Source organism: Gopherus evgoodei, chromosome 4 (genome assembly GCF_007399415.2).
Source record: "Gopherus evgoodei ecotype Sinaloan lineage chromosome 4, rGopEvg1_v1.p, whole genome shotgun sequence".
Lineage (NCBI taxonomy): Eukaryota > Metazoa > Chordata > Testudines > Testudinidae > Gopherus > Gopherus evgoodei.
Genome location: NC_044325.1, coordinates 85,597,939 through 85,742,117, shown reverse-complemented (window position 1 = coordinate 85,742,117; position 144,179 = coordinate 85,597,939). Strand labels below are relative to the sequence as shown.

The 144,179-nt window shown below is 44.5% G+C and overlaps 1 protein-coding gene across 2 annotated transcripts; it reads left to right on the top strand.

The window, feature by feature from the left end:
* Window positions 1–75,702: 75,702 nt before the first annotated feature.
* Window positions 75,703–139,989, top strand: CAPRIN1 (cell cycle associated protein 1). Of its 2 annotated transcripts, none has more exons than XM_030560075.1 (19): window positions 75,703–75,849; window positions 76,168–76,373; window positions 92,340–92,402; window positions 97,081–97,167; window positions 101,361–101,599; window positions 101,736–101,818; window positions 104,805–104,942; window positions 105,622–105,674; window positions 105,759–105,845; window positions 109,501–109,656; window positions 110,059–110,167; window positions 113,633–113,694; window positions 115,381–115,491; window positions 120,212–120,361; window positions 126,061–126,211; window positions 126,855–126,902; window positions 127,633–127,733; window positions 135,741–135,804; window positions 137,428–139,989. In XM_030560075.1, exons 2-19 carry the CDS (start codon window positions 76,170–76,172, stop codon window positions 137,490–137,492), a joined length of 1,971 nt encoding a protein of 656 aa, XP_030415935.1. In that variant the 5' UTR covers window positions 75,703–75,849; window positions 76,168–76,169; the 3' UTR covers window positions 137,493–139,989. The 2 variants fall into 2 exon arrangements, with proteins under 2 accessions (XP_030415935.1, XP_030415934.1); XM_030560074.1 differs by having other exon boundaries at window positions 126,855–127,049.
* Window positions 139,990–144,179: the final 4,190 nt, after the last annotated feature.

The following is a 144,179-nucleotide window of genomic DNA, read 5'->3' as shown; positions in this document are numbered from 1 at the left end:
GTTTGCAATTCTAAGGAAGGGTAGAAGGGAGTACAGCAAAATAGAGACAATGGATTTCAGGAAGGCGGATTTTGGTAAACTCAGAGAGCTGATAGGTAAGGTCCCATGGGAATCAAGACTGGGGGGAAAAACAACTGAAGAGAGTTGGCAGTTTTTCAAAGGGACGCTATTAAGGGCCCAAAAGCAAGCTATTCCGATCGTTAGGAAAGATAGAAAATGTGGCAAAAGACCACCTTGGCTTAACCACGAGATCTTGCGTGACCTACAAAATAAAAAGGCGTCATATAAAAAATGGAAACTAGGTCAGATTACAAAGGACGAATATAGGCAAATAATACAGGAATGCAGAGGCAAGATTAGAAAGGTAAAGGCTCAAAATGAGCTCAAACTAGCTATGGGAATAAAGGGAAACAAGAAGACTTTTTATCAATACATTAGAAGCAAGAGGAAGACCAAGGACAGGTTAGGCCCACTGCTCAGTGAGGAGGGGGAAACAGTAACGGGAGACTTGGAAATGGCAGAGATGCTTAATGACTTCTTTGTTTCGGTCTTCACTGAGAAGTCTGAAGGAATGTCTAATATAGTGAATGCTTACGGGAAGAGGGTAGGTTTAGAAGAGAAAATAAAAAAAGAGCAAGTAAAAAATCACTTAGAAAAGTTGGATGCCTGCAAGTCACCAGGGCCTGATGAAATGCATCCTAGAATACTCAAGGAGTTAATAGAGGAGGTATCTGAGCCTCTAGCTATTATCTTTGGGAAATCATGGGAGACGGGGGAGATTCCAGAAGACTGGAAGGGGGCAAATATAGTGCCCATCTATAAAAAGGGAAATAAAAACAACCCAGGAAACTACAGACCAGTTAGTTTAACTTCTGTGCCAGGGAAGATAATGGAGCAAGTAATTAAAGAAATCATCTGCAAATACTTGGAAGGTGGTAAGGTGATAGGGAATAGCCAGCATGGATTTGTAAAGAACAAATCGTGTCAAACTAATCTGATAGCATTCTTTGATAGGATAACGAGCCTTGTGGATAAGGGAAAAGCGGTGGATGTGATATACCTAGACTTTAGTAAGGCATTTGATACAGTCTCGCATGATATTCTAATAGATAAACTAAGAAAGTACAATTTAGATGGGGCTACTATAAGGTGGGTGCATAACTGGCTGGATAACCCTACTCAGAGAGTAGTTATTAATGGCTCCCAATCCTGCTGGAAAGGTATAACAAGTGGGGTTCCGCAGGGGTCTGTTTTGGGACCGGCTCTGTTCAATATCTTCATCAACGATTTAGATGTTGGCATAGAAAGTACGCTTATTAAGTTTGCAGACGATACCAAACTGGGAGGGATTGCAACTGCTTTGGAGGACAGGGTCAAAATTCAAAATGATCTGGACAAATTGGAGAAATGGTCTGAGGTAAACAGGATGAAGTTCAATAAAGATAAATGCAAAGTGCTCCACTTAGGAAGGAACAATCAGTTTCACCCATACAGAATGGGAAGAGACTGTCTAGGAAGGAGTATGGCAGAAAGAGATTTAGGGGTCATAGTGGACCACAAGTTTAATATGAGTCAACAGTGTGATACTGTTGCAAAAAAAGCAAACGTGATTCTGGGATGCATTAACAGGTGTGTTGTAAACAAGACATGAGAAGTCATTCTTCTGCTTTACTCTGCGCTGGTTAGGCCTCAACTGGAGTATTGTGTCCAGTTCTGGGCACCGCATTTCAAGAAAGATGTGGAGAAATTGGAGAGGGTCCAGAGAAGAGCAACAAGAATGATTAAAGGTCTTGAGAACATGACCTATGAAGGAAGGCTGAAGGAATTGGGTTTGTTTAGTTTGGAAAAGAGAAGACTGAGAGGGGACATGATAGCAGTTTTCAGGTATCTAAAAGGGTGTCATCAGGAGGAGGGAGAAAACTTGTTCACCTTAGCCTCCACTGATAGAACAAGAAGCAATGGGCTTACACTGCAGCAAGGGAGATTTAAGTTGGACATTAGGAAAAAGTTCCTAACTGTCAGGGTAGTTAAACACTGGAATAGATTGCCTAGGGAAGTTGTGGAATCTCCATCTCTGGAGATATTTAAGAGTAGGTTAGATAAATGTCTATTAGGGATGGTCTAGACAGTATTTGGTCCTGCCATGAGGGCAGGGGACTGGACTCGATGACCTCTCGAGGTCCCTTCCAGTCCTAGAGTCTATGAGTCTATCTTCCACTCCTTGTAGGCTTTCTGCTTTTTCTTAATCATCTTTCTGAGATACTTGTTCATCCAGCTTGGTCTGCAGTTCCTGCCTATGATTTTTTTCCCCTTTCTTGGGATGAAGGCTTCTGATAGTTTCTGCAACTTTGACTTTAAGTAATTCCAGGCTTCCTCCACCTTTAGATCCCCAAGTTCTTCAGTCCAATCCACTTCCCTAACTAATTTCCTTAATTCTTAAAAGTTAGCCCTTTTGAAATCAAGAACCCTAGTCACAGATCTATTTTTGATTATCCTTCCATTTAGTTTAAACTGAATTAGCTCATAATCGCTCGAACCAAGGTTGTCCCCTACAACCATTTCTTCTATGAGGTCCTCACTACTCACCAAAACCAAATCTAAAATGGCATGCCCTCTTGTTGGTTCAGCAACTACTTGGTGAAGGAATCCATCAGCTATCGCATCTAGGAAAATCTGAGCCCTATTATTATTACTAGCACTTGTCTATACCTGGGAAGTTAAAGTCTCCCATGATCACACAATTTCCATTAGTATTTACTTCATTAAAAAGATTAAAAAGGTCTCTATCCATATTCAGATCAGATCCCAGCAGTCTATAGCACACCTCAAGCACTATCTCAGGGGAGGCTCAAGAAATGTGTTCAAGGAAATAAATGCTGGACTGAAAGCTATTGATTTGATCACATCAGTAGTATTGGATGTGAGGTCTCCTATTAACTGTCACTGTGGCATTAATGCACTTGGAAATTCAGACTGTTTATCTGTCTCCATCAAAGAATAAAAGGAAATTAGGACACAGGCTCATTGTTTATTCAAAATTATATTTTTATTTATCTTTTGGTTCTTAAAAGCCTCTTGGCTTACATCTTCTCCGAGCAGAGGCATCAATTTAAAGACATCACTGATGAAACAAACAACTCAGGGAGAATGAGACATGAAAGTGACTCAACCTCTCACAGTGCTCGTGGAGGTAAAAGCCTGAATAAATAGGCTTTGCAGTGAGCCTTGGAAGGCAATGATCTCTAGCTTTGTTAGACCACCCAGGAAGCTGTGTTATCTGCCATAGGGAATGCTGTGATTTTGACTCCTCAGAGTTCAGATCTAGGGACCCTTAGCAAGAGCATCTGAAATTATCTCAACTGTTGGGATAGAGCATAAGGAGAAACGTGCCACTGGTGCATGGATACTGCAGCGTAAGTGCCTTTGGGTATGTTTACACTACGAAATTAGGTTGATTTTATAGAAGTTGATTTTTAGAAACTGATTTATACAGTCGATTGCATAGGTCCACACTAAGCGCATTAAGTCAGTGGAGTGCATCCTCACTACCGTGGCTAGCATCAACTTACAGAGCGGTGCAGGTAGCTATTCCACAGTTCCCACAGTTTCTGCTGCCCATTGGAATTCTGGGTTAAGCCCCTAATGCCTGATGGGGCAAAAACATTGTCGCGGGTGGTTTGGGTACATGTCATCAGGCCCTCCACCTTTCCTCCCTCCCTCCATGAAAGCAATGGCAGACAGTCATTTCGCACCTTTTTTCCTGGGTTACCTGTACAGACGCCATACCACAGCAAGCATGGAGCCCACTCAGCTCACTGTCATCGTACATCTCCTGGGTGCAGCTGGCAGACGTGGTACTGCATTGCTACACAGCAGCAGCTCCTTGCCTTCAAGGCAGATGGTGCAGTAGGACTGATAGCCGTCATACATCTCCTGGGTGCTCCTGACAGACCTCAGTGAGGTCAATCAGAGGCACCTGGACAGATATGGCTATCTTCCTCCTAGAGCACCGAATGGGAGCCAGAGACTCCAGGTCATTCTCTTCTTTAAGTTTAGTCTCATGGAGATTCAGCCCTGGAATATCATGTGAGCTGGAGGCTTCTGCCTCAGGCTGCTCTCCCAGCCAGCAGCACCACGTGGTCGCACCTACCCAGCATACCCCTTGCTCCCATGGCTCATGAAGCCTGGACAGTAGTAAGGAGAAGTTCAAGTATAGGCTGAGCACGTGCAGAATGGTGGCAAAATGTGCCTTTGGATGTTTAGAAGCTTGCTGGCACTATTTGCTTACTAGGTCAGACCTCAGCACAACCAACATTCCCATTGTTATTGCTGCTTGCTGTGTGCTCCATAATATCGGTGAGAGTAAGGGGGAGACGTTTATGGTGGGGTGGGAGGTTGAGGCAAATCGCCTGGCATCCGATTTTGAGCAGCCAGACACCAGGGCAATTGGAAGAGCACAGCAAGGCACGCTGCACGTCAGATAGGCTTTGAAAACCAGTTTCATGACTGGCCAGGCTTCAGTGTGACAGTTGTGTGTGTTTCTCCTTGATGCAAACCTGCCCCCTTTGTTGATTTTAATTCCCTGTAAGCCAACCACCCTCCCCGCTTTGAAATAAAGTAACTATTGATTTGAAACCATGCATTCTTTCTTTATTAATAAAAAAAAAAGAGATAACAGACAAGGTAGCCCAGGTGGGGTGGGGAGGAGAGAAGGACAAGGCCACATTGCTTATTGTAGCCACACTAAAAATCAAACTGTTTGAATGACAGCCTTCTGTTGCTTGGGCCATCCTCGGGAGTGGAGTGGCTCGGTGCCCAGAGCCTCCCCCTTCCCTCCTCCCCTCCTACCCCTGCGCGTTTTTGGGCGTCTGGGTGAGGAGGCTATGGAACATAGGGAGGAGGGTAGGCAGTTATACAGTGGATGCAGCGGGGGACTGTGTTCGTGTTGGCTTTCCTGCAGCTCCAACAGATGCTTCATCATGTCTGTTTGCTCCCCCATTAGCCTCAGCATCGTGTCCTCCTTCCGTTCATCATGCTCACTTAATTCTTTCCTGGCCTCTGCCACTGAATGCCTCCATGCATTAAGCTGTGCCCTATCAGTGCGGGAGGACTGCATAAGCTCGGAAAACATGTCATCGCGAGAGCATTTTTTTCACCTTCTAATCTGCGATAACCTCAGGGATGGAGATAATAGGGGGAGCGTAGAAACATTCTATGCTCTACGATTCTGGGGGGATTGCATGGTCACCTGTGCTGCTGAGTGCTGCTGAGTTCGCCACGCTGACCAAACAGGAAATGAAATTCAAAAGTTCGATTTGTGTCCACAAGCATTATCAGCAGTGGCAATCTTGGAAATCTTCTGAGTGATATTTTGTAGCCCAAAGATGGTAGGTTAGTCCAAGTAAGCTCTGGAGAAGTATTCAAATCTTGGGATGCTTAATCAAACTGAACCAGGACACAAATAGTTTGAGATTCTCTCATCATCGCGAATCATGCTGGGTACAATTTTCAAAAGCTCCCAAGTGATTCTGGAGCTTGAGTACCATTTTCATAAGTGATCATTTGCACTCCAGGGTTTTTGAAAACTTTACTGGCTATCTTTTTCAAATAGTTCCTTTTATGCCAGCAGAAACATATGTCTTTGCCAGGGGTTCTATTCTGTCTGGAACCATGAGTCTTGAATGCTGGGCCACAGGACTTTTTTCAGAACCAGTAAGTTCCAGCCTGCCACACAGTGCCCTACTGTCATCAGAATAGGAGTTGACCCCTGAGAGTGGACCCCAGTCCTGGGAATTGACTGGCCGAATGCTGGGGGTCCTCAGTGGTTCACAGCTCCTATTTAAACCCAGCATAGGAACAGGAAGTTGTCCATGCAAGTGGGTTCATCCTGCTTAGGACTGCTTCCATGGCAATACCTGCTCCTCTTGCCTGCTGATCTCCTGGTAACCTGACTCTGCCTGTCTCCTGACACCTGACTCCTCGTTTGCCTTCTGGCCCAGCTTGGACTCTGATTTCTTGGTGTCTGACCTAGCCTGACTTCCATTAGGTCAGACTGCCCATGACCCGGTCGTGACATATTCAGACTCCCAGCTACTTCAGTTAAATTCCTGAGGATCTCCCGTTGGTCAACTATGTTTTATCCTCATGTAAAGTTTTGCCTCTCTTTGGACAGCAGTGGTGTTAATGTTCTTGCTTCAGCTAGGCTATTGGAGTTAGGACCCTCCTTTGAAACTGACATGAGTGCCATGCCAAGATCAGTAGGTATTCAAGTGATGAGTGTCCATCACTCTCCATCTATATCACCTCAGGGATGCAAGTCCACCAGAGTGAGTAGCTGGAGATTCAATGTTACTTCTAACTCTCAGTCTCTTTGAAAACCACACAGAGCCAGGGTTTCAGTGCTGGCTTCCTTTTTCACAGGCATAGACATTACCATTTAGACAAAAGTACCTGATTTGTCCTCATAGGCAGGAACTTAGCTCTCTAAATGGTCAACTTCAAGTCTGCAACTATGAATCCCATAACGCACCAACAAGGAAAAGGAGGTTAAGTCAAAGCCCCTTCAAGAAGATGGCCTTATAACTCACATTTGTCTTCTGGTCAGAGCTGGATTTTCCCCCCACTGCTCTGCAGCATGGTATATGCATCCCTGACACTGATTCCCAGACATGGCTGCATTTCACTGGTCATCATGATCCTCACTTCTAATCAAGGAGCATTTGGTGTTCCTCAAGATGGCAGCGGTGGCAGCGTGGCTTGAAGCTATCTTTGTCCTTTCCTGAACCTGGAAAGAGCTGTGTCCTAGGCATACACTAGAGGAGATAAGCCTGAGCACAGCTTTAATTTATACCATCTGCCAGCAGTGCCAAGGGGGCATTATCAGCCATGTATGGGAGCCCTGACCGTACCTCCTTATCCTGGGCACAGCCCCTGCCCCAGTGACTATCTGCATATACACATATGTACAGATACATGAATCTCTTATATAAAACTCTCAAACCAGCTACCCACAGAGGGACGGCCAGATTAATGCAGGGGCTTTAGTGCTGCAGCCCATGGCATCAGGCTAAGAAGGCAACCGCAAAAATAAATCCATAATTATATACAATTCAGTGGTCCCAACTTGTTGATCGCGATCGACTGGTCGATCCTGGAGCCTCTGCCAGTCAATCGTGATCTCTGAGCCACTAAAAGTCCAGCAGCACAACAGGGCTCAGGCAGGCTGCCTAAATGCCGTGACCCCATGCCGCTCCTAGAAGTGGCCAGCTGCTGGCACGTCTCTGCAGCCCCTGGCGGGGGGGAGGGAGAAGGCAGGAGACTCCACACACTATTCCTGCCCTCAACACCATCCCTGCAGCTTCCAGCCAATGGAAGCTGCAGGGGCAGCGTTTGTGGGCACAGGCAGTGCATGGAGACACGCTGTTCCCCTTCCCCCCAGGGGCGTGCAGAGATGTGCCAGCAGCCGGCCACTTCTGGGAGCAGCATGGGTCTATGGCAGGCAGGCAGGCAGCCTACCCTGAGCCCGGCGCACCGCCACCCGGGAGCCGTCTGTGGAAAACACCTCTCAGCCAGAGCCTGCACCTTGCATTCCTCTCCTGCACCCCAACCCCCTGCCCTAGGTCAGAATCTCCTCCTGCACCAAACTCCCTCCCAGAGCCCACACCTCTCACCCTCTCCTGAATCCCAACACTGTGCTTCAGCCTGGAGCCCCCTCCTGCACCCAAACTCTCTTCCAGAAAGAAACTAATATAACAGCTCTTCTAAGGTAAGAAGTAGACTATCTTGAATTAACTTAACTATATTCTACATGTTTTAAGACTGAAATGTAACCACAGAACAATTTTATGTTAATTAAAAGGCAAGCATAGTATAGCGTTAAAAGCCTCTATGCCATAATTTTGATCATTTTGTTTTAAATTAGGAAAAAGACTTGTATACAGGGGCCCCACAAAATCTATTAGCCCTGCACAGAGGGCAGGCTATAGGAGCTGATGCCTGTGACTATGCCACCTGAGGCTCCCCCTGCAGTAGGGTGATTCCCTTCTGTGGCTGTAGGGCAGCTTTGCAGTGATGGGGTGGCCAGGGGAGAGTCAGGCTTGTAGTTTCTAAAATACCCTTCATGGTGTTGTACAGTTGTACTGGCCTTGTACAGTCACACTGGTGGTTTTATGTGCTTTCTGATTAAGGAAATAACGTAAATACTTGGAAAAGCCCCAGTGAGAAGCAGAGGGGAATTTGGACTCCTCAAATACTTTTGTTGCATACAAGAGTCCCTAAACTCTTTTTTTCCTGCCTACTGTACTGTCCGCACAAAGGGACCAGCAGCCAATTGGATTATAGCACTGTTGATTACTCACAATTCCCTTCCTGTGAGGACAGGCCCTGATGTGTTGTTTTTTGATAACACTGGCTCCTTTAGAGCAATAATGCTGGTACAGCTTCCTGTCTAATCATAAAACAATTACTGCACCTCAAAAGGGAAAACATTTTGTAGAATCCTGTTTTAGCTCGGAAGTGATAATAGAAGTATTTTCTTGCTAATCAATGGTTTGGCTTTCAGTTTCATTAAAACATCCTCTCTGGCTCAGGTTTGGAGACTGAGCAGAGATGGCCCTAGCTGCAACATCTCAATCTGGAGCTGAATTTCACCAGTTTTTTTCAGGGGGAGAGAAGCTGAGGTTTTGGTTTGGGCCCATCTCCAGTAATCTCCTTTCACTTCTAGGTCCCTAGTCTGAATTAGCCCCAAATTGGTAGTGACCAGAAGTTGCCACCATGTAATGAGTGTTCAGTGGTCTGTGTGAAACAAGCTAATGGTCTTCCTCCAATGGACGGTTTCCATGTTCCTCACTGATGGCAAGTGTCCATGTCACACCATTACAGCTGGTATTAACTCATCCCTTGCTCATAACAAAACCGAAGACTTAATGGTCTGAGGAATGAACCACTCTGTCACCTATGGAAGTGGTCTGACCAGGCCAGGGCTAAGGTACAGTGGGGAGCTACACTGCTTTGCCTAGGCTGTATGTGTCTTGTGCATGAGGTAGAACCCTCACTCTCCAGCACTGGCACCTGTCATCAGCACTAGAGAAAATATTAAACAAGAACATCAAGGCTGACTGCTCCTGATCTGCACAAAAGCTTCCTGAACTCTCTAGGCTGTGAAGACTAATGTTCTAATGGATTGAGTGGCAGACATGGAGCAGTATAGAGGCTAACAAAAATTCTGCATTCATGAATTAATGCATCAGTGGCAGGATAACTCTGGAACTCAAAGACTGGAGAAAAACCCTGGGCCTGATTCTCCTCTCACTTACCCCAGTTGGTGTTATTCCATTGATTGCAGTGGAGTTACTCCAGATATATACCCAGTTAGTAGAGCAGAAACAAGCCCAATAGGTGTATGAAACATGGGACTAACAATAGTATTTGATGGAGCAAAGTCCTACTAACTAGTCCAGGATTTCTGTTTTAAGAAAGCAGATTCTTTGACTCTCACTTTTTTAACCAAAAAGTGTTCAATGTAGCATTTAAACATCTTTCTAGGAAAGAGGATTTCTTTTCTAACAGAGTGATAGATACAAAATTAAAAAGTAGTGTGATGTAGTAATTGGAAAAGGCACTGGGACTCAAGACACCTGGGGTGAAAACCGTGCTCCATTGAGGTGGAAAAGCTTCCATTGACTTCAGTGGGGTTAGGATTTCACTTCTGGATTCTGTTCCCAGCTCTGTCACTGACTCACAGTGTAACTTCAGGCAAATCCCTTAAGCTATAACAAACATATGACTTAAATGCCTCATGGGGATATTGTGTGACTTAATGGAGTGTTAAAAGTGCTTTGAGATCCTTCAGTGAAGGGATAACTACAAAGTAGTATTAGTTTTATGTGACAGGGGAGCACCCAGACTTGTGACATATTTCCACTGATCACTGCTTTATTGCATTTTCTAGGAGCTGTAAACTCAAGCACCTCCATCTCGGGCCCAGCCAGGGTGTGTGCCTTGGAACTCCCTGCTGGGGGACTCTATGGATGCAAAGGGTGTGTGTCTGTGGTGAGAGAAGCACTATCTTACTGAAGTAGAGCAGAGAAAGGAAATGACTCAATCATCAAAAGGCCCTCCTTCCACAGGGAACTGTCCCTAATCAGTATTATCCCCTTACAATAATACTATTTCAGAGGCACTGTGAACCAGAGCACCACGTAGCCATGTAAACTGCTTCCTGTATTTGCCAAACAAAACAGCATTCAGCAATTAATAGAATTTAGCTATTAGCTCTGCTATGATAAAACAACACAAACATTACAGCTAGTCATATGGTCATTCTTGGTAGCATGCATCTCCTATGGAGAATCTTTTTCATTTTAGTGAGTAGTTTACCTGCTGTGCCATAACACTTTTGCCAGGAAATAACAAACCTGGCTGCTTACATTTTGCTTGGCTTAAAATGTCACAGCTGTGAAAATTGTCCTCATTACCCTTGCAAGAGTTATTACAAAGTTTTCCTCATGGGATCCTGATTAGTCATTGCTGTAGTATTAAGTGGGGATACTTTGTATTACTTGCCAGGGATCCTGTAAAATCTCTACCTTTTTGATGCTTGATAATAGAAAGAGGCAGCTACAAAAGTTGGCAATGAAAGCTACAGAATAAAGCGATGGGCCCTCCAGAGCTCTGGGACCGGGAATATTACAGAGGCTCCGCTCTTTATAATTAACTATGATTAGACACAGACACAGATGTACAGCATCTCAACAACAAATGAAACATTTGTTCATCTTTTATGCAGTAGGAGGGAAGCACATAAGATTGGCAAGAAAATGCACCTTGTAGCATTCTTTCATTTCCCTCATTCTTTTTTTGATCATCCTCAATCAGTCACCCCTCCTGCTGATACAGTCACCTGGAGGTGGTGGTGGGAGTTGGATATTTGCACATACAAGTAAAAGGCAGTCAAGATGCCCAATTACTCTCTTAGCATACTAATACCTCCCTGTATCCAACAATGTGGATCTTCACTTATGGCAATAAGAATTTTATCATATAGCTAGTTACATTTAATGTGACCATTTTCAGATGACAATTTGTCAAAGCCTCCATATGCAGGTTTGATTACAGAATAAAGACTTTAGAAAGGTGTCATGAATTTATGGTGGTTTCAAAATGAGGGTATAAAGTCAAACTTTGGGTCTGATTCTGGAGCTTTCTGCATTGGTGCAGGAACAATTTTTATAGTGGAGGTGCTGAAGGCAGAAACCATGTAATTTTGTTATTACTGCTTCAAGCCAGGAGTATGGCAGCACTCCTAGATCCAGCACCTGTGGTTTTCTGCTAAGCCTTGAAACATCTCAGAGTTCCAGTCAGGCAGAGAGTAAAACTACTTCCCTGGGACTGAAGTATTTGGACATAAAATGGACCTTTTTTAATCACAGAAACTCATCCAAGATATCTCAATTAACTCATCATGGTATCAACAGGAATGATGAAAAACGGAAAGTTGCTACAGCTCATGGCTGCACCATAAACAGTATCTCCTCATTGCAGGGGGAGCAAAAATAATGGGCCAAATTAATATCTGGTGTAATTCCATTGACATCAGTATAGTTACACCAAGAAGGAGTTTGTCCATGTGTATTTTGTTATATATGTGATAGATGAGTGATATTGATGAGATAATGACAAATGTAATGCCTTGTTTCAGCACAGAGACTGCAGTTTGAAATTGTATGAAAACACCACTGCCATATGAGTCCCGAGGGGATTCATGGAGCAATAAGGAAGCTGTAAACTTGATGGAATCCTGGTCAGGAATAGCATGAAGGATCTTGTAAAGCAGCACCTTCCCTTAAGTACATTGTATACAACTGTCAACAAAGGTCAGATCTGAATCCAAATGTCAAGGTTCAGGAAAGTAGTTCCAGTTCAATATGCATGAAACATGGGCAGTAATGAATGGTGACAAAAATTAATAAAATAAAATTCCTATAAGAAATTTTTTTATTATTATTATTTCAGTAAACTACCGTAGTGACAGCTCTGGACCTTTATAATATTAATTGTCACACAAATACCTTTTAACATTCCTCAAAACAAATATAATCAACCATCAGCGCTAAAGTCTTGGAAGAGAAAATTAGGGCTGTGGTTTCAGTGTTTGATATGAACCTGAAACTCTCAGAGCTTCTCCTGATTCCTGAAGAGGGCACGGAGATTCTTCTTTCATATTCATTGGGGTAAATCAGGAATGACACCAGTGAAGCCAACAGAATTACACTGGTATAAGTGGGAGGAGAACCAGGCCCTGATTTGGCAGGGCCTGGGTCTGACTGGCTGGAGACAAAGTTGAGCGGAGGGTCATTGAAACAGAAATGAAACCGCTGAGCTTTCAGGTTTGTTTTTTTACAGGAATCATGTAAAAAAAAACACCACATAAAACCCCAGAGCTGTTGCAGCCTCTAGCCACATTCTATTTATGAGGCCTAAATCTATAAAAAGAACTAAATGTGAACATAAACCCAGTTAGCTAGTCCCCTGTAGCACTCCCTACTTTAGATTCTGCCCAGTAACGCCTCCAACTAGCTCAGATTCTTTTCAAGATTCTAAGTCTAACTAGGCTCAGCTGCCTCTAATTTTTTCCCAACTGAAGTGCCTCCTGAAGAGTCTCAAACCCCCACAACCACTATCTGGCTCAATAACACTCCTTTCAGCCACCACTGGCTTAGTCTAGGAAGCGCAGAAAAACTCATCCTTGTCTAGGACGGTGGTTCTCAAACAGAGGTACACATACCCCTGGGGGTACGAGGAGGTCTTCCAGGGGCTACATCAGCTCATCTAGATATTTGATTAGTTTTACAACAGGCCACATAAAGAACATTAGAAAAGTCAGTACAAACTAAAATTTCATACAAGGACTTGTTTATACTGCTCTATGTACTATACACTGAAATGTAAGCACAATATTTATATTCCAATCAACGTATTTTATAAGGATATGGTAAAAGTGAGAAAGTAAGCAACATTTCAGTAGTGTGCTGTGACACTTTTGTATTTTTATGTCTGATTTTGTAAGCAAGTAGTTTTTAAGTGAGGTGAAACTTGGGGTACGCAAAGACAAATCAGACTCCATAAAGAGGTACAGTAGTCTGGAAAGGTTGAGAGCCACTGGTCTAGGACAACAAAGAAGTGCAGCCTGTGAAATCTCCTTTCTCCTCATGTCTTCAAAGGGTGAATGTCTGGCCTGTCCCCCCATCCTGTACTTTTGGGGGAGTGGTAGTCAGCAAGTTCATCACATGCAGAATATTTAGCTTCTTCAGGGCCTGATACATCAGCAGTAGCTGGACCAGGGAATGCTCCTCATTTTCTACTGTTGCCATGTATTCTGATATCTCCACGCTAATGGGGACTAACAAAACAAACCACTAAACACTTTAACTTCTCTCATCCAGTTCCCTTTGAGAGGAAACAATAATTAGTGATAGCAATAGTAAACACAGTGGGTTATTACTAATAAGCGGACACATTTCAACAGAACAGAGTTAAAATATTGTGCAGCTCAGCTGTCCATGTCACTGACTTTCCTCCTTTCACAGTTGCACCATCCTCTTGGCTAGAAGTAAAATTCTCACTTCTCCAAACTTCCCCACTCCTCCTTGGTTAGTTTCACCAGAATAAATTGGTTCAGAATAAATAGTTTCCCTTCCAATTTGCTAGCCTTTCCTCCCACTAACATATCCTTGTTCAAAGCAAGTCATAAGCAATAAAGATCCAAATGAGCTTAATATCTGTAATAACTCAAGGCAGATTGCAAGTGGATCCCTTGTTTGTTATGGCAACTGAGCAGGAAAATCCTCTTCCAAGATAACAGCACTAAATTCAGGAAGAGCAGAGGCCTGGTAAATAAAAAAATAGACACTATAAGAAACAAAAATGGTTAGCTGTGTTTGATAAGGGTTAGGAAACAGGTCCAGGATGGGTCAGAGTAAACTGATACAGGGTCAAGAGCTAAGGGAATACTGATTAGGAGGACAGATGACAGCAGACTCCAAAATTAAAATCTTTCCTGCTTGAATTGGAAAGGAATAAAAAAGACCAGATCCTGCAGCCTTTGTGGCCCTGCCACTGGCCTGCTGGGCGACCTTGGGAAAGTCACTTCACTGCTCCATGCCTCAGTTTCCCCATCCATAAAATAATTATACTGGCCTCCTTTGTAAAGTGCTTTGAGCTCTACTGACAATAAGTACTATATAAGAGCTAGGTATTACTGTTATTATTACTTGTTAAGCCAGACTCCATTGGCTTCACTGGAATTTTAGTTAAATAAGGACCACAGGCTCAGACCCAAAGAAGACAGAAAAAATTCATTAGGCTACCCCACCCTGCAATAACAAACCCTAATCTACCTAAATAACACTTTGTAACAGCTCTTCCTGACCAGATACTAGCTCTGTGCCCAGAGCCAGAGCTAGGCATAAGCAGGCTAAGCAATTGCTTAGGGCTCTGAGCAGCTCAAGGGGCCCCCTATTCGCTTTTTATTATAAGAACTTGCCTGTTTTAGTATTGGAGGGGGGGTAAATATTCCTGTTTATGGGCTAACATTGGCACTCTCTGTGCCTACCTATTAAACATCCTTCATATTGTACAACAACCTGAATGGGCAGAGAAAGCTCATGCTCATCAATGATGCAACTAGAAATAAAATAAAAGGGGGGTTAATGGAGACCAATACACATAGGTGTATGGTAAATTATACCCCCTTCTCCTGGTCAGGTAAGATAGCAAGAAGTATAGTAAACTGAAGTAGGACAGTCTGTATCCAAATAGCACAGCCAGTGAAAAGTTAGTTTAAGAAAGCTCTTTTGAGGCAACAAAGGTGTCTCTGTTAAGCACAAAGCAAGACATACATACTGAGATATTGATGACATAATCTGGATTAGTCTTCATGCCTTACTGGCTGTCTCAAATTTACTACTATTTATTATTCTATTACAATAGTATCTAGCAGCCCCAGCTGAGATCAGGGTCCTATTGTGCTAGGCGCTGTATGAACACATAGCAAGACAGTCTCTGTCCTGAAGAATTTACAGTCCAGGGTCTGATCCTACAAACTCATAAACATGAATAATCCAACAGAACGCAAATTTAAAGTTAAGCATGTGCTTAAGTCATTGCAAGATCAGCTCCTAAACAGTGATGATGGCTCAGGAAGGTATTATTAGCCCCATTTTACAGAGGGAGCACAGAGAACCAAAGTTGGTGGCAGAGCCAAAAATTGGACACAGATCTCCTCAGTTGTAGTCTAGTATTTAAACCATAAGCTCATCTTTTCTCACACATTTATTGCTTTCCCATCATAGCAGCATAGATTATTGTTAGAGAGAGAAGACAGAAGCAATATTATACCTGCTACCAACTGGTACACACTGACTGGTTAACACTATCACTCCACTAGCGCTAGCTCCTTTCCAGATAATCCACACCATTTTGAAAACTCCCTCTTTTGGACTCTAATTCTTTTCCTTAGATTCCCAAATTTATCATTATTGAATTTAAACTCTTGCTGATGAATTCAACACCGTGATCTACAGAACAGCAACATCTGATTGATTGTTAAGTTTCTCCCTAGCCTGTTTGAACCCTAACGCTGTTACTTATATGAAGGAAAATCAAAGTGCTTGGGGTGTGATGCAATATCCTAAAAACAACATAAAATACATATTTATTTAAAATAACCAATAATATAAAAGACCACCCAGTAAAAATTCAGACAAAACTAACCAGTGGGGAAGGAGGAAAGGTAATAAATATGAGGCCTTGCTGTTAGAGTAAAAACACCATTGGAACAGAAAAGGTTAAAGGTGTTGTTATAAATGGTGAGAAATGGACTGAGCTATATAGATATAATTGGGAGTCTAGTGGTAATCATAGCTAACCTGCTGCTGAAGGCACAACAGTGGGGTTTTTACAAGGTCATGGATACCTGTCAGGATAGACTCCTTTAGTTATGGGAAGCCAAGAAGAAATGAACTCTGAGCGTGCAAGTCCCAGGAGGATGCTCCTAGGAGAGTAAAGCCTTCTGAAGGGCATAAGTGGGAGGACTACAAGCCACAACATTTATAGGCACATCCCTGAATGATGAGGGAAACTGCTGGAAGATAAACAGCTCTAAACTTTCAGCCATCACCTTCAGCCCCCAACTAAAACCTCTCCAGCACATCATCAAGGATCTACAACCTATCCTGAAGGACGATCCCTCATTCTCACAGATCTTGGGAGACAGGCCAGTCCTCGCTTACAGACAGCCTCCCAACCTGAAGCAAATACTCACCAGCAACCACACACCCCACAACAAAAACACTAACCCAGGAACCTATCCTTGTAACAAAGCCCGTTGCCAACTCTGTCCACACATCTATTCAAGGGACACCATCATAGGACCTAATCACATCAGCCACACCATTAGAGGCACTGTCATAACCAGATAGTTAAGGGTTAATGCCTCTTTTACCTGTAAAGGGTTAAGAAGCTCAGTAAACCTGGCTGAGACCTGACCAGAGGACCAATAAGGGGACGAGATACTTTCAAATCTTGGTGAGGGGAAGTCTTTTGTTTGTGCTCTTTGTTTCTGGGGGTTGTTTGCTCTTGGGACTAAGAGGGACCAGACATCAGTCCAGGCTCTCCAAATCTTTCTGAACCAGTCTCTCATGTTTCAAACTTGTAAGTAACAACCAGGCAAGGCGTGTTAGTCTTATTTTTGTTTTCTCAACTTGTAAATGTTCCTTTTTGCTGAGAGGATTTTATCTCTGTTTGCTGTAACTTTGAAACCTAAGGCTAGAGGGAGTTCCTCTGGGCTATATGAATCTGATTACCCTGCAAAGTATTTTCCATCCTGATTTTACAGAGATGATTTTTACATTTCTTTTATTTAATTAAAAGCCTTTTTTTTCTTAATACCTGATTGATTTTTCCTTGTTTTTAGATCCAAGGGGATTGGATCTGGACTCACCAGGTATTGGTGGGGGGAAAGGAAGGGGGATGGTTAATTTTCCCTTGTTTTAAGATCCAAGGGGTTTGGATCTGTGTTCACCAGGGAACTGGTGAAGTCCCTCAAGGCTACCCAGGGAAGGGAAAGTTTTGGAGGGACAGGGAGTGATCCAGACACTGAAAATTCTGGATGGTGGCAGTGATACCAAATCTAAGCTAGTAATTAAGCTTAGAAGTGTCCATGCAGGTCTCCACATCTGTACCCTAAAGTTCAGAATGGGGAAGGAACCTTGATAGGCACATTCACCTGCACATCTACCAATGTGATATATGCCATCATGTGCCAGCAATGCCCCTTTGCCATGTACATTGGTCAAACTGGACAGTCTCTATGCAAAAGAATAAATGGACACAAATCAGACATCAAGAATTATGACATTCAAAAACCAGTCGGAGAACACTTCAACTGCCCTGGTCACTCAATTACAGACCTGAAAGTGGCAATTCTTCAACAACAAAACTTCAAAAACAGACTCCAATAAGAAACTGCAGAACTGGAATTAATTTGCAAACTGGACACCATTAAATTAGGCTTGAATCAAGACTGGGAGTGGATAGGTCATTACACAAAGCAAAAACTATTTCCGCATGCTAATTTTTCCCCTACTGTTACTCACACCTTCTTGTCAACTGTTTGAATGGGCCATCCTGACTATCACTACAAAAGTTTTTTTCTCCTGCTGATAATAGCCCACCTTAATTGCCTAGTCTCATTAGAGTTGGTATGGCAACATCCATTTTTTCATGTTCTCTGTGTATATATATCTTCCTGCTGTATTTTCCACTGCATGCATCTGATGAAGTAGGGTTTAGCCCACGAAAGCTTATGCCCAAATAAATTTGTTAGTCTCTACAGTGCCACAAGTACTCCTCGTTTGTTTTACTGATACAGACTGACACTGCTACCACTCTGAAACCAGCTCTACACAGGATTTTAGTGGCAGCAACCACTAGAAACACACAACACTGCAGGCCTGATCCCGCACTCAAATTAAACCACTGATGAAGTTTTGCATGAGCATGGAGCATAGTTTGGAGCCCTGTCTGTGCATTGCTGATATAGTCCTTTGAATGAATATTTGATTCTGGGCTGAAGTGTAGCCGTGATACAAGTGTTTAACAGTGGACCTGGCAATGTGAAGCATACAACATGCCAGTGAAGTTAGGAAGAAGCTGTGTGAAAGGTGACTTTATTGCAAAGGGATGTGTTGCTGTGTGTTTTCTCTGCAGCATGCTGATAATGAGCAGGCAACAATCCCTCCTCCCCCTTATGTCCTGCCATCCAGAGTAGAGGATAAGAAAAAAAACAAAGGAAGAAGGGGAAAGTTTATGTGGTCAGAGTGGGTGGGGTAAGACCACCACCCATCATGTCTTATCGTCCCTCACACAGACATAAACTCCATTCTAGAAGGGCGTGGCAAAATGGTATTCAGAGTGATAGCAACGGAATCAACTGAGAAACAACTCACCAAAGGGAATTACAAAGGAATATATACTTGACCATTGGTCTTTTTTGCCTGAATCATTTAGAATGGTCTTTTTGCAGCCCACAGTCCGCACTGTGAACATGGGCAGTCCCTTGAAACACCCAAGTTAGGCAAATCCCCTCTGAGGAACACTTTTGCCTGACAGCTGCAGGAAATGCCCCCTCCCATCCCCTGTGCACTGTGGAGAATGACTCAGTAAGTATCAGCCCATGGTTAAAAAGGAAGTGTACAGAACGTACTAAGCACTGAAAAACTCATGTGGGTGAGTGGGTGGGTGAGAAGCAAATCGGGTGTGAAAGGGCACCTAACCATGTTCCACAAGCCTAGGTTTGGTTTGAGGTTTTTTTAGTCTTAAAGATGTTTCTTATTTACAGAGAGTGGTAAGTATGCAATGCCCTTTACAAAACCAGAAAGAGACACTGAGAGAAATTGACTTCAAAGGAGTTGTGCCAGTGATTCCTTTGAGTCAAGCTCCCTGTCGCAAGAGCTAGCCATCTGAAGACCTGATCCTGCAAATTGCTGAACACTCTCAACACCCACAGATTTCAACAGGAGCCGAGGGGGTGCACGTGCTTGGGGCAGCATGCCATGGGGGGTGCTCTGCCGGTCGCTGGGAGAGTGGCAGGCGTCTCTGGTGGACTTCCCGCAGGCGTGCTGGAGGTCCACTGGAGCCACCTGCTGCCCTCCTGGCAACCGGCAGAGCGCCCCCCATGGCATGCCGCCCTGCTGGGGCGGCGAAATGTCTAGAGCCGCCTCTGGGCGTGGCAGTTTGCAGAAGACACTTGGTACTCAGTAGGTTTGGGCTCAAGCTCAGCCATAAACTGGACAATGGTTCAGGTCCAGGAAGGTGTGGAGACAAAGAAGTGGGTATTACAAGGTTCGTGGCACAGTAAAAGTGCCAGTGTGCTGAGAATAGAGGTAGCATGACAGAAACATGGAACCAAGAGTGGGAGCAGTCAAAGAAAGCTGTTGGGTGCAGAGGAGCATAAGAAAAGAGATGCAGTACAGACTGAAATAATGGAAAAAATTAGTTGGTGTAGAGTGAAAGGAAACCACATCAGTTACTGTAGTGGAAATATTCAAGGGCATCCATTTGAATAATGAACCATGTTTATACTAACAATAAATGGCAGGAATTTACAATCCAAATCATGAATAAATGTAGTACGCAGTTTGTCGCTCCTCAACAGAGATGTACATAAAATAGGTAGAGAAAAAACACCATAAAGAGGAACTCCTATTTACCTTTTCATAACACTAGAACAAGGAAACATTCAGTGACATTGAAAGGCAACACACTTAAAAGTACAAAGAAATGACTTTACACAAGGCACAATTAATCTGTAGAATTCACTGCCATGGGATATGATGGAGCCTTGGCACTTACATTCTAATCATGATCAGACATTTATACAGATAATGAAAACAATACACAGATAAGTCAATCAGATATGAAAAAAATTGTTTTTAAAAGGAATATAAATCCTGATGCTTCAGGTTATAAGTCAATCACTAACTTCTGTGAGTTAGAAAGAAATTTTCTTTGGGGGAAGATTATTCCATAATTGTTCACTAGGGAGTTTTCCTGCAGCTTACTTTGAAGCATCTGGTTCTGGCTGCTGATGGAGACAATACTGACTTAGATGGACCATGGATCTGATCTGGTCTGACTGGCAATTCCTATTTTGTCTTCGATATGGATCTCTGTTCCACACTCTTTCTGTGCAGGCTGTTACTTATTGAATTCAGTAGGAGTTCTGAAAACAGATTAGCTGTGGAACATATATTGGATATCACAGTGAGGTTAAGAGACAGCTCTGTGGATTGATGAGGAAAATGTTGTCCACATTTTGAAATCCTTAATTATAATGGAGTTTGTCAGGTCTGTTTCTATTCAAAGAATGATACATTCGGCACCTGAACTTTATATGAATGTTACCATTTTAAAAAGCCAAGTATTCTATTCACCACAGCAAATATCACATTTGCAAAAAGGTTTCAGAGTGGTAGCTGTGTTAGTCTTTAGCAGCAAAAAGAATGAGGAGTCCTTGTGGCACCTTAGAGACTAACACATTTATTTGAGCATAAGCTTTCGTGGGCTAAAACCCACTTCATCAGATGCCTGCAGTAGAAAATATAGTAGGAAGATATAAATATTTACACAGAGAACATGAAAAAATGGGTGTTGCCATACCAACTGTAACAAGAATAATTAATTAAGGTGAGCTATTAGGTGAGCTATTTTCAGCAGGAGAAAAAAAAAACTTTTTTAGTGACAATCAGAATGGCCCATTTCCAATAGTTCACAAGAAGGTGTGAGTAACAGTAGGGGAATTAGCATGGGGAAACAGTTTTTACTTTGTATAATGACCCATCCACTCCCAGTCTGTATTTTCCACTGCATGCATCCGATGAAGTGGGTTTTAGCCCACAAAAGCTTATGCTCAAATAAATTTGTTAGTCTCTAAGGTGCCACACGTACTTGCAGAAAGGTTAGTTTCAAGAAAAATAAAGAGTATGAAGCTTGATTTTTCCAGAAGGATTCCATAAAAATATATCCTTTTATTCCCAGTCACATTCATGGTATACCCCTCCCATTTTATCCTCATCTCTCTTTCTCTAAAACTCCCTCTCCTGGAACTCCAACAGATTGCCCCCATGGCTTCAGGTATTCAAAAGGTTATAATGAAAATTATTGATGTTTCATTACCAAAAAATACTGTGTAGAACCTGCAGATATGCAAGGTGGCCTGCAACCACACCAGCTTGCACTGCTGCCTTGTCAGATCTCATAAACTAAGAAAGATTAGTATTTGATGGGAGACATATACAGCAAATCATGGTGGTGGGCCTCTTCTCATTGATTGCATGCCAGATGTGTCTGGATAAGAAACAAAACTGATACCCTGACCACTCATAGACTCAGACTCATAGACTCTAGGACTGGAAGGGACCTCGAGAGGTCATCGAGTCCAGTCCCCTGCCCTCATGGCAGGACCAAATACTGTCTAGACCATCCCTGATAGACATTTATCTAACCTACTCTTAAATATCTCCAGCGATGGAGATTCCACAACTTCCCTAGGCAATCTATTCCAGTGTTTAACTACCCTGACAGTTAGGAACTTTTTCCTAATGTCCAACCTAAATCTCCCTTGCTGCAGTTTAAGCCCATTGTTTCTTGTTCTATCATTAGAGGCTAACGTGAACAAGTTTTCTCCCTCCTCCTGATGACACCCTTTTAGATACCTGAAAACTGCTATCAGGTCCCCTCTCAGTCTTCTCTTTTCCAAACTAAACAAACCCAATTCCTTCAGCCTTCCTTCATAGGTCATGTTCTCAAGACCTTTAATCATTCTTGTTGCTCTTCTCTGGACCCTCTCCAATTTCTCCACATCTTTCTTGAAATGCGGTGCCCAGAACTGGACACAATACTCCAGTTGAGGCCTAACCAGCGCAGAGTAAAGCGGAAGAATGACTTCTCGTGTCTTGTTTACAACACACCTGTTTATGCATCCCAGAATCACGTTTGCTTTTTTTGCAACAGTATCACACTGTTGACTCATATTAAGCTTGTGGTCCACTATGACCCCTAGATCTCTTTCTGCCATACTTCTTCCTAGACAGTCTCTTCCCATTCTGTATGTGTGAAACTGATTGTTCCTTCCTAAGTGGAGCACTTTGCATTTATCTTTATTGAACTTCATCCTGTTTACCTCAGACCATTTCTCCAACTTGTCCAGATCATTTTGAATTTTGACCCTGTCCTCCAAAGCAGTTGCAATCCCTCCTAGTTTGGTATCGTCCGCAAACTTAATAAGCGTACTTTCTATGCCAACATCTAAATCGTTGATGAAGATATTGAACAGAACCGGCCCCAAAACAGACCCCTGTGGAACCCCACTTGTTATACCTTTCCAGCAGGATTGGGAGCCATTAACAACTACTCTCTGAGTACGGTTATCCAGCCAGTTATGCACCCACCTTATAGTAGCCCCATCTAAGTTGTACTTTCCTAGCTTATCTATAAGAATATCATGCGAGACCGTATCAAATGCCTTACTAAAGTCTAGGTATATCACATCCACCGCTACTCCCTTATCCACAAGGCTCGTTATCCTATCAAAGAACGCTATCAGATTGGTTTGACACGATTTGTTCTTTACAAATCCATGCTGGCTATTCCCTATTACCTTACCACCTTCCAAGTGTTTGCAGATGATGCCTTTGATTACCTGCTCCATTATCTTCCCTGGCACAGAAGTTAAACTAACAGGTCTGTAATTCCCTGGGTTGTTTTTATTTCCCTTTTTATAGATGGGCACTATATTTGCCCCCTTCCAGTCTTCTGGAATCTCCCCCGTCTCCCATGATTTCCCAAAGATAATAGCTAGAGGCTCAGATACCTCTTCTATTAACTCCTTGAGTATTCTAGCATGCATTTCATCAGGCCCTGGTGACTTGCAGGCATCTAACTTTTCTAAGTGATTTTTTACTTGCTCTTTCGTTATTTTCTCTTCTAAACCTACCCTCTTCTCGTAAGCATTCACTATACTAGACATTCCTTCAGACTTCTCAGTGAAGACCGAAACAAAGAAGTCATTAAGCATCTCTGCCATTTCCAAGTCTCCCGTTACTGTTCCCCCCTCCTCATTGAGCAGTGGGCCTACCCTGTCCTTAGTCTTCCTCTTGCTTCTAATGTATTGATAAAAAGTCTTCTTGTTTCCCTTTATTCCCATAGCTAGTTTGAGCTCATTTTGTGCCTTTGCTTGTCTAATCTTGCCTCTGCATTCCTGGATTATTTGCCTATATTCATCCTTCGTGATCTGACCTAGTTTCCATTTTTTATATGATGCCTTTTTATTTTGTAGGTCCCGCAAGATCTCAAGGGTAAGCCAAGGTGGTCTTTTGCCACATTTTCTATCTTTCCTAACCATCGGAATAACTTGCTTTTGGGCCCTTAATAGCGTCCCTTTGAAAAACTGCCAACTTTCCTCAGTTGTTTTTCCCCTCAGTCTTAATTCCCATGGGACCTTGCCTATCAGCTCTCTGAGCTTACCAAAATCCGCCTTCCTGAAATCCATGGTCTCTATTCTGCTGTACTCCCTTCTACCTTTCCTTAGAATTGCAAATTCTATGAGTTCATGATCACTTTCACCCAAGCTTCCTTCTACTTTCAAATTCTCAACAAGTTCCTCCCTATTAGTTAAGATCAAGTCTAGAACAGCTTCCCCCCTAGTAGCTTTTTCAACTTTCTGAAATAAAAAGTTGTCTGCAATGCAGTCCAGGAACTTATTGGATAGTCTGTGCCCCGCGGTGTTATTTTCCCAACATATATCTGGGTAGTTGAAGTCCCCCATCACCACTAAATCTTGGGCTTTGGATGATTTTGTTAATTGTTTGAAAAAAGCCTCATCCACCTCTTCCGCCTGATTAGGTGGCCTGTAGTAGACTCCCAGCACGACATCACCTGTGTTTTTTACCCCTTTTAGCCTAACCCAGAGACTCTCCACCCTTCTGTCTCCTATGTCCATCTCCACCTCAGACCAAGTGTGTACATTTTTAATATATAAGGCAACACCTCCTCCCTTTTTCCCCTGTCTATCCTTCCTGAGCAAACTATACCCATCCACACCAACATTCCAGTCGTGTGTATTATCCCACCAAGTTTCAGTAATGCCAATAATGTCATAGTTGTATTTATTTATTAGCACTTCCAGTTCTTCCTGCTTATTACCCATACTTCTTGCATTTGTATAAAGGCATCTAAGATACTGGTTTGATCTCGCCTCCCAGCTTTGCCCTGACCCTCCTTCCTCTCTGCCATTATAGCCCGTGCTCCCTCCTGTTTCCAACCCATCTCCCAGGTCTTGTTCCCCACTTACCTGTGGGCTTTGCTCACCTGTCCCCGTCGAACCTAGTTTAAAGCCCTCCTTACTAGGTTAGCCAGTCTGTGCGCAAATAAGGCCTTTCCCCGCTTCGAAAGGTGAACGCCATCTGTTCCTAGCAGTCCTTCCTCAAATAGCATCCCGTGGTCGAGGAAGCCAAAGCCCTCCTGGCGACACCATCTTCGCAGCCAGGCATTCACCTCCACGATGCATCTGTTTCTGCCCGGACCCCTACCTTCAACAGGAAGAATCGAAGAGAATACCACCTGCGCTCCAAACTCCTTAACCCGTACTCCCAGAGCCCTGTAGTCACTCTTGATCTGCTCAGCATCACACCTCGCAGTATCATTTGTGCCTACATGGATGAGTAGCATGGGATAGTAGTCAGAAGGCCGGATAATCCTCGACAAAGCCTCTGTAACATCTCGGATACGGGCCCCTGGCAGACAGCATACCTCCCGGGATGAACGGTCAGGGCGACAGATTGGTGTCTCCGTCCCCCTCAGCAGAGAGTCTCCAACCACCACTACCCTACGTTTCTTAGCAGTGGTGGCAGCAGTCCTCCCAGCCTTAGGGGTACGAGGCTTCACCCCCTTAACTACTGGGGGTGATTTCTTCTCTCCTGTATCAAGAAGAGCATAACGGTTATCTTTTACCACAACAGGAGGGTTCGCAGCAGCGGTGGAGCACTGCCTGCTGCTAGAAGTAACCAGCTGGCTGTGTCCGCCCTGAGCCTCCTCCTCCACTGGAGTGTGAAGCATCTCCTCCACTGGAGTGTCAGTAGTCCTGTCAACAGGGACAGCACCATCAGCTGTCTCCACATGGATACTGTCCAGGAATTGCTCATGGGCATGGATGTTCCTCAGCCTGGCCACCTCCTCCTGTAGCTCTCCCACCTGCTGCCTGAGAGATTCCACCAGCAGGCACCTTTCACATTGGATGCCACCCCCAGCCTGGATATCAGTAAGTGGAAATTGCAAATTACAGTCTTTGCAAGCCCACACCAGAATCTGGGTAAAAGCATCCATGCTTTGGTGCTCTGTCTGGCTACAGGCGCAGGTGGAGGAGACAGAAGTAGTGCTAGCACAGGTGTTGCGGGTCCTCCTCACCATTGTAAGCCTCCCTCTGTCAAACTCTCTCAAAGTCCTCTCTGCTGTAAACAGAAAGGTTTTCAATGTGATCAGGTTATGGGTTCAGGGGACCAGTGGGTCACAGATGAGACCGACAAGGGACACCCCCTCCCTTCCTACTCCCCTTCCAAACTCCCTTGCAAAACTCCCTGTTAGCAGCTCCTGTTCGCTAAGCTCCCTGGTCGCTTGTGCGCAGCTTTATAAAGCCCTGGCCTGAGTGAATGCCCCGCCCACTGGTTAAGGTTCAGCCAATTACCAGAGGCTTCTAGCTTTCAAACCTTCCTAGTAGCTCCACCTCCAACTGCCAGCTACAGCACACGGTCCTTCAAACAAACAAACCAAACAGACTGACAAACACAAGCTCAGCACACAGCAAGTAACCCCCAAACACACACACAAACCCAAACACTGCAGACAGTCACTTACCCCACAGATGCTGTAGGTGCTTCTCCTTCACCTGGAGAACTCCCTTGCAAAACTCCCTGTTAGCAGCTCCTGTTCGCTAAGCTCCCTGGTCGCTTGTGCGCAGCTTTATAAAGCCCTGGCCTGAGTGAATGCCCCGCCCACTGGTTAAGGTTCAGCCAATTACCAGAGGCTTCTAGCTTTCAAACCTTCCTAGTAGCTCCACCTCCAACTGCCAGCTACAGCACACGGTCCTTCAAACAAACAAACCAAACAGACTGACAAACACAAGCTCAGCACACAGCAAGTAACCCCCAAACACACACACAAACCCAAACACTGCAGACAGTCACTTACCCCACAGATGCTGTAGGTGCTTCTCCTTCACCTGGAGAACTCCCTTGCAAAACTCCCTGTTAGCAGCTCCTGTTCGCTAAGCTCCCTGGTCGCTTGTGCGCAGCTTTATAAAGCCCTGGCCTGAGTGAATGCCCCGCCCACTGGTTAAGGTTCAGCCAATTACCAGAGGCTTCTAGCTTTCAAACCTTCCTAGTAGCTCCACCTCCAACTGCCAGCTACAGCACACGGTCCTTCAAACAAACAAACCAAACAGACTGACAAACACAAGCTCAGCACACAGCAAGTAACCCCCAAACACACACACAAACCCAAACACTGCAGACAGTCACTTACCCCACAGATGCTGTAGGTGCTTCTCCTTCACCTGGAGAACTCCCTTGCAAAACTCCCTGTTAGCAGCTCCTGTTCGCTAAGCTCCCTGGTCGCTTGTGCGCAGCTTTATAAAGCCCTGGCCTGAGTGAATGCCCCGCCCACTGGTTAAGGTTCAGCCAATTACCAGAGGCTTCTAGCTTTCAAACCTTCCTAGTAGCTCCACCTCCAACTGCCAGCTACAGCACACGGTCCTTCAAACAAACAAACCAAACAGACTGACAAACACAAGCTCAGCACACAGCAAGTAACCCCCAAACACACACACAAACCCAAACACTGCAGACAGTCACTTACCCCACAGATGCTGTAGGTGCTTCTCCTTCACCTGGAGAACTCCCTTGCAAAACTCCCTGTTAGCAGCTCCTGTTCGCTAAGCTCCCTGGTCGCTTGTGCGCAGCTTTATAAAGCCCTGGCCTGAGTGAATGCCCCGCCCACTGGTTAAGGTTCAGCCAATTACCAGAGGCTTCTAGCTTTCAAACCTTCCTAGTAGCTCCACCTCCAACTGCCAGCTACAGCACACGGTCCTTCAAACAAACAAACCAAACAGACTGACAAACACAAGCTCAGCACACAGCAAGTAACCCCCAAACACACACACAAACCCAAACACTGCAGACAGTCACTTACCCCACAGATGCTGTAGGTGCTTCTCCTTCACCTGGAGAACTCCCTTGCAAAACTCCCTGTTAGCAGCTCCTGTTCGCTAAGCTCCCTGGTCGCTTGTGCGCAGCTTTATAAAGCCCTGGCCTGAGTGAATGCCCCGCCCACTGGTTAAGGTTCAGCCAATTACCAGAGGCTTCTAGCTTTCAAACCTTCCTAGTAGCTCCACCTCCAACTGCCAGCTACAGCACACGGTCCTTCAAACAAACAAACCAAACAGACTGACAAACACAAGCTCAGCACACAGCAAGTAACCCCCAAACACACACACAAACCCAAACACTGCAGACAGTCACTTACCCCACAGATGCTGTAGGTGCTTCTCCTTCACCTGGAGAACTCCCTTGCAAAACTCCCTGTTAGCAGCTCCTGTTCGCTAAGCTCCCTGGTCGCTTGTGCGCAGCTTTATAAAGCCCTGGCCTGAGTGAATGCCCCGCCCACTGGTTAAGGTTCAGCCAATTACCAGAGGCTTCTAGCTTTCAAACCTTCCTAGTAGCTCCACCTCCAACTGCCAGCTACAGCACACGGTCCTTCAAACAAACAAACCAAACAGACTGACAAACACAAGCTCAGCACACAGCAAGTAACCCCCAAACACACACACAAACCCAAACACTGCAGACAGTCACTTACCCCACAGATGCTGTAGGTGCTTCTCCTTCACCTGGAGAACTCCCTTGCAAAACTCCCTGTTAGCAGCTCCTGTTCGCTAAGCTCCCTGGTCGCTTGTGCGCAGCTTTATAAAGCCCTGGCCTGAGTGAATGCCCCGCCCACTGGTTAAGGTTCAGCCAATTACCAGAGGCTTCTAGCTTTCAAACCTTCCTAGTAGCTCCACCTCCAACTGCCAGCTACAGCACACGGTCCTTCAAACAAACAAACCAAACAGACTGACAAACACAAGCTCAGCACACAGCAAGTAACCCCCAAACACACACACAAACCCAAACACTGCAGACAGTCACTTACCCCACAGATGCTGTAGGTGCTTCTCCTTCACCTGGAGAACTCCCTTGCAAAACTCCCTGTTAGCAGCTCCTGTTCGCTAAGCTCCCTGGTCGCTTGTGCGCAGCTTTATAAAGCCCTGGCCTGAGTGAATGCCCCGCCCACTGGTTAAGGTTCAGCCAATTACCAGAGGCTTCTAGCTTTCAAACCTTCCTAGTAGCTCCACCTCCAACTGCCAGCTACAGCACACGGTCCTTCAAACAAACAAACCAAACAGACTGACAAACACAAGCTCAGCACACAGCAAGTAACCCCCAAACACACACACAAACCCAAACACTGCAGACAGTCACTTACCCCACAGATGCTGTAGGTGCTTCTCCTTCACCTGGAGAACTCCCTTGCAAAACTCCCTGTTAGCAGCTCCTGTTCGCTAAGCTCCCTGGTCGCTTGTGCGCAGCTTTATAAAGCCCTGGCCTGAGTGAATGCCCCGCCCACTGGTTAAGGTTCAGCCAATTACCAGAGGCTTCTAGCTTTCAAACCTTCCTAGTAGCTCCACCTCCAACTGCCAGCTACAGCACACGGTCCTTCAAACAAACAAACCAAACAGACTGACAAACACAAGCTCAGCACACAGCAAGTAACCCCCAAACACACACACAAACCCAAACACTGCAGACAGTCACTTACCCCACAGATGCTGTAGGTGCTTCTCCTTCACCTGGAGAACTCCCTTGCAAAACTCCCTGTTAGCAGCTCCTGTTCGCTAAGCTCCCTGGTCGCTTGTGCGCAGCTTTATAAAGCCCTGGCCTGAGTGAATGCCCCGCCCACTGGTTAAGGTTCAGCCAATTACCAGAGGCTTCTAGCTTTCAAACCTTCCTAGTAGCTCCACCTCCAACTGCCAGCTACAGCACACGGTCCTTCAAACAAACAAACCAAACAGACTGACAAACACAAGCTCAGCACACAGCAAGTAACCCCCAAACACACACACAAACCCAAACACTGCAGACAGTCACTTACCCCACAGATGCTGTAGGTGCTTCTCCTTCACCTGGAGAACTCCCTTGCAAAACTCCCTGTTAGCAGCTCCTGTTCGCTAAGCTCCCTGGTCGCTTGTGCGCAGCTTTATAAAGCCCTGGCCTGAGTGAATGCCCCGCCCACTGGTTAAGGTTCAGCCAATTACCAGAGGCTTCTAGCTTTCAAACCTTCCTAGTAGCTCCACCTCCAACTGCCAGCTACAGCACACGGTCCTTCAAACAAACAAACCAAACAGACTGACAAACACAAGCTCAGCACACAGCAAGTAACCCCCAAACACACACACAAACCCAAACACTGCAGACAGTCACTTACCCCACAGATGCTGTAGGTGCTTCTCCTTCACCTGGAGAACTCCCTTGCAAAACTCCCTGTTAGCAGCTCCTGTTCGCTAAGCTCCCTGGTCGCTTGTGCGCAGCTTTATAAAGCCCTGGCCTGAGTGAATGCCCCGCCCACTGGTTAAGGTTCAGCCAATTACCAGAGGCTTCTAGCTTTCAAACCTTCCTAGTAGCTCCACCTCCAACTGCCAGCTACAGCACACGGTCCTTCAAACAAACAAACCAAACAGACTGACAAACACAAGCTCAGCACACAGCAAGTAACCCCCAAACACACACACAAACCCAAACACTGCAGACAGTCACTTACCCCACAGATGCTGTAGGTGCTTCTCCTTCACCTGGAGAACTCCCTTGCAAAACTCCCTGTTAGCAGCTCCTGTTCGCTAAGCTCCCTGGTCGCTTGTGCGCAGCTTTATAAAGCCCTGGCCTGAGTGAATGCCCCGCCCACTGGTTAAGGTTCAGCCAATTACCAGAGGCTTCTAGCTTTCAAACCTTCCTAGTAGCTCCACCTCCAACTGCCAGCTACAGCACACGGTCCTTCAAACAAACAAACCAAACAGACTGACAAACACAAGCTCAGCACACAGCAAGTAACCCCCAAACACACACACAAACCCAAACACTGCAGACAGTCACTTACCCCACAGATGCTGTAGGTGCTTCTCCTTCACCTGGAGAACTCCCTTGCAAAACTCCCTGTTAGCAGCTCCTGTTCGCTAAGCTCCCTGGTCGCTTGTGCGCAGCTTTATAAAGCCCTGGCCTGAGTGAATGCCCCGCCCACTGGTTAAGGTTCAGCCAATTACCAGAGGCTTCTAGCTTTCAAACCTTCCTAGTAGCTCCACCTCCAACTGCCAGCTACAGCACACGGTCCTTCAAACAAACAAACCAAACAGACTGACAAACACAAGCTCAGCACACAGCAAGTAACCCCCAAACACACACACAAACCCAAACACTGCAGACAGTCACTTACCCCACAGATGCTGTAGGTGCTTCTCCTTCACCTGGAGAACTCCCTTGCAAAACTCCCTGTTAGCAGCTCCTGTTCGCTAAGCTCCCTGGTCGCTTGTGCGCAGCTTTATAAAGCCCTGGCCTGAGTGAATGCCCCGCCCACTGGTTAAGGTTCAGCCAATTACCAGAGGCTTCTAGCTTTCAAACCTTCCTAGTAGCTCCACCTCCAACTGCCAGCTACAGCACACGGTCCTTCAAACAAACAAACCAAACAGACTGACAAACACAAGCTCAGCACACAGCAAGTAACCCCCAAACACACACACAAACCCAAACACTGCAGACAGTCACTTACCCCACAGATGCTGTAGGTGCTTCTCCTTCACCTGGAGAACTCCCTTGCAAAACTCCCTGTTAGCAGCTCCTGTTCGCTAAGCTCCCTGGTCGCTTGTGCGCAGCTTTATAAAGCCCTGGCCTGAGTGAATGCCCCGCCCACTGGTTAAGGTTCAGCCAATTACCAGAGGCTTCTAGCTTTCAAACCTTCCTAGTAGCTCCACCTCCAACTGCCAGCTACAGCACACGGTCCTTCAAACAAACAAACCAAACAGACTGACAAACACAAGCTCAGCACACAGCAAGTAACCCCCAAACACACACACAAACCCAAACACTGCAGACAGTCACTTACCCCACAGATGCTGTAGGTGCTTCTCCTTCACCTGGAGAACTCCCTTGCAAAACTCCCTGTTAGCAGCTCCTGTTCGCTAAGCTCCCTGGTCGCTTGTGCGCAGCTTTATAAAGCCCTGGCCTGAGTGAATGCCCCGCCCACTGGTTAAGGTTCAGCCAATTACCAGAGGCTTCTAGCTTTCAAACCTTCCTAGTAGCTCCACCTCCAACTGCCAGCTACAGCACACGGTCCTTCAAACAAACAAACCAAACAGACTGACAAACACAAGCTCAGCACACAGCAAGTAACCCCCAAACACACACACAAACCCAAACACTGCAGACAGTCACTTACCCCACAGATGCTGTAGGTGCTTCTCCTTCACCTGGAGAACTCCCTTGCAAAACTCCCTGTTAGCAGCTCCTGTTCGCTAAGCTCCCTGGTCGCTTGTGCGCAGCTTTATAAAGCCCTGGCCTGAGTGAATGCCCCGCCCACTGGTTAAGGTTCAGCCAATTACCAGAGGCTTCTAGCTTTCAAACCTTCCTAGTAGCTCCACCTCCAACTGCCAGCTACAGCACACGGTCCTTCAAACAAACAAACCAAACAGACTGACAAACACAAGCTCAGCACACAGCAAGTAACCCCCAAACACACACACAAACCCAAACACTGCAGACAGTCACTTACCCCACAGATGCTGTAGGTGCTTCTCCTTCACCTGGAGAACTCCCTTGCAAAACTCCCTGTTAGCAGCTCCTGTTCGCTAAGCTCCCTGGTCGCTTGTGCGCAGCTTTATAAAGCCCTGGCCTGAGTGAATGCCCCGCCCACTGGTTAAGGTTCAGCCAATTACCAGAGGCTTCTAGCTTTCAAACCTTCCTAGTAGCTCCACCTCCAACTGCCAGCTACAGCACACGGTCCTTCAAACAAACAAACCAAACAGACTGACAAACACAAGCTCAGCACACAGCAAGTAACCCCCAAACACACACACAAACCCAAACACTGCAGACAGTCACTTACCCCACAGATGCTGTAGGTGCTTCTCCTTCACCTGGAGAACTCCCTTGCAAAACTCCCTGTTAGCAGCTCCTGTTCGCTAAGCTCCCTGGTCGCTTGTGCGCAGCTTTATAAAGCCCTGGCCTGAGTGAATGCCCCGCCCACTGGTTAAGGTTCAGCCAATTACCAGAGGCTTCTAGCTTTCAAACCTTCCTAGTAGCTCCACCTCCAACTGCCAGCTACAGCACACGGTCCTTCAAACAAACAAACCAAACAGACTGACAAACACAAGCTCAGCACACAGCAAGTAACCCCCAAACACACACACAAACCCAAACACTGCAGACAGTCACTTACCCCACAGATGCTGTAGGTGCTTCTCCTTCACCTGGAGAACTCCCTTGCAAAACTCCCTGTTAGCAGCTCCTGTTCGCTAAGCTCCCTGGTCGCTTGTGCGCAGCTTTATAAAGCCCTGGCCTGAGTGAATGCCCCGCCCACTGGTTAAGGTTCAGCCAATTACCAGAGGCTTCTAGCTTTCAAACCTTCCTAGTAGCTCCACCTCCAACTGCCAGCTACAGCACACGGTCCTTCAAACAAACAAACCAAACAGACTGACAAACACAAGCTCAGCACACAGCAAGTAACCCCCAAACACACACACAAACCCAAACACTGCAGACAGTCACTTACCCCACAGATGCTGTAGGTGCTTCTCCTTCACCTGGAGAACTCCCTTGCAAAACTCCCTGTTAGCAGCTCCTGTTCGCTAAGCTCCCTGGTCGCTTGTGCGCAGCTTTATAAAGCCCTGGCCTGAGTGAATGCCCCGCCCACTGGTTAAGGTTCAGCCAATTACCAGAGGCTTCTAGCTTTCAAACCTTCCTAGTAGCTCCACCTCCAACTGCCAGCTACAGCACACGGTCCTTCAAACAAACAAACCAAACAGACTGACAAACACAAGCTCAGCACACAGCAAGTAACCCCCAAACACACACACAAACCCAAACACTGCAGACAGTCACTTACCCCACAGATGCTGTAGGTGCTTCTCCTTCACCTGGAGAACTCCCTTGCAAAACTCCCTGTTAGCAGCTCCTGTTCGCTAAGCTCCCTGGTCGCTTGTGCGCAGCTTTATAAAGCCCTGGCCTGAGTGAATGCCCCGCCCACTGGTTAAGGTTCAGCCAATTACCAGAGGCTTCTAGCTTTCAAACCTTCCTAGTAGCTCCACCTCCAACTGCCAGCTACAGCACACGGTCCTTCAAACAAACAAACCAAACAGACTGACAAACACAAGCTCAGCACACAGCAAGTAACCCCCAAACACACACACAAACCCAAACACTGCAGACAGTCACTTACCCCACAGATGCTGTAGGTGCTTCTCCTTCACCTGGAGAACTCCCTTGCAAAACTCCCTGTTAGCAGCTCCTGTTCGCTAAGCTCCCTGGTCGCTTGTGCGCAGCTTTATAAAGCCCTGGCCTGAGTGAATGCCCCGCCCACTGGTTAAGGTTCAGCCAATTACCAGAGGCTTCTAGCTTTCAAACCTTCCTAGTAGCTCCACCTCCAACTGCCAGCTACAGCACACGGTCCTTCAAACAAACAAACCAAACAGACTGACAAACACAAGCTCAGCACACAGCAAGTAACCCCCAAACACACACACAAACCCAAACACTGCAGACAGTCACTTACCCCACAGATGCTGTAGGTGCTTCTCCTTCACCTGGAGAACTCCCTTGCAAAACTCCCTGTTAGCAGCTCCTGTTCACCACCTGTGGGTTTAAAGATTCTATGGCACTTTTTGCAAGAGTAGACATGTTAAAGCCTCTGCCCTTGCCAAATTCCAATTTGATTAATTACATTCTGCCTCCTTGTATTCCCTTTGTTTTAGCTGGATAAGGTATTCTTCACTTCCTGTCCTATCATGCAGTGTACTGTGGACCCAACACTGCTGTGGATGAAATGATCCCTGTGAATTTTGAAGTCTGAATACCAGTGTGAGTTTCTAAAGACTTTGGGATCCTTCAGGATGAAAGACACTCTGTAAGAAGTAAGATGATTAAGATATAATATAAATAACAACAAGCAGTAGTAGCCTTGCTTTAAATCTTCCTATTCTGGGTAATACATTTGATGAAGGTACCGATAAAAGCCCACTACCCATGTATGCCTTCTAGTACATAGAAGATAGGAGAATATCAGTGCAAAAATGGAGGGGAGACAACTGAAAAAAGAGACACTGGATTTTGCAGCACAGATTATCCACATGATGCATGGCTCAGGAGATAAGACTAAAGCAAAAATCATATATTTGTGACTCATAGCAACAAAAGTTTCAATCAGCTCTTGCTCCCTCAGTCTGAGCTTGCTTTCACTTCAATGAAACAGGACCAAACTTTAATATGGGCCTGGTTCTGTGAGGATCACCTCCTCACTATCCACTGAAGTCAGTGGGCACTGAAGCACTTGTTACCGTGCTGACTTGGAATGTATATTTGCAAATGACAACAAAATTTAAGAGGACAGAACTCTGAACTGAGTACATTGTCTTTGCTGTCACTCTTCTGCCAAGAGACCTTGTGAGAATTGTTTTCACATTGTCATAGGTAGAGCCCTGCACGGATACAAAATTTTTATCCTCATCCGATCTGCGAACTGTAAACATGATATAAAGTGGATGTATGCAGATTTGCAGGGCTCTAGATATAAAATTTGGATCCTCATCCATCCACAATCTGCAAACATGGTACACGGATATTGCAGATTCAGATATCTGCAGACATAAAGCATCGGATATCTGCAGATCTGCAGGGCTCTAATCATAGGACACTACATACTCAATCCAAAATGTTGCTAAGATGTTTTCCTTTTTGCAGATAATACTTATTTGACATGATTTTCAGAGGTGCTGAGCATCCACAATTCATGCTGAAGACTACAGGAGGGACAAGAGTTCATGACATCTGGTAATCAGACCAATGATACATAATTTTTAAGGACTTGTCCAAAGCCCATTAAAGTCAATGGAAAGACTCCCACTGACTTCTGAGCCTTGAATCAGGTCTCACATGCATTCATTTATATGCATTAGCAAGCAGACCATATTAATCAAGAGGTTCCCATGTGAAGGAGGCTGGAGTAGGGGAAGGAGTTAACATGTTCCATGCTCATTTTCCATTCAGACAGAAGGTATTTGCATATCTGGTATCAGATACTGATAACCTTATTCATGGAGAATGAGAAATCAATGGAACCACTCGTGCAGTAAAGTGCTATTTAATGTGAGTGAGGAGAGTGAATCTGGCCTTTAGGATTTTGTTAGGCTGTTCCCCCAACACAGTTCCCTATATACATAAAATGTATTGGCAACCCAATCTCATCAGAATAATCTATCTAAGAGAGAAGTTATTGAGCTTGAGCCTCAAATCCTTGATTATGAGATGCAGACAAGCAGCTGCAGTCTAGTGGAATGCACATGGGGCTGAGAGTCAAAAGACCCAGGTAAAATCCTGGCTCTGTTGAAGTCATTGGGAGCTTTGCCAGGTATTTCAGTAGGGCCAGAATTCCACCACAGGGTCTAGTTCTGACTCTGCTACTGAGGTGATATTTGACCTTGGGAACATCAGTTACCCTCTCTGTAAAATAGGGAGGATAATAATGCTCACCCACCTTTGCAAGTGCTATGTAAAGGCAAAGTAAAATTGTATTAAATCAATGGGTTATGGGCCTGCTTGCGTAATCAAGAGTTTGTAGGATCAAGCCTCATTCTCTTTTACCAAAATGACCAATTGATTAGGTTTCACACAGACTAATTTGAATGTGAAGAAGCCTCCTTACAAGCCAGGACAGGAGATGGGTCAACAGCAGAGCCTCTTCTCCTCATGTCCACCTACAAAAGTGGGAAAGTGAAGTAGTGTCCTTCCACTGGTTATTTCCACTCTTCTCGGCCATGCTTTGTTTCTTCTCAGGCACACTCTTTTAGCTCTGAGTATATCTCATCCTCTTATACCAGGTAACCAAAGCTGCATGCATTTTACTACATCAGAAATTCAAAATGATATAGTATTACACATTTTAAAGGATTGTTCTAAAGGTTTCTTGTTAACAAAGCAGTGATGCCACCTGGAGGCCACCATACAAATTCATATAAAAGCGTATGAGACAGCTAGTGAACGTGCAGGCAATATTTCTCCCAAAGTTCTTTACTTGTTTTATTAATGAGCTCTATCAGCTTCTTAGATGAAGCTGGCTTCTGAAACTGTACTTTAAAGGGGAAGGACAATGTGAAGCACACAGCAGTAATGGCATGAAACAACTTACTTACATTTTCTTATTCTGGTCATTCCTTTACACCAGGTCTTGCTGCAATCTTGGGTCACCTTCACCCAAAACTCTGAGCTAATATGACAAAAAATAACCAAGGAAGTAAATGTGTTAAGCTACTGGTGCTGAGTCTGCAAGACTGTCTTACTCTTTTATGCACAGAATACCAGGTATAAGATTAGAGTGATCATAAATGTTTTCGTAGTAGCAGAACAACAGCAGCATCTTTCAAGGAATGTATTTAAATGGTTCCTTTCTCAACAGTCACACTATTAGTCATCATATTTGCATCTATTAATGCCTTTGTTTTAAAAATATGTTTGCTTGTTGAAAACAATCAGAAAATAATTTTAAAAATAGGTGAAGACAGTGTTACTACTTAATGACATTGTCCTTACTCCCCTATGTCCTTTTGTAATTAATTCAGCAGGAATGATCCCATTACTTTCCATTGCACTGAAATTTAGGGCCCTGTCATCCGTTTTCAGCTGGTCTGTTTAGCAGGATACTTGGCGGAGTTGCAGGCGTACCTTTATTGAGATCAACAGGTACCTTTCTAGAGAGATGCTTGGGACAGAAATTTAATTATATTCTAGCTCTCCTCCCAAATGAGATTTCAATTGATGGGTTCAACAACTTTCCTTGTATGGATGCAGCATTATTTTTATAAATAATCTAATACCATATTTGAAAAATGATGATATATATCAGCACACATTGCTATTCCAACCTTCTTGCAAAGGAACCATGGCTTCATTTATTCAAATCTGATTCACAAAGCGTTCCTCTGCCATCCCTTCTCTTGTGCCTACCTGTGGTGATTCTTGATCATTTATGGAGGCAAAAAATGCCAACCAAATATAGGTCTAGAGTGACAGAATAAAGAATACAGAAAATGACATATTTGTAGATTTAGGGATATAGACAATGAGACCTGCTATGGAAAATGACACAATCCCAGGATAGAAATACATACTTCATAGACAGGGATCATACAGGCTAACATTTGTGGGGTTATACTGTCAGTGTCTTTTAAAAAGTTGTTTCAGTGCTGTGATGAAAGGGAATAGTGATAATCATAATAATACCTAACTCTTACGTAACACTTTTCATCAGCAGATCTCAAGGTGCTTTACAAAAGTGGTGAGTATCAAAGTTGACTAGAATGACAGGACTCAGTAGGTTCAATGTTGCCCAAAGGTGTCAATGAAAGGACTGAGTTCCCTATCTGCTCTCAGTACAGTACATACACAGGGTTAGTGTTCAAAATCCAACCCATATCCAGGATTTTCCTTTATTCTTAACTTAAGAACAACAAACATAAGTTTTAGTTTGATTTAGCTGTTTCTAGGACTTCTCCCTGCAAAGTATTTTGTCTCAACCTGTACCCATTCTTTTGACTTCAAGACTCTTCATATTTTGTCCTCTTGAGTAGGAGCTAATGAGGCCACTGGTATGGCTGCAATAAGTATCAGAAGAATAGCCATGTCCCTCTTCTGGTTCATAGAACCTGACATCCTGCTCCAGTGTCCATTATGGTAAGTTAAATCAGAAAATACTGAAGTTCTGCGAAAATCAATGTGGTGTATTTTCCTGTCCTTGGATCCACTTAGGAAAGATGCAGGAGACGGTGCCTTCTCAGAAGGCATCATTTCCAGCAATTTTTCCTCAGATATTAGCTGGATCTAAACATTCTTAACCTTCCGATGACTTGGCAAACATGGAAAAGGGAATGCATTCACTAACTGACTGCATCCTGAAATAACCTCTGTCCTCAGATACCAAGGTACACAGCTTACAGGAGGTCATTATTATATGCAGAAGGTAATTAAACAATCTTTACACAAGTTAAATGGGTAGAGAAAATCTTAATTCTGAAACATTTTATCATAAATTACACAACATATATGAGGGGAGATGGGATGGGACGGGTCATTTATTGTGCAACTGTGACTTTCCTAGTAAATAATGGAGGGAAAGATTCAGGGCCAAATTCAGTGCTGGTGTAAATGCATATGATTCCAGGGAAGTCTATTGATTCAATGGAGTGGCACTCACTTATATCAGCAGTCAATTTGGCCTGGCTTTCTGTGTTTCAAGCCATCCCCAGTCCTATTTCCCAGAGTCTGAAGATGCCTTGTAGTACAGAGCCTATGAAATTTCCTCCCTGCCATTTCATGGCAAAGTTGGTGCCACAGTGGAAATGAAACTTTGGGAACACTTCAACTCTTTAAACTCCCCGTCTTCCCAATGCAATGATGATGACTATTATTAGATATCCTTTTCAAGCCTAAAGTTGAGACATTCACAGTCTCAATTAGAAAGACCATTTACAACTAAAATGTTTCAGAATGAATACTTGCCATCCACATTGTGTGAAAGTAAAGTGTTTGTTGACTTTCAGTACCAGGACAGTTGTTCTGTGCACCTCTCTTGGATCAGCCTACAGCTATAAGACCTTTGACTCCAGCTGTTGTGTCTTTTGTACTCCAGAATTTATTTTCCTCATCTTATGATGGGAAGATTCTGAACATGTCCCACATGCTGTTGCCTAGCACATAATGACTCAAACAGCATATGCCAGAGCAGTTTCTCTTATGGCCTCAATTGTTTGAAAATGTGCTTAAATCTGCGTGGACATGTTCACCTCTTTGCCCCAATCACTTATTAAATATACTAGCTTCCCTGCACTCTGCATGGAAGGACACTGCCTTTTTACTAATGCTAAACATAAGTGTTAATTAGGCAATAGGAATTACACATTTCCTTTATATGAACCGAAATGGAGATGTCTCTGTGCTCCTATTAGACATTCACACACAAGTAATGTATCTTGTTGGCCAAATCTAACCTACAATCTGACACACAGTTGTTTATTTCTGATGTCCTTTTGTTGAATATACTGAAGGCCATGCATCAATTTTACTATGTTTGCATGTCTGAGGAAGAAAACACACTCTACTGGTCTTGAATGGAGTCCTGAAATAGCTTTAACACCCAACCTGGGCTTTGGTTTCCTGAACGGTTTTGCAGAACAGTTCTTCAGTGCCCTCTAGTGGATGAGGAATAAAATATTTTCAGTGTCATAATTTCAAGCCATTCCTGTTAAATAAATCACCCATAAGCAATGACTCATGCTTCTGGGTCGAAAGGTTATTTTATTTTTTGTATTAATTATTTGTTGGCCACCAATAGATTGGTTGGCATTGTACAAAACATAGAGGTAGAATTTGATATCTTTATCTTGCATCTAAGAACATACAGTAAAACACACCTTCCATTTATTTAGGCCAGGCCTGCACAACTCCTAAAGTGGCGAGAGCCATATTACCCCAAAGAAAACAAATGAGGGCCGACCCCTGCCTCCGGCCCCACCAACCCCCCCCCCCCGTGCCACCAAGCCCCCCGAAACACAACACCCCCCCCAGCGCCGCCCAGCCCCCCTGAAATACTTTCCCCCCCCAGCACGGCCCACCCCACAGAAACAAACCCTCCTTCCCCAGCACTGCCTCACTGTAACAGCAGTATTGAACCTTGGTAATATGTTATAGTGGGCCCCTAAGGTAGTATAATTAAGGTAAAAGAAAAATATCTTTTTACTAGAAGTAGAATAAGATCTCTCCCCCTCCTCGCTTTGTAATCAATTGCCCTGTTGAAAGAATGAGATGTGAATGAGGAAAGTGTGGAAGGCAGCACCTCCAGACAGTTGCAAACCTTGGAGAGGGAATGGGAGCCAGACCAGATCAGCAGAACAGGTCAGCCACTGACTCCTCGCTCACCTATTCAGCCCCTGGATTGCCTACTCAGCCCCCACCTCTGCCTGCCAGCCAACTTTTGCCTCCTCAGCACCCCCTTCCCCGCCGCCAGCTCACCTGCCCTCCCACCACTGCCCCCCCGCTCGCCTCCTCAGCCCCCACCCCTCCCCGACTTGCCTCCTCACTCCCCACCACTGCCAACCAGCCTCTTCAGCCTTCCTCCCTCACCTGCCGCTTGCCTACTCACTCCCCAGGGGTTGCACACTGAGACCACCTACTCACCCCCCCGCAGGCCGCACAAAGAGCCCACGTGAGCCGCATGTTGTGCAGGCCTGATTTAGGCCAACAAACTAATTGCAGTTTTAATCTTAGATTTATGTTTGCAAGTATCAGTGGTCACTGATCACTCATATCAAAGAATTTGTACATACATTTATTATTGGGAGGAAGTTGTTCTTGCACAAGCTGTAGGTATTTTATGTTTCCATTCTGTTGTTAATGTGAACAAATGGAGAAAATCTTTAAGAAAATTGACTAAAATAGCCATTTGAGATCCTTATAGCAGCCCTGCATGTATAGAAAATGCTAATTTCCACTTCAGGGCAGAAAGCAGAGTTCAAAAAGAACTAGGTGACTCATTTATTAGAATATGGCAGCTCCAAGACCAAAGGACAGATTAAAGCAGAAAACATGCAATAGACAGTAATGACAAAATGCCCTTATTGTTTTTTGAATTACTAATACACTGCACATGAATATTTGCTTGAGACTTTATTCACAAACCTACTTAAACATTCATTGCAAACCTGTTTTATCTATTAAAATAAAAAGCCACACACTTTTCTTGAATGTTTTATTTCTCTTTCTTACTCATGGTTTAGTGAGAACTGTGTCTTCCTGCACTGAACATGTTGGGGAGATGATTATACTACCATAATAAATAATAATCATAACACTGAACACCAATCTGTTTTTAAAGTAATCTGGAGCAACCTGAAAAGTTTCCTCTTTGGCACCACAATATGAAAATATCACACAAGATCCTTTCCAAGGTATCATATTCCTAATATTTTTTCCATGTACACACTTTGCAAATTTATTTTAATGATGCAATGAGTGTTTCATTGAAGTTGAAACTGTTAATTTGATGCTAATTTTTTTCTCTTAAATATTGGGACTGGAAGAAATGCTGTGTCAGAGTGTACCACCTTTGTCCCTGTGAAATCTGTGCCTGCCTAGCCCTTAGCACAATATAGAGCAGCTCCAGCATTGCTCTAAATTATATTGGCCTTACATGGCTGCCTAGGAGCTACTGCACATTGTAGAATAGCTGGAGTGCAACAGCCATCCCCCATATCCTCCAAACCATCCCCAAGCATGCCCTTATCACAAGGCCTGTCCAGGAGGGCACTGTTCTGCCAGATGCCTTCCAGTAATGGAAACCCCTGCATACCAGGTGTATTTCCCTGGAAGCCATTTTGTACCTGTTAGAGAGGATCCATAAGGGGGGATATAGTCTGATTCTCAGTGCTGTACCTTTCTAAATAACTCTGGCATTCAGCACAATTGCAAGGGAAGACTGAAAACTAAGAGTGAATGGTTTCATAATGGTTTGTATAGTTTTGGGGGCAGGAACTGTCTGCTATTCTGTGTTTGTACGGTGCCTACCACAATGGGGTCCCACTCTTGGTTGACCCTTAGGCAATACCATAATAAACATGATTTGTAATAATAACATTATAAGCTGGGTGACACCTTGTTATGCACTGAGTTAAAATCTAATTGAGCTAGGTAGGTGTGAACTCACCCTTCAATTAACATAACTATAAGCATAAGCCCTACCTAAGACAAAAAGATGTGTGGGAACCCACACAAGAGCTTTTTTTTGTATTGTTTTCAGTGGAGAGAAGGGATGGAGAAGAGACAAGAAAGACCAAGGGCTTGTCTACACTGGCACTTAACAGCGTTGCAACTTTCTCGCGCCAGGGTGTGAAAAAATACCCGCCTGAGTGCAGCATGTTTCAGCGCTGTAAAGTGCCAGTGTAGACACTGCGCCACCGCTGGGAGCTATGCCCCACATGAAGGTGGGTTTTTTAGAGCGCTGGGAGAGCTCTACACAAGCCACGACTACACAAGCCACGGCAGCGCTTTAACAGTGCCAGTGTAGACTAGTCCTCAGAGAGTCACAGTCTAAAGAAGCAGCTGAAAGCATAGTGCCTGACCTGAAGAAACCAAGGGAGAGTTTTGGGTGAGGGATGAAGGCTGAAGAGAGTGCTCTTGGTGCTATGAGCAAACAAAGTTGTTTCCTGCTATTTGATTCTTCTGCATTCAGAGACACAGGATTTTGTACATGTTTTGTAAATAATCAAAACTGCATTAAAGAAATACCAGTCACCAATTTCTACTCCCAACTGGAACACCGATGGCGTTCCAAACTTTGACTAGCACACAAGTCAGAATGGGCAACAATAATAAAGGGATTGCTTATAACTCACACCAAGCCAGTGTAAGTCTTTCTCCCCCTAGAATCATGGAAAATTAGTGTTGGAAGAGACCTCAGGAGGTCATCTAGTCCAGTGGTTTTCAAACTTTTTTTCTGGGGAGCCAGCTGAAGAAAATAGTTGATGCCTGCAACCCAGTGGAGCTGGGGCAGAGGGGTTTGGGGTGTAGGAGGGGCTCAGGGCTGGGGCAGAGGGTTGGGTGTGGGGCTGAGGGCTGTGGAGTGGGGCTGGGAATGAGGGTTCAAGGTGTGGGAGGGGGCTCTGGGCTGGGGCAGGGGGTTGGGGTGCAGGCTCTGGAATGGGGCCAGGGATGAGGAGTTTGGGGTGCAGAAAGGGGTTCTGGGTTTGGGGGGCTCAGGGCTGGGGCAGGAGCTTGGGGTGTGGGAGGGGATCAGGGCTCTGGGCTGTGGCTGGGGCTAGGGGGTTTGGGGTGCAAGATGGGCTCCAGGTTTGGGATGGGACTCAGAGCTGGGGCAGGGCATCGGGTTCGGGGGGGGCAGGGCTCTGGGCTGAGGCTGGGGGCACCGCACAGAGCCCCATGGCCCTCCGCCTAGAAGCCAGACAGCTGCTGGCCACTTCCAAGACATAACGTGGTGTTGGAAAAGGTAGGCACTAACCTGACTTAGCTAGGCAGCACCGCTGACAGGACTTCTAACATCCCGGTCAGTGGCGCTGACCACAGCAAGACAACCCAGCGCCTTACATTCTGTGACCCAGTACTTGGTCATGTCCCAGGGACTGAAAAACACTGATCTAGTCCGACCCCCTGCTCAAAGCAGGACCAACCTCAGCTAAATCATCCCAGCCAGGGCTTTGTCAAGCTGGGCTTTAAAAACCAATAAGGATGGAGATTCCACCATGTCCCTAGGTAACCCATTTCAGTGCTTCACCACCCTCCTGATGAAATAGTTTTTCCCAATATCCAACCTAGATCTCCCCTACTGCAACTTGAGACCATTGCTCCTTGTTCTTCTTCGAGTGCTTGCTCATATCCATTCCAAGTAGGTGTGCGTGCGCCGCGTGCATGTTCGTCGGAAGATTTTCTACCCTAGCAACACCCAGTGGGTCGGCTGGGTGCCCCATGGCGTGGCACCGCTATGGCACTGAATATATACCCCTGCCGACCCGTCCGCTCCTCAGTTCCTTCTTACTGCTCGTGTTGGTCATTGGAACAGTGGAGCGCGGCTTAGCTGACCTCCACTTCCCTTGCTATTCACTCGTTCTAGTAATGTTGTGTATATAGTTTTATAGTTTATAGTTGTAGTTAACACTTTTAATAACCTTTGTAAAACCTAGTTAGTTATATAGTTCAGAGGGTTGGGGATTAGCCCCTTCCCCTCTCCCGGTGCCCAGGCCCATGCCTGGTTCACCGGGCTTCAAACCGTGCTCAGCCTGCCGGCGGCCAATGCCAATGGGAGACCCCCACGACTCCTGCCTAAAGTGCCTGGGGGAATCCCATCTGACAGATAAATGCCGGATTTGCAAGTCTTTCAAGCCACGGACAAAAAAGGAGCGGGACTTTTGTCTAAAGCAGCTCCTAATGGAAGCGGCCCTCACTCCTCTGTCTTCGGCACCGAGCACCACACAGTCCGCGCTGGGGAGAAGTGCCTCGTCGGCACCAGAGAGCACCGGCACCACCAAGATGCCCCGGCCCCAGCCGTCACTGGCCCAGAAACCAGCCCGGCACCGCTCCCTCTCCCCCCGTGCCAAAAAGGCCAAAGCTCCTGCGGCTCCGATATCTACACTGCAGTCTGAGCAGCAGCCGAAACCGAGTCGCCCGGCACCAACAACTGCCACGGCACCGGCAATTTCGGCACTGTTGATTCCGGCCAGGCAAGAGCCGTCAAGTCTGGTGCATGATAGCTCCCCAGCACACGCCGAGGTCGAGCTTATTGTTCCCACCATGCCAGAGACCTTTTCGATGGCGAGGGAACTCATTGCCCTAACGGAGCCCCCCCTGCCCCAACCCCCGGCACCGCCAGTGCCGGTTATTGCATCAGCAGGGAAGCCTGCCCTAGTCAGGCCACCTTCCATCAATGCCGCAGGCAGGCACCACTCGAGATCGAGGTCTCGCCAGCGCTCCCGATCTCGCCACCGATCCCGATCTCCACGCCGCTCGCAGTCCCGGTACCGATCTCCTTCTCGGCACCGGTTGTATTTCGTGGTACCGTTCAAGATCCCGCTCTCCAGACGGTGGTCGAGCTCCTGGCACCGTTTGCACCACAGCCACTCCCACCGTAGAGCTTCACAATCCCGGTCAACCTCCCGGCACCGTGCCGGTCGCAGGTCCCGGTCAACCTCTTGGCACCGGTATGTCTCCCGCTACTGCTCTCCTGTGAGGCATGACGTTCGATACTCTACGCACAGGGCTCCTCCTCACGTGCACTCTGCTCCGCCATGGCCATCATGGCACCCTGGGTCTTCGCACGCTGATAGCGTCGTATATGGAGATTCAGAAACACAGAGCCGTGTCCTCCAGGAGCCTCAGGGTATGGAACAAGCGCCTCAGTGGTCCTTCTGGATGCCTTGGACATATCACCAGGCCCAAGGCGAACCCACGGTTCCATCTCGTTCCGCCCCGTCGGAACATCGAGCACCAGAGGCCACTATTAGCCGCCCTCCTCCAGCGGGTACGGACGACTTGGATCTTGCGCTGGATCCTCAGGTGTTCCAGGACCCTAATGCTCCTCCAGAAGAGGAGTCACTCAATGAGCCAACCGTGCCGGGTCTGTCGTCCTCCTCTTCACCAGACGAGGCAGTAGCCGGTACTTCTACATCGGGCCTACCCCCGATTGATCTCCGAGCCCACCAGGACCTTCTCCGGTGAGTAGCCTTAAACATCAACCTTCAGGTGAAGGAGGTCCAGGAGGTGGAAGACCCGGTCATAGACATACTATCGGCGGATGCCCCAACTCGTGTGGCTCTGCCATTCATCCGTTCCATCCAGGCCAAAGCAGACACCATTTGGCGATCCCTGGCGTCTATCCCTCCCACGGCCAGAGGCGTGGAAAGGAAATACATGGTACCTTCTAAAGGGTATGAATACTTATATACCCATCCTCCTCCATGCTCTCTGGTCGTTCAATCTGTGAACGAGAGAGAGCGCCATGGCTAGCAAGCCCCTGCCCCAAAGTCGCGGGAGGCTAGAAGGATGGATCTACTGGGGCGAAAAGTTTACTCCACCGGAAGTCTCCAACTACGGGTTGCTAACCAACAGGCTCTGCTCAGCAGGTATAATTATAATACCTGGCAATCGGTGGGTAAGTTCGCTGAACTGGTCTCACAGGACTCCCGCCCGGAATTCCAAGACCTTCTGGAGGAAGGGAAGAAAGTGGCACGGACTTCTCTGCAGGCCTCACTCGATGCTGCTGATTCGGCGGCCAGAACTGTGACCTCGGGGATTACAATGCGGAGAATATTGTGGTTGCAGGTATGAGGCCTACCTCCTGAACTGCAACACACTATTCAGGACCTCCCTTTTGATGGACAGGGACTTTTCTCTGAGAAAACGGAACCTAGACTCCAGAGTCTCAAAGACAATCGTGTCATCATGCGTTCCCTTGGGATTCATACTCCGCAACCCCAACGGAGGTCCTTCTGCACCCAGCCTCAATGCCTTTACCCCCCACCCAGACCACGACAAGACTTTAACAGGAGGTGTGGGAACCACAGACGGCAATCGGGTTCCCAAAGGGGCCAGAATAACGGTCCCACCAAACCATCAGAGGGACCAAAACCGAACTTTTGAAAGTGCGCCCGAGAGCGAAGCACCAGTCCTTCCCTAGGATCCTCTTCAGTTTTCCAACCGCCTTTCCTCCTTCCTCCCTGCGTGGGCTCAATTAACCTCAGACCGTTGGGTCCTACGCACAGTGGAATTTGGATACCACCTCCAATTTATTTCGCTCCCTCCCCGTCCCTCTTCAGGGACCCCTCTCACGAGCAATTCCTCTGGCAAGAGGTTCGTACGCTCCTCTCCATTGGAGCTATAGAGGAGGTACCGGAGGAGTTCAGGGGCAAGGGGTTTTACTCCCGATATTTCCTAATTCCCAAGGCAAAAGGGGGTCTCCGACCCATCTTGGACCTACGCGGTCTCAACGTCTTTCTGAAGAGGTTGAAGTTCCGCATGGTGTCCCTGGGGACCATCATCCCATCCTTGGATCCCGGAGACTGGTACGCTGCTCTTGACATGAAGGACGCATATTTTCACATCGCCATTTACCCTCCGCACAGACGGTACCTACGGTTTATGGTGCGCAACCAACATTTTCAATTTGTGGTCCTTCCTTTTGGTCTCTCTGCCGCCCCGCGTGTCTTTACAAAGTGCATGGCTGTAGTGGCCGCCTTCCTCCGCCATCGTCGTATACACGTTTTTCCTTACCTAGACGACTGGCTTATTCACGGGACCTCCGAGGTTCAAGTCACCAGGCATGTTGCTATCGTCACAGACCTATTCCAGCGGTTGGGCCTGATGATCAATCTAGAGAAGTCTACTCTAGTGCCCACTCAAAGAATAGAATTCATCGGGGCCATTCTAGACTCCACACTCGCAACAGCCTGCCTTCCACTGCCCCAGTTTCGGGCACTAGTTTCGGTCATAGAAAGCCTCCAAACTTTTCCGACGACCTCGGCCCGCACCTGCCTCAGCCTTCTCGGTCACATGGCCGCGTGCACTTTTGTAACCAAGCACGCCAAACTACACCTACGTCCCTTCAAACCTTGCTTGCCTCAGTTTACCGCCCGGGCAGGGACGCTATAGACATGATTGTCACTGTTCCTCAGAGCGTCTTAGGCTCCCTCAACTGGTGGCTAACACCTTCCCTGGTGTGTGCAGGGATGCCGTTCCAACCGAGACAGCCCTCAGTGTCCCTAACGACGGACGCGTCGTCTCTTGGCTGGGGGGCACACCTAGGCCATCATCGCACGCAAGGCCTCTGGTCATCTCAAGAACTAGCGTTGCACATAAACGTCCGTGAGCTGAGAGCAGTTTGCCACACATGCCAGACGTTCCAAGATCATATGCAAGGCCATTGTGTACTAGTATTCACGGACAACACAACAGCAATGCACTACATAAACAAACAAGGAGGGACTTGATCCTCCCCCTTTTGTCAGGAGGCGATCCAACTGTGGGAATTTTGTATAGCCCACTCTATATACCTTGTAGCATCCTTCCTCCCAGGGGTCCGGAACACTCTGGCAGACCATCTCAGCAGATCCTTTCTCTCCCACGAGTGGTCACTCCGCCCGGACATTGTACATTCCATCTTCCAGAAGTGGGGCTTTCCCCACATAGACCTATTCGCTTCCCGCAACAACAGGAAGTGTCAGAGGTTTTGCTCCTTCCAGGGCCTTGCCCCGGGCTCAATATCGGACGCCTCCCTAATTTCTTGGGCGAACCATCTGCTTTACGCCTTTCCACCTTTTCCGATGGTGCACAGGGTTCTCATAAAGCTTTGCAGGGACAGGGCTTGATTGATCCTGATCGTCCCTGCGTGGCCCCGACAACATTGGTACACCACGTTGCTGGACCACTTGATAGCCAACCCAATCCCCCTACCCCTTCATCAGGATCTGATAACGCAGGACCACGGCAGGCTTCTTCACCCAGACCCGCAATCCCTCGATCTAACAGCGTGGCTCCTGCATGGTTAACCCAATCAGAGTTATGATGCTCTGCCCCGGTACAAGAGATACTCCTGGGTAGCAGGAAACCTTCTACGTGGGCTACTTACTTAGCCAAGTGGAAACGGTTTTCCTGCTGGTGTCACTAGGGTGAATGTTGCCCCTGCGGAGGTTCCTATCCCTACCGCTTTGGACTACCTCTGGTACCTAAAGCAACAAGGCCTCGCTATCTCATCTCTGCGAGTGCACTTGGTGGCTATGTCTACTTTCCACCCCGGAGAGGGTATGTCATAAACAGATAAGTAATAGTTAATAGAACAAAACTGCTTCATATCTCTTTTGCCTGGAAAGGGTTAACAAGAACAGTGAGCCTGGCTGTCACCTGACCCGAGGACCAATCAGAGGACAGGATACTTTCAAATCTTGAGGGAGGGAAGTTTTTGTGCTGTGCTGTTAGGTTTTGGTTGTTGTTCACTCTGGGGGCTCAGAGGGATCAGATGTGCAACCAGGTTTCTCTCCAATCTCTCCAATACAGGTTCTTATAGATTCAAAATAGTGAGTACTAGGTGATAAGGCGAGTTAGGCTTATGTTTGTTTTCTTTATTTGCAAATGTGTATTTGGTTGGAAGGAGTTCAAATGTGTATTTGGCTGAAAGGAGTTCAAATTGGTATTTTGCTGAAAAGATTCTAATTTGTACTGGTATACTTAGGCTGGGAGAGTATTCCCAGTGTCTACAGCTGAAAGACCCTGTACCTATTCCATTTTAAATTTACAAAGCTAATTTTTACTGTTTTTCTCTCTTTAATTAAAAGTTTCTTGTTTAAGAACCTGATTGTATTTTTATTCTGGTGAGATCCCAGGGGACTGGGTCTGGATTCACCAGGGAATTGGTGGGGAGAAAGGAGGGAAGAGGGAGAGAGAGGCTGATTTCTCTCTGTGCCAGGATTACTTTCTCTCAGGAAGGGTCTGGGAGGGGGAAAGAGAAGGAGGGAGGAAGGTGAATTGTCCTCTCTGTTTTGTGATTCAAGGAGTTTGAATCACAGTGATCTTCCAGGGTAACCCAGGGAGGGGAAACCTGGGAGAGGCAACAGTGGGGGGAAGGGTTTTCTTTCCTTGTGTTAAGATCCAGAGGGTCTGGGTCTTGGGGGTCCCCGGGCAAGGTTTTGGGGGGACCAGAGTGTACCAGGCACTGAAATTCCTGGTTGGTGGCAGCGCTACAGGTTCTAAGCTGGTAATTGAGCTTAGAGGAATTCATGCTGGTACCCCATCTTTTGGACGCTAAGGTTCAGAGTGGGGTTTATACCATGACATGGTGTGCAGTGTCTGAGATAGATAGACAGATAGATAGGTAAGATAGAATCCAAAAGCCAGTGACGTTTTTATTTCTCTTCCTGCTTGCTATCTGCAGGAAGACTGAGAGGTTTGGGTTTGAAAGCAAAAGTCAGTAGGATTTTTTCTTTCTCTTTCCCTGCTAGCTGTGTGTAAAGCAGGCTAGAGGAGATTGTGTTAAAAGCAAAGGTCTGATGTTTTTTGGTCTCTCCCTTCTGAGTACTCCGAAGGCAAAGGCATTAGAGTTTAAAAAGGGTCTTTTGTTAAACAAAGGGACTCCAGTTGTGAGTCACCATACACCAGAAAAACACATTTGCAAATGAATGTTTTTTTTCTTTCTAGCTCTGTCGGGAATAGCTAGGTAGGAGTTAAAAAAAAAAAGACTCTGTAGCTAAGCAACCTGAAGAAGGCAACAGAAAAGCAGCATTTCAAGCAGTAAACAGCAGAGGGCGCCCCAGCACAAGGAAGCCGGAAGTATGAGTTCCAAGGAATGGGCAAAACTGGACAGGCGAGACATGGAAAAAAAACTACAAGAGAGGGAGCTGAGAGAAAGAGAAAGAGAGGCTGCCCACAGGAGAGAGTTGGAACTCCTGAGGGAGGCCCACTGGCAGGCCCTGGAATTAGAACAGGCTAAGCAGAAGAACACAGCCGATCCTAGCAACCCTTCGCCAGTTATTGTTCCACATCCCAAGAAATTTCCCACCTACAAGGCAGGTGATGACACTGAGGCCTTCCTAGAAAATTTTGAAAGGACCTGCCTTGGGTACAACATCCCTGAAGACAAGTACATGATAGAACTGAGGCCACAGCTCAGTGGACCCTTAGCAGAGGTGGCGGCTGAAATGCCTAAGGAGAACATGAATGATTATAAACTTTTTCAAACCAAGGCCAGACACAGAATGGGGATAACACCTGAACATGCCCGTCGGCGGTTCAGAACCCTAAAATGGAACCCAGATGTGTCATTCCCCTGACATGCCTACCACATTGCAAAGAATTATAATGCCTGGATATCAGGAGCCAATGTTAAATCTCTGGACGACATGCACCTCCTAATACAATTGGAACAGTTTTTAGAGGGTGTTCCTGAAGAAATAGAAAGGTACATCCTAGATGGGAAGCCCAAAACAGTAACTGAGGCGGGGGAGATTGGAGCCAGATGGGTGGAAGTGGCAGAAAAGAAAAGAGCTACTATCAAGGGGAGCGAATAACACAGAGGTCATCCCGACAATAAACCCTATACCCGAGGGCAAACCAAGACCCCACCTACAACCCAAGAAAAGCTGTCGACTCCCTATTCTCTCACCTCACCAATCTCCTGTAACCCACCTCGGCCCAGTGACCCGTCAGCTGGACGATGCTTCAAGTGTAATGAACTGGGACATATAAAGGCCAACTGCCCCAAGAACCCCAACTGAGTGCAGTTCATTATATCTCCATCACTCCAAAGATCCCCAGGCCCAGATGCCTCTCAAATACCCTCGGAGCGAAGGGAAATTTTGAGAGTGGGCGGAAAGAAGGTTATCGCGTGGAGAGACATGGGGGCACAAGTGTCAGCTATCCACCAATCCTTGGTGGACCCAAATTCATCAACCCAAAGGCTCAAGTGACAATTTTCCCCCTCATGTCACAAGCGGTAAACTTGCCTACAGCTATACTGCCTGTCCAGTACAAAGGCTGGTCAGGAATGTGGACATTTGCAGTCTACGACAATTATCACATCCCAATGCTACTGGAGGAAGACTTGGTCAACCAGGTAAAGTGGGCCAAGAGGGTGGGAATGGTTACACGCAGCCAAGCCAGGCAAGCTTCCAGACCCATCCCTGTTCCTGAGCCGTCCACAGGGACCTCGTCTGTGTTAGCAAAGACCCAGACAGAGGTAGTGGACCCGGATCCCCTGTCAACGACTGCAACAGCCACAGTACTTCCAGGCCCAGACCCGGACCTGGAAACGCAATCAGCACCAGAACCATTGCCAGCACTGATGCCAGCGCTTGCAAATGCATCTTCAACCCCAACGCCAGAGGGCGCCAGTGAGTCTGAACTGGCAGAAACAGCAGACAACCATACCCAAGAGGCTCAGCCAGAGCCTGAAATACCACCTGGTGCACCAGCGGAGAGCGGTTCACCAGCCACAAAAACAACCTCATCACCTACATTGCTTCCAGAGGGACCAAGCCCAAGTCCACAGTCTAAGGAAGAACTGGTGTCTCCAGCTTCAAGGGAACAGTTCCAGACTGAGCAGGAAGCAGATGACAGCCTTCAGAAAGCTTGGGTGGCGGCACGAAGCACCCCATCACCTCTCAGCTCTTCTAACCGATCCCGGTTTGTTATAGAACAAGGGCTTTTATATAAGGACACTCTTTCTGGTGGACACCAGGAAGACTGGCATCCACAAAAACAGTTGGTGGTTCCAACTAGGTACCGGGGGAAGCTCTTAAGCTTAGCCCATGATCATCCCAGTGGCCATGCTGGGGTGAACAAAACCAAAGACAGGTTGGGGAAGTCCTTCCACTGGGAGGGGATGGGCAAGGATGTTGCCAAGTATGTCCGGTCTTGTGAGGTGTGCCAAAGAGTGGGAAAGCCCCAAGACCAGGTAAAGGCCCCTCCCATAATAGAGGTCCCATTTCAGCGAGTAGCTGTGGATGTTCTGGGTCCTTTCCCAAAAAAGACCCCCAGAGGAAAGCAGTACATATTGACTTTTGGAGACTTTGCTACCCGATGGCCAGAAGCAGTAGCTCTAGGCAACACTAGGGCTAAAACTGTGTGCCAGGCCCTAACAGACATTTTTGCCAGGGTAGGTTGGCCCTCCGATATCCTTACGGATTCAGGAACTAATTTCCTGGCAGGGACCATGAAAGAACTGTGGGAAACTCCTGGGGTGAATCACTTAGTTGCCACCCCGTACCACCATCAAACCAATGGCCTGGTGGAAAGATTTAATGGAACTTTGGGGGCCATGATACGTAAATTCGTGAATGAACATTCCAATGACTGGGATCTAGTGTTGCAGCAATTGCTCTTTGCTTATAGGGCTGTACCACATCCCATTTTAGGGTTCTCACCGTTTGAGCTTGTGTATGGCCACGAGGTTAAAGGGCCATTACAGTTGGTGAAGCAGCAATGGGAGGGGTTTACACCCTCTCCAGGAACTAACATTTTGGACTTGGTAAGCAACCTACAAAACACCCTCCGACACTCTTTAGCCCTTGCTAAAGAAAACCTAAAGGATGCTCAAAAAGAGCAAAAGGCCTGGTATGATAGACATACCAGGGAGCGTTCCTTCAAGGTAGGAGACCAGGTTCTTCTTCGAGTGATTGCTCACATCCATTCCAGTTAGGTGTGCGCGCCGCGCGTGCACGTTCACCGGAAACTTTTTACCCTAGCAACTCCAGTGGGCCGGCAGGTCGCCCCCTGGAGTGGCGCCGCCATGGCGCCCAATATATATCCCTGCCGGCCCGCCCGCTCCTCAGTTCCTTCTTACCGCCGTGTCGGTCATTGGAACTGTGGAGCGCGGCATAGCTGTCCTCCACGTCCCTAGCTCTCCTAGTTATCTATCGTTTATCTATCGTTTATCTCTAGTACTATTGTAGTTGTTAATTAGTTTGTTAAGTAGTAGTTAAGTTAAGTAGTTGTTAAATAGTTCTTCGCCGGGGGCTTAGCCCTTCCCGGCACCCGGCGCCAGGCTCATGCCTGTTTCGCCGGGCTTCAAGCAGTGTGCGGCCTGCAAGAAGCCCATGCCTACCAGCGATCCCCACGAAGCGTGCCTGAAGTGCCTTGGGGAATCGCACAGATCCGACAAGTGCCGCATCTGTAAGGCTTTTAAGCCAAGGACAAAGAAGGAGAGGGATCAAAGACTCCGAACTCTCCTTATGGAGGCGGCACTTGACCCGACGGCTTCGCAGGCCGTGATCTCGGCGCCGGCACCGGATCGCACCGGCACAGAGAAGACTCCCCGGCACCAACCTTCTCCGGCACGGGAGACAGAGCCAAGGCCGTCGAAGTCTGCTACTCCGGCCAGGCAGACCCGGCTAGAGCGCCCGGCCTCGACATCGGCCGCGGCGCCGCCGGCACCGTCGACTCCGGGCCCGGCGGGTCCGTCGAGTCCGGTGCCGCCGAGCTCCCCCACGAGATCTGGGGTTGAGATAGTGGTCCCATCCACACCGGAGACCTTCGCCTCAGCTCGGGACCTCATAGCCCTGACTGAGCCCACTCGGCTGCCACCCCCGGTACCTCCAGTGCGGGTCGTGTCCAGAGGCAAGCCCCTGATGTCGGCACCACCTCGAGACTCTCATTTGCGATCCAGGTCCCAACGTCATGGTCGCTCCAGGTCCCGCCGCCGCTCGCAGTCCCGGCACCGCTCCCCTCAGCGGTACCGGTCGCACTCGCGGCACCAGTCGACATCAAGACGATCGCGGTCAGGTTCCAGTCGCCGAGACCGGCACCGCGATTCCAGGAGCAGGTCCCGACGCTATTCGCCGCACCGGTCGGCCTCCCGGCACCGAGCTGGTGGCAGGTCCCGGTCGACCTCCCGGCACCGAGCTGGTGGCAGGTCCCGGTCCCGCTCGACCTCCCGGCACCGAGCTGGTGGCAGGTCCCGGCACCGAAGCGGCGCCCGGTACCGATCCGGATCCCGGCACCGTGACAGAACCCGATCCCGATCCCGGCACCGATATGACTCCCGGCACCGGTCCCCGGCACCGAGACGATCCTCCGTGCCGACCCGCGCAGACCCTTACCATCCAGGGTCGGCCACACCATGGCCCTCTAGACAGCCGTCCGTATCCTCGCAAACGGACAGCGGGTATGCGCTGGGCACCGACCGGCAGGCGGCGCTATTCGGTGATCCGCCGCAGCAGGACCAAGGCCCGCAACAATGGGGATTCTGGACACCCTGGGCATACCATCAGGCCCAGGGCCCCCAACAGCTCCCTGCTAGGCCGGCGACTGCGGAGTGTAGGGCTCCTGAAGCCTCGTTGTCTCGCCCCCCTCCCTCCCCGGATGGGAAGGAAGGGTCCAAGCAACAAGACTCCGCTTTGGCTCCTGAGGCAGAGGCGAGGGCTGAGGAAGACCCACAGTTAGACACTCTCTTGCCTGGGGTCTCCTCATCCTCCTCCCCGGATGAAGCGGTGGCTGGTACCTCTTCCAACAGCCCCCCCCCCGCCCCCGCTGGATCTCAGGGCGCACCAAGACCTCCTCAGGCGATTAGCTCAAAATCTGAGTCTGCAAGCCGAGGAGATCTCGGAGATAGAGGATCCAATTGTCACCATCCTCTCATCTGACGCTCCCACCAGGGTCGCCCTGCCCTTCATACGAACCATCCAGGCCAACGCCAACACCATCTGGCAGTCTCCGGCCTCCATTCCTCCTACTGCGAAGGGCGTCGAGAGGAAGTACATGGCCCCTTCTAAAGGCTATGAGTACCTCCATGTGCACCCGACACCGCGTTCCCTGGTGGTTCAATCCGTGAATGATAGAGAGCGTCATGGCCAGGAGGCTCCAGCCCCCAAATCCAGAGAAGCCAGGCGGATGGACCTCCTCGGCCGTAAGGTGTACTCGGCTGGGGCGCTGCAGCTCAGGGTCTCCAACCAGCAAGCCCTGCTGAGCAGATACGCCTTCAATTCCTGGGTGGCAGCAGACAAATTTAAGGAGCTGCTGCCACAAGATGCTCGCCAAGAGTGGGCGGCCATCTCAGAGGAAGGCAATAAGGTCGCACGCACGGCCTTGCAAGCCTCCTTGGATGCTGCAGACTCGGCTGCCCGTACCCTCGCGTCGGGAGTTACGATGCATCGCATCTCCTGGCTGCAGGTTTCCGGCCTTCCGCCGGAACTCCAGCATACTATACAGGACCTTCCTTTCGAAGGCCAGGGCTTGTTCTCCGACAAGACAGACCCCAGACTCAAGAGTCTGAAAGATAACCGAGTCATCATGCGGTCCCTCGGGATGCACACTCCCGTGACGCAGCGTAGACCTTTCCGGCCACAGCAACAACAACAGCGCAGGCCGTTTTCCCAGTTCCGCCAGCGGCAGGACCTTAACAGGCGCCGCGGCAGGAATGGAAGGCGCAGGCATTCGGGGAACCAAGGAGGGCAGAACCAAGGCTCCTCTAAGCCCCCGCCTGGACCTAAGCCTTCATTTTGAAGGTGCGCCCGAGGGCGCAGTAACAGTTTCCCTAATGGATCCTTCCCCCCCGTTTTCCAACCGCCTTTCGTTTTTCTTCCCGGCGTGGTCCCAAATAACATCGGACCGCTGGGTCTTAAACACGGTGCAGACGGGATACCTCCTGCAGTTTGTTTCATTTCCTCCTCCCCGCCCCCCTTCCTCGTCTCTCTTCAGGGACCCCTCTCACGAGCAATTCCTTCGGCAGGAGGTGCAGACGCTCCTCAGCAAAGGAGCTATAGAGGCGGTTCCGGAAAACGAGAAAGGCAAGGGGTTTTATTCCCGCTACTTTCTGATCCCCAAGGCCAAGGGAGGCCTCAGGCCTATCCTCGACCTGCGAGAGCTCAACAAATACCTGGTGAAGTTGAAGTTCCGCATGGTATCCCTGGGGACCATTATCCCATCCCTGGATCCGGGAGACTGGTACGCCGCCCTCGACATGCAGGACGCGTATTTTCACATTGCCATTTGGCCACGCCACAGACGTTTCCTCCGCTTCGTTGTGGGGGCTCTTCATTATCAATTTGCAGTCCTCCCATTTGGTCTGTCCACGGCCCCGAGGGTGTTTACAAAATGCATGGCAGTTGTTGTGGCGCATCTTCGGCGCAATCGTGTCCACGTGTTTCCTTATCTGGACGATTGGTTGATTCGGGGCACGTCGGAACAACAAGTCAACAGCCATGTCCGCGTGATCACCGGCATATTCGCAAGTCTGGGCCTCTTGGTAAACACAGACAAGTCCACCCTGATGCCCACACAGAAGGTGGAATTTATCGGGGCCGTCCTGGACGCCACTGTGGGCAGGGCCCTGCTGCCACTGCAACGATTCCAGACCATGTCAGCGATCGTTCAACGTTTGCGGTCAGCCCCATTGACGTCAGTGCGGACATGTCTAACCCTGTTAGGCCACATGGCGGCTTGCACCTTTGTGACCGATTACGCTCGGCTCCGCATGAGGCCCCTCCAGCTGTGGCTTATCAATCATTACAGGCCGTCAAGGCAGCCGTTAGACATGTTAGTCACAATCCCCCAGAAGGTCTTAGACTCTCTCGGCTGGTGGCTGGACCAGTCCGTGTTATGTGCGGGTCTCCCTTTCCACCCCCCTCAGCCCTCGGTATCCCTAACAACGGATGCCTCAGATCTAGGCTGGGGGGCCCACCTAGGGACCCTGCGGACGCAGAGCCTGTGGTCCCAGGAGGAGGTGGGGCTACACATCAACATGCGGGAGTTGAGAGCGGTCCGCCTTGCTTGTCAAGCGTTCTGTCATCAGCTTCAGGGTCGTTGTGTCGCCGTGTTCACGGACAACACGACGACCATGTACTATATCAACAAGCAGGGCGGCACCAGGTCCTCCTCCCTGTGCCACGAGGCGATACGACTCTGGGACTTTTGCGTAGCCCACTCCATTCACCTCAGGGCTTCCTTCCTCCCCGGAGTACGGAACACGCTGGCGGATCGATTGAGCAGATCCTTCCTGTCACACGAGTGGTCCCTCCGCCCGGACGTCGCTCTCTCCATTTTCCGGAGGTGGGGTTATCCCCGGGTGGACCTCTTTGCGTCCAAGGGGAACAGGAAGTGCCAAGCGTTCTGCTCCTTTCAGGGCAGGGAGCCGGGGTCGATAGCGGATGCCTTCCTCATCCAGTGGTCGACCCACCTGTATTATGCGTTTCCCCCGTTCCCTCTGGTCCACAAGGTCCTGCTGAAGGTGCGCAGGGACAGGGCTCACGTGATCATGGTGGCCCCGGCATGGCCCAGGCAGCACTGGTACACCATGCTGCTGGACCTGGCCGTAGCCGACCCAGTTCCCCTGCCCCTTCATCCGGACCTGATCACCCAGGAACACGGGACCCTCTGTCACCCAGACCTGCAGTCGCTGCACCTGGCGGCGTGGCTCCTGCGTGGCTGACTGGTTCTGAGTTGCGCTGCTCCACGCCGGTGAGGGAGGTGCTCTTGAGCAGCAGGAAACCGTCCACAAGAGCCACATATTCGGCAAAATGGAAGCGCTTCTCCTGTTGGTGCATAGAGAGAAATCTCCGCCCTATGGAAGTTTCGGTGACCGACATCTTAGACTATGTTTGGTCCCTCAAAGGGCAAGGTCTGGCCATATTGTCGTTGCGAGTCCAGCTAGCAGCTATCTCCACCTTTCACCCAGGTGCGGATGGTCGCTCCGTTTTTTCTCACCCAACGGTGTCGAGATTCCTTAAGGGGCTGGAACGTTTATTCCCTAACGTCCGTCCCCCTGCTCCAACCTGGGATCTTAACCTGGTGTTGTCCCGGCTCATGGGGCCCCCCCTTTGAGCCGTTAGCTACTTGCTCCCTGCTTTACCTCTCTTAGAAGACTGCCTTTCTAGTAGCTATCACCTCAGCTAGACGGGTGTCGGAACTCCGAGCTCTTGTGGTAGACCCCCCATATACGGTCTTCCACAAAGACAAGGTGCAACTGAGACCACACCCTGCCTTTCTACCCAAGGTGGTCTCAGCCTTCCACGTCAACCAAGAGATATTCCTCCCGTTTTTTTTCCCGAAACCTCACTCTTCAGGCAGGGAGCAGCAGCTCCACTCGCTTGATGTCCGTAGGGCTCTCGCGTTCTACGTGGACAGGACCAAACCCTTCCGCAAATCCCCCCAGCTTTTCGTGGCGGTAGCGGACCGTATGAAAGGGCTTCCTATCTCCTCCCAGAGGTTATCCTCTTGGGTAACGTCCTGCATCAGGACCTGTTATGACTTGGCCCGTGTCCCTACGGGCCGTGTGACTGCGCATTCTACCAGGGCACAGGCGTTGTCGCTGGCTTTCCTCGCCCGTGTGCCCATCCAGGAAATCTGTCGGGCAGCGACCTGGTCATCGGTCCACACCTTTGCTGCCCACTACGCCCTGGTCCAGCAGTCGAGAGAGGATGCGGCCTTCGGATCTGCAGTGCTCCATGCTGCGACTTCTCACTCCGACCCCACCGCCTAGGTATGGCTTGGGAGTCACCTAACTGGAATGGATGTGAGCAATCACTCGAAGAAGAAAAGACGGTTACTCACCTTTGTAACTGTTGTTCTTCGAGATGTGTTGCTCACATCCATTCCGCACCCGCCCTCCTTCCCCACTGTCGGAGTAGCCGGCAAGAAGGAACTGAGGAGCGGGCGGGCCGGCAGGGATATATATTGGGCACCATGGCGGCGCCACTCCAGGGGGCGACCTGCCGGCCCACTGGAGTTGCTAGGGTAAAAAGTTTCCGGCGAACGTGTACGCGCGGCGCGCACACCTAACTGGAATGGATGTGAGCAACACATTTCGAAGAACAACAGTTACAAAGGTGAGTAACCGTCTTTTATTGTCTTGAAGGCACAACAGGCCCATAAAATGGAAGCATCATGGGAAGGGCCATTCACGGTCCAAGAGCGCCTGGGAGCTGTTAACTACTTCATAGCATTTCCCAATTCCTCCCTAAAGCCCAGAGTGTACCACGTTAATTCTCTCAAGCCCTTTTATTACAGAGACTTGCGGGTTGTCAGTTTACAGCCCAGGGAGGAGATGATGCTGAGTGGCCTGACAGTGTCTACAATGAAGGGAAAAGTGACGGTGGTGTGGAAGAGGTGAACCTCTCCACAAACCCTGGAACGTTTGCAGCGGCAACAGATCAAGGAGTTGATGCACTCTCCCGTGAAAGTTTCCCAGAATCAACTGGTTAAAAATTGTTCTTGCAATGTGAAGAATTTTGTAGTTTTACATAATTAGTAGCATATGTGAAGGTGTATGTGTTTATTGATCTGTTTATTCTAGAGTTCTAGGGAAAAATCACTGCCAGTGTGGTTCCACACTGTCAGCGATTTGAGGAGCGTGTCATAAACAGATAAGTAAGAGTTAATAGAACAAAACTGCTTCATATCTCTTTTGCCTGGAAAGGGTTAACAAGAACAGTGAGCCTGGCTGTCACCTGACCCGAGGACCAATCAGAGGACAGGATACTTTCAAATCTTGAGGGAGGGAAGTTTTTGTGCTGTGCTGTTAGGTTTTGGTTGTTGTTCACTCTGGGGGCTCAGAGGGATCAGATGTGCAACCAGGTTTCTCTCCAATCTCTCCAATATAGGTTCTTATAGATTCAAAATAGTGAGTACTAGGTGATAAGGCGAGTTAGGCTTATGTTTGTTTTCTTTATTTGCAAATGTGTATTTGGTTGGAAGGAGTTCAAATGTATATTTGGCGGAAAGGAGTTCAAATTGGTATTTTGCTGAAAAGATTCTAATTTGTACTGGTATACTTAGGCTGGGAGGGTATTCCCAGTGTCTACAGCTGAAAGACCCTGTACCTATTCCATTTTAAATTTACAAAGCTAATTTTTACAGTTTTTCTCTCTTTAATTAAAAGTTTCTTGTTTAAGAACCTGATTGTATTTTTATTCTGGTGAGACCCCAGGGGACTGGGTCTGGATTCACCAGGGAATTGGTGGGGAGAAAGGAGGGAAGAGGGAGAGAGAGGCTGATTTCTCTCTGTGCCAGGATTACTTTCTCTCAGGAAGGGTCTGGGAGGGGGAAAGAGAAGGAGGGAGGAAGGTGAATTGTCCTCTCTGTTTTGTGATTCAAGGAGTTTGAATCACAGTGATCTTCCAGGGTACCCCAGGGAGGGGAAGCCTCGGAGAGGCAAAGGTGGGGGAAAGGGTTTTCTTTCCTTGTGTTAAGATCCAGAGGGTCTGGGTTTTGGGGGTCCCCGGGCAAGGTTTTGGGGGGACCAGAGTGTACCAGGCACTGAAATTCCTGGTTGGTGGCAGCGCTACAGGTTCTAAGCTGGTAATTGAGCTTAGAGGAATTCATGCTGGTACCCCATCTTTTGGATGCTAAGGTTCAGAGTGGGGGTTTATACCATGACAGGGTACTTACTCTGTCTTCTCCCACCCTATGGTCTCGAGGTTCCTCAAAGGCCTGGAGCGTCTATACCCCTTAGTACGATGCCCCACCCCTTCCTGGGACCTCAATTTAGTTCTGACAAGACTTACGCTCCCCCCGTTCGAGCCATTGGCAACCTGCTGACTCCTATATTTATCATGGAAAACAGCCTTCCTTGTAGCCATTACATCGGCTAGGAGAGTCTCTGAGCTTCGGACTCTGATGGTGGACTTGCCATACACGATGTTCCACAAGGACAAGGGGCAGCTACGCCCACATCCGGCATTCCTCCCCAAAGTAGTCTCGACTTTTCATCTCAGCCAGGACATATTCCTTCTGGTCTTCTTTCCCAAACCTCATACATCTCGTAGGGAGCAACAGTTATATTCGCTCGACATCCATAGGGCGCTCGCCTTCTATATTGACGGTACGAGGCCCTTCCGCAAAACGCCCCAACTCTTTGTTGCAGTGGCGGACCGGATGAAAGGTCAGCCCGTCTCCGCTCAGAGGATTTCATCCTGGGTAACTGGGTGTATTCGCACTTGCTACGAGCTAGCTCATACCTCTCCAGGTCATATTACCGCACATTCCACCAGGGCCCAGGCCTCGTCGACCACCTTCTTAGCTCGAGTACCTATTCAGGAGATATGTCGAGCAGCTATGTGGTCTTCGGTACACACCTTCACTTCCCATTATGCCCTGGTGCAGCAGTCCAGAGACGATGCAGGCTTCGGCTTAGCAGTTTTGCATTCTGCAGTTTCTCACTCTGACCCCACCGCCTAGGTAAGGCTTGGGATTCACCTACTTGGAATGGATATGAGCAAGCACTTGAAGAAGAAAAGACGGTTACTCACCTCCGTAACTGTTGTTCTTTGAGATGTGTTGCTCATATCCATTCCAAAACCCGCCCTCGTTCCCCACTGTCGGAGTAGCCGGCAAGAAGGAACTGAGGAGCGGATGGGTCGGCAGGGGTATATATTCGGTGCCATAGAGGCACCACGCCAGGGGGCGCCCAGCCGACCCACCGGGTGTTGCTAGGGTAGAAAATCTTCTGACAAACGTGCACGCGGCGCGCGCACACCTACTTGGAATGGATATGAGCAACACATCTCAAAGAACAAGTTACAGAGGTGAGTAACGGTCTTTTCTGTCCTCTGTCACCACTGAGAACAGCCGAGCTCCATCCTCTTTGGAATCTCCCTTCAGGCGGTTGAAGGCTGCTATCAAATCCCTCCTCACTCTTCTCTTTTGCAGACTAAATAAGCCAGTTCCCTCAGCCCTTCCTTATAAGTCATGTGCCCCACTCCCCTAATCATTTTCGTTTCCCTCTGCTGGACTCTTTCCAATTTGACCACATTCTTTCTGTAGTGGGGAGCCCAAAACTGGACGCAGTACTCCAAATGTGGCTTCACCAGTGCCGAATAGAGGGGAATAATCACTTCCCTCAATCTGCTGGCAATGCTCCTACTAATAATGCAGCCCAGTATGCCATTAGCCTTCTTGGCAACAAGGGCACCTGCTGACTCATATCCAGCTTCTCATCCACTGTAATCCCCAGGTCATTTTCTGCAGAACTGCCGCTTAGACAATTGGTCCACAGCCTGTAGCAGTGCATGGGATTCTTCCATCCTAAGTGCAGGACTCTGCACTTGTCCTTGTTGATCCTCATCAGATTTCTTTGGCCCAATCCTCCTATTTGCCTGCGTCATTCTGGACTCTACCCTCCAGCATATCTACCTCTCCTCCCAGCTTAGTGTTATCCATGAACTTGCTGAGGGTGCGATCCATCGTATCATCCAGATCATTTAACCCAATAACCCTTAGCTCTTGCTGCTAGATATGTAGGTGTAGGGTTAAAATCCCACTGTCATTCCAAGCGGGGTGTCTTACAAAAGGGCAGCTACAACATGGAATTTAAACTCCAGTGGCTTCATGGGGCCTGTTTACAAGGACACTTTCACATCTCACTCTAGGAAGAAATTTGTTTTTATTCAATCAACAAATTACCTCCTACCATTTTTTATGTGTTAACAATATTCATACTGACAGTCACTTCTCTCTTTGATCTGGTATTAAAAAAAAATACAACGTAGCTAGCTTTACTCTTTTAATTAGATAATTGTACAGTTTGTCATTATAATCCTTGGAGTGTAACATTTGGTTATTGTGATCACTTTTTGTGGATCAGTTACTTATTCAGTTGATTTAAAGTGTTTCATAAAAAATAGGATCATGCATTAGTCAACAGATTTGTTTCACTCTGTGGAAGATAAACTGCCTGTGGGAGATAGAGAGGGTGATCAGACTTTGCTGGAGGCATTATGCCTTTCAAAGGCATATGTATCTGGATGCTGTGGGGCGCTTGCTGAGAAGTGCCCCTTGCTACACCTGTTCAAAAAGTATAATCACCAGTACTCCCTAGGCCTCAGAGCAACTCTGTTGTTGCATACATAGGGTGGGTGAAGGCAGAACTATGGCCCCGGGGGGCTGCTAATACATTAGCACTAGCACCAATAGACCATCCCATTCTTGTCTTCCTTGGTACTAGGAGCCAGGTTATGCCTGTCTGAGGGACAGCTTTCACCCCTTCTTGCATTTATCCAGGTGGATGTATAATGTATAACTCAGTTACCAAAGTATCTCCTGTTGCGCCCGTGCGTGTGCAAACATACACATTTACTTTAAAAAATATTTAGCTATGGCCAGATTTCCAGTGGTGCTAGGCAACCACAATTCCTATTTATGCCCATGGGAGCTGTAATTACTCAGAACCTTTGAAAATCAAGCCATTAGTGCTTAGATACTATGTAAGGGGCAACATAAAACAACTCTAAGAAAGTTTTCCTTATTTTAAAGTTATATTGTTATGCTGTAATGATTGTATTATAGGGGTTTGTCATCTGCTGATTCACTGATACAGCAGGTCTTAACTCTTTCGGCTACATGCTTACTAAGCACCCTCACGGTTATTTTTGGTTTGAGAATATTTTTATGAGAGAGGCATTAGGTGTATGTTCTGGTTTTCACTCAAACTGTGTACCATGTAGGAAAACTGACAGCAACTTTACAAATGTAAATGCATGATATTGTCTAAGATAACCAGGTCAATATAAACAAAACCAGACGTGCTAGACTTCAGAGAGGCATATATTCATCTCAGTGCACAGGATTTACACATCAGCACTAATTATTTTCTGTTTGACAATGTGATTGTGCCATTTTAAAGCTGGTGATAGGAGGTGCTTATAAGTACTTCAGCTAAGAGTGGAGATCAAAGCCACAGGTCAAGCTAGCCCCTTGCCAAAAGTTATATATACCAGGAACTTTCTAAATAAAACCAAATAATCTAATCTGCTCTCTCTTATGTCCCAAGTAATTATGAAATCAGTATTAGATTAGTAAAATTAATGGTATCCAGATCTTGCCAGTTATAAAGTACTTGGGCATGCTCAACCATTCAGACCCCCCCCCCCCCGATAAGCTGAACATTCCTCCAATTTGGAATAGCATGTATCTTGTGCTTGAATAAAAGACAAAATAAACAATAGCTCTTGCTCAGCAGTCCCTAGCTCAAACTGGAAGACTGTTCTATCCTATACATTTGAGAGAGGGCAGTCGGTAATTTAAATTCAGATTCATCACTAATCTTTGCACACTTACTAATAGGTGTGCAAATGTCTCTGAAGATAATCCCTATTGGAAGAGTGCCTCATGCACAATTTTGAACCTGTGTTAAAATTGTTCAACTCCATTTGGTAATTCTGTGTCTCAGAACCACTGTGAAGATGAATGTGATATAATGCCTTTGAAGAAAGATTTAACTGCTCATTAAGCAGATAGTTGGAGGTACTTATAAACATACAGGGTCAGATCCTTGGACATCTTACGGGGTGGAGAGAATAAAGGACCCATTTTGACTCCCCCCTTCCTTGGGTGCTCTACACTGGACTTTGACCTTAACCAATTGTTAATAACTTCAAGAGGCCATTACAGTAGGAAGGGGTCACGTATGTGCCATAAGTCCAAGCCATACACTCTTTCCAGTCTTGCCATTATCTTGTGCGGAGGAGTCGCACCACCTGAAAATCCCCCTATGTGATGGAAATCGTCTAGGAGTCTGATTGGGAGAGTTTAGGGCTGCTTAGCACCTGTGCAACAACAAGAAGCAGCCAGAACACAGCTAAGGATCAGGGGACTGTGCATGATGTGACATGTCACACTATCCTCATTTCTGTCTGGAAACATAAGACAGGGAATGGCTACTGCCTGAGCGTAATGGAGACATACCAGCCCATAAAAGTAAGATTATTTGAATGTAGAGAATGTAAATATTTTATATGTATTGTAGGCAGAATGGATAGTGACACCTACAGTACAGTTGACTTGTGCTTTCCATAATAAGCCCTTGCTTATAATTATCCATTTGCTAATAGCCCCTTTGCTAAACTTCACCCATTTGGGCTGAAATTTTCCATGCTTTCCTCTTTGCCTCATGCTGAATTTTCGGAAAGTTTCACTGAAAATGGTTCAGTCATTTCTGGAAATGAGGTTATAGAGAAATAAGCAGATTTGGCAATGTCAGTATTTTTTCACTCATATTTTGAAGAGCTCTAGTACCTTTGTACCCTGGAGCAGGAATTTGAAATTTGGCAAGGAAATACTGCTGGGGGCAGACAGCTGCCTTTTCCTGTCTTTGTGAAAATTCACTCAGATTTAGCTATGTTATAAGACTCCGAAAATCAATATTTGAACATAAATTTTTAGATTTTAAGGCCAGAAGGGACAAGTGTGATAATTTAATACGACCACCTACATAACACAGACCATAGAATTTCATGCACTAATTCCTGTATCGAGCCCCATAATGTGGTCAAACTAGAGTATGTATTTTAGAAAGCCTCCAGTTATGATTCAAAGTTTTCAAGTGATGATGCTTATTAACTATTTAGCATTACGATAGTGCCTAGGGGCATCAGTCATGGATCAGGGCCTCACTTGTTTAGGTGTAGTACAAATGAGCAATAGAAAGATATTTCCTCCTCTGAAGAGATTGCAATGTAAATATAAAATGAGAGGTGACAGGTAACAACAGTAAACAGTATGAGTGGGGTAGCCTTGTTAGTCTGGATCTGTAAAAAGCGACAAAGAGTCCTGTAGCACCTAATAGACTAACAGAAGTATTGGAGCATGAGCTTTCGTGGGTGAATACCCACTTTGTCAGATGACAGAAGCACAAGGAAGCAGTAAGACAATACTGGTAAGTTGGTTAATTGCCTTACTGTTAACATTTTGAGCCTTAATCCTGGTTTGAATTTGTCAAGATACAACTTCCAGCCATCGGTTCGTGTTATGGCTTTGCTAGAATAAAGATCCCTTTGCAGGCATTTATAAGTCATGATGAAGTCACCTCTTCACCCTCTCATTTATAAGCTAATTAGTTTGGAGCTCCTTAAGGAGACTGTGAGGCATATTTTCCAGTCCTCAAATCATTCTTGTAGCTCTTCCCTGAGCTCTCCCTAGTTTTTCAATATCCTTTCTTAAGTGTGGAAACCTAAACTGGCTCTAGTACCGATAGTAGTCTCACCATTGTCTTACAGAGATAATATAGCCTGCCTGGTCCTACTGGATACTGACCTGTTTATATATCCAATGATCACATTAACACTTTTGGCTATAATGTTACATTGGGAGTTCTTGTTAATTTGTTTGCCCACCACTATCCCTAAGACTTTTTAAACTGTTTTCTATGAAACACACTCCCATCCTGTAACTATGCCCTATGTATTTTGTTCCTCAATGTAGGACTTCATATTTGGTGCTAAAGTGCACATTGTTTGTTTGCACCCAACTCTTCAAGTGATCCAGATTACTCTGTATAAGTGCCTTGTCCTCATAATTATTTATCATTCTACAAGTCATTATAGGCAATGATTTTGTATTCTCTTCTAGATCACTGATAAAAATATTAAATAGTGTGTGGGACCAAAAACCAATTCCCAAGAGACCCCCATAGTAACACACACTTGTTGATGATTTCCCTTGAACAATTATGCGGGAAAATCCATTAGTTAGCCAGTTTTTAATTAATATAATAGGTACTATATTGACTGTGTATTACGTTAATTTTGCAACAATGTACCATCAGATGTAGAGTATGAAAACCTGTTTTATACCTCAAATACCTGATTCCTCAACCAGTGTGTTATGCACAGATCTTTCTCAATAGAAATCTTTATGAATATTTTATTGATTTTGCTGCTGACACATTGTTTAACACTTATGCCACAAAATCTGTAATTTCAGTTTATTCAAACAAGAACTCCTTTGAGCTTTTAATTCTTATTCAAGGGAAAGGTTTATTTTGTTTGAATTTAATTTTATTATGAAAACTTAGCCTGTAGGTTTAAATAGAACAGGAATTTTTCTCCCTTGGGCAAATTTGCTTGGGAATAGGAAACTAAAAGAACAAAATGATACATAATTTTGCATAAGTGTCTGATCACCATTAAGAAATACAGCTTTTGAAGTATATGAAACTTGGTCTGCTTTAAAAATATGAATCTGAGCGAAAGCTAGCATCTGTAGATTTCACTGGATCTTCTTTTTTTTTGAGCAGATATTGTGCTGTGTTCATATTGCTGAACGTGTGGTTCAACCCAAACAAGGGCCCTATTATAAAGACATTGTGGGCTCCATGTTCATTATATTCTCCAGACCAAATCTGCTCAATTGACAGTTAAAATACAATTTTCTTAATTGTCAGTCATGCAAACAAACTAGGAACTAAGAATCAAGATTAGTTCTTTGCTTTTCGCATATCACTACCAGCAATAGAGATTCTGCAGATCACACTGGACCCCTGTGCCGGCCCATTCCCTTCTATTAGGCTGTCAGTAACACTTGTGAAGTCCCATTTTATTCAGCAGGTTTTTGAACATCCAACTGACTGTAACTTGGTTAACAATTGTGTAATAATGCTCAAGAAGGGCTAGAATCCATCTAAGCCATATTGACTATGCATAGATAACAGGAGTAAAATGGGAGTAAAAACCTAATTGTCTTACTTCAGTCAGAGGATATGATTCTGAATATAAACAAGGAACAGACCTCCTAAGTAAGAAGATACAATTTTTATAGTTGCTTTTCAGAGAAGACCTGCAGCAGAAGTACTTCAAATGCTGTTTTCTCACAAATCCATTAAAGAATACAATAGAAAGCATGAGATAAAGACCCCAATCTTGCAAACAGTCAAAATAATAAAGTATCCAAAATATAGTTCATCCTTTATACTTCAAAGAGGATTGGAACTTGTGAGACATTTTATTTCTTTTCTTACAATCTAAAAAATATAAGTTAAGCACCTGCCCATTTCTCTGGGTCAAGGCAGAAAGTGATGTTGATATTAATTTAAATCACAAAACGTGATTTGAATAGCTGAGTTACATACCTCAACTACAAGGCTCTAAAAACAGCCTTTGTAACATTTTTCTGTTTTGTCTTTTTTTTCTCACTCATTCTTGTTCCTGGCAATATTCTCCTCCCCTGGAGGCAAAGCCACCATTCTTCTGGACAGGAGGGTCCCCTCTTTGTAGCCCAGGGATCAGCAACCTGTGGCCCGTGGCCCACCAGGGTAAGCACCCTGGCGGGCCCATTCGTTTACCTGCCGTGTCTGCAGGTTTGGCCAGTCGCAGCTCTCACTGGCCACGGTTCGCTGTCCGAGGTCAATAGGGGTTGTGGGAAGCAGCGTGGGCCAAAGGATGTGCTGGCCGCTGTTTCCCGCCACCCCCATTGGCCTGGAATGGTGAACTGTGGCCAGTGGGAGCCACGATTGGCTGAACCTGCAGATGCAGCAGGTAAACAAACCAGCCCGGCCTGCCAGCGTGCTTACCCTGGAATGCCGCATGCCAAAGGTTGCCGATCCCTGTTGGACCTGTAGCCTATCAGCACCACTCTTTAATAAGACAGAAAAGTTACTGTTAAGTATTACATGGCATATTGCTAGGTAGAAATTGATTCTAGGGTCTCCTGCATGGCAGTGCCAAGCACTTCCATAAAGATGCTTAGCTGGTCTACCCACGTTTCTTTAGGGATAATTTTACTTATTGTGTCTTTGTCATTTAGCCTCACAGCACCTCATGTGCGCAAGGGTCTCCTGGAAAAAAAGGATATTTGTCAAATCAAATCAGACCACTGGTCCATCAAGTCTAGCAGCATCTTGCTTCCAACACTGGCAAATGCCTGATACTTTATAGGAAAATGAAAGATTCCCCTATAGTGTACATGACTGGTTGTATAATACTGTACTTGGTGGGGAGAAATTACTTCCTGTTCTCTGCTGTCTGATAAGGTGAAGCGAAGAAGCATGAGATCTCACTATTCTTTTTTTAACAGGTATATCTATAAATATTATTCCTGGCTATAACATTTTTAGCTCCATTATGAAATCCAATTACAGCCTAGCGGAACAAATACAGTTCAGGGGCTCAGGAAGTCTTGACTACCTATCCTAGTTCTGTCACTGACTTGCTCTGTGGCTTTAGGCATGTCAGTTTATCACTCTACATTAGTTTTCTCTTTCTTACCTATTGTATGGGAGTGTCATGAGGATTAATTAAAATATTTGCTCTGTGTGTGTGTGTGTGTGTGTGTAATTCACGTCTCATAAAATATATTTGCAGAAATAAGCCGCAGGCTTTATAAGTTAAAACCCACACCTTAACTTCAACCCAGAAACCAGCAGGCAGCCAGTGCAGTATATGGAGCACCAGCTTAATGCACTCTTGGTGTGATTACAATTTAACAAGCAAGCAGATGTATTTTACACCAGCGTCAGCTTCGAAATGGCCTTAAAATGTAGCCTTGTGTAAAGAGCACTACACTACACTACTCTAACCTCAAAGCAACATAGGAATGGCTCTATCTGTAGCAAGCAACAAAGAGTCCTGTGGCACCTTGTAGACTAACAGACATATTGGAGCATAAGCTTTCATGGGTGAATACCCACTTCGTCAGACGCATGTGGTTGAAATTTCCAAAGGCAGGTATAAATATGCAGGCAAGAATCAGTCTAGAGATAATGAGGTTAGTTCAATCAGGGAGGATGAGGCTCTCTTCTAGCAGTTGAGATGTGAACACCAAGGGAGGAGAAACTGCTATCTGTAGCAATGTCCACATTCAAAACGAAGAGTCATGACCTTCTTGTGAACCTGAGACTGGAAAAAGCAGACTTGGCCACAGCTGCTATCTGCACACCCTTAACATTTAGCATAACCCTCACTCCCCAAATTATGAACCTGAAAAACAAACCTGGGTGCACTTCCTCAAATCAAGGTAATGTAATCTCTGCCACTTTTTCTGCTTGCTTCCCCCAACCTATCATATTTCCTGCGTTGTATGGACTGAGTCTAAACCAATCCCCAACATCAGACAGATACTGGATAAATCAATCAACTGCCTTAGACAGATCAGACAAGACAGAAATAGAGAGGTGAATGTCATCAGCATAATGAAGACACTGCAGCACATGGACTAAATTGAACTTTCACTTACATCATGTATATCCAGAGTAATCCCATTGACTTCAGTGAAATTACTCCAGATTTGGTGTATCTGGAACATCTCATCCATGTGGGACTAATGATACTTCAAGGTATGACCCTGAATATAACAGAAGTGACTACAGGGTTCTGGGAGTCAGGGTGAAGGAACTAGGGGTATATGTGGCATTCTCATTGGATCCTTCCCTTGACTGGAAGGATCAGGCAGGGATAGACACATCCTTGAGGTAAATATATGGCTGTTTGGATGGTGTCACCAGGAGGGTTTCAGTTTACTTGACCATGGAATCTTACTCTGAGGACTGCTGAGCAGAGATGGGGTCCACCTGTCTAGGAAGGGGAAGAATACCTTTGGATACAGACTGACTTACGTAGTGAGGTGGGCTTTTAACTAGGTTCAATGGGGGCAGGAGACAAAAACCCACAGGTTAGTCCAAAACATGAAGATCTGACAGAAGGGTCATGGGAAATCGCAGCATGGACAAAAGATAAACATGACATAACAAAGAGGGAAAATCTAATCATCCTTTTAGATGTCTGTATATACTAATGTAAGAACTAGGGGGACTAAACAGGAAGAACTAGAAATACTAGTGAATAATCACAAATACGACATAATTGGCACCACAGATAACTTGGCAGGATAATTCACATAACTGGAATATTTGTATAGAAGTGTACGGCTTGTTCAGGAAGGACAGGCAAGGAAAAAAGGAAGTAGGTGTTGCCTTATATATCAACGTTGTATACATTTGCACTGAGGTTGAGACAACTGGGAGGTAGACCTGTTGAAAGTCTTTGGGTAAAAATATAAAAGGGGTAAAAAAACAAGGGTGAAGTCATGGTAGGGGTCTAATACAGGTCACCTAACCAGGAAGAAGAGGTGGATGAAGCTTTTTTTAAACAACTAACAAAATCATCCAAAACACAGGACTTGGTGATGGGGGACTTCAACTACCCAGACTTCGGTTGAGAAAATAATACAGCAGGGAACAGATTATCCAAAAAGTTCTTGGAATATACTGGAGACATCTTTTTGTTACAGAAGGTGGAGAAAGTGACTAGGGGAGTGGCTATTCTGCATTTGATTCTGACAAACAAAGAGGAACTAGTTGAAAACCTGAAGACTGAAGGCAGTTTGAGTGAAAGCGATCATGAAATGACAGAGTTAATGATTCCAAGGAATCACAGGAGAGGAAGCAGGAGAATAAAGACAATGGACATCAGGAAGGCAAACTTCAGCAAACTCAGAAAATTGATAGGTAAGATCCCATGGGAAGCAAATCTACAGGGAGAAAAAAGAGTTTAGGAGAGTCGGCAGTTTTTTAAAGAGACATTATTAAGGGCACAAGAGCAAACAATACCAATGTGGAGGAAAGATAGGAAATATAGTAAAAAGCCACCTTGGCTTAACCAGGAGATCTTCATTTACCTGAACTCAAAATAAAGAGTCATACATGAAAGGGAAAATAAGTCAAATTTCAAAGGATGAGTATTAAAAAAACAACACAAGCAGTTAGCGACAAAATGAGAAAGGCCAAGGCACAAAACAATGTTAATCTAGCTAGGAATATAAAAAGTAACAAGAAAGCATTTTACAAATACATGAGAAGCAAGAGGAGACATGATAGGTTCATTACTAAATTAGGAGGGAAAGACAATAACAGAAAACACAGGGATGGCTGAAGTGTTTCAATTTTCAACAAAAAAGTTAGCAATGATTGGAAGACTAACATAGTGATCATCAATGTAAATGGGATAGATAGAAAAAGTACAAGTTAAGAATTACTTAGACGTTAGTTTTCAAGTCAGCAGAGCCTAACAAAATACATCCTAGAATAATTAAAGAACTGTCTGAAGAGATCTCTGAACCACTAATGATTATCTTTCAGAACTTGTGGAGGATGGGAGAGATACCAGAGGGCTGGAAAAGGACAAATAGAGTACCTATTTAGCAAATGGGAATAAGTATAACCCTGGGAACTATAGAGCAGTCAACTTAATTTATTTTGCTCCATAAAGATAATGGAGCAAATAATCTAACAATGAATGTATAAGAACCTAGAAGAAAATAAGGTAATAAGTAACAGTCAATAGGCATTTGTCAAGGACAAATGCTGTGAAACCAACTAATAGCCTCCTTTGACAGAGTAACAAGCCTTGTGGATGGGAGAAACCAATAGATATCATATATCTCAACTTTAGTAAGGCTTTTGATAGTCTCACATGACTGTCTCATAAACAAACTAGAGAAATATAACCTAGGTAAACCTACTATAAAATGGGAACACAAGCAGCTGGAAAATCGTATTCAGAGTACTTATAGAGTGCAGTGGTTCACATTTGAACTGGAAGAGTATATTAAGTGGGATCCTTCTTGGATGTGTCCTGGGTCTGGTTCGGTTCAGTATCTTCAGAAATAACTTGAATAATGGCATAGAACATACAAAATTTGCTGATGATATCAAGCTGGGAGGGGTTGCAAGCACTTTGGAGGACAGGATAAGAATTCAAAATAATCTTGACACACTGGAGAAATAGCCTCAGTTAAACAGGATGAAATTCAACAAGGACAAATACAAAATACTACACTTAGCAAGGAATAACCAATTGCACAAACACAAAATGGGAAATGACTTTGTAGAAAGGAGTTCTGCAGGAAAGGATCTGGTGGTTATAGTGCATCACAAATGAAATATGGGTCAACAATGTAATACTGTTGCAAAAAACCAAACATAATTCTGGGATGTATTAGTAGGAGCAGTATAAACAAGACTCAAGAAGTAATTTTTCCACTCTCCTCTGATAAGGCCTCAAATGGGTTGTTGTGTCCAGTTCCAGGCACCACATTTTAGGAAAGATGTAGACAAACTGGAGAAAGTCCAGAGGAGAGCAACAAAAATTACTGAAGGTCTAGAAAACATGATCTTTGAGGAAAGATTAAAAAATTGGGCTTGTTTAATCTGGAAAACATAAGACTGAGGGTCCCCTCCCTCCAACCTGATAATAGTCTTCAAGTACACCTCTACCTCGATATAAAGCTGTCCTTGGAAGCCAAAAAATCTTACCACATTATAGGTGAAACCGTGTTATACTGAACTTGCTTTGATCCACCGGAGTGCGCAGCCCCGCCCTTCCGGAGCACTGCTTTACCGTGTTATATCCACACTCGTGTTATATCGGGTGTCATTATATCGAGGTAGCAGTGTATGTAAAAGGTTGTTATAAAGAGGAGGATGATAAATTGTTCTCCTTAACCACTAAGGACTGGACAAGAAGTAACGGTCTTAAATTGCAGCAAGGGAGGTTTAGTTTAGACATTAGGAAAAACTTCCTGTCAGGGTAGTTAAGCACTAGAACAAATTACCTAGGGAGATTTTTAAGAACGGGTTAGACAAACACCTCTCGGGTCTAGATAATTCTTAATCCTGCATCAGCGCAGAGGACTGGACTAGATGACCTATGGAGATCCCTTCCAGTCCTACATTTCTATTTCTATCCAAGAATTGAAATTGGCCCCCAGTCTCCCCACTAACTTAATAATCTCATGTAAATGAACAGGAGGGATTCACAACAAAGACCCTCCAGTGTAGATGAACAACCACCCAAATGCTACCCTTTGGGATCTATTTGAAATGTTCCTTTGTAATGACAGCTAGAAAAGGTATTCTTCACTTCCAGACCAAACTTGTGTAATGTTACTGTTATACAGTTATGTTTCATCTTGGAGGTGGCTACACTTATATGAATTGCTTCCTTAATATAGTTTGCACCATCAACACGCACAGCACTTTGAATAAATGATACTTCATATATGCAAGGACATTAACTACTGCAAACTATTTGTCAGAAATTATAGAAAAGCCAGAGAGCAGGTTTGCTTAGCATGGAGCTAAAATTAGCCGTAAAATGAGGAACAGAAAATAAGTATAGGAACACAAGATAGCTAATTATCAAATTCACAAGAAATGTAAGGGACATTTCTCTCCCTAAAATACCAGGGAAAACATTCCCTCTGTATTATAAAAAAGGGCAGCTGAATAATTGCCAAAGCCTTTCCAGCTTGATTTGCCACATTTAGGGGCATTTCAGTTGCTTCCTGATCTCACACTGGTATCTCCTTAAAAAAAGTATAGCACTCATTTTGAATGCAAATTTGCCTTTGTACAACACAAGCCTGGTACTGTCTCACTGCTAATTCCTGCAAATTATAAAGAAATAAAGTAATAGGCTTTTAGCTACCTGGACCAGAAATCAAAGTCCAGCAATAGCTGACATTAATAGCACTAAAAGGGTTGGATTCATTTTACTACCTGATGTCAGAAATGTATATAAAGTTTAATATGTATGTAAGTATTAGACAGACATCAATATCTGCAAGAAAGACACAGGAACTTTAACACCACACCCGGCAGGTAAGGAAAGCGAGGCAATTGTTTGCCGGTGGCTACAATGCATATATTGGATCTTAACCCCCAAATGTGGATCTGCCAGGTGGCTCGCATTGGGGAGGCTGATCACCCATCCTGTTGTTTCAGGGATGCTCCTTAGGTGGTACCAAACATCCCATGAGCCTACCCAGTAAGGAGCAGCTACTGAGCGTTAGCTGATTAGGCAAAAACTAAAAGTTTTCAAGCCACACGTCTGCGGGTCAGAAGTTCACGGGGACAAAGCGCCACTGCCCTGTACCGTTCGGGCAATGGGGCTTCTTTGCCTCGAAACACAGCACGTCTCCCGCGTGCTGCAGGCGGCCTCGCTCGGGCGCCGCTGGTTACAATGTCCAGCCCGCGACACCACGGGTCAGGCTCGGCGGCCACTGCCCAGCCCACCGGGCGTCTCCCCGCCTGCGAGCGGAGCCGACCGACCCCAGTGCCAGTGCTCGGCGGCTTTGCCCTGGGGCCGGGGGGTCAGAGCCCCTCCGGGAGATCCACGCAACCGGCCCCACTGGAGAAGGGGCCGGAGCTGCCCAAGCTGCCGCTCCCCGGGCCGGGCTCGCAGGCAGTGGGGCCGAGGCGTCCCTAGAGGGAAGATTTCCCATTGCCCAGCCCGTTCCCGCGGGGTCCTGCCAAGAGCCCCTCTGCCCTTCCCATTGTGTGCCGGGTTTAAGCGACCAGCGCGCGCCTGAACGACCCGGCCCGGGAAGGCTTTGGCACTTGGAAGGGGGATTGTTGGATGCACGATAGGGACGCGCCGCACCCCTGAGCCCGCCCCCCTATGGCCTGCAGAGCGTCCAGTGGCTCAGGCGTTCTACGAAGACACACCCTGCCGCCGAGGACCCCTCGCTCGCTCGCAACCCGGCCCTGCCTGTCTCAGGCGCGCGCGCTCTGGTCTCTTCCTTTAGTAGCTCGGTGCAGAGGTAGCAGGAGCGGCGCAGGCGGCGGGGCCGGAGTGGGCTGAGGCGGCCGTTCACCATAGCGAGAGCGCAGCGCACTGAGCCCCCTCCCCTTGGGACACTCACACACACGGTGAGGGGGGGTGACGACGGGTTCCAGACACAGGGGTCGGGAGGGTTTCCGTGAGTGACCGTTGAACGGGAACGGGGGGTGAGCGGCGCCAGGAGGCTGCTGGTCACATGACGCCCGAGCGCTCTCGTCGCAGGCGGATAGAGCCGAATCGATTTGGTGGCGAGATCGTTGGGCGCGCGCCTGCAGGTGCGGCTCCGACGCGCGTCCTGGGGGTGGGTGAGGAAGGTTGTGGGTGCGCGCGCGCGCGCCCTCCCGCGTGTCCCCTCCGGCGGCCCGTCCAGCCATCCCCCTTAACGCGCTCTCTTTTCTCGCCTGTAGAGATGCCCTCAGCTACTAACAGCACTATGGCGAGTAGCAGCGGCAAAGTGGGGCCAGTGCCGGCGGGTAGCGAGGCCGCGCCAGCAGCGGCTCCCCCCCAGGCAGTAGCGGCTGCGGGCGGCACCACCAGCTCGGTGCAGACCGAGGCCATGAAGCAGATCCTGGGAGTGATCGACAAGAAGCTGCGCAACCTGGAGAAGAAGAAGGTACCGTAGCTCCCCGCACCCCCGTCTGGGCCCTGCCACACACTCCCGTGTTCCGGCTTCCTTTGCTCCAGCTCTCCCCGGACTCATCGGCCGCACTTTCCTTCTCGGTCTCCAGGTTCCCTTCCTCGCCCGGGAGTTTCCGCTCCCGAGCGGCCTGTCGTTCTGGCTCACGCTGGGGCTGCGGAATCACCTTTCCCATCAGCCACGGCGGGGATTGGCCGGCCCGTGTCCCGCTGCGCGGGGAGCGAGGTTCCGGGTACCGGTGCTCCTGCCCCGGCCAGCCCGATCCCCGCGGAGTTGCCGCGGGACTGCTCGGGGCGTTCCCGGTGTGGGCTTGGTGGAGGCTCCCGCCGGAAGGTTCCAGAAGAGCGGCCGCCTCGCCCGGGGAATTCCTGTACCGCTCGGACCAGCGCGCAGCCCTTTGTCCGCAAAGCCAAGCGCGGGGTGATGCGCTCCCCCTCATGGGGCTCTTTGGGCTCGGACCCAGGCAGGAGGGGCCGCTACTGCCCCCTTTCCCGTCCTCTCAGTCGCGGTCGGTGTCCCGGCTCCCGGTGAGACACCGGTGCGGTGAACCTCAGCCCCCCTTCTCCCCACCCCTTTGTTCCTGTGGGCTGTTCGCGGGCTCAGCCTTCGCGGAGGATGAATTGGGCTTGTAACCGGCCCATGGAGTAGCGGCCTTCTTCCCCCGGGACAGAGAGCTGGGTGGGTGCGGGGCGATAGGATCTGCAGTCTGTGGGGCTCACGGACTGTGCACATGGAGGCTGAAGCTAACATGGCGGCGGTGAGAGGCAGTCTCAGCCTCTCCGAGGCAGCTGCATTGTGTGAGCAGGCACTGGCAGCACAAAGCCGGGGCCAGCCGGCCATCCTACCGGAGATTCCCAGCCCCTGGAGGCTCCCTCTGTATGGGTCTCGCAACCAAGACTCGTAGGCATCTGGGATATTATACTGTTGTGGGAACATCAGTTAATCTCAGAGGCTCTGGGTTGCCTAAGGAGAGTGACGGTGTTGTGGTTATTTATCATTTCTATGGTACCAGTTGTGTACGCGATGCTATGTGTCATACGGAACGTGCCAGGCAAGTGGCCCTGTTCTCCAAAGCTTAATGGATAAATGTAATAGGACACAGTAGCAAACATAAGTTTGAATGGTTATTGCGCCGCCCCCCCTCCCCCCATTAAAAGCTCTAGCATTTTGGTGATACACTTGAGAAATCAGTATATTTACAGGTTAAAACTTGGGATGCTACCAAAAAATTCTGACCTGCTGTAAGGTTAATCTCTTAATTCTGCTTTTGTTTTTAATGTTTTAAAAAACATGAATTCAGTTATGAATTTTTCTGTTTCACTTTTATTTAAAAACAAAACTTGAAATATGAGTAGTCTAGTTTGGAATGAATTCACTATATTGAGGCTGTAAAGGTGATCTGCAAAGGGGCCAAAAATTCTACCTGCTTTACACCTGTATGCATGAGTACACTCCTTTTTTTTTTCTTCCTGTTAGAAATAGCAGGAATGTTAAGTGTTGTCTTTTAAAGAGAGCGGGGGAAGGCTTTTTGTATTACTTTAAAATGTGGCGGGAGTTCTCTCATACTTTGCCTGTAGACAGACTTATAGTAGTATAAGCAAAGGTGTGATATTAAACAGTTAAATCAGTGCAAGCGTATGTGTAGACAAAATCTTAGTCTTTAACTGAAGGTTTGGAGATTTTCAATCAATCCTTAAAACTTTCCCCAGGGGTTTTAAGTGAATTAAGTAGATTGTAATTGGTCTGAATAAAAAAACAATATCATAAACCTGCTAGTTTTCTGGGGTGGACACAACTTGAATTTTCAGTTAAAAATTAGGAGAGTGGGGGGCAGGGAGGTGGAGAGAAGAGCTCTGCAGACCTTCTACCCTAAAACAAGCGAAGACTGCACAAGTACAGCATTTTTGCCTTTGCTGGTTACTTTTACCTGTTGCTGTCTATATGCAGCAGTTTCTGAAGTTTTAAAGAAACTTACATGTTAACAAATGTGTTTGTCTTTTAATGCAGTCGCTCTCAGTCCTTCCAGACTACTGTACCCCTTTCAGGAGTCTGATTTGTCTCGCATACCCCCAAGTTTCACTTCGCTTAAAATCTACTTGCATACAAAATCAGATGTAAAAATACAAAAGTATCACGGTATAACTGAAAAATTGTTTACTTTCTCATTTTTACTGGAATATAAATATTGTACTTTTCAGTGTATAGTATGTAGAGCAATGTAAACAAGTCATTGTATGAAGTTTTAGTTTGTACTGACTTTGCTAGTGCTTATGTAGCCTGTTGTAAAACTAGGCAAATATCAACTCATCTAGATGTACCCCCGTGGCAGACCACTGCATACCCCCGGTGTACACGTATCCCTGGTTGAGAACCACTGTTTTAATGGACTTTCTGGTAAAGTTGTATGGAGAATATCTTAAACTAGAAAGTTATAAGTAGAAGACCTCAGAATTCTGATACAAATGCATGCAATTTGGGATGTTTTAGCTTGTGAATTCCTCAGTCTCTGTTAGTTCCCTATACCTGTTATAATATACAGAGAGCAGTAGTCACTGCTTTAATTAAGGTGTCATGATCATTTCATTATAACTGCTTATTACTTTCTGAAACTTGGCATGGAAACTTCTCTCATAGAGGAGAACCACCTTTGAGTGGTTGTGGTGTGAATTGCCTTTGACTTGAGAAATTATTGTGTATTAGCACTATATTTTGCTTTTTTCTTGTTGCGCACAAAGTATGCAGTTAAGGTCAGGTTGTATGTGCATAGCTAGCTTAGCACTGAGCACAGTGATGAAAGTGTATGAAGGGGACGAGCTCCTGCATGATTCTGAAGTCTTGCTGCAGACCTCATAATGTGCATAGGATAAATGGTTCTTGGATGTGTCAAGCCAAATTGTCAAACTATGGATTTCTTTCCATCTTCAAGAAAAAAAAATTCAAAGGTTTTAATATTTTCTGAAGTTTTGAAGATTGCATGGCTAAGTAATCAGAAGTAAGGAAATGACAGAGGCTAGATATGCAATATTTATATGTGATTATGTATTGTTTGTGATCACATGCTGATTCTTAAATGCAGTATTTAAAAAAATGTAGTTGTATGATCTTCTAAATTTTTGAAGATGTTTTGCATATAAAGGATAAGGTCAGAAATTATACAGAGTCTAGAGACAAGTGGATGAAAAACGTTAAATGTGAAAACGTTTGATAATGTGAAAGATTAAATGCTTTCACTAAAGGAGTTTGCAGACATTCATCTAGAAGGACAATGGAGTTAAGTTTTGAATCTTTATTAGCTAAGAACAAAGTAAAACTACAGTTGATTTGGTGACCTGTGCAATTAAGCCTGTGCAATTTTAGATATTATGTTTTGACTCTGGATTAAGCTACTGATGACTGAAAGAGTCCTTTGGCTAGACTTAATATATGTATTGTAAATGCAAAATTATTACTACTTGAGTTTAGAAATATCATTTTACTCTTACAGACCCAGCTAATGAAAGTGAGAAACTAAAAAGACTTCTGAATCAAGATGTAGCATTTCTGATTTTTACAGCAAAAGTGCATTTATTAGATCACAAGCCACGCTTACCATTTAAGATTTAAATATCTAAAATTGTCAACTTTTGGGAATGGGACACAGCCACCCTGATTGAATTGGCCTTATTAGCACTGACCCCCCACTTGGTAAGGCAACTCCCATCTTTTCATGTGCTCTATATTTATACCTGCTTGCAGTATTTTTCACTCCATGTGTCTGATGAGTGGGTTATAGCCCATGAAAGCTTATGCCCAAATAAATTTGTTAGTCTCTAAGTTGCCACAAGGACCCCGCATTATTTTTACAGAATACAGTGTGTACAGCGCTTAAATTATATTTTTAATTATGAATATTTGCACTGTAAAAAACCAGAAGAAATAATATTTTCAGTTCACCTAATACAAGTAGCGTAGTGCATTCTCTTTATCATGAAAGTTAAAGCTACAGCTGTAGAATTATGTACCAAAAACTGTTTTATTTTTGAATGCAATGTAACATTTTAGAACCTACAAGTCCACTCAATCCTACTTCTTGTTCTGCCAATAGCTCAGATAAAGAAATTTGTTTACATTTGCGGGAGATAATGCTGCCCACTTCTTGTTTACAGTGTCACCTGAAAGTGAGAACATGTATTTGTATGGCACTGTTGTAGCCAGCATTGCAGGATATTTACATGCCAGGTGCGCTAAAGATTCATATGTCTCTTCATGCTTCAACCACCGTTCCAGGGGACAAGCGTCCACGCTGATGACAGGTTCTGCTCAATAAAAATCCAAAGCAGTGCAGACTGAAGCATTATCTGAGTCATGCCACCATCAGAAGGTTAAATTTCTTTTTAGGTGGTTTGGATCCTGTAGTTTCCGCATCGGAATGTTGCTCTTTTAAAACTTCTGAAAGCATGCTCCACAACTCATCCCTCTCAGATTTTGGAAGGCATTTCAAATTCTTAAGCATTGGGTCGAGCGCTGTAGCTATCTTTAGAAATCTCACATTGGTACTTTCTTTGCGTTTTGTGAAATCTGCAGTGAAAGTGTTCTTAAATTGAACAACATGTGCTGTATCATCATCCGAAACAGCTATAACATGAAATATATGGCAGACTGTGGGTAAAACAGAGCAGGAGACATACTGTTCTCCCCCAATGAGTTGTTACAAATTTTAATTAACACACTTTTTTTTTTTTTTAAAACGAGCATCATCGGCATGAAAGCATGCCCTCTGAATGGTGGCCGAAACATGAATGGGCATATGAATGTTTAGCATATCTGGCACATAAATACCTTGCAGTGCTGGCTACAAAAGTGTCCTGCAAATGCCTGTTCTCACTTTCTGGTGACATTGTAAATAAGAAGAGGGCAGCATTATTTCCTGTAAATGTAAACAAACTTGTTTGTCTTAGCAGTTGGCTGAACAAGAAGTACAATCACAATTCATTTTTTTTGTTAATCATATGAGTTAACTGCGATTAATCGGCAGCCCTAATTTAAATGATAGTAAATGTTCACTTCTTGCTGATGTTAGTTAACAGAGTAAATCAAGATGTCATTTTGTAAACCGTTCTCTTTACCTTATCTAGTAGTATCTTAGCCTAATGCAGTAGGTGACCTTCTGGACTGTGTCTAAAACTAAAAAGAAATAACACTTAGTCTGCATTTAGAATCCCGTTTGTGGTAATATGCCTTTGGTTAGAGTGGCTCTTCACTGCATTGCAGAGGGCAAGACTGCCTTCCTTTGGCTTCACCTTGGCATACTAAATATCTGGAAGCTTTGTGAGAAAGTAGCGTTAAACAGGAATGACTTTTCTTCCAGTTTGTGGTGATGGAGAAGCCTGTATAAAAACATTTGTTTCCAAAAGTTAAAACTCTTTTTTTGAAAGAGAGCCAGGTTACCAAATTAAATGGTGGTTCATGGCAGACTTTTCTTTTTTGGTGGTCAAACATTGTGCATTGTGTGACTGACTGGGCCAGGAGTGGCCAACCTGAGGCTGAGAAGGAGCCAGAATTTACCAGTGTACATTGCCAAAGAGCTACAGTAGTATGTCAGCAGCCCTCCATCAGTTCCTCCTGCTCTCAGTTCCTCCCGGCCACTGGCAGCCACTCGATCAGCTCCTCCCAGTCCCTCCCCGCACCTCCCGATCAGCTGTTTCATGGCATGCAGGAGGCTCTGGAGGGGAGGGGGAGAAGGTAGGGCGTGGCACGGGGAGGGGGTGGGAAGAGGTTAAGTGGGGGCAGGGCCTGTGGCAAAGCCAGGAGTTGAGCAGTGAACATTCCCCTTCTCTCCCCTCCCCCCCAACACATTAGAAAGTTGACACTTGTAGCTCCAGCCCCAGAGTCAGAGCCTAAACAAAGAGCTGCATGTTAACTTCTGAAGAGCTGCATGGCCACCCCTGGACTAGGCTAACTGTAATGTGTTCAATGCTCTATTTAAGATGGCTGCATCCTAAAAATAATAATAGGAGATAGGTTTATCTCTTAGAACTGGAAGGGACCTTGAAAGGTCATTGAGTCCAGCTCCTTGCCTTCACTTAGCAGGACCCAGTACTGATTTTTTGCCCCAGATACCTAAGTTACCCCCTCAAGGATTGAACTCACAACCCTGAGTTTGCTGGCCAATGCTTAAACCACTGAACTATCCCTTCATGCTGCTGAAGCTTGAGCTAGTACTTAATACTGTTGCTTACCTCTTAAATGGTGGTAGGCTGTTAGAGCAAGAAGCAAAGGTCTTTTTACTCCTACCTGACTAATGGTCTTTTAGGTATAGTTTAGTGCTCATCAAAGTATATTCCGATCTGTCTGTTGGTAACTAGCTCACCTACTGTGTCCCATTGTTGTGGTTTAATTTGACCACAGTGGTATGGTTGCTAGCTATCACCCAAATCAAACTCTTGGCCAGGCAGCATTATATTATTGGGAGTTCAGGAAATCCTTAGTTAGAGAATTAATTTTCTGTGTCAGGGCTAATGTTGAAAACCTTTTTCACCTTTTCATTAAAAAAAATTAACTACTTTGTCTACCTTTTTTAATTGTAGAGTTTTGAGTAAAATGGGTTGTTTTGGCAGGAGGTGACTTAGATTAATAGATTCTAGGACTAGAAGGGACCTTGAGAGGTCATCGAGTCCAGTCCCCTGCCCTCATGGCAAGTCCAAATACTGTATAGACCGTCCCTGATAGACATTTATCTAACCTACTCTTAAATAGCTCCACAGGTGGAGCTGGATGGAGCATAAGTGACTGTAACTATCTGTCTGGGGCCTCTGTCTATAATTTATCTTGCATGGTAGTTTGCATGTTATCCTTACTTTCACAAGCCCACAGCTTTCCAGAATAAATCCTTTGGGCTGAACTCTTATATGCTCAGTTTCTGAAAGTGAATTATTTCAGAAGATTTCACTGTCTGTTTTATCTTTCAGTCAGAACTTTGTCACTGTCAACAAATGATGGTTAAAGAAACTTTTAAACCTAGAACACAGTCATGCTATGGTATTTGTTTTTCTGCCCCTCCTCCCTCCCCTCCTTTTGTGCCTTCCTGTTTTGGTTACTATTAGTGATTCCTTTTGATGGCTTCAGTTGACTCTCGAATTTAAAAATGACAGGACATGAAGTAGTGGTTGAATCCAGATCTCCAAACAGCTTTTCAAAGGAACATGAAATATGCTCAGTCATACAGAAATAATGAAAATTCCAGAAATATGAATACATTAACTTTTAGGTCTGTGTAGACTTGTACTAAATCTTATATGTAAGCAATAGAATTTTAAGACCAAGTTTGCTGTTATGAGGTTGGATCCAGCAGGCCTTTTTCCAGTATTTAATAACTTTAAAGCAACTATTAGGTCACATTTAGCCCAAAACATACATGTAGTAAAAACAAGCTTTTTTTTAGTTATTACAAAATCAAATGTTTGTCAATTTTTAGAATTCTAATGGAAATGGTTCTTTTAGACAAATATTCCCCTTCCATGGACAAATGTAGTAAAATTGTGCAAGTCACTGAAAAATAAATTAAACTTTGAAAATTCTTCCAGTTATAATAGCCTCAGATGGTATTAAATATGGAGCCAGGAAATTTTAAAGATTTAACCTATATTACCTTTTACAATGCTTCCATCTAAAGCAGCATTTTTCAGACTGTGATCCGTGGACCCAGGGAGATCCCCCAGCCCCACTGATCAACTCCTCCCCCTCCCTTTGAGTGCCTCCTACATGCTGGGGAACAGCTGTTCGGCGGTGTGCAAAGAGGTGCTGGGGGGTGGAGGAATGAGGGAGGTGCTTGGAAAGAGGAGGGACAGTGGTGGGAAGAGGTGGGGTGGGGATGGGGTATTGTGGGTGGATGTGGGGTTGGGTCTGTGAAAATTTGTAAATCAAAATGGGGGTCCTTGCATTGCTAAAGCTGCTGATCTGAAACCAGTATCCCAATGTTGGCTTCACTGCCTCTAAGTGAAGACAGAGAAGTCCTTTGGTGTCAGAAGTTTCATTGTGGGTTACCCACAGATGTAGTGCTAAGTAGTAGGGTTAGTGACAAAATATAAAAGGGGGAAACATTCACTGGAAGTTTTTGTCCTTTTGGAACTAACTTTTCAGTAATATATTTTGATTTTTGTAGCTCTTCTCCAACCTTAAATTCAAGTGATTAAAAATGGTTTTGTGTAGTATTAATCTTATATTCCCAAGATATGTGACCTCTCAATTTTAAGAACAACTGACCAGTGACTAAAACTAAAAAGCCCTGTACTTTAAAACAAATAGATTACAACCTGTAACTAGAATATTCTTTGCAGTGATTATCCCCCAAGAAAACTGAGTGTTATGATTTTTGTGATAGTCTTTTTGAAATTATGGCTATCAGGATATTCTTTGGGGTTTTTTGTTTTTTTTTAAACAAAGTTTTGACTTGAATTTTGGTTGTTCAAGGCAAAATCTTTCCCAGTATATTGTATTTCACAAACATTAATCTGAATTGCATGGGCAAGCACTCCTTTTAATATCTGTACATTTTCTTAGACTTCAAAGCTTTATAGCAGGGATGGCCAACCTGTGGCTCTGGAGCCTCATGCAACTCTTCAGAGGTTAGTATGCAGCTACTTGCATAGACCCCAACTCGGGGGCTGGAGCTACAGGTGCCAACTTTCCAATGCTCACTGTTCACCCCCTGCCTCTGCCACAGGCCCTGCCTCCACTTCACTCCTTCCCCCAAGGCCCTGTCCCTTCCCGCCCCCCTCCCTGAGCCTGCCATGCCATCGCTCTTCTTCTCACCTCCCAGAGCCTCCTGCATCCTGTGTGAGGCACAGGGAGAGAGGAGAGGCGTGGATTGGCGAGGTGGCTGGCAAGTGGGGCAGGGGAGCTGATGAGGGACTGCTGACATAATACGGTGGCTCTTTGGCAATGTACATTTGGCAAATTCTGGCTCCTTCTCAGGCACAAGTTGGCCACCCATGCTTTATAGCAATTGGTAAAGATTTTAGTGTAGAATAAAGTGTTTTATCCATAATTACAAATGGCATTATAATGAAAGCTGGTTATTATTTTAGGTCTCTGTAATTGTTTTGGGATGACTACCTTGTTCTAAGAATTGCTAAATTAATTCTGAAGGCAGAAGGGGAATTTTTGAAGTTCGAAGAGAAATTATCATTTGCCTTGAGTTACAGGCCACTAAAAAGCAACAAAGAGTCCTGTGGCATCTTAGCCCTCGTCCAGACTAACCTGCGGCATCGGCGGGTTAAAATCGATTGCTCGGGGATCGATATATCGCGTCTAGTCTGGACGCGATGTATCGATCCCCGAGCGCGCTTACATCGATTCCGGAACTCCATCAACCCGAACGGAGTTCCGGAATCGACACGGAGACCCGCGGACATCGATGCAGCGCCGTCCAGACGGGTGAGTACCTCGATTTTAGAAATTCGACTTCAGCTACGTATCTAAAATCGATTTTAATATCTAGTCTGGACGTGGCCTTATAGACGAACAGGTGTATTAGAGCATAAACTTTCGTGGGTGAATACCCACTTCGTCAGACGCGTTTACCCACGAAAGCTTATGGTCCAATACATCTGTTCATCTGTAAGGTGCCACAGGACTCTTCATTGCTTTTTACAGATCCAGACTAGCACGGCTACCACTCTGATAACAGGCCACTAAAAATTACTGCAGTTTGAAGTACTAACTCTTGTTGACCATTGTTTGTCATCTAGCTCTATTATTAATTTCTACCACTTCAGACTTTCCATGTAATCTTCTTTAAACTCATGCACTTGGTTGTCTCTAAAAAAAATAAGTTGTATTTAAGCAGAGGGTTTTTGTGGCAGAGAAGCCCAGTCCTGCTCTTAGTGGTGTCAGGAGGAGTTGCCATTGACTGGACAAACTCACTGAGTGAATAATTGGTGGTGCATTTAGTGTACTGGATGAGGTATACCTCATGTCATATGGAATGTGTAGGATCCATTGATCTTGAAAGGTATGTTTGATCATTATAGCAGTGGAGATATGTCTGCAGATTTGCATCTGTTATGGCAGGGTTTAGTGCTGCTTTGGGTTGTGGTGTCCTAGTCTGTGGGGAACTTGCTTCTGATGAGCATGGAGAAGTTGGGGGGTTGTTTGGAAGGCCAGAAGAGTGGGTTCAGGAAAGATTCTTTTTCGGGATGGGGCCCCTATAAAGTATGACTTGTAGTTTGATGCCCTGTGTGTGTTTCAGAGTGGGGTTTTAGGTGACAATGAGGGCTGTGGTGGTCAGTGGGTTTTTTCCCCTTGTATTGAAATAGGTTCTTTTGGGGTATTTTGGTGGCCTGTTCCATGATTCAATCTACATCTCTGATGGAGTGTCCTTGTTTGGTGAAGGAAGTTTTAAGTGTGTTATGGCATATATCCTGGACTGACTTCTCGGAGCATATTCTGTGGTATCTGAGTGCCTGGCTGAAGATAACAGCTTTCTTGGTGTGTTTGGGGTGGTTAAAGGATTTATGAAGGTAGTTATGGTGATCCGTGAATTTCTTGTATATGGTTGTCTGTAGGGTTCCATTGTTAAAGCTGTTTGTGATGTCCAGGAAGTTGGTGCTATGTGGGAATGTTCCTGAGAGAGTTTAATGGACAGGTGAGGGTTGTTGAACTTGTGGTGGAAATCTGTGAGGTAGTTTAAGCTGTCTGTCCAGAGGATAAAAATATCTTTCATGGTTTGTGGTGTATTGATCCAGAAGTTTTTTTTCAAAGGTAGACCATGAAGAGGTTGGCATATTGCGGTACCATCCTAGTACCCATGGCTTTTCCCATGGTTTGGACAAAGTGTTGCTTGTTGAATGTAAAATTGTTGTGTAAGGATGAAATGCTTGAGTTTGGCAATGTATTTGGGGTGTATATCTGAGGGTTGTCCGTTGTCTTGTAAAATTTGAAGCAGGCAGCTATGCTGTCATTCTGAGGGATGTTGGTGTATATAAGGAAGTGTGGATAGGTGAATATCTGTTCATAGCTAACTTAACACTGTGCGTGATGTGAAAGTGTGTGAGTGGGTACAGATAATCCAGCTCTAGTAAGTATGGATAATTCAGTTCCAGCTCAGTCTTGATTGTGCTTTTTTTTTTTTTCCCCCCCTTTTGGCATGATTTCCTGTTTTTATTTTGTTTTTCCTCGAGTGGGTGAGAGCATGTGATTTTTTTTTTCCCCACTTTTGAGGTGGTCCCTTCTGGAGTGTGTGAGGTGAAGTAAGTGGTTCCTCAGTTTCTCTGAAGTGTGTCTGCAGAGCTAGTCAGCATATTTGGAGTTGTGTGTAGTGGTCAGACGGTTATAGATTGGGCCCTACCAAATTCATGGTCCATTTTGGTCAATTTCACAGTCACAGGATTTTTAAAATTGTAAATTTCACAGTTTCAGGTGTTTAAATCTGAAATTTCGTGGTGTTGTAACCCTGAGGATCCTGGCCCGAAAAGGGATTGTGAGGGGTTTACAAGGCTATTATAGAGGGGTCACGACATTGCCACCCTTTCTTATATGCTGCTTCTGGTGGCAGCGTTGCCTTCAGAGCCGGGCAGCTGGAGAGCAGGGCTGCTGGCCAGGTGCCCAGCTCTAAAAGCAGCACTGCCACCAACAGCAGCAAAGAAATCAGGGTTGCATGGTATGGGGTTGAGGAGGTCATCACTTTTTGGGGGAGCAAGGACAGCCTTATGAGTGGACAACTGACTGTAGTCAAGGGGGTGCTGTGGCCACTTCAGTCTCCGAGGGCTGGGCCTGGAGCCGCAGAGGAGCCAGGCTCGGGAGGGAAGGGACTTCCTCTTGCCCTACACAGGGTGCTCCCCAGGACTGGTGTCAGACCCACCTCTGGGAACCTCTCCTAGCTGTTGGAAGGTCACCTCTCACCCCTGCTTCTTGCCTTTATCTCCCTTGTGAAAGCTAAAGTCTGGCATACAGTAGGAGTCCCCAGCTGTGATGCCCGCAGCCTTTTCCCCTCCCATACAATAGCTAGATTTCATGGTCTGGGAAGTATTTTTCACAGCTGTGAATTTGGTAAGGTCCTAGTTATAGATGGTTACAGAGGATGATGTTTTGATTCTTGCATTTGCTCAGGAAGTAGATGTCACTGTTAAGTTTTGCTTCCTGTTTCTTCATGTTGTAGAGCAGGAGTTTTCAAACTTTTATGCTGGGACCCCTTTTGAAAATGTTTCACACTGTGATGAACCCCTCCAAAAAAGTGATCCCTCCCCCGATAACGTGTCACCCTTACTTCTGGCGGTGGCTCTGCCTTCAGAGCTGGGCACCTGGCCAGCAGCCATCATTCTCATGGCCCTCCTATAATTGTCTTGAGACACCCTTTTGGATCAGAACCCCCAGTTTGAGAAACTCTGTTGTAGAGCCTCCATTTCAGACGGCTAAATTCAGTGTCTTCTATGTTGATTATTAATATCCTGGAAATGACATGACTACTACTATACTGCATGCAAGATATTGTGAATGTCTTATCAGTTTCATGTTGTTAGCTTGGTGCACACCAGTCCTGGTTTAATAATCTGGTGACCAATAAGTTTATATGCTCGAGGGGGAAAGATGCTTTTGGGGTAGGGGGAGGAAATGGAGGAAAGAAACTCTTACAAATGTAAAACTTTACTTGGTAAGGCTGTTTTTTTAAATAAAGTGTAATTATCTGTCAAATTATTTAAAGAACCCAAGTTTAAAAACAAACCAGTAGTTAAGAACATCAGCTTGTTCACCGCTCATAATATAAGTAGATTGGCCCTGAAGCCAGCATAGCTGGCCATGGGAAGATCCTGTGCTATCCTGTCTCTGCTTCCAATGTAGAGTATCTTGTTGGGACTTCCCTTTATACTGTTTGTCTCTGGCTACTCTGTATGTAGCTCAAAGTTATGTCAAAGCTGTACTTCAGGGCACTGTGGCGCACTCTCCCAAGCTGCACTGTGCAGTCTGGACTAATTCTTAAACATTAAGAAATGTTTCATTACAACTGTCATGATCTGGCACACAACTTGTTAAACTCTGGGATCTTTACTAATACAACCCTTTTAGCCCCTCTAAATTTCCTCTCAGGACACTTGCCTATAACTATCAGGCGATCCTGGCTGCTTGTCATAACTCTGTTTTAGGGACCCTGCAGGTCTCTTCAAAACTCTGATTGACTGCCTCTGACTTCTGAAAAAATTTTGAAAAAAACCCCACTGAACTTTTATTTAACCAGAATAAACAGAACAACAGCTTTCAGTGGTCCTTCTGCTGCTTGCAGAAGGAAAACCTAATATTTTAAGAGCCTGGTAGTACTTCCTGTCCTGATTGCAGTCTGGCTCTACAATCCCCTCAGTCATCCTGTTCCCCCTCTCCTCAGGAGCCAACTGATGACCCTTCAAATTCAAAACCTCCCAAGTTGCATAGGGGCAGTCTAGGTAGAGCTTCAGTCAAGAGTCTAAACTTCTGTGTACCCAGCAGCATACATTCATTTGGTTTGTCTAACATCATACTCTGTCTTATGTGTTAAACAATTTCGCTTAACATCTCCCATTCTACAGGTTAACTGTACACACACACCTTAACTCTGACCCAAAGTAAATCGATTTCACCAATATAAATACAACATACAACCACTGAAAAATAAATGTTTTATGTACGCATTGAAGCATGTTGATCAGTCTCAAATCATGCCATATAGTCATTACATAAATCAGTGTATAAACATTATTTGCAAGAAATGGCAGAACACTTTGTTGAAAAACTGTTATAAATACATTGAATTTTAAACATGAAAAGAGAATACTTAAATATTAAAATCAAGATTACAGAAATAACATGGGTCAGAGTTTTGGCAGTTTTCTTTTTGACAAAATAGGCATTTCTTTGTTTGATAAGTAAGTTTATTACGTGGCCAGTGTATCAATTAGAACAGGGGTGGGCAAACTCTTTGGCCTGAGGGCCACATCTGGGAATAGAAATTGTATGGTGGGGCATGAATGCTCACAAAGTTGGGGTTGGGATGTGTGTGAGGGAGTGAGGGCTCTGACTGGGGGTGTGGGCTTCGGGGGGTGGGGGGCAGAAATAAGTTCCGGATGCAGGAGTGAGCTTCAGGCTGCGGTGGTGGAGTGGGGTCGCGGGGAGGGCTCTGGTTGGGGGTCTGGGCTCTGGGATGGTGCTGGGGATGAGGAATTTGGGCTGTAGGAGATTGCTCTGGGCTGGGGCCAGGGGGTTTGGAGGCTGAGAGGGGGATCAGGGCTGGGGCAGAGGGTTGGAGTGCAGGAAGGGGTGCATACTCCAGCTGGGGGAGCAGGCTCTGGAGTGGGACTGGGGATGATGGGTTTGGTGTGCAGGATAGTGCTCTAGGCTGGGACTGAGGGGTTCGCAGGGTGGGGAGGGGGGATCAGGGCAGGGGTTTGGGGTGTGGGGAGAGGCTTAGGTGCAGTCTCTGGGCAGTGCTTACCTCAAGCAGCTCCCAAAAGCAGCAGCATGTCGCTTCTCTGGCTCCTGCGTGGCCAGGCGGCTCTGCACCCTGCCCCATCTGCAGGCACTGTCCCTGCAGCTCCCATTGGGTGTGGTTCCCGGCCATTGGGAGCTGCATGGGTGGTGCTTGGGGGGGGGGGTGCAATGTGTAGAGCGGAGCCCCCTGGCTGCCCCTACATGTGGGAACCAGAGGGGGTCCATACCGCTGCTTCTGGGAGCCATGTGGCGTGGCCCCGACCCTCTTCCCCAGCTGGAACGTTGGAGCGGGCCATGCCGCTGCTTCCAAGTGCTGTGTGGAATAGCCCCAACCCTGCGTCCGAGCTGGAATGCTGGAGCGGGGCACGCCCCAGACCCTGTTCCCCAGTGAAAGCTCAAGGGCCGGATTAAAATGGCTGGAGGGCCGGATTTGGCCCACAGGTTATAGTTTGCCCACCCCAGATTTAGGAAGTACTTAACTATTTTTGTTTTGTAAACTGATAAGTGATAGTTAGCAGTTACCTAACTACATTAAACATTTTGCTTTTGAAGAGCATTGGTTTGACTTTACCAAGCTTGGTTTTGGAGTCTCATTTCATCTGCAGTCACATCTCTGTCAGTTTAGTACCGTGCATAAGATTTTAGTTCAGGACTGAGCTTGATTTGTCACTCTTTATGTTAGCAGGAAATGAACACAAAGGAATTAGAAGATATTTACCTATCTGACTTAACTCTTAAGTCACCAGCAAAAGAAATGTGTGTGTGCTCTTGTCTTTTGATGTACAGAGATGTCCTACATTAAATATGAGGAATGTTAAGTCTGGTCTGGTCCTTCCTGATTTACTTAAGGACTTAATAGAGTCACATATGGATTGGCAGTTTTCTCAGCCCATAACTGCAGAGGGGTAGGTGTTGAATCCTTAAAGGTTTTTCTGTCAAATATTAGGAAAATGAATGTTAGCAAAAATAAAGGCTTTAACTGAGAAGAGGTAATTTTTATTTATGCTGTTTATCAGGTTTCACTTTCTTGGAACTTGTGATGTATTTCTCTGGTTCTTGTTCTTTAGAGTTTCCCAGAGCAGATAGACCCTGAGTAGTTACTGTGAAAAACAAAAATGAAAAAAGCTTCGAATTGTCTTTATGCACCATGAAACTAAACAGGGCGCACACACCTAGTTTTGTTTATTTCCAGGTCACTTTCAATGCTGATGCAAAGTAACTTTCTGGTGGTTGCAGGAAAGGTCACTAAGATGTGCATTATAGTAACAGAATAAGTGAGATTAAAATATTTCCTCCTTGTAAAAGTATATTGTAAATGTAAAATGAGTTCAGGTATTTGGATACAAAGCTCATAATCATGTCAGTTTGCACCTTGTGTTACAATATAATTTCATATAAAATAGGTATTGTGACAACAGAGGAGGAACCGTAACATAACTCTCACTTCTCTTGTGCTTAACTCTTTGACTTGTAGTACACAAAACATAAAAGCATTTTTTTCCCCCCCAGGGCAAACTTGATGATTACCAGGATCGAATGAACAAAGGAGAGCGCCTTAATCAAGATCAATTGGTAAAAATTGCAACTTCCACAAATCTCTTTTAGCGGGCTGTCAGTGCTGGATTTTTTTTTTTTTAATATGAACTCAAATTTAAAAATAACTGAGTAGATCTGGCTTCAGCTATACTAATGATGGATTGAAAAGCTACAACGATATATTTTGTGTGTTGGTATTTTTCTTTATTTAGGTTCACAATTGTTAGTATACTGTGGTGAAAACTGACTTAAATATTTAACAGTACTATTGAAATTGATCTGTGGTGGTGCCATAATTAAGGTTATGTTCTGTTTCACACCTAAAGCAGGTTCAGCCTCTTTTATAGGAAAACAATGTAATGACCGAAAGGTCAGCACATAATCTCAATATCAAACTTGAATATTTGGGGGAGTTTAAAGAAAATCTATCAGTTAGAATTTGGCTTCCAAATTCACATTTTGAGACCCATAATTTTTTGGACCCTTCTGTCTTAAAAAATACAAACTGAACAATTTGTGCATAGGTGATAATTTAGGCCTCTCTCAGCTAATGTAAATTGGTTAATTAACAAGGTGAAATAAATTTAACATTGACCATAACTGAATCCTTATGTGCTATAGCTAGCTGAGGGAAAATATGATTTACATTTGATGTTCTCATTCTTCATAATATGTGAAAGCTGCCTGGTATAATTTAAGAGAGGAATAGCACACCATCTTTCTCATATGCCTCAGTAATGTTCTCTGTGTCTGGAATTGAGGGCTAACCTGATACATGGAGTTTGCAATTTGAAGAGGGTTTGTTACATTGGAAGATCTTTTACAAAAGAAGGGCAACTTTGTTACAGATTAGGTCTTCAGCATAACAGCTGCTGCTGCTTTGATGAAGACCTAGATCTGAACCAGAGCTGCTGACCTAGCTGAACAATCTCCTAAAACAGGATTATCATCTAAAGTTTTGTCTACACTGGAATGTTGTCAGCAAAACTTCTGTCATTCAGGGATATTTAACTTCTCCCTCCCCCCGTCATGACAGAAATTTTACTGATGAAAAGTACTGGTTTGAACTGCGCTTCGGCCCCCTCCAAAAGCATTTTACAAGCAGCAGCTACACTGTGAGCATTTTAGCGGCACGGGTGTAGCGGCACAGCTGTGTCGCTAAAAGGTGCACAGTCTAGATAAAGCCTAAATATCTTGTTGCATTGTCACAAATACTGTTGTTCATGAAACTGTTAAGTAGAGCAGTTTGAAAACATGGGCTAGCTAGTTGACTGGGCCACTTGATCCCTTGGGCCCCACAGGCTTAGCCACCTTTTGTACCACACTGGCTTCTTGACAAAAGACAATAACTAAATATGAAGACAACCAAAGACTAAACTCTACAGGCTAAATTTTCTGGGGTACTTAGAAAATATTTTCTCTCTTTAAAAACAAATTATGAACATTTTCACTTTTGGGGGAAGAACTTTCAGCTAGTAATGCTTTTTGTTCAGAAATTTTCAGCTAGCTCTGTTGCTGTTCATAATCAGGAGTGGAGCTTTTGGGGAAATGAGAGAGTTTCATGAAGAGCATGATATTTAATATTGTAATGTGTACATTTGTAAAGATCCTATCTCTGAATAGTGCCATTACTTCATTGAATATCCACATTTAGTTTTCAGTGGGACTTTTGCTTCTGAGTCATTTGAGTGGTGATCCTCAAAAGCACTTATCTTTAAAACAAAGCGCCTGAGAACCTAATTACACAAACACTGCCTTGTGTCAGTTAAGCTAGCTCTGTGTAATACACCTAAAAGAACTTAAAGCAAGGGAGTGGAAAAACTAAAGGCAACAAATTCTACATATCCTCTATTCCTTCACCCTGAGAGAGACATCTCTGTTAGCAAAATCATAATTCATTAAAAATGCTCCGCCATTAACTCTACCCCAACAGATATTTCAGCTGTCTAGTGTCTCCTTCCTCAGACTTGTGTGTAGAACGTGAGAGTTTTGCAAGAGTCTGGCCTGGTTTTGGTGGAGGGGATGAAGGAATATAAATGTAAGATGTGAGCAAATGTTTAAAATTTTTTGGGAAGGAAATCTGTCTACCTGGATGTGTTGCTTTAAATAATAATTTTTTTAATCATGATTTAAATCAGCAAGCAGGAAACCTTGGTTTAAACCATCTGTTTTAATCTTATTTTGCATTTGTACTTAGTTATTTTCTTAAGAAAAAGTTCATTTTCACTGATTGGTATAAACATTAAAACATGTTAATTTGCCATTTAAATATACTATTTCCACTACATTTTTCACTTTTTGCTAACCTAGAGGATTTATTGTGTCTGCCCACAATTACTTATTCAATTATGCAGCTCATCATTTATTCAGAAATGGTGAATGACACTTATTTGCCAGATAAATTTTTATTCAGGATTTGTCAAGTTGCAGTTAGATGGAAATTGAAATTAAATTAAAAATACGCAAACAGCATTTTAAATTTGTCATTAGTTAAATAATTAACTACCTTAAATGCACTGGATATTTAAGAAGTTTCTAAAACATGTTTTGTGTTTAGAATTAACTGATTTTTCAGCAAAGAAAGTATTAACTATTGTTAGTGAACGGACATATTGCCACCATCATGATCACAATGCCTAAAGATGCAGATAGGTCACCCAGTGGGGGAGGAGTTGGTGTGTATGTGGTTTCAAAAATGCCTGTGCAGCAAGGTCGATTGATTTTTAAATCACCAAGTGCCTTGATTTAACATCAATTTTAATTCCCTTTTCCATTTGTACTTCAGTTATTTTCACATGAAAGGTGCTAAATAGAGCCTTTTACACTAGATTTGATACATTTTTGCTACCTAGAAAGGTACACTGTAACTCCACCTCTACCCCGATATAACGCTGTCCTCGGGAGCCAAAAAATCTTACCGCGTTATAGGTGAAACCACGTTGTATCGAACTTGCTTTGATCCACCGGAGCGCGCAGCCTCGCTTCCCGGAGCACTGTTTTAACACGTTATATCCAAATTCATGTAGTATTGGGTCGCATTATATCGGGGTAGAAGTATATATACATTTAAGTGATTAGTTTAATATTTTCAGATTCCTAGTAAGTGGGGTGTGTGAGTGTGTATAGTATGTTAGAAAATGGTGAATGATACATTGCTTATTTACAAGATAACTTTGCTCATGATTCATGTCAAGCTACATTAGGACGGTAACTGAAATTTAATTAAACACAAAATGGCACATAAAATGTATATTAAGCAAGACAACTTTAAATGTTTTGGATACGAAACTTGTCTTTATTAAAACATTTTCACCTTTTTTTACAACTAAATGATTTATAAAACAGAGGAATTGACTGTAGTCAGTGAATTAATCTGATTTTCAGGTCAGCCTTGGGAAAAATTTCAAATATGCCTATGTTAAAAGTGACTGGAGCTGAAGTTCCTGCTCACCTATGTTTCATGAAAGTGACTGTCTTCCGAGTTACTTAGACGCACTTATTGTGCCATATTTATAAAGCTTGACCTCAAAAGATTTTCTGCTGGTTCTTTCATGAAATAGACAAGCAGCCTTTAATGTTTTTGATAGAGGCTTATGGATTCAGCATTTTTTTTTAAATGTTTTAAGAGATTATAAGAAGTTGAGGCTTTAACATATCTTAATTCAGATTTCATTTTAAATACATTTTTCTTTTAAAAAGTAAACTTATTATTTAAATAAAATCATTTTTAAATAATCATCTTTAATTTTTTGTTTTAATCCACCCTGCCAAGGAGATTGGGCATCTAAATCTCACTAGTCACGTGTCTACATCTTATGTACTCAAATAACTTTTGAAAATCTGGCCCCATGTCCTTCTGGTTTTTAGAATAGTAGATCTCATCCTCTCCCACTTGATTTTTAGTCATAATTTGGAAGAGGAAAACAAACTTTCCTGCTTTTTCAGCTCCCCAGTTGCTCAATTTTGAATGAATTAGTCCAAATGAAGAAAATATTCTCTCTGCACCTGCTAACTAAACTGAACCCAGAGTCATCTTCACACAGATGTAGGCATGTATTCCACTTAAGCCTGCACCCACCTAAGTGGAATACACATCTGCATCACATCTTAAAGCACCACAGTTACAGTAAGTAACCGTTTCTTACAGTAAAAGTAGGCCTTAACATAGATGGTAATTTAAAATTTTATTTTAAACTTTTATTTTAAAAAAGAAATGTATTAAATTAAATATCAGGTTTTTGCTTTTTTCTTTAAAATCCTCAATTTTTATCCATCCTGCTTTCCACCCTTTTTCTAGACTGCATTAATTGTAGGTTAGTCTGACCTGGGTTAGTTTTCAAAATGTTTTGCATATAACTCTCTAGGAGTTGTTTTTTGTTTTCATGACACTTGACCCATTTTTAGTTGACTAAAATAGAGTGATCAAACTAAATATTAAAACAACTCTTTCGTGCATGTGCACATGCACGCTGGCCCCTTTATTCCAGAAAGCTAAGTCCTTAATACTTCAAACATTTTGCATGTCTTTTCTACTCGATATATTTGAAGCTTCAAATATCAAATCCTTAACCTCTCTTTATAGTAATCTCATTACTGTTTGAAGATGCTTAACTTATTTTTAGGACAAGGCAGTGCTTTATGCAGGAAGTTATCACTTGGAAGTGCATATCTCTTGCTTTGTAGTAAAGTGTCGCTTTAATTTTTTTTTTTCAAGGATGCAGTGTCTAAGTACCAGGAGGTCACGAATAACCTGGAATTTGCTAAAGAACTGCAGAGGAGTTTCATGGCTCTGAGCCAAGATGTAAGTAAAGGATTGAAAATCAGATGCAGGCTAACAGTTGAAATAGGAAAAACTAAACTCTTTTCTACAAATAAGTAATATTGAATGACTTTTTTTATCTAGAAAGAACCTAATGCACGTTATATTTTGTATATTTGACTTCTTATATTGCAACATGTTAAACACTTGCCTGAAAATAAGGATGCATTTAAACTTCTGACTTACTCTTTTTCTGAGTCTTTCAGACTCAATTCAGTATATTGTTACAAGTTGGTTTCCTGTTAAAAGAAGTTGAGCTCAAAAAGTCTGTTTAAAAGTTTTTTTGTAACACTTAACAGCATGAAAAAAATTAATGTATTACTTTCTTCTTTGAATTCTAAGGCCTTTGAAGCACTTGACAAAACATAACCAAAATAATGAAATGCCTCACAATCCGCTGAACACGTAACATGAGTGGTATTCAACAGTAACGCACCAGTTCAGTAATGGTAAAATTGTCATAAATCAACAAATTAAAAAGGAAGCAGGAGGGATGCCACAGATGCGTTTAGGCTTGTGTTCAGAGGCTGAGTGGTGGTTGTTTGTTTTTTTAAAATATTTATATTGCAGGTCCCCTTATGCTAGGCCACTGTGCCATAATAAACTGTAGTCTCTGCCTCAGATAAATTAGGCCTTGTCTACATTATAAAATTAAGTCGACCTAAGTTAGGTTGATGAACAGCCAGCACAGTAATTACTACATTGTGTGGCACTGATAGCTGTAGCCCTTCTGTACTGGGGCTGACAGCCAGAGCTGCCAGTGGCAAGCTGATGGTTTGGGCTGTGGGGCCAGCATGAACACTGCATTGGGCTAACTACATCAACCTAAGGGCTACACCTCTCGTGAAAATGGAATTAAGTTGATGTAGTGGGCGACTTACATAAGCAGCAGCACTGTTGTAGTGTAGACACTTAGAGTTAGGGCGACGTAAATTGCGTTACATCCACCTAACTCTGTAGTATAATCCAAGCCTGAGAGTGAACCCTATTACTTGAGAGGACATACGAATACAGGAAAGTTGTCAAGTCAGATGAGACGTGGCTCTCATAAAGGAAAATTTGAGTCTTAAAGTTAATTGGATATTCCTAAATTGAAGATTCTTCTTTCAAATGTTGTTTATAGGTTAAAATCTTCTAATGAACAATGATAAACTATTAATTCTTATTTTCATACATCTTAACATTTTAATTTTATTGGTAATTCCATTCGATGTGTAGACATTTCCAATCCTGTGAACTTTTTCTTTGTTTCCTCCGCCCACTGCCTCAACCATAGCAAGGTGTACTAAACCTCTTCATTCATACTGCTACTCCTGAAGGAATTCTGCACCAAAAAAATTAAAATTCTGCACACAATATTTTAAAATTCTGCGAGTTTTATTTGCCAATAAATAAATGTGGAGGCTCCAGCATGGCAGTGGGGAGCACAGGCACTGGTTTCACGGAAGTGGGAGATTTCCAAGTCAGCATCCAACGAGCGAGGGAGTGTTGATGCTGCATCCAATTCTGACACAGTGCAATGGCCAGGCCTGTCCCTCTGCACCAGGAGTGGGCAAGTAGGCTTGGGCAGGCAGGATCCAAGTGTGATGGGGGGGCTTAGTGTGGTGGTATCTAGATGTGGATTGAGAGGGTTTTGTGGGGGGCAATCTGGGTGAGGGTGGCTCGGAGTGTGTGAGTATGGGGGAATCTGGATGCATGGAGGTTTGTTAGGGAGGTTCTGAGTGCAGCGGTAATGGGACTCTGCAGGGGGATCCAGGTGAAGTGTTTGGGCCTCAACAGGGGGAGGGGTCTGGTTGTAGGGGGATGAGGCTTGGCAGGAGGGCTCAGCAGGGGGAGGGATCTGGGTACTGGGGGCTTGTTAGGGTGGTGCATGGGGGGTGGGGCTTGGTGGGTTGAGTGCAGGGGCTCAGCAGCGGATGGTCTTGGTGCAGGAGTGGGGGTCCAGATTAAGGGGGGAGGGGCTCAGCAGGGGATTTGGGTGCAGGAGGGCTCTGTGGGGTTGGGGTTCGAGTGCAGGTGATTGGTGTAGGTCTGGGAGCAGAAGAATGAGGCTTGGTGAGGGAGTCCGGATGCATGGGGTTGGGTGGATGGTAGAACAGCTCCCCACACTCCACTCCAACTGTAATTGAGGAGCAGTGGGGGGCAGGAAGCAGGTAGGCAGGGGTATGCAACTTCCTGCAACCAGGGGATGTGTGATGCAGTTCTGGCTGCTCTTTGTAGTGGAAGAGAGAGTCCTGTCCTCCCGCAGCCCACCTAGGACTAGCAGCTGAGCCCAGTGAAGGGTAAGAGCCACTGGCTGGGGCAACCGCAGCAATGTATAGGTAAGGGTACGTTTTAGTCGTGGATATTTTTAGTAAAAGTCATGGACAGGTCACAGTCCTGTGACTTGTCCATGACTTTTACTATATACCCCTGACTGAAACTTGGGAGGGGGGCTGGGGCAGTCTCACTGCCTGGCTCCTGCGAAGCGGCATCGTATGCTTATATGCCTCTGCTCTGCCCCAAGTCCCGGTTCTTCAGCTCTCGTTGGCTGGGAACTGCAGCCAATGGGAGCTGCGGGCACAGTGCCTGCGGACAGAGGCAGCACATGGAGCTAGCAGCTGAGGGAGGAGAGTTTCTGTTGCCTTTCTGGGGAGCCCCCCATCCCCAGAGTAAGCATGGCCCTACACCCCAGTCTCCAGCCCTGAACACCCCCCACGCCCAGCCCCTCCACACATCTAAACTCCTGCTGTAGGTGGCCCTGAGACTGCCCCAGCAACAGCCAGTACGACTGGCCCAGGGCTGCCCAAGCTGCTCAGATGGCTCCCAGGCCAGCTGCATAGGCCGCTGCTGAAGTCCTGGAAAGTAACAGAATCCATGACCTCTGTGACAAACATCGAGCCTTAAGTATACGGCCCAAAACCTCAGGCCCCCTAACACACCGAGGTCCAGAACAACATGGTCCCCTTCACCAGCTGTCTCAGCACCCTTAGAGACATGAGGACATAGCTAAAGGTGGCAACCTGCTGACCACTCGCATCTCATCGTCAGCAGATGAAACAATAATGCTACCATCCCCTACTATGAGGGATGATTTCAAATCTTTTCAAGTCTCTTCAAAAGGGTAGCTGAATCTCTGGGCGTTTTGCTAGCGCAGGTACCGGAGACCCAACACAAGCTCATGGACGTACTCCAGGCGTCCCCAGCAGCGAAGATAGTACTGCCAATTAATGATGGCATCATGGACCCTGCAAAAATAACCTGGCAGATACCTGTCACAGCCCCTCCCTCCTGTAAGAAACTTTACCAAAAGTATTATGTGCCAGCAAAAGCGACTGAGTTTTTATTCACCCATCCTGCACCAAACTTGCTGGTGGTGGATGTGGTCAACCAAAAGGAAAACCACCACTGGTCCGGAATTACTTTGTGGGATAAGGACTGGAAAAGGCTAGACCTTTTCGGTCAGAAAGCCTACTTCTCTGCCACACTCCAGTTCCACATAGCCAATTATTTGGCTGTACTGGCAAAATACACACACAATCTGTTTCACAAAATGTTGGAATTAACATAAGAACGGCCACACTGGGTCAGACCAAAGGTCCATCTAGCCCAGTATCTTGTCTTCCGACAGTGGCACATGCCAGGTGCTCCAGAGGGAATGAACAAAACAGGTAATCATCCATTGATTATGATTAGAGCCAGTAGCTTGATAGCAGTGGTGGTTAGGCCTCAGTGATTTAGGGCCAAATTAGTGATTTGCGTTACCCAAAAGAGCCACAGTTGTGGGAATTTATAGATTCATTTACCATACTACTATATAGTCATGTTTGACGGGGGTGCACGTGTATAGATAGATAGATACATAGATAAATTCTCACAGCAAAATGATTGACCAAGTATTATTTTGTCAACTACAATTTGGTTAATAATGTAAAAGCATCCTGATTGGTTGTTAATTATATCACAGTATTTTAATATGTTCTGTGAAGAGCTGCAAGAGACATATCAAACAGCCACTTGCGGCTCGTGTGCCTCAGTCTTGATTATCACTGCTTTATATAAACAAAATATAGTACTTGTGGTGGCATTTAAAAGCCAGTTCCCTGGATACATAGATCATTTTGAGTTGTAGTCTAAGTCGATCTGGTACAGAATCTATCTTAAGTAGTCTAACATTCCCCTTTCCTTGTGAGCAGATCCAGAAAACAATAAAGAAGACAGCCCGGCGGGAGCAACTGATGCGAGAAGAAGCTGAACAGAAGCGTTTAAAGACTGTGCTTGAACTGCAGTTTATTTTGGACAAGTTAGGAGACCACGAAGTGCGCAGTGACCTGAAACAAGGATCAAATGGCGTCCCTGTACTGACAGAGGAAGAACTGACAATGCTGGATGAGTTTTACAAGCTAGTTGACCCTGAGCGGGACATGAATATGAGGTAACGTGCTAGTTTTACTGTTAAGTAATCTCTGTAATGTTAATATTGATCAGTGCATTTATTGTAATTATCTGCAGCATAAGAATTTTGAGACCTGTTGAGTAATGTTATGCTTCAATTAATATTTTTGTTGAAGGTTGAACGAACAGTATGAACAAGCATCCATTCACCTGTGGGACTTACTGGAAGGGAAGGATAAGCCTGTTTGTGGAACTACCTGTAAGTATGTTTAAAGTAGAACATTGAATGCAAGAAGAAAATATACTAAATATATGAGTAAAAGTTACATTACAAATGCCTGTGATTTATAGTTTTAACTATAAGAATTGCTATCTTTTGCTAATTGCTTGTCTGGATAGTGACTGAATTATCTTAGTCTCAGCTATGTTGTAATTGTACAGTTCAATGAAATGCTAACTTACTGCATGTTGTATTTGGCACTGACATAGCCTTACTCATCACTTACTGGGCCCACAATTTCTGCTGCTTCAGTGGTGTTCTGTCACTGATGGTGCTTATTAGCTGTTTTTTTTTGCTTTTTAGAAAACTGGGGAGTTAGGCAAGGAATATTTTTCAATGAAGTATGTGCTTGGTTAGTTTTAGACCTTAAACAAGGCAAGTTATGACTTTTTTTTAATGGAATGCTTAAATGGTAGCCAAATTTTCAGGAGAGCTCAGCTTTTGTTGAGGTGCTTGAATGGGAGTTAAGCTCTTTGGAAAATCTGGCAAGAATAGCATCTGGTTTCTTAGCAAGAAATGGTTTGTTTCATTAGTGTAAGTAAATCCATCTACATATGTGGTTTTATGAAAACAGCTGTAATATATATAGTTTGTCTACTGTTATATCCAAACGTATTGCTTAATTTGAGATGAAGTGAAACTTCCTGTTGGAGGAATTAAAGGAGTGTGGTTTTAAAACCAGTCTCAGCAAAAGTACAACTTTTAATGGCTGTTTGTTATATTTCACAGAATGGATGTTTTGAAGTATGTTTGTGTGAATAAGAATAAGATAAACCATTAAAGGATTAGGGGCTTAATATTTTCAGGGTTGGTTGCTTTTTTCTGAAAACTGCTATAACTGTTGAGGTAATAATTCTCTGACAATAATGATACTTTGTGATTTTGGACCAAGTAGATAATTTAGGCTGAAAATGTGACATAAGGATGTGCTTACCTTGTCAAGAATTGTTAAAAACAACTTACAAGAGTTTTAGGAAGTTTTTTTTGTACGTAAAGCAGAATTTTTGCAAGAAAAAGCAATCTTTGCATATGCTTTTATTTACAGTTGCTGTTTATTCTACAGTTGAAATTGTCCTCTATTTTCTTCATCGTTACAAAATGTGGTGTTAAAATCGGGGTTTTGTTTCTAGTATTTATTTTTAGTATTACAAGTAATGCACAAAAGAAATTACTTGTAATCATAACATAACATGGCACTTTAAATGGCAACTAGATACTATTAGGATTTTTCTGTGTGGGCCCAAGATATGTAGATGTGTGCTTTACAATGCATTCAGCTTATTATGGAAGTGCTGGTTGTGAATCCATATTTTAAACTGAATTCCATTTTGCACTTAAAGCAGGGATTTAACTTCTTTGCTATATGTGAAAAATGTGGTGTATCCTCCAAAGTTACACAATTTAATTTTTGAGCACAGAAGTAAATTTTAGAAAATTCAGTAGATTAGTTGGATATAAAATCCATTGAAAACTGTGTTCTTTAAGAAATTTAGCATCTACCATACTTAAATTCATTTGGGAGTGAATTTAACAGAAGAAAATTCTTCAAACTCTCCATATATAAAAGTAATAGAAATCTTGTCTATGCTATATTTGAAGAACTTTTGTTGTAAAAAGCTACCTTATTAAAAAATGTATATAGTTAGGATATAGGCTTACAGACCGGTTCAGATCAGCTTTTACCTCTGATGTCAAATGACTCCTTGTATCCCAACCATTTGCCACTATTCCTCTGCAGCTAATTTGTATGCAACAGTTCTATTGGTTGTAATATGTTGGTGAGATAAAGACTGGACACATGGCAAAAGTTCTCATTGGCAGATTACTTGGCCTGGCTGTTGCTGTTCTTCATCTTTGAGTAGATGCAGCTGTGTATTCCGTTTAGAGGTTGTGTGTGTGCGCACATTTATGCCAGCCAAAGCTGAAGAAACTTCTCTCATAGCTGTACCTGTAGGGGGGCAGTGCTTATGCCTAATGACTAGCACTTCCCCTGGCTCTGAGATGCGCCTTCCCTTCTGTTTTACTGCCTGTGTCTGGGGTTGGAGCTCTGTCATTTTCACCTCCCAATCCCTTAGTATAGTGTTAGCTGTAGTTTAGTTTAAGTCTTTCCCTGGTGATGTCTTCACCAGGGTTTAAAAATCTGTGGTGTGGGGGGAATGATCCTCACATGTGGAACGTGCTGGGCCTAAGCAAAGCCTACATCAAAGAGCGGTGTTCAATTTGCAGATTATTTACCAAATGCACTCAAGTGGCAAGGGACCATCGGAGGACATATGGATTGGTTAAAACTCCAACTTGTCTGCATCCTACTATGGGATCTGTGCCCCCTTTCTGGGGCAGTCCCCCTGTCTTGGGGGAAGCACGCTGCCCAAATGTGCACTGCAGATGATACTGCTGTTGCTAACTGCCATAGTGGCACCTCTGCACTGCCGTCATGTACACCCCCAAGAATCACAGCATAACCCTAGACTTTGCACTCATTCCAGGACTCTAGGGTTATGCTGTGGTTCTGAGGCGTGTACACAGACCTTACGGAGATCTTGCTTATTCTTGCATTATCAATGTCTAACAACTTCTTTCATGATACATTTTAAGATACTTACCCTCTAGGATTTAGTAAAAAATTAAGTTCAGCTTTTCATAAATTCAGGAAGCAGAATTGCTTCAAAATGACTTTGGAGTTGTCATCTGCTCTTTAAATTACCATGGTTTAATGTGCAAACAGTCAGTATGCAGTGCTGACACAACTCGAGAAATACTTTTCATTTCTGATCCTTAAAATCCAGAGGGCATTCTGTGGTAGATAATTAAATTGAAAGTGATATTAGACTAGTTTTGGACAGTAAATGTTTCCTACCAATAAATGGAAAATAAGTTTTATGAGATTTGTTGGGGGTGGACATCATCCTGGAAAATAGTTATGATCTTTTTGTCTATACTTGACCAGAGTTTAATTCCTTTGCAGATAAGGCGCTGAAGGATGTTGTTGAACGCATTCTTCAAACTAGTTATTTTGATAGTACCCACAACCATCAGAATGGACTGTGTGAGGAAGAGGAGGCAGCTCCTGCACCTACAGTGGAAGATCCTGTAGCAGAAGCTGGTAAGTATACATTTATCTGTTTGGGTCTCCATGTGTAAGTTGTAGGTCTACTGTTATCCCTACTTGCTGGGATCCATGAGAGCAGTGGAAAGATAATTACAAATGTGAAAAAAATCAAGCTCTTATATCTAAACTATTCAGTCAGTCTAGTGCGTTAGACAGAATTTCATGCTTTGTAAAAGAACATGTGTAGCCTGGCTACATATAGATAAATGCAAAGTGAATAAATGTGAAGAATGAGCTAACTAGCGATTAAAATCCTGAATATAGCAGCAGCCTAATGAGGCCCAGCCACTTAATGGGATCTACACTGAGTGGGCAAAGATTCAATATATGCACTCAAGACAAAGCTCATTGCAACTTCTAAACGAGGAATACAACTTAACAGTGAAACTGCTTATGTGGTATCATGTAGATTAAAAGTGGTCACCACATCTTGCTTTCCTACATCTTTCTAGTCTAGTTTGCTGTAGAGCTGTAGATTTAAGAACAGAATAGAACCTATGTTCTCATAACTCTAAAATCACAAAGATTAAACCAAACAGTGTTTGTCAAAGGAAGATAAACTGTTAAACTACTGGTTGGGATTTTACTGTTTCCCCCTCCAAAGTCTAAAGGAAAGAGTAACATACACATTTACTTAATGGAATGTGCCTAAAATAGTATATTTTTCTCATAGAACCTGAGCCAACAGAAGAATACACTGAACCAAGTGAAGTTGAATCAACTGAGGTACTATTCAGTGGAAAGATTGCAGTCACTATTTTAGCTTTAATGCCACTGTCTGTCTTTCATACTCTCTCATTTTTATTTTAGTATGTAAACAGACAATTCATGGCGGAGACTCAGTTCAGCAGCAGTGAGAAGGAACAGGTAGATGAGTGGACAGTTGAAACGGTTGAGGTAAGATGTCTTATGTGCTGCTGGTAAAATTGCAGTCCCTGTTTTCACTGACTCGCAACTCTTCAAAACATTCATAATATTTTTTAACCCAAAAATAAACCTTTTTACCAGTCTTGAGCTGGCCATATTCTCCTGTATTGTGTACCTAGCTCGAAGATCTCTATAGTACTAACCTTGCATGTAGCTGAATCTCAATGGGGAAGTTGCTTTAGTAGTGTAGTAGTAGGTTGGGGAGGTGGAACTTGAAGAGTAACAAGCAGGTTTAAAATTGTCACTGATGTATAACCAATGTAGAACTTCTAAATTATAGTTACAGCTATTGACAGCATTATGGAGCTGTATTGCTTTATGCAGTTCCCTGATGATACAGTTAATGCCACATGTAAACTCAACCACAACTTATATTGCCCGCCAGGTGTGCACAAGTCTGCTCAGAAGTAGATAAACCTATATGTACTACATATATTTACTTCTAGAAGAAAAGTCATACTTATAAAGAAAATTAATGCATTATTCATTCTTCATACAAGTCATGAAAATGAGTGTTTTGGACACATGAATTACAACACTAATAGGAAGAATTTTACAAATACTGTGACTTGCATAGATTTATTATCTACATATTTAAATCCGTCACTGTACTATGACGGGCTCTTTACACACATTTTCATGTATTGGAGAGAATAGTTATCCACTGTCCTATTTCATAACTTCTTGATTGGTGGATTGGACATGAACTTATTCTATCCATTAGGAAGACAAGAAGCAAATTCCAGAGCTGCTACCTTCCAAGAATGATATATTTTTTCCCCTTTGACTCCATATGGTGCTTTCCTGGCTCTTTCAGCCATGAGATGGAGTAACTGCCTGTCGCTGCTTCAGGATTTCTTGGAGAAGAGGAATCATCTTGATATCTGCTCTGCCAGATATAACCAGTCCATCAGAAATTCATGATCCACAGATTTATTCATGGCCTTCAGAATGAACAGTACCTGGAATGGATGTGAGACACCAGTCTATAGAAGATTTTCCATTTGTATAGCTGTGCTGATGACTGTGCCATATTCTGATGCTTATATCCCATTCCTTGACTTAAAATTAGGTCTGTCAAGTGATTAATCCGTTTAGTCACACAATTAAACAATAATAGAATGCCATTTATTTGATTTTTTTTTTTGGTGTTCTCTACATTTTCAAATATATTGATTCAGTTACAGCACAGAATACAAAATGTACAGTGCTTGTGTTCATTTTTTATTACAAGTATTTGCACTGTAAAAAAGGAAAAAATAAGTAATATTTTTCCGTTCACCTAATACAAGTACTGTAGTGCAATCTTTTTATCCTGCAAGTTGAGCTTAGAAATGTAGAACTATGTACAAAAATACATTGTTTTATTTTTTAATGCAGTTCAACATTTTGGAGCCTGCAAATCCATTCAGTCGTCCTCCTTGTTCAGCCAATTGCTCAGACAAACAAATTGGTTTACATTTGCAGGATATAAAGAAGTGAAAGCAAAAAGAGCACTGCAAATCAACATACAATTATGTTAAGGCCCCTTCTTGCATCATGTGCACCAATCACCTCCTAGCATTTCAAGGACTGCAATCCCAAGCATAGCAACAAATATTAGTGGCTTTCAGCTTCAAATTGCTGCCTCAAAGCATCACTGATCTTTATGGCCCCGTGTTATGCCCCTCTAATAGCCCTGGTCTCCGGCTGTTCAAACTCCGCCTCCAGGTGCTGAGCCTCTGCGATCCAGCCCTGAGTGAAGCTTTCACCCTTCCCTCCACAAATATTATGGAATGTACAGCACGCGACTGTAAGCATAGGAATATTGTCATCGGCCATGTCCAGCTTCCCACACAGGCGTCGCCAGCGGGCTTTTAAATGGCCAAATGCACACTTCACAGTCATTCTGCACTTGCTCAGCCTGTTGTTGAACTGCTCCTTGCTGCTGTCAGATTGCCCCGTGTATGACTTCATAAGCCATGGCATTAAGAGGTAGGTGGGGTTTCCCAGGATCACAATGCGTGTTTTGACTTCCCCTACGGTGGTGGTCTGGTCAGGGAAGAAAGTTCCTGCTTGCAGCTTCTGGAACAGGCCAGTGTTCCAAAACATGCATGCGTCATGCACCGGATCAGCCTGTGTTTAATGTCTGTGAAACGCCCACGGTGATCCACAAGTTCCTGGAACACCATTAAGAAATTCTCCTTGTAATTAATGTACTCAGTGGCTAGGTGGTCTGATGCCAGAGTTGGAATGTGTGCGCCATCGATCGCCCCTCCGCAGGTAGGGAAGTCCATTTGTGCAAAACCATCCATGCTGTCACGCACGTTGTCCAGAGTCACGGTCTTTCGGAGCAGGATGCGATTAATGGCCCTGCACACTTCCATCAACACAACTCCAATAGTTGACTTTCCCACTCCGAACTTGTTAGCAACCGATCAGTAGCAGTCTGGAGTAGCCAGCTTCCATGATGCAATCGCCACATGCTTTTCCAGTGACAGAGAAGCTCTCATTCACGTGTCCTTGCGCCACAGGGCTGGGGCGAGCTCATCACATAGTCCCATAGATGTGGCTTTCCTTGTCTGAAAGTTCTGCAGCCACTGCTAGTCATCCAAGATGTGCATGACGATGTGATCCCACCACTCAGTGCTTGTTTCCTGAGCCCAAAAACGACGTTCAGCTGTCATCAGCACCTCCATGAATGCCACAAGCAATCTCATGTCGTAGCTACTATGTGTGGTGAGATCAATGTCGCACTCCTCTTGCCTTTGTAGTTTAAGGAATAACTGCGCTGCCACTCATGATGTGTTGGTCAGTGAGAATAGCGTACTGGTCAACAGCTCAGGATCTATTCCTGCTGTCCGAAAGAGGCAGGGCAGGGCGCGCAGTACGCAAACTGTTGAAAGATGGTGCCAAATTCAGACGGAAGCACAGAAATTGCTGGGATGCGAAGCAATGAATCACGGGGCATTAGGACAGTCTTAGCGGCAAAAGAGAAAGAGGTGCTCTGTGGGATAGATGCCCATAGTGCACAGCTCTGAATAGTGGTGTAAGTGTGAACACGCTATTGCGCAGGCAGCTGTCAGTATGAACACACAACAGCGGTTTTCCTTGAGCGTTCTCTGAGCCACGTTGTAACTGCCGGCACTGTAACTTTGCAAATGTAGACATGCCCTAAGTGTGCCCACATGGGGAGTTATACTGGAATAGCTATTTTGGTAAACTTCCAAGTGGAGACACTTCCCTAGTCTCCGTGGTAGAGAAATAAACAATTGATTTTTGCATTTCACCTATCAAAAACAATGCACCACAATAGTGGGTGGATAGATACTGAATAATTGAAGTAATTGCAGTGGTTGAGCAGTTCATAGTTTTGAAAAAAGCAAAGGAAATGTATAGGAAAACAAAGGCATTAAACCTCCTTCTAGGATATCTACATACTGGTAATAGAGGTCATTGTGCGAGCATTGTAGAAAGCTACAGTAATACTCTTTTCCAAGAACTTGGTGGTGTTTTGCACTTACTAGTTTTGCCAAACCTTTGTCATTAAAGTTCCAAGTTTTTACTCTTTGATAAATTGCTTCTGATATTGTCTCAACCAGATATGTAGATGAAACCCATGAGCCAATTGTTACTTTCTCACTAGGTTGTAAATTCACTCCAGCAACAACCACAAGCTACATCTCCTCCAGTTCCTGAACCCCATGCTCTCACTACTGTTACTCAAGCAGACCCTCTTGTTAGGAAACAGCGAGTACAGGACCTTATGGCACAGATGCAGGGCCCATACAACTTCATGCAGGTATGTAGTTGCTCTGCTGTGGTGAATTGGTTTAAGAAGGAGGCTAAACTCTTAATTTGTTAGTAATTCCTCAGTTTTATAAAGTAAAAATAATAAAGCCATCTAACTAGTCAAGAGCAGGTTACCTGCTTGTTTTTTGTATTTTATTCTGTTTGCCTATGAAAACAAGCTGCCATAGTTACATTATCTTCTCTTCAGTGTATGCTTCATAGTCGTGAGGTACATTCTGTAATTTTGGGTTTGTGAATGGTGCAGGAAAATCCTTGAAATCTTAGTTGATTTTAAATACATTGATATTCCTATTTTTTGTTTTTCTAAAAAAAGACCAAATCCCTGATCATAACAACATAATTTAATACATTTTTAAAAGTATGCTTGAATCCTGTTGAATTATTCTATTAGGATTCCATGTTGGAGTTTGAGAATCAGACTCTTGATCCTGCCATCGTATCAGCACAGCCCATGAATCCAGCACAAAACTTGGATATGCCTCAGATGGTTTGCCCTCCAGGTTTGTAATGGTAAATCATAAAACTGCATCTTGGGGAAGGTTTGCAAAATTAACTTGATTTCAGGCATTCCTAACCCTACTATCTCTAAGCTTAAACCCACTTGGTGTTCAGTGAGGTCCTTATGTGATTTTCATGGAATATAGCTGTGCTGCGGAGCACTTTGTAGACATCTAGTAGTCTGTTGCCCTAATTTTCATTTGTGGCATTAGTGTATAAATTATTGCCCCAAATCTGTGGTAATTGGGTGTCCTTTCAATTATTTGAACTCAAGATCAAGCATTTGGCTTGTGAAGGACACGATGTCATTGTGCTGTAGTCTAGTATTTCTGCATTTAGTGGATAATTCTGACCTTAATCTCTGTGCCTCAGTTCCCTTTCTGTAAAATTCAGATAATACTCCCTCATCTCACAGGGGTAGTCAAAAAACACTTGTCACTCAGACACTATAGTGATGAACACCATAGAAAAGTCCATGAGAAAATTAATAATTGTTTTCAGAGCAGGGTTTGATCAGCCTTCAGTAATTAAGGCATGGAGTCACTCATTAAACAATAAGGAGAAAACAAAACATTGAAGAACTGCTCATTTAAGTGAGTACTATCCATTCTGTGGTCTAAATGAATCAGGAATCCTGTGGGGGGGAAGTAGTTTGTGACCAGGTAATCTAAAGACTCTATCATACATATGCACACGGGGGCAGAATTACGGTTGCACAGGCAACATTAATTCTGACATTGCCTAACTTTTTTGAGTGCTTAACTTTAGGGCTGTCAAGCAATTAAAACAATAATGGAATACTATTTACATTTTTTACATTTTCTACATTTTCAAGTATGTTCAGTTACAACACAGAATACAAAATGTACAGTGCTCACTTCATATATTTTTATTACAAATATTTGCATTGTCCAAAAAAAAGTGTTTTTCAATTCACCTAATACAAGTACTGGTAGTGCAATATCTTTTTAATGGAAATTGAACTTACAAATGTAGAGTTATGTACCAAAAATATCTGCATTCAAAAATAAAACAATTTAAAACTTTAGAGCCCATGAGTCCACTCAGTCCTCCTCCTTGTTCAGCCAATTGTCCAGACAAACAAGTTGGTTTACATTTGCAGGAGATAATGGTGCCTGCTTCTTGTTACAATGTCACCTGAAAGTGAGAACAGGCGTTCGCATGGCACTGTTATAGCCGATGTCGCAAGGTATCTTACATGCCAGATGTGCTGAAGATTCCTATATCCCTTCATGCTTCAACCACCATTCCAGAAGACATACATCTGTGCTGATGATGGGTTCGGCTTGATAACAATCCAAAGCTGTGCACACTGGCGCTTGTTCGTTTTCATCATCTGAGTCAAGATGCCACCAACAGAAGATTGTTTGTTTGTTTTTGTCTTTTTTGGTGGTTCTATTCTGTAGTTTCCGCATTCGAATGTTGCTCTTTTAAGACTTCTGAGAGCATGCTCCACACCTCCTTCCTCTCAGGTTGTTTGGAAGGCACTTCAGATTCTTAAACATTGGGTCGAGTGCTGTAGCTATCTTTAGAAATCTCACATTGGTACCCTCTTTGCATTTTGTGAAATCTGCAATGAAAGTGTTCTTTACATGAACAATGTGCTGGGTCATCATCTGAAACTGGTATAACATGAAATATATGGCAGAATGTGGGTAAAACAGAGCAGAAGATGTAAAGTTCTCTCACAGGGATTTGAGTCACAAATTTAACTAACACATTATTTTTTTAACGAGCATCAGCATGGAAGCATGTCCTCTGGAATGGTGGCTGAAGCAGGAAGGGGCATATGAATCTTTAGCGCATCTGGTACGTAAATATCTCGTGACGTCGTCTATAACAGTTCCATGCGAATGCCTGTTCTTACTTTCAGGTGACATTGTAAACAAGAAGCAGGCAGCATTATCGCCTGTAAATGTAAACAAACTTGGTTTGTCCAAGCAATTAGCTGAACAAGAAGTAGGACTGAGTGGACTTGTAGGCTGTAAAGTTTTATATTGTTTTATTTTTAAATGCGGTTTTTTTTGTTCATAGTTCTACATTTGTAAGTCCAACATTCATGATAAAGATATTGCACTACAGTACTTGTGTTAGGTGAATTGAAAAATACTATTTTTTGACAGTATAAATATTTGTAATAAAAATAATATAAATTGATTACTGTATCCTGTTTTGATACTGAAATCAATATATTTGAAAATGTAGAGAAACATTCTAAAACATGACATTTTCATTGGTATTGTTTTAACAGTGCGATTAAAACTGCAATTTGTCGCAGTTAATGTTTTTTATTGTGTGAGTTAACTCTGATTAATTGACAGCCCTACTTAACTTTGCAACTGTAAATAACATTTAAGACTTGTGTATGTAACTTCCTTATTTTAAAAAAAGCAAACTAAAAAAATCAGAATTCTTTTGTGACATATTGACTATCATATGATGAGTCATTGGTGGGTTTGGAATCTTCTGATCCACAGCTTAAATGTCAGAGCTTGGAGCAAACAGAGTAACTGATAGTAGTAGGTTGTAATCCTTTGTGTCAACTAGCACTAGAGAAAATGGGACACTTTGCCAGTGGGTTTGAAAGGAATTTGGTAGAGAAATGGTGAGACTCAAGAAAAATGTTTTGCCCATTTAAAAACTCTTGTGGAACTTTTCTACAAATAGCTTTAGTGCATCATGCTTTGGAGAAGAGGCCTGAAATTTGGAAGGGTATGGCTGTTCCTCTTTCTGTCCTCATGAAAACCCACCCACATCATGCCAACTTATAAGCCTCTGAAAAACTGTGGTTTATGTGCTCAGTAGAGACTTTGGTTTTAGCAGCCAAATTCCCCAAAGATTCCATCAGGGTTGAGCAGGCCTTTTGCTGCAACTGCAGTTCTAGGCTGCTGCCAGCTATGCCGGGTTTGGGCACCTGAAATGTGAGCAGGGAATCTCTTTCCTGTACTCTCAATGATTCACTGCCGGGCCCAGGCAGCACGGTGGTGCACGCTGCCTGATTCAGATGCAGACGGGAGGGAGGAATGGGGACAAGGACGTGGGAGGGAGGGAGGACTGGCGCTTGAATTGAGTCAGGAGGCATGGGGCTGGGACTTGCTAGAGACTGGGACAAGCAGCCAGGGTGAGGAAAGGAGATGACTGTGATGGGTCAGAAGAGGTAAAACAGAAGAATCTATATCCACACGGGGACACTCTCCTCCAGAGGCTGGAATGGAACCCAAGATTCCCTGTCCTTGTTCTCTGCAATGGATGAACCATTTTAGCTGAAATTTCCCCTCCCTAAATTCCTTCTGAGGCTGACAGCATGGAAAATTTCACCCCAGAGTGTTCTTATGGGATGTGTCGGGCAATCTTAGTAAAAGGTATTGTTGCCAGTCCCACTTATAATTTATACCATGTCAGACGTCTCATTGTAAAGTTACGTAGTAAATTTATTGTATTTCCAGTTCATGCTGAATCTAGACTTTCCCAGCCTAACCAAGTTCCTGTGCAACCAGAAGCTACGCAGGTAAGAGCTATGCTCAATAAACCATTTACTAGATCTTTAATTGGCTTTAGGTTTATTTTAATTGATGAGGATTGTGTTGAAAGAGGTTCGCCATTAGGTGCATCAGAAATCAAGCTTATTTTTTCTTGTAAGATTTTTTTATATTGTTTCCACTCTCCTTCAATTTTTGGTGTCTGCGAACATGATAGTGGCTGAATTTACATCAGAAAAAGCTGATACAAGAATCAGTGACAGTGTAGAGCAGGGGTCCCCAGTGCAGTGCCTATGGGTGCCATGGCACCCGCCAGGGTGTCTAAGTGCGCCCGGATACTGGCCGGCAGACGATCATCCGCCGAAATGCTGCCGAAATTTGGCGACATTTCAGCGGCGATGCCTCTGGATGACGCTGCTTGCCACCAACAAACAGCACCGCCACTGAATTTTGGCGGCATTTCGGCGATGACACTGCTTGTCGGCTGCATTGCAATGGATGCTCATCCACCGCCATGGTCCTCTGTGGCTGCTCATCTGCTGCCTGCCAGACGAGAAAGGTTGGGGATCAGTGGTGTAGAGAGTCTTATGACTTTTTTGTTCAGTAGATGCATAAGAGCCTTGGAATGAATGGAGGCTAGCAGGAAACGTCCCTGCTAAAAGACTGACTAATGCTTCACCATTGAAGATCAGCAGGAAGTGCCATGTGGAGTAACAGATTGAGAATGTTCATTAGGAAAAACATGCCTTTTAGACTGAACTCTGTGTGGGAAATGTGTGTTCTTAGAGTGATTGTCCGCAAAAGATTCTGCTGTTGAGGCCATGCCTGTGCCCTGGGTGCATTCATTCCCGCCCCCCGCAGCTTTATATTCTCCAGGATTTTTTTTACAATGTTAAGTGGTGCTTATGCATTTTCCTAATGCACTCCCCCTCCGGTCCAAACCAGTTCTAACAGTAATTCCTCAACCATTTATATAGATAGCAGCTAAACTGTTTTCAGCTTTGCTGTACCGTGAATAATTAGGGACATGTGATGGTTCAAAAAGGTGACTCTGGCAGCCAGTCTTGTGGGCTTCCTCTCAAGAATTGCCATCAAACCTCTGTTGCAAGGCAGCATGTTTATTTTTCTGCAGGTGGTTTCAGATCATGTTGGTGATGTAAGCAGAGCCATTTTTAAACCAACTTTACTGGTCTGCTTCACCCCATAACCTGCCCTCACCCTATAACCTGCCCTCAGGCACAAAGCCTCCAAGGATGTTGAGTTAGAAGGAGGTACATTTAGTTAGGGTGGGCTCATGATGACAAACATCACCTCTGTGCTTGCTGCTACACGCTGTTCCTCATCCCTAGTACTCTATATGCTTTCTCTTGTGGTCACCTTAGGAGACACAACGGTAGGAATAATTTTCATTTAAAACAAAACGCACATCGTCGCCTGGACAAAAATATAAATGAATTTGGAACTTCTATCCAGAGCAGTGGGTGTACACTGGAACAGATCAATTAAAATAAATTTGCTTTGCCCCTGTTTCAGCATTTTTAAATTTAATCAAATTGTGCATAAGTATATTGCTACTGTGGATATTAGTAAAAATCCATGGGTATCCATAACAAGATTTTTACCACAGGCACATTTCCTTTCAAAGTTGTAATGTCTGGTTCTCCTGTTAGTAAAACTTGAAGAGCTTCTGCTAAGTCTTAAATTCTTTCTGGTAGGTTCCCTTGGTTTCTTCTACAAGTGAGGGTTACACAGCATCCCAGCCCATGTATCAGCCTTCTCATGCAACAGAGCAACGGCCACAGAAAGAATCAATTGACCAGATTCAGGCAAGTCCTATTAGAATTTATTTTGGGAGCAATATACTATCTCAGTCTGCAGTTGTGAATAAAGGGGTAGTGTATGATGCTTTGAAGATAAAGCTTAATAGTTAAATATTTGTTTCAGGTGTCAATTGATAGGGCCTTTTTTATGTTGTTCTTCTTCTTCTTCGAGTGCTTGCTCATATCAATTCCAGTTAGGTGTGCACAAGCTGTGTGCATGGCTGTCAGAGAATTTTTAACCTAGCAATACCTGGTGGGTTGCTGTGGAGCCCCCTGAAGCGGCGCCTTCATGGTGCTTGATATATACCCCAGCTGACCCAGCGCTTCCTCAGTTCCTTCTTTCTGCTCATGATGGTCACTGGAACTGTGGAGTTCTGCTTCACTACTCTCTCTCGCATAGTTTATTGTTAATAGTTTACAGTTAGTTAATACACCAGACCCTCTATATAACGCTTGTCTGTATAGCACAAATTTGCATATAACACAGTTGCGGCCATGGATCCCAAATTTAATTACTTTAATTGCAGTTCATTTTAACGTGGTCCCCGCATTAATGCAGTCCTGCGCGTGGATCCCAAATCTCGCTTTCTAGCGAGGGTCCAGTGTAGTTACAGTTCTTGATAATTATAGTTAGTAGTAGTGGTGTTGGGTTTTTTCCCCCTCCTGCATGATTTTTTTCTTGGGCTCATGCTGAAGGCTCCAGAATTCAAGCCCTGCGGGTCCTGCTCTAAGCCCATGCCAAAGGGCGCCCCCCATGACTCTTGCCTGAAGTGTCTAGGGGAGTCTCATCAAGCAGACAAGTGCAGGATCTGTAAAGGGTTTCATCCCCGGACTACGAAGAAGCAGGACTTTTGTTTAAAACAGCTCTTCATGGAGGCGGCTCTGAGCCCTCAGCCTCCTGCGGCGTGCCAAGATCCAGCACTGTGCACCTCAGTGCGCGGCAGCCCGGCGGCAGCGGAAGAAGCTTGCACCATGGTTGGACTCTGAATGAGACCCGCAGCACCGATGCTCTCCAGCACTGCAACCGACTTCATCAGCCTGGCACCGCTCCCATTCTGGCCAGAAGCAGCACTGGAAGCCGGAAAAGGGTGGTTCGCCTCCTCAGAGACCAGCCTCCTTGGAACTGCCCACGGAGAAGTGTCCCGCAGGGGAGCATCTAGGGGTGCAGCCTATGGCTTCAGCACCGTTGACTCCGGACCCAAGGGGAGAGCCGTTGAGTCTGGTGTCTCTGGACTCCCTGACAAGCAGCGTGGTTCAGGTCCAGTTGCCGTCCACCCCGGATACTTTTGCTGCCTCCAGGGATCTTATTGTCATGATGGCATCAGCATCCCCTCAGCCTCGTGCCAGGGCACCGGTTCCTGTACGTGCGGCACTGACTGAGGGCAGGCCAGCCCTAATTCACCCATTGGCATTGTCGGTCGAGCCACGGCACCGATCCCGTTCTCGGCACCGTTCCTGATGCCGCCTGCAGTCCTGGCACCGTTCTCCTTCGTGGTGCCAGTCATGCTTACGGCACTGCTCCAAGTCCCGATCGCGGCGCCAGTCTGCCTGCCGATTGCAGTTGAGGAGCAGATCCTGGACCTGACACAGCTCTCACCACTGGTCATAATCTCGACCATGATCCAAATCCAGGCGCTGGTCCAGGTCCCGGCACCACTCCCCAGCGTCGTGGCACCGTTCCCCATCGCTACGTAGACGTGACCTTATGCAGATCCGCTTGGCGCCACCATGGCCCTCATGTTCTGTTTCTCTTTCTTTGGGATCGGACTAAGGGAATGGAGCGTAAATACTTTGTTCCCTCGTAGGGGTATGACTATCTGTTCCCCCACCCACAGCCCTGTTCGCTTGTAGTGGCATCACTGAATGAGAGAACAGCATGGCCAGCAAGCCCCAGCACCCAAATTGAAGGACGCCCAGTGCCTTGATTTGTTTGGGCGCAAAGTTTATTCCTCAGGGGGGTCGGGGGAGAGGGTCTTGAGCTCAGGATCACTAATCAGCAGGTGCTCCTGATCTGTTACAATTGTAACTCCTGGAACTCCATGCTGAAATTTAAGGAGTTAGCACCTCCTGAGTCCAGAGAGGAGTTGGGGAGTTTGGCAGAAGAGGGCAAAACAGTGGCACGGGCCTCACTGCAGGTCTTGCTGAATGCTGCAGACTCCGCCACTCATACTCTGTCCTCAGGGATTACAATGAGGCATATCTCCTGGCTTCAAGCCTCCGGCCTACCACTGGAACTTCAGCAGACACTGCAGGACTTCTCCTTTGATAGAGAGGGCCTGTTTTTGGAAAAGACAGATTCAAGGCTACAAAGCCTTAAAGACTCAAGGACAATAATGAAGTCCCTGGGCATGCACATGTCGGCTACCCAGCGGAAACCCTTCAAGCTTCAGTAGTTACAACAGCTCCCGTATCGTCCTTGGCTGAGGCAGGATTTCTATAGGTGGTAGGGACATAATGGCAGGAGGAAGCCCTCCAACCCCCCGTCAGGACAAGGCCAGGGTCTGACCAAGCCTTCATCTGGCTCAAAATAGGCCTTTTGAAGGGACGCCTGAGGATGGCATCCTGGACCTCATTCAGGATTCTACTCCACCTTTCTTGAATCATTTATCCCATTTCCACTGTGCTTGGTCTCGGATAACCACGGACTGCTGGGTCCTCTGCATGGTGGAAATGGGATACTCTCCCCAATGCTCTTCTTTCCCGTCCTTCCACCTCCCTTCCCCATCCCTCTTTAGGGACTCTTCTCGTGAGCAACTCCTTATTCAGGAGGTTCAAATGCTCCTCGCCATGGGGGAAAATCGAGGAGGTCCCTAGGGAGCTAAGGGGCAGGGGTGTTGCTCCCGATATTTCCTAATCCTCCAAGGCGAAAGGTGGGCTTTGGCAAATTCTGGACCTGCATGGACTCAACAAGTTCATGGTAAAGTTGAAGTTCTGCATGGTCTCCTTGGGCACCATTATACCTTCCCTGGATCCTGGAGATTGGTATACCTGAACTTGATGGTCACCATCCCGGAGCGGGTCCTGGTCTCCCTCCACTGGTGGCTAGATCCCCAGGCGGTATGCAAAGGAGTTCCTTTTCACAGCCCGCAGTCATCCTTTTCCCTCGTCACAGATGCATCAGCCCTGGGATGGGGCACCCACCTCTGTTGGCAAGTTCCTCAAGGGCTTGGATCATCTCTACCCACAAGTTCGACAGCCAGTCCCCACATGGAACCTTAACCTTGTCCTCTCCAGACTTATGGAACCCTCGTTCGAGCTGCTGGCCACCTGCTCCCTTCTCTACCTCTCCTGGAAAACAGCTTTCCTGGTCACTATCACCTTGGCGCAATGAGTCTCCGAGCCGAGAGCCCTTACTTCGGAACCACCTTACACGATCTTCCATAAAGATAAGGTGCAGCTTTGGCCTCACTCAGCCTTTCTTCCCAAGTTTATAGCAGCCAGGACATTTTTCTTCCAGTTTTTTTTAATCCAAAACTGCACGCCAGTCACCAGAAACAGCAGCTGCACTCCCTTGATGTTCATAGGGCCCTTGCCTTCTACATTGAGGGTACGAAGCCATTTAGGAAGATGACCCAGCTCTTCGTTGTGGTGGCTGACCGGATGAAAGCCCTCCTGGTCTCTTCTCAGCAGATCTCTTCATGGATCACATCCTGCATCTGTGCTTGCTATGATCTGGCTGTTACCGACCCCGCCCCTCACTGCTCAGACACGAGGGCCCAGGCTTCGTCGTCGGCGTTTCTGGCCCTGATCCAGGAAATCTGCAGAGTCGCAACTTGGTCCTCGGTACACACTTTTGCTTCGTACTGTGCCATCATCCGGCACGCCAGAGATGACACAGCGTTTGGTAGAGCAGTCCTACAATCCATGTTGCTTCACTCCGACCCCACTGCCTAGGTAAAGGCTTGGGAATCGCCTAATTGGAATAGATATGAGCAAGCACTTGAAGAAGAAAAAACGGTTACTTGCCTTTGTAACTATTGTTCTTCGAGATGCATTGCTCATATCCATTCCAAACCTGCCCCTCTTCCCTTCTGTTGGAGTAGCCGGCAAGAAGGAACTGAGGAGGTGCTGGGTCGGCTGGGGTATATATCAAGTGCCGTGAAGGCGCCACTCCCCGGTGCTCCACAGCCAACCCACCAGGTATTGCTAGGATAAAAATTCTCCAACAGCCGTGCACACCTAATTGGAATGGATATGAGCAATACGTCTTGAAGCGCAACAGTTACAAAGGTGAGTAACTGTGTTTTACAAATGCCTTGACCTTATTTGTGACTTCAAATTTTGTGAAATCTTACATTTTTGGTAGCAGTTATTTCAGTCCTCTATAGTCAAGGCTTAAATTCATTAAATCACCAGCAGCTGGATGCTGATAAAGAGGTGAGAGGCTAGTACTTTTCAGTGGAGCATCTTGTGGAGAATTTCATCGCACAGGCATGCACGATGCTAGCTTGGAGGAAGAGGGGCATGTTGACGACTGTGGCTAGTAGGTCACTTGCTTTTCCTCTGTTCACTCACTTCTCTGTCCTTCTCTGAGGTTCATGAGTGGGAGAACTTTTCTTTGTTTTCATTCATCCAGTTGTGCTGTGGAGGGGGCGCTATAGTTTAGCGCCTCCACATGTCAGTAGCAATATTTTTCAGGTCTTGCCTATAGTTTGGTAAAGGATGACTTGACATAATCAGTTGCTGTATGAATTATTGCTTAAGTCGTCTTCATTTCAATTGCTAGGCTTCAATGTCTTTGAGTGCAGACCAAACCCCAGCATCGTCACCACTTCCTACTGCACCCCAGCCACAGGTATTCCAGGCTGGGTCTAGCAAACCTTTACATAGCAGTGGAATCAACGTTAATGCAGCTCCATTCCAGTCCATGCAAACAGTAAGTATCAAATGAACTTAATGCCGAATCACTTTGTTTTGTTAATCAAATCTTCTGATAGCCATTATTTTGACCCTGGAATGTGTTGTTGTATAATTGCACTTAGAATAGGCTCTATTCTTCTTCGAGTGGTTGCACATGTTAATTCCACTGTAGGTGTGTGTGTGTGCCTAGTGCACAGATGTCAGAGACTTTTTTCCCTCAGTGATACCTGTTGGGGTGGCTGGAGTGCTCCCTGTGGCTGCTCACCACCGTGTGCTAGTATAAGAGGAGTCACCCTTAACTCTTTTCAGTTCCTTCTTACCGACAGTGATCGTTCTCTGCGATTTCAGACTTGTTTATTCAAATACCTTCTTCACGCCTTGTAAATAGTACTCCTGATAGAATTTTGTGCAAAACAATTAAAAATTCTGCACACAATATTTTAAAATTCTGCAAATTTTATTTGTAAATAAATAAAGATGGAAGCTCCAGCATGGCAGCGGCGAGCATGGGCCACTGGCTGCACGGAGGCGGGAGATCACCCTGCAGGCCACCCATTCCCTTCCCTCTCCCCTTCAGGGACATGGACTTGGCAATGAGGGTGCACCCACCCTGACACAGAGCAAGGGCCAGGCCTGCCCCTCTTTGCCAGGCACACCAGGTGTGGGCAGGCAGGTCCAGCCTGGCAGGATCCAAGTGTGGAGGCGCTTAGTGTGGAGGGATTCAGGTGTGGGCTGTTAGGGTTCTGTGTGGGGCAGTCTGGGTGAGGACATCTCAGTGGGGATACCGAGGGGGGGAATCTGGATGCACTTGAAGGGTTCCAGGTGCAGGGATAATGGGACTCAGCAATGGGTCCAGATAAAGGTGTGGGGGCGGGGGGAGGGAAAGGGCTCGGCAGGGTACTGGGAGAGTGGGGTTTGGTGGGGTGTGGGTCTGAGTGCAGCTGGTTGGGGCTCAGTGGGGGGTTCCAGGTGTGGGGTGGCTAGTCAGGGTAGTCCAAGTACATAGGGTGTGGAGTTTGTTGTGTTGGAAGTTCTAGTGCGGGGGGGTTGAGCTCACTGGGGGGGGGTGGCCTGGGTTCAGGGGGAGGGCAGATGCAAGGGGGTGAGGCTTGGTGGAGGTTTGGGTGTAGGAATCTGGTTACGGGGGGGTATTCAGATACATGAAGGTGGGCGGATGGAGGAGCAGCTCCTCCGACAGTGACTCCTCCCCCTACACTGAGGAGCAATGGGGGCAGGAAGCAAGGGGTGTGAGGATGGGGAGCTTCCTGTAGCAGGGGGAGATTTCTGCGGGGGGTCTGGCCCGACCCTGGCCACTTGGTGCAGGGGACATATGCTCTTCCTCCAGCCCGGCCAGGACTGGCCAGGGCATCCCCAGGGCTGGATGGGGTGGGGGGCTCTCAGTGTGGAGAGGTGTTTTTGGGTGAAGGCGGGTGAGGCTTGGCAGGGGTTCTGGGTATGGGTGGAGTCTGGATGTACACCAGTTGGATGGATCTGACCCAGCACTGGCTGGGGCGTCTTCTGCCACTGCCTCTCCGCTTCCCCTAGCCCACGGTGATTTATCTATCTGTCGATTGCTCCATGTGTCCGAAAAGATGCATGTGCTGCTGGGGAGGAGCTCGTGACTGCTCTTGAGGTTTCCTTTTGCTTCTCCATCAGAGTGTCATTTTTTTGGCAGAGAAGCAAAGAAATTTATGGGGGACATGAATTCTGCACCCACACCCCTCCTCCAGAAGGCTACAGTGCTCACCAGGATCTCCTGAAAAGAGTGGTGTCAGGTGTTTGGCATCCAGGCAGGAGAGGTATCACTGCCACCTTGACTGAGATTGCTCTGTCAATCAATGAGGCTGTCATGGAGCTCATCACAACTTTGTCATCACGACACTTTTCCCTGGCTGCAACAGCAAAACAGGCTGAGAAGATAGTTCACCCCCTCTAAAGGGTATGAATATTTTTCCAATCACTCCTCCACTTCTCTTGTGGTATGTCAACCTGCCAATGCGCAGGAAAGAAAGGGTGAGCATATCTCCACCTCAGAGCAAGGACTCAAGAAGACTAGATCTGTTTGGTCACAAACTTTATCCCTTAGGGAGCCTGCAGCTCAAGATCTCAAACCAGCAGGCATTCCTGAGTTGATACAACTATACACACTGGGAGAACATTGCTAAATTCAAGGACACATTACCAGAGGATTACAAACAAGAGTTCTCTGTAATGGTGGAGGGGGGGTAAATTGGTTGCCAGAACAATGTGGATAGTGTAGAGTCAGTGGCATGAACCATGGCACCAGTGATTGCTGGGAGAAGATGTTTATCGTTAGTCATCCAAACTGCCTGCCAGAAATAAAACAGCTGATACAGGACCATCTGTTTGAAGGGCCTACCTATTCTTTGAGAAAATTGATGGCAAGCTTCATCGCCTTAAAAATTCCAGGACTATACTTAAATCCCTGTGACAAAAAGGATGCATGTTCATCAACAACCATAACTTTGCTCCCCGTTCCCAAGATCAGCCTAGGAAAACAGAGAAGGATCTATAGAAGGCGCCCTCCTCTTCAGTGTCAATGAGCTCATCACATCCAGTTGCCCCTTCCGAACAGGCATTTCGATTGGCTAGTTAAGGACATTATACCAGTCTCTTCACTTTGTCTGCTCCTCCTTATTTTGTTTACCAAATGCTTGTCCCACCTCCTAAGTACTTGGACCCACATAATGTCAGACTGGCGCGTCTTAAGTATGGTGGAACAGAGGTATGCCATCCAGTTTAATACACCCTGCCTTTCTCTATATACTCCCGCTCCCCCAGTTAGGGACCACTCTGGACCTCCCACTGAAAGGCAATGTCGAGAATCTCTTTCAGACAGACTGTAGAAGAAGTACTGTTGAGCCTCAGGAGAGAAGGCTTCTATTCCTGTTGTTTCCTGATTCCCAAGACAAAAGAAGATCTCATGCCCATCATAGATCTAAGAGAGTTGAACAGATTCCTGCAGAAAATATCCCACACTGTTCCTAGTGTCAATGATACCTTCCCTAGAAGGAGGAGACTGGTATGGGGCCCTTGATATGAGGGACACGTATTCCATTTTGCAGTATGTCCCAGCCATTGAAAATTTATCAGGTTAATGCCTGATACTCATCATGATCAGTTCATAATGCTTCCGTTTGGCTTGACAGCTGTGGTACCAGCTCATCTTCCAAAATTAGGTATTCATGTCTTCCCATACCTGAGAGACTGGTTGATCAGAGGTCGATCAGAATCACAGGTCCTATCCAGCATATTCACTGCTTTATCCATATTCAGTGCTCTGGGGCGCTGAATGAATTGAGAAAAATCAATATGAAAGCCTGTATAGACAATAGATTTCAGTGGAGCAATCCTTGACTCCACAAAGCCAGAGCATTTCTACCACAAACCAAGTTCAAAACCATTTGAGACCTAATAGTTCAAATGAAGGCTTACCTGCTTATAACAGCATGTAAGTGCCTCAGGCTGCTAGGTCATATGGCAGCATGAACCTATGTAGTGCAGCATGCCAAACTGCCATTCAGGAAGCTGCAGACATGGCTAACATCAGTATATGCCCTGAGTTGCCACCATTTGGACAAGATGGTTCAAGTGCCAGAGCTAGTAGTGTTGTCTGTCGATTAGTGGATAGACCCTCCAAGAGTTTGCTTGGAAGTTGGCTTCCTTCTCATGCTATGAAAATACACTCTAGTTGTGCACACATCATCTCTAGGTTGGGGGGCTCATATTGGGTCCCTGAAGACACAAGGCCTTTGGTCATAAATGTCAAGGAGTTAAGAGTAGTACATCTCAACTCAGTGGATTCACCTCAGAGCTGCTTACCTTTTAGGGGAAACAGAACACAGTTGCAGATCAGCTGAGAAGATCCTTCACTGATCAGCACGAGTGGTCGTTACGCCCAGATGTAGCCAGGTTTATCTTCCAACTTTAGGGGTTTTCCCAAGTGGACCTTTTTGCAACAAGACCCAATAGAAAATGTTTCCAGTTCTGTTCCTGGGGGTCTCAGCCCAGGCCCCCAACAGATGCCTTTCTCCTATCCTGGGAGAATTCCCTTCCATATGCCTTCCCTACAATTCCTTTGTTCTTCAGAGTAATATCCAAAAATAGAAAAGGACCATGCTCGTCTCATCCTTTAAAGTACTGGCATGGCCCTTTCAGTACTGGAACTCAGCTTTCCTGATTCTGTTCTTCTTGTTGGCTCCAGACATAATTTCTTGAGACCATGGCTGCCTTCACCACTCCAGCTTTCAAGCTCTCCATCTCACAACATAGATGCTTCATGGCTGAATCCCTTTGAAAGGTCCTGCTCACAGGATGTGCAGAATGTACTTCTAAATAATGGAAGACCCTCAGCTAGGGTCACTTACTTGGCTAAATGGAAGTGCTTCTCCATTTGGGTTAATGAGAAATGTGTGTCTCCTTGGCAAGCACCCCTGAATATTGTGCTGGACTATCTTTTAGATCTAAAACAGAATCTGACTCTTCTGTAAGGGTGCATTTGGCTGCTATCTCAGCTTTGATGTATGGGTGGATAATAGATTATACCCTCAAGTGCAGGTGCCCATCCCTCGATCTCAGCTTAGTCCTGGCAATTTTAATGGGACCCCACTTTGAACACCTTGTGACTAGCTCCCTCCTTCACCTTTCTATGAAGAAAGATTTTGATAGATTTAGTTTCAGAATCCTCTTATACAGTTTTTTAAATAAAGATAAGGTTTATCTTCAGCTGCAATGAAAGTTCCTTACAAAAATACTCTCTAGTTTGGTTAATGTGAAAACAATATATTTGCCTCTGTTTTTTCCAAAATACTCTCTCACCATAAGCATGAAGAAAGACTTCACTCATTGGATGTGAGAAGAGCATTAGCTATCTACCTGGAGTATACTAAATCATTCTGGACTTTTACACAGTTTTTTGTTACAGTTGCTGATAGAGTTAAGGGCCAAGCCAGTTTCCTCCTAGAGAATCTCAGGCATCCATTTATACTACCAGCTGGCTAATGTGACCTTGTCATCTGGAATACTGGCATGCTCTGCCAGAGCAAAAGCAGCTTCTGCGTCTTTCCTAGCTCGCGTATCACTTGTTGACATTAATAAAGCAGAAATTTGGTCATCAGCCACACCTTTTCTTCTCATTACACCATTGACTGTCAGTCCAGAGATTATGCCAGTTTCGGACGGGTGGTCTTGCAATCACTATTCAGATAAACTCCAAATCCATCTCCATAGATGTTTGCTTGAGAGTCACCTACTGTGGAAATTATGTTCAGTAACTCGAAGAAGAAATGGTTACCTACCTTTCTGTAACTGTTCTTCGAGATGTGTTCAACATGTCTGTTCCACAGCCTGTCCACCTTCCCCTCTCCATCAGAGTACATTCAGTACAAAGGAACCGAGGGGGGTTGAGTTGTCTCTGCTTTCTTACCCCACCATGCATTGGCACGGGACGGGGCGCTCCAGCCATCCTGATGAGTACTGCTGGGGGAAAATATCTCTGCACAAAGTTCACACCCACCCACAATGGAGTGGACATGTGCAACACATCTCAAAGAACAACAGTTACAGAAAGGAAGGTAATTGCTTTTATCTTCAGTTTATAAAGCATATAGTCTTGGATTGTATGCAGAAGACACGTAAGTACAAATTGGGAAAATGTAGACTAGAGAGATATTTAGTTTTTTCCTACCATTGTAGGTATTCAATATGAATGCACCTGTTCCTCCTGTCAATGAGCCAGAAACCCTAAAGCAACAAAATCAGTACCAGGCCAGTTACAACCAGAGTTTCTCCAACCAGCCTCACCAAGTAGAACAATCAGAACTTCAGCAAGAACAGCTCCAGACAGGTAAACTTGTTAGACAAAATTAAAACATTATTTTAGCCTAAAAGGGAGGCTTCCAGTGGAGGATAATCCAGTGAAGGATAATCATGGACACCAAATTCCAAGAAACCTGGCAGCCAATTTAAAATTAAATGAAATTTAGAATGTGTAAAATTTTGTTCATCGGGGCAGTCTCTGCAAAACCGAAACTCTTTAATGAGGAGAATCCAACTGAGGGGAAGTTCTGCATACAGAATAAAAAAAAATTTTGTGGAGCAGTGTCGCTGCCTCTGGGCCCTATGTTTAGTAACTTCCTAGAAAGATTGTGGAAGTCACTTGAAAATGTTTCCACTTGTTTTAGACCTGTGTGGTGTGAAGTTCGTTGTGGTGTGTTTTTTTTTTTTTTTTAAATCAACAAACACCAGTGTACTAACTTGAGGCCTGTTGACACTGACCTCACTGAACCCTAGACATCTTGCATTATTTTAATATTGTGGAGTGTGTCAGAATAGCAACTTTTATTTCTAAAAATCATCTTTTTGGGTTCATAAACATTTACTCCTCTACTTAATGCTACTAAGGCAGACTTAGTTGGTTTAAATTGATACCTTTCAATCTTTGGAGAACATAGAAAACATAAACTTCCATTGTTGGTTTTTTATTATAGTGGTTGGCACCTACCATGGTTCCCCGGACCAGTCCCATCAAGTGGCAGGTAACCACCAGCAGCCTCCACAACAGAATACTGGGTTCCCACGTAACAGTCAGCCTTATTATAACAGCCGGGGAGTGTCTCGTGGTGGATCACGCGGCACTCGGGGCTTAATGAATGGATACAGGGGACCTGCCAATGGGTTTAGAGGTAAAAAATAAATATATATATTTTTTATCAAAATTTTGAGAGTTTATCTGAAATTTTTTTTTCAGGATCACAGAATGGCACACCACTTTGTTATGTTGACCCTGTTATTGTTTAATACACAAATATATTGGGAAGATATTTAAGCCTGTGGTGGCGGTATTCATTTTGTTCTATCTTAACAAAGCAGTTTAAATTCTAGGCTTCTGCTGGACTGTCTCTGAGAACTGAATGAAGAATCATCTTTTGTTCAATATTTGTGCAGTGCCTTGCACAAGGTCATGGTCCATGACTAGGGTTCCTGGGCATATGGTAATACAAATAATAAATAACAGATTAAGCACGTGTACTAAAGATTATCAGAGAAACATCCTCAGATACCACTTCCCCAGTTTTTTACAAGGTCTTAATGAGAAGATGTAGGTTATTTTACAGATTTTTACACAGTCTGCTGGCATACACTTTTTTATTCAATTTTTTTTTCTTAAAAGTCAGTGAAGTCCCTCAGTGGCCTTTTATGTGTGTAGCATAATTTATGAAGACAGGTTGTGTGCCCTTCAGTAAGCATTTGTATTCTAATCCTTAGGAGGGTATGATGGCTACCGCCCTTCATTTTCCAACACTCCTAACAGTGGTTACTCGCAGCCCCAATTTAATGCTCCTCGGGACTACTCCAACTACCAACGGGTGAGTTGACATTTAAACTAAAATTATAGGAATAGAAAAATCAGTTAAACTAAATGAAATAAGTTGCTTAAAATAGCTAGTAAATATTCTTCGTAGCGTTTTAATTGCAGAATCTCGACGACTTCATATAAAATGTGCTTAGTTTACAAGTGAAAGTAAAGTTTCCTGCTCCACAACCACCCAGATGGCCAGTCTTACTCACCTTGGGATTTGAAAATAAAGCTTTTTTGTGACTTCACCAGTAAAAATATTTTTTTCTTTCCTCTGTTGTCATTTATCTGTGGGCAGCCTTTTACACATAGACATACTCGAAAGTATACTTTAATTCTGCAGTTGGAACTTGGTTAAAGATTCTGCTGATGGATGAGCCAGAATGGAATAGTTTACTTTCTTACAAGTTTTGGCTCTGCAATGCTAACAAATAAAATGTAATAAAAACTGTATTACTAAACAGATACACTCCCTATGTTTATATTTTTATATACCTGTATGCTTGGCAGAATTTGCTTTTTTTAATTTCAGCTGTTAATATTTATTTTTAAGCATTTTTTAGATTTATCACTTTAAATGTTCACAGTTGTACAAAATTATGGATTTTAAGCATTTTTTAGATTTTTATTATGGCTGTCAGTGGCGGTTAGCTCACGTGATTAGCTCAAATTAATCGCAATAAAATTAATTGTGATTAATCGCACTATTAAACAACAGAATACTAATTGAAATTTATTAAATATTTTGGATGTTTTTCTACATTTTTCAAATATATTGATTTCTGTTACAACAGAATACAAAGTGTACAGTGCTCACTTTATCATTTTTACAGTGCAATTATTTATAATAAAAATAATATAAACAAAATAAATAGTATTTCTTTTTTCAGTGCTGTCCCTGTGGGTGCTCCACTTTAGGTATTCATGTGCCCCTGCGCTTGTAGTTGGAGACTTGTAGTAGCAGTGCCTGCTTGGATCGCACATGCGTGGTCCCTGTCTTGTGCTGTTGCAGGCAGTTTACAAATGCTGTGTGACTAACCCCCACTCAGTTCCGTATCTACGAGTGGGAGCAATCAGCAGCGCCTCTCACTACTTTGTAGTTAATTAGTTAGTCAATTATTTAGTTTCCTTATTAGCAGCTACTTAGCTTGTTTCCCTTTTCTTTTCTCCTTGCTTAAAAACAAAAAACCAAAAAAAACCTCACAGACAGGAACTTCAGAAAGACAGCTGTTCTGAGGGTGCAAAAGGCTGCTCCCCCCCAAAAAAAAACGGGTAAGGGGGAATGCCCCGTTTCCTGGGCTCTGTGCCTTGCCTCCAGGCTCAAAGTGCGTGTCCCTGACAGCCACAGTTGGTGTGTTAGCTGCCTGTGTGTTAGTGCCTCCAATGCAGGCACTAACAAAGTGTTGCATTGCCTCAGGCTCACAGAAAGACGGGGAGTGGAGCGGTCTCTCGGACCTGCGTTGGGGCATGAGGCTTGGGACACCACCCCCCAACGCGCGCACACTTCACCAGCCTTGGCTTTGGACAGGAATGCTTTCTCCAACCCTACGTCAGAATGCTGCGTTGGGCATTGCTCGAGGAAGCACCCGGGTCCTCTCCACAGGGCGGGAAATCCCATAGCCGTCCTGTGGATAATAATATCACCGGCTGTGCTGTAAGCACTGGGAGCTCGGGTCACTGAGAGCTTCGGCATTGCTTCAGACAGAGACTTCGGAGAAGGGCTCTGATGCAGGTACTGAGGGGAGGTTGGAGCCCCATGCCTGCACGCCACAATCTACAGCCGCTTCACCAGCAGACATCCAGTGCCGGCACTGCCTGTGCTCTTAGCGCCGGGAGCCAAGATGATAGTAAACCCCAGCACTGCTAGAGCCAGAGACTCTACAGGAGCAGGCTCTGATGCAGGCACTAAGAAGAAATCAAAGCCCCATGCCTCTGCACCACGATGTATGTTCATTCCCTGGGCAGGCATCCAGTACTGGCACCAGCTGTGCTGTCAGCACCGGGAGCTGAAGTAGCGGAAGTTCCCGGCACTGCTAGAGCCACAGACTCTACAAGAGCTGGCTCCGACACAGGCACTAAGGGGAAACCAAAAACCTGTGCCTCTGCACCATGATTTACAAACAGCAGTGTGGTGCTGCTACAAAAAGCAGCTTCTTCAAAGGTGCACCCAGCATGCACAGAGGCGCAGCCAGCATGTGCCGCCTTCTGGCACTGACGAGGCAGCCCCAGGGGCCAATCAAACCAGCACAGCAGCAATTCCTCAGACAGAGGTTTCTGGTATTCAGCTCTGCCCCTGATCCCCCTATTTGCAGTACCGATACGAGAATGATTCCCTCGGCACCAAGATTCCCTGCGTCCCCAACATCACTCGCTGTCTTGCTCCTTATTTGAAGGAGGAAGATGAGGAAGAACAGGGAGCTATTCCCTCATAGGCTCCTATCCATCAGGCGTCAGTCAACCCAGGAGTCCCTTGGGGTATTTTATGCTGTTCCGAGTACTTATAGTGATATGGGGACCCCCATGCTGCTCCCATCCCAGTGGGCATACTGGACTCCATGAGTCATATGCCCCACACAAGGGGGGACTGCCTGCCACGGCCAGATCCAGCACACAGTAATTCCCCACAGCTTCTGTACCAGCACTCTCAGTGGTACCAGGGGAAGAGGAGGAAGAACCACCCACTTGCCATCATTGTCCACAGAGGACACTTTAATGCAGGGGTAGGCAACCTATAGCACGTGTGCCGAAGGCGGCACACAAGCTGACTTTTCAGTGGCACTCACACTGCCCAGGTCTTGGCCACTGCTCTGGGGGGGCTCTGCATTTTAATTTAATTTTAAATGAAGCTTCTTAAATGTTTTGAAACTTTATTTACTTTACGTACAACAATAGTTTAGTTATATATTATAGACTTATAGAAAGAGACCTTCTAAAAAGGTTAAAATATATTACCGGCATGCGAAACCATAAATTAGACTGAATAAATGAAGATTCGGCACAGCACTTCTGAAAGGTTGCTGACCCCTGCTTTAATGCCTCCTTCCTCCTAATATAGAGGATGATTTCAAACTGTTCCATGGCTTATTTGAGAAGGTGGCCTTCTCTGGATATTTCCCTTGAGGAGGTCTCCGTGATACAGTATGGGCTAGTGGACTTTTTGCATACATCTGCTTTGTTTTAAATAAATAAATAAATAAATAAATTTGCCCTTCACATGAATGAGGCACTGATGGACCCTGTAAGGGTCATTCTGTGGACCCCTGCAGCTGCCCCTCCAAGCGGCGGGAGGTTCGACAAAAGGCATGGACTTTGCATCCAATGCCTAATTTCTTAGTGATACATGCAGTCCAGCGACGTTGGCATGCAACAATAGCCCTGAAACAGAGCTCATGATAAGGACTGGAAAAGACTTGATCAGTTTTGGCCATAAGGCTTACTCCTTGCCTACCCCTCACCTCCGAATAGCCAACTATGCGACATCACTTCATAATCTTGATGTTCAGAGCGCATTGGCTTCTTACATACACAGGACTAAACCATTCCATAAATCACCCACACTGTTTCTATCCATCACTGAATGCTCCAAAAGGAGCACCGTATCTAAACAAAGACTTTCCACGTAGATCCATAATTGCACAAAACTCTATCATCCGTGCAACTGCCAATCCCTCATGGGGATTCACTCGCGTCCCACTAGAGCCGTATCAGCCTCCCCGACTTAACTGCACAATGTACCTATGACAGGCGTTCGTAGAGTTGCTGCCTGGGCCTCAGCCCATACCTTTAGACAGCACTATGCCTTAAGAGTAACAGGCAACATCTGACACCTCCTTCAGATGTTCTCTATCAGAGGTTACAGCTTCAACTCCAAATCCCTTCCTTCCATCGGAGGGCAGTGCTCTGAAGTCACTTAAAGTGGAGCACTCACAGGGACAGCACAAGAAGAAGAAAAGATTACTCACCTTGTGCAGTAACTGATGTTCTTTGTGATGTGTGTCCCTGTGGGTGCTCCACTACCCTTACTCCTCCCCTCTACTTCAGAGTTGGTCACACAGTGTCGATTAATTGCCTGCAACAGCATGAGAAAGGGCCCACGCATATGCAACCCAACCGGGCACTGCTGCTAAAAGTCTCTGACTATAAGTGCAGGGGTGCATGAACACCTCAAGTGGAGCACCCACAGGGGGACACATCTCAAAGAACCTCAGTTACTGCACAAGGTGAGTAACCTTCTCTTTTCAATTCATAGATTCATGGATTTAAGATTAGAAGGGACCATTATGGTCATCTAGTCTGACCTGCACAATGCAGGCCACAGAATCTCACCCACCCACTCCTGTAACAAACCCCTAACCTATGTCTGAGTTATTAAAGTCCTCAAATTGTGGTTTAAAGACCTCAAGGTGCAGAGAATCCTCCAGCAAATGACCCGGGCCCCATGCTGCAGAGGAAGGTGAAAAACCTCCAGGGCCTCCGCCAATCTGCCCTGGAGGAAAATTCCTTTCTGACCCCAAATATGGCAATCAGTTAAACCCTGAGCATGTGGGCAAGACTCGCCAGCCAGCACCCAGGAAAGAATTCTCTGTAGTAACTCAAATCCCACCCCATCTAGCATCCCATCACAGACCATTTGGGCCTATTTATTTGCTAATAATCAAAGATCAATTAATTGCCAAAATTAGGCTATCCCATCATACCATTCCCTCCATAAACTTATCAAGCCAAGTCTTGGAACCAGATATGTCTGTTGCCCTCACTAGTCCCCTTGGAAGGCTGTTTCAGAACTTCACTCCTCTAATTAGACTTCATCTAATTTCAAGTCTAAACTTCCTAGTGTCCGGTTTATACCCATTTGTTCTTGTGTCCACACTGGTACTAAGCTTAAATAATTCCTCTCCCTCCCTGATATTTATCCCTCTGATATATTTATAAAGAGCAATCATATCTCTCCTCAGCCTTCTTTTGGTTAGGCTAAACAAGCCATGCTCTTTGAGTCTCCTTTCATAAGACAGGTTTTCCATTCCTCGGATCATCATAGTAGCCTTTCTCTGTACCTGTTCCAGTTTGAATTCATTCTTCTTAAACATGGGAGACCAGAACTGCCCACAGTATTCCAGATGAGGTCTCACCAATGCCTTGTATAATGGTACTAACACCTCCTTATCTTTACTGGAAATCCCTTGCCTAATGCATTCTAAAACTGCATTAGTCTTTTTAACGGCCATATCACATTGGTGGCTCATAGTCAGTCATCCAGTGATCAACCAATACTCCGAGTTCGTCGTCGTCCTCTGTTACTTCCAACTGATGCGTCCACAGTTTATAACCAAAATTCTTCTTCTTAATTCCTAAATGCATGATCTTGCACTTTTCACTATTAAATTTCAACCTATTACTATTACTCCAGTTTACAAGGTCATTTAGATCTTCCTGTATGATATCCCGGTCCTTCTCTGTGTTAGCAATACCTCCCAGCTTTGTGTCATCCACAAACTTTATTAGCACATTCTCACTTTTTGTGCCAAGGTCAGTAATAAAAAGATTGGTCCCAAAACCGATCCCTGAGGAACTCCACTAGTAACCTCCTTCCAGCTTGACAGTTCAGCTTTCAGTATGACCTGTTGTAGTCTCCCCTTTAACAAGTTTCTTATCCATCTTTCAGTTTTCATATTGATCTCCATCTTTTCCAATTTAACTAATAATTCCCCATGTGGAACCGTATCAAGTGCCTTACTGAAATCGAGGTAAGTTAGATCTACTGCATTTCCTTTGTCTAAAATATCTGTTACCTTCTCAAAGAAGGAGATCAGGTTGATTTGGCATGATCTACCTTTTGTAAAACCATGTTGTATTTTGTCCCAATTACCATTGACCTCAATGTCCTTAACAACTTTCTCCTTCAAATTTTTTTCCAAGACCTTGCATACTACTGACGTTAAACTAATAGGCCTATAGTTACTCGGATCACTTTTTTTCCCGTTTCTTAAAAATAGGAACTATGTTAGCAATTCTCCAGTCGTACAGTACAACCCTTGAAGTACAATCTCTTTATTGTGAAAGTGTAACTTACAAATGCAGGTTTTTTACATAATTGCTCGCAAAAACAAAACAATATAAAACTTTAGAGCCCACTCAGTCCTCCTTCTTGTTCAGCCAATGGCTAAGACATACAAGTTTGCTTACATTTACAGGAAATGCTGCTGCCTGCTTCTTATTTATAGTGTCACCTGAAAGTGAGAACAAGCGTTCGCATGGCACTTTTGTAGCTGGTGTTGCAAGGTATTTACTTGCCAGATATGCTAAACATTTATATGCCCCTTTATGCTTCAGCCACCGTTCCAGAGGACATGCATCCATACTGATGCTCGTTAAAAAATAATTTAATTAAATTTGTGACTGAACTCCTTTTGGGGAGTCTTTGGCTCTCTTTTACCTGCTTTGTGCCATATATTTCATGTTATAGCAGTCTTGGAGGATGACCCAGCACTTTTTAAGAACACTTTCACACCAGATTTGACAAGATGCAAAGAAAATACCAACGTGAGATTTCTAAAAATAGCTACAGCACTTGATCCAAGGTTTAAGAATCAGAAGTGCCTTCCAGAATCTGAGAGGGATGAGGTGTGGAGCATGCTCTCAGAAGTCTTAAAAGAGCAACACTCAAATGCAGAAACTTTTTAAAAACTGAACCACGAAAAAAGAAAATCAACCTTCTGCTGGTGGTAACTGACTCAGATAATAAAAATGAAAATACATCAGTCTGCTCTGCTTTGGATTGTAATCGAGCAGAACCCATCATCAGCATGGACACATGTCCTCTGGAATGGTGGTTGAAGATGAAGGGACATAAAAATCTTTAGCGCATCTGGCACGTTGCGACCCGGCTACAATAGTGCCATGTGAACACCTGTTCTTACTTTCAGGTGGCATTGTAAACAAGAAGCAGGCAGCATTATCTCCTGTAAATTGTAACCAGATTTGGTTGTCCAAGTGATTGGCTGAATTAGGACTGAGTGGACTTTAGGCTCTAAAGTTTTACATTTTTATTTTTCAATGTAGTTACTTTTTGTAGATAATTCTACATTTGTAAGTTCAACTTTTATGATAGAGATTGCACTATAGTATTTGTATGAGGTGAATTGAGAAATACTATCTTTTGATTTTTACAGTGCAAAAATTTGTAATAAAAATCAAGTGAGCACTATACACTTTGTATTCTGTTATAATTGAAATCAATATTTGAAAATGTGGAAAACATTCAAAAATATTTGAATAAATGATATTCCATTATTGTTTAACAATGCAATACATTTTCTTAATCACACGATTAATTTTTATTCAAATTTTCACAATTGTGATAAATTATATGGGGGGGATGTCAGACTAATTAATGGCAGTAAACATTGAGATTCAAAAAGTTAAAGCTTTATAAACAGTTAACACATTTTCAATATCACATGTCCAGATATACGAAGTCAATATCTGTGAATCAGCAAATCATATCTGTTTTTACTATTCATTTGCAAGTCCGTTTGTAACAAGCCTAAATCAGAATCACTTGATTTGGGCCTTTAAGTTCTCAAGCAGCATTTTTCTTTCTTTGCCTAGCTGTAAACTTTGATTATTTGTCAATATTATTCGTCGGTTTGTATGTGTTCAGTGACATCCTCATTTACCAATAAAAATTGTAATCCTTCCAAGCCTAGATATGTTACGTAAAGTTTAATCACTTAGTCTATGAAAACTGTTTAAGGTGTAATGAACCTAACTCCTTTCTAGTCTCGTGAGGCAGATTAGGATTTCCTGCTAAGAATTACAATTCTGTATGTTGTCAGTGCCCTCACTGGCATCATTTAACTGAATTCATATAGTGAAAAATGGATGAGTTATGTCTAAATACTCTTGAAACTTGCTATTTTTAATAGCAAATATTTAACTTTCTAAGGCACAACAAATGACTGCGGTGGTTTAATGACTATAACTTAATTTACTTTTCTCACTTTTACATTTTGTTTAGGATGGATATCAACAGAATTTTAAACGTGGCTCTGGACAGAGTGGACCGCGGGGAGCCCCTCGAGGTAATACTCAAATGATACGTTCCTAATTCTACTGAACTGGAGTTCCTGATGCAATCTCTTAGAGGATTGTGGATCACAAAACATTTTATCATATACAACTAATAGGTCACAATCCAAAAATACATTTAAACTTTCCTGGAACTTTTGTTTTAAGTTGGCTGTTGAATGAAGTATTTTTGTTCGTAATAAGTTACATTTGCCTGCTGAGATTTAAGTTTATCTTTGCATCCACAGTATGTAGTTGCCATTTTTTTTCTTTTTTTTTTTTTTTTTTTTAGTAAAACAAAATAAGCCCTGAAAACTTGAAAATATATTTTCTGGTAAAGCTTTGCACCCATTTCACTGCTGCCCCTACTAGCCCAATTTGGAATTTTAATTTTTTGCTGACAAGATTTGCTAGAATTTTGACCGCAGGCTTTTCTTTTGTGCATTTTTTTAAAGCTCCCTTGACTTTTGAATTTGTATATTGATGTTTCTTCAGTTTCAAAAAAGATGTATTGCGTTACTGCAGCCCGTTGTGGAGTACTTTTTTATTCCTATAGAGATGGGTGTGTTTTCCCATTATAAAATCTCCTAAAATATTTCCGGTCTTATTTGCAGCTGCACAGTATACTTTATTTTGAGAATGAAACAAAAATATTAATATATTGAAATCACTCAGTCATGTATGAGCTTAAGCTAAATGTTTATCAAATAGCCAAAACTGTAGTTGAGCTAATCTTTCTGCATTTGAACTTTAATTACTTTTCAACAATACTTCCATAGTTTTTCAACAGGCATTTGGTAACTACATTGCATGTTCTCTATATCTGCTGCCTAAAATATTGAAATCTATAACATTAGCCACCTCATGGAAATGTCTGTATGCATTGTCAAAAGGAACTGTCCTAATAAATGGTGTGATGGGAATGGGGATTGAGTGTCTGTCTAATTGTGGAGAAGTTACAGCAATGCTGTCCGTAAATATATTCCAAATAGGAAAGTCCAAGGCTCATTGCCAGTAAAATGCAGGTAGGTATTTAGCAGAAGGGTGGATTGATTGAAGATAGGTTTTTTAAAATTGGTGTGTCTATCTTCAACAGAACAATAGCTTGTGATCTATTTTCAGAGTGCTGTTTGAGTCTCTCAAGTGGCTAGATATAAAGGAGCAGGAAAGTGAAAGCAAACCTGCGTCTTGTTGTTTGATAATTTAAGAGACCCTTTAGCTTAATGGCTTTAAAATAAGATTTTTTTTAAAATGCTAACCAATTATTTTTAAAAATCTTAGTTTAACTTGCACTGGATCTGTTATCCCATACATGTGTGGGCAACTTGTGTCAATAGTTGCTGTTTAACTGAAGGGGAAAATCGCTTCAGAAGTTAAATTAAATTAATCTAAGATTCTGAGAAAATTATGAAAAATACCAAGAGGGGGGGAAACCAAGTAATTGATTAAATGATTTAATAGGCATATACGTGCGATTGTGTTTGAATGGATAAGGATATTGACCAGTATTAGTGCAGTAAACATATATCTATAAATTCTAAACCAAAGTTATTGAGACCAAACTTGAGTCACACCCTTTATGAACTCTAAAATGGTCTGATTTGATAGAAAATTTAAATGCTGTTTTTATTTTCTAGGTCGTGGAGGGCCCCCAAGACCCAACAGAGGGATGCCTCAAATGAATGCTCAACAAGTGAATTAAACTAATCCACAGGATTATATTAAACGCCAAAAACACGCTGGCCAATGTACCATACATGTTACCAGAAGAGTTATTATCTATTGTTCTCCCTTACAGGAAGTTCATTGTAATGGGACTTTTTTCATTACCCATAAAGACAGGACTACAGTTGTCAGCTTTATATTACCTGGATATGGAAAGAAACGACGTTTGCTCTGCATGTTCTGTCCTAAGCATCATCTTGAGCCTTGCACATGAGATTCAGATTTGTTATTCTTGCTATGAGTAAAGCAAAAAAGGCAATTTCAGGGTGATCAAATCTCCATGGTTAACTGAAGTGGCAGAAAAAAGCAAGACTGCCTCACTTCTGACATTCTATAGTGATGCAACAAATAAAATCAGCATATCCCTAAAGATTTTATTCTGATGGCAGTTGACAAAATTAAACTTTCTCATGAAAGAAGGATGGAAGAAGTGAAGTGTGGTTTGGCAGAGCAACTGCATTTCAGCTTTTTCATGTTAAAATGAAGCACTGAACAGTTTAAGATGCATAATGATGCATATATCCCTAACTAGACAAGTAAGCTGACAGCCAGCTTCTGATAGACAAGACACACCCTTAGCTACAGCATTCTCCATCACCAGGCTCAGTTTACTGTGGCTAACGATACATAAATTGCTTTTGTGTAACTCCTGATATAATTGTATAAGGTTTTTTTAACCCTTCCCCCCACCAAAAAAATTAGCTTTGATTGGCACTTTAAAAATTTTTGCAACAAATATGGGATATAATCTGGATGGCCACTTGTATATTTGATGTGAAGTATTTAGATATCTCTCTTGAACATATTTAAGTTTCTTTGATAGCAATGACTTTTGTAAGGATTGGTATTGTCTTTATCATTCCTTATGACTTGCACATTGTCTGTCACTAATACTTGACCTTGCTGTATTATCACCTAAATAACGGATACAGGTACTGATGGAAATCTCTAATGGATAATCATAACACTTTTGGTCACATGTCCTTTTGTCTTTCCTGCAGCCTGAAGGTTTTAAGAAATCTCAAATGCCCGCTGCTGCTGCCCTTTTAATTGCTATCTTTTGAAAAGCACCAGTATGTGTTTGGATCGGTTTCCCCTTTTAAGGGAAATGACAGCCAGCAGTTACAATTCTAACGGTATAAGCAAGACAAATAAAACATGTTTATAAAAATTGTATTCTGGAACAATGGTTTTCAGCTACTGATGCAAACTTAACATGATGGGGATAGACATTTCATAAGCTTATTCTCTAATTCACTTTACAGATTTACATAAGCGTTTTGTTCCCTTTTAAATTATTCCAGAAGTTATAACTCTGATACTTATTATCTGTTGGCTTAATCCATACTAATTGGATTAACTGGGAATTTTTTTCTTTTCCATGGAGACTTTCATGTTCGTTAAGTCACAATATGGTGTAGAAGAATTAGGTTGGGACTGGGAGTTGGGAACTCATAAATCCTTATCCCATTTTGCCACTCACTTCCGGTATGATCTTGGTCAAATTGGTTAATCTTTGTGCCTGTTTCCCTATCTGAAATGAGGAGAACACATAGCTACCTCAATAGAGATGTTGAGTACAAATGCATTTTATAGCACGGTGAAGATGTAAAGTGCTATAAAGGGTCATATTAAGCAACAGCCATATTATAAAACAGAATGTTTAATCATGAGGTAATGGTATTGCTTTTACTAAACCAAACTGAAGGGTTTGCTGTCATTTGGAGGATGTTTTATACTGTGTCATGACAGTCTGAAACTTTTTTGATTTTATTATGAAAGTCACATGTATTGAGTTTGGGACTTTCATTTTGTCATGACCAGACTGTAAAGACTACAGAAATTAATTACAGGTATTGTACTTACTGGGAGACATCACAGTTATGTGGAAGCAACAGTAAACAGTCATCTTGCAAACACATTAGTTGCTTGGGATGGCACTTTTTTCCATAGCAATTAAATGATATACCTTGCAGCATGATGGCAAGTCACTTTTGTGACCATACAGCAAACTGCTGCTAGTGCAGTCCCATTTAGTTGTCTGTTGCTATTTCCTTATAGTTGGAAAAAGATAAGCTTTTTAATGCTGCTTTTTAGGAAAATAAGGGAGTCTTCTCAATGTTTTCGTTTTAATCTATTTATAAATAGCCATTCAGCTTTCTGCTGCATCCCAACTGACTCTTAAATAATTTTAGTTTTTCATTGAACTTACAACATACTTAACTGAAGGACATTGAACAGATCAGGACATTCCATTTTCCAAAAATGTGGGCGTATCCATTTATTTTCAATTATATCATTTAAGTGAACTAATAAAATGGGGGTAATTGAGATCTGTTATTTGGAGGTGTTATCTTGTGAGCTTGTGTGTGAGAATGGCCTTTAGGTAGTATAACCCTTCTACTGCATGCTAATGATGCATAGAAATGTACTATAATCATCTGAAGTACATAAAACAAGTGCTTTGAAATACATATGTAGCCTGAATGTTCACTCTAATTCCATTAATCTTAACAGATGTGTTAATAAACCCCTTGCTGAAAACTGACCTTCTCCATCACATTAAGGTTCATAGATCCACTAACTAGTGTTCCAGCCTCCACTACAGAAGATAGGACCAGACATGTTCATCATTGGCATAGCTGGTCACACCTGTCTAGAGATGTTTCTCTGCTTCTATTCTGCATCCATGGTGCAGACAGGACAAACTAGAACTCTCCTGCTGCAGAACTTTTCTTTAGAATTTCATTATGCATTTAAGAATTTCAGAGCTCTGTAGCCTCTGCAGTCCCTGATTTGACTTCAGATTTGATTCTCTCCCAAGAGAGAGCATCCCCAGTACATTCTTCACTCCTGAGGGTCCCTAACTGATACACAGCAGCCACATATAGTTGCTAATAAGCTTGCTGAAAAGGAAAACTGTATGCTTGGCTAGTCGTGCTCGGGGGTTTAGCTGTGGCCTGTTCTTAGCAGGTACCAAAGACATCAGAATGAACCAGGCCCACTTCTCGTCACCTGAGCAGCAGCCAAAGCTCATCTGGAGATGGTACAAGTGGCGCCACATCACTGCACACCCCAGCTTTGATGACATTGGTTATACCGAGCCATCTGATTATTGTCGCATCAAGCTCTTAGAGGAGTAGTTGAAGCCAGTGAAGAGAGCACCACCTGTGCTGCTATTGCATATGGAATATCAGATAAGCTTCTTCCACCTCCCTTTGGTCTACGGAGGATTGAAGCCAAGCAGTCAGTCTCAATGGATACCCTAGAAGGTAGTTAAGGGTTTGTGAGGCTTGACTCCCAGCTCCTAATGTATTTTCCCTTCGGGGCATATATTCACAGATCTCATATGGCCTGACTAATATGGTCATTACCCTGATGCAAATCACTCAGAAGCTTGGATTCTATGGCTGGACCTTCTCTGCCTGATTCTAATGCCTGTTGGATTCACCTGAGCTCCTTCCTAGGGACCTGCAGCCTTTAATATCTCCTCAGAAGAATCATTAAAGGAAGCACTCCCAATCCTCACCCCATTGCACAGGAGACCCCTCCTCACGAAAGCTCTCTTGGGAATGATTCAGAGAGGACTTTTTAACTTGTTTCTGGAGAGTTTTCATTCCTGATCCAATTAGCTCTTGAGTGAGTGAGTTTGGTGGATTTCCTTCCTAAGGAGCCACAGACTGGTGAGGGGATTCCTCACTTCCTAGGAACTTTGAGCCAACTACAGCACCCCAAGAGACCTCTAGCATCCAGACTTTATGCATTGATGCCTTGTCCTCTCTATTCAGGAGACTTCAGGTTTTGGGAGCTTCTCTTCACAAAATGGCTTTGGCCAGTCACATTTTGTCCAGGTTCTCACTAGATGGTCAGTTTCTTTCTTGGCAGGTTTGGCTCAGATTCTGGAGTAAGAACACTCTAGCTAAAATTATCTGTTTGCACAGGATCTTAGGGAAAGTAATCTCCTGAGTTGGACAAGACAATAGAAATTCTGTCCTCGTATAAACCCAATATTAAGGACTTAGTGGCAATACAGGAAAGCAAAGCAGCTTTTAACCCCCTCTGATCAAATGTAACTGGATGAAGGGCTCTGACAAAGTGAAACAGACCCAAAATCCAACTGATCCAGAAGAAACTTGGACGTTCTGCTTCTGATTGCAAGTCTTCTGCATGGCCTCTTCATAGCCCCATTTTAGCCAAGTGATCAGTTCTGAGTCCTTGGAACTCAGAATTCACCTAGCAGACGGTTGAATTCTAATCCCCTTAAACATGGGGTGGGTTCTTTGGGCATTAAACAGCTCACTTCATAGAAATGTGCTGTTCTTCCCGGACGTCTGCTGTGTAACCAGTGTCTAGCCACTAGAAGAACAGGGACATGAAGAAGGCTATTCACTGCCTTTTGTGGATTGTGGCAATGGAATCAGTTACTTTCAGAGATGTGGTTTTTTTGTAGAGCAGTTGTTTTCAACCTGAGGTCTGCATGCCTTCAGGAGGGCCGCAGACTGTCTAAGAAGTCCATGAAAGGTGACTATGAAAATAAACTGAAAACTCGGAAGTGGTGGTGTTACCACAGAAGTCCACACTTTAGTGCCCTTTCTCATGCTGTGTCAAATGCCGGGCCGAGCACTTGCAATGTTTATAGTAGAATTCTATTCAATCAGTTTTCGGCCCAAGACTTTTATTATAGGGGTCTGTGGACCACAGGTTGAATTTCCAAAGGGGTCTGCACATCCATTAGAAAATTTTTAGGGGTCTGCAAATGAAAAAAAGGTTTGAATATCATTGCTCTAGTATAACAATGAAAGCTCTGACCGATTATAATAAATGTTAATACACCTATAGTTTCAATAGGCTGAGCCTAATGGAGATTCTGTATCCTGGATGAACACACTATAATGGAACAATGGTGTGTATAAAGCTCTAGAATCTTCACTTGTCCTGAAACTCAGTGCTCCTTTTGGAGGCTGAAATTACTTAGGAGCTTGTGTTTGTCTTGCTGTGTGATTGAGAACAAGATCGCTGACAACTTTCTCTCAAAGCATCAGATGGTCTGGACATTTGCTCAGTGAAAAAAACAATTCTGTAGTATCTACTGGCTGGAACGCTAAGATATCTGATATGCTCTCATGGCCCTGTCTCCACCCCTCAGAAAGCTCATGACCATCATAATCAGCTCATCTAATATGGCATATGTTATCAAAACATTCCAGAAGGAGGCCTAACTCCTGTTCATCTGGCCCGAATAATTTTTTTTTTCCTAAGGGTTATATGTATCAGAGGGACATTGAATTCTACAGCCAATTGGCTTACTTATCAGAGGGTTGACTAGCAGAATAATCATTTTTCTCAAAGGTTTTTGTAGAACTGATACCAGTTTGGCACTCTGCAGATGGAACTGTTTGCCTCCCGTTAAATACAAAACCTCCCCAACACTTTTTTCCAGAAAGTGGGTCCCAACTGTAGGGGCATCATATGCTCTGCCTCAGAGGGACAAACTGGTTTTCTGTATGTATGCTTCTCCCCTCCCCCTGCCCCCTTCACAGAGCCATTTTTCTGATAAGGCAAAATTATCTCCTCCTGGCCCAGGAAGCCAGCTCTGATCTCAGATCTGATAAAACTAATCTCTGGGTAGGGTGACCGGATAGCAAGTGCGAAAAATTGGGCTAGGGAATAGGGGGTAATTGGCACCTATATAAGACAAAGCCCCGAATATCAGGACTGTCCTTATAAAATTGTGACATCTGGTCACCCTACCTCCAGCCCTCCAATATTCTTGTCAAGGAGTAATCTTTATCCTAAGACCCTGTTGTGTACTTACCTGGACAAACAGAGGGAGACTATCTGGATTTTGAAAAGAAATCTAAAGACTAACATTATGGTGAAAAATGCATTCTTGGAAGCAATTACGTATATACTGATACCTAGCTTTGCTTCCTGATGTAATGGAGGATGATTCCCTATCTTCAGTGGGAATGAAGCATACTCTAAGATTTCTCTTACACTCTAAATATGGAATTCAAGCTAGCCACCTTGAGAGTTCAAGAGGTAGCCTTGTTACCCATCTTGCATATTAGAAGGAGAAAGCTTTTGTACCTACTCAAACACTGAGCATCTTCTTAGGTAGCATAATTAATATCTTCTCAAATTCACTGTACTCTGCTGTGGAATTCAAAACTGAGTAGTCAGTGCTAATGATAAATTTGAGCCTTTGAGAGAAATCTCCCTTTAACTTCTTTACGTGAAAGTGGCATTTCTAGTAACGTTGTCCATTAAGGAGTGTTAGAGATTTACACTGATTATACGCTTCCCATATCAAAGGGGATCCAGCGGGCCATTTTGGAGGCTTCTGAAGTCCCACCCCTTCAATCCTGTGGGCTCATTTCTCTAAGAGCTATGAGATCTTCATGCACTTTTTTTTTAAATAAGGAAATTTATAAAGTGAAAAATTATTTTTCCCTCTGTTCTTTTAACTGGATATTGTCACATCTTCTAATGTGGCTTCAATTTTGACATTGAATGTTACAGGCAGTGGTTTGCTAGTCGATATACATTCATATTGTAAATGGCTCACCTTAGAGAGGAGCTGCTGCTAGTATTTTGTATCCCAATTTTTCAAAAGCCTTCCATGGATGGGTAATGCTATTAAAATTCTGTTCATAGATCTGTG

Excerpts from the sequence above, each read along its gene's own strand:
- CAPRIN1 (XM_030560074.1), top strand. The coding sequence starts at position 76,170 with ATGCCCTCAGCTACTAACAGCACTATGGCGAGTAGCAGCGGCAAAGTG. Across the intron at positions 92,403-97,080 it reads GCCTTAATCAAGATCAATTG|GATGCAGTGTCTAAGTACCA; the intron begins GTAAAAATTGCA and ends TTTTTTTTCAAG. Across the intron at positions 97,168-101,360 it reads TCATGGCTCTGAGCCAAGAT|ATCCAGAAAACAATAAAGAA; the intron begins GTAAGTAAAGGA and ends CCTTGTGAGCAG.